The sequence below is a fragment of the Haliotis asinina genome, chromosome 14, assembly GCF_037392515.1.
Source record: "Haliotis asinina isolate JCU_RB_2024 chromosome 14, JCU_Hal_asi_v2, whole genome shotgun sequence".
In the NCBI taxonomy this organism is placed as follows: Eukaryota; Metazoa; Mollusca; class Gastropoda; order Lepetellida; family Haliotidae; genus Haliotis; species Haliotis asinina.
The window spans coordinates 30,153,061-30,297,239 of record NC_090293.1 but is presented as its reverse complement, the minus strand read 5'-3'; the positions used below and the strand labels follow the sequence as shown (position 1 = coordinate 30,297,239).

Here is a 144,179-nt window from a genome sequence, read left to right as displayed (position 1 = left end):
TTCCAGCCTGACATATACTTTGGATAAGCAAATTCCTACTACACTTTTTATGAATCTAAACGTATAATTGTATTGCCATAATGTGACTGAATTTGTTTTCGGCTGGTCTGTAACTTTCCGCATTTTAAACCAACTGTGGACATCTAAAGAACAAGAATTTACTTAATCACTAAAGAGGTTAAGAGATACATCGACCACAAGATCGTGTTAGCAGAAAATTGTGTACGTGTTGAAATAATTCGTCTTCAGTTCCGTCTTCTAGTACAAGCTGTTTTGCATGACCGAGCATTTGTTGTCTTGCTAAATATCGCAACTAAGGTAAATATTTCCTGTTTCCATGTTTACAGGTTCTTCAGTCACAATATAATGATCCCTATGTTTGGAAAGCAATAACATGTTTCTCTGTGATTTCATTGGTCGCTGAACGGCGATGCAATGAAACATCAACCACCAGTTCATTGGCCAGATCTACTGCCAGGTGACAAAAAGCTCGATGTAGTCTGTGTGCGGCTATTGTTTCGTCATGTCGCCAAGGAAACGGCTTTTAGAGCACCACAGCCGACCTTGCCTGGAAGTAAGTTACCACAACATTTCTGGCAGCTATGGTTACAGATACCATAAAAGAGACCCTTCTGATATAAACGCCGTATATCTGCGGGTTAGTTCCGTTCAGACGGGTAGAATTCATCATGGCTCGTTTTCAGGTGATGCTCGCTATTACAGGTAAGACATATTCATAGTCTCCACCAAGAAAATATATACACGGATTTAGTAGATATTCTGATGTGTTCAGGTTAGTACTCACATTGTGTATTTTGCCACTATATATTTCTTGGTTTTACTTCAACATTTTACTTTTAGATTCAGACCATTGTAGCAGTTATGGTCAATCTTGACTTGGAGAAAGTTCTCTGAACGAATTCGTTTCTATTTTAACCGCTTTTATAACCTCTGATGGTTTGTGTGCGCATGTTTAATCAATCCCTTGATTTTGAAAATAATTCTTTGCAAAATATAGAACTCAGGAAAGCGATAATGATCTGAGACAAAATTCACAGAAGCACCTTTACCTGACATCGAGATACTTTGTAACCCCGCCACCCGATTCAGTAAAATATTTTATGACGCCAATGTTGTTTATCTCGTTATGAAGAAAATATTTTAAAAATAAATAAATTTAATCACCCTATAAAGATGACAACTGACGAAGAACTGTTACAAGTTCGCTGTTGACGGTGATTCAAAAGTGTATAAGGATATTTTAACTCAACGATTTAAAGATTTTCTTTTCAAATTTTAGCAATCACATTTTATGATGCCATTTTATTGCAGTATGACCTTAGGTAACATGTAGACATCCTATATTATAATGAATATTATCATTAAAGGGGCCTTTCACATCTTACCATGGCATATTTGTTCAGAACATAATAATCTTTCCGAAAGTATTTAAATGTCGTTGTTGCTTTGAACAAAGCACTATCGTTGATGTAGCATAGATGAATAGTTCATTTTCTAAATGCGTTTTCGAACTTATTTTTATCTTACACAAATGTTCTTTATTAATCAATCACCAACACAAGTTCTAACGCGCACAGTTGGTAGAGATAACTGGTTTTGTCACGTTTGTCATTTGGTATTGGCTTAATTTGGTATATTGATTATATTGTATTTAACCTATTGCTCTTAGTAGCATAAATATTTTGCCCTGGTATCAAAACATGTCTCTGAGAAATCGATATTTTTAGGCGAAATGTCCTAAGCCTGGAATCAATCGCGAATATTTCTGAACGATCACACTGCTGCCTTCCTTTGTTTCATTAGCACGCATTTAATATGTTTGTGGTTATTATCCCAGCCTTTACTGCTTATTAATTCATGTGTTATCGGTCGTGTTCGCCATTGTGTTAGAGATTGCACTGATGAAAACTAACGCGGTTCCGCTCTATCAGCTTAATTGAACATGCGGATGACGTAACCGGAGACGAGCAATCATGCCAAGGGGTAACAGCACAGAGGTCAATCCCAGATGCTGGTGTGATGTGTAGGACATTTCGTTTCGTTTAAGTGTGTATTTTCTTTCTACACTACCCATGAAAAGTTTAGATTAATTTGAATTGAAGCACTCTCTACTTGTTCTGAATGTGGTCACATTGAAGATGAAGTGCTCCATGAATTTGAAGGAACCAAGAGCAAGCCGTATGTAGATGAATGCACGCGTATCGTGCTCCAGATTGCTGAAAAGCATGTGGAAATATCGTGCATGTGATCAGCTTTGATGTAAATTTTGTTAAGACAGTTTTCACGGAAATTCATCATTTATTGAGCTCGTGACGAAGCTATTGTCAACGTTACGAACTTGTTTTGCAGTACATGAGTTCATGTGTAAACAGTACCTTTAAACATCAAGGAATATTTTGTAAAATCTAGTTTAGAACAGTTAGCTGAAGTACATGGCTGCATTTACGCTAGTGAGTCTAAACCTTTGACGAGTAGTAGAATAACCAAAATTGCTACGACTTGATGATATCAGAAAAATATCCGACAAACAGAGATTGGAAACTCTGTGACTGAGTACCACCTATAGGCAACTGGGGTAGGCTAGTGGTTAAAGCGTACCCTCGCCACGCCAGACAACCGAGTTCTATTCCCCATATGCGTGCAATGGGTGAAGTTCATTCCAGGTCCCAGTGTAGATCCAGGGTAGTATTTGTCTTTGTAAGCGACGACTAAGAATCGGGTGGTCAGGTTCATTGTATCCCAAGTGCGCAGATCGATGCTCATGCTGTTGATCACAGGGTTGTTTGATCCAGACTCGAATATTTACAGTCCACCGTCACATACCTGTGTGTGGCGTAAAACTAAACTCACTCTCTCAACAACCCACTCCTTGTCTCCTACAACGTTGCTAAAAGCAGCAGAAACTTGGTCTTGAGAACATCACGATGCGAAAGCGTCAGTTTGGTAGACTGCAACAGGACATAGACACCATACCAAACGTGATCAGCTACCCAGCAACATGGAGGTGGGTAACGGCGTTCCAACACACAGTGGGACCATGCTCCTGTCGTTAACGTATCTACTGCTTGACTGGGCATTACTCGTGCGTCAGATGACCTGAATAGTACTTTTCACTGATGAAGTGAGATACGACGTATACTTCATTGGTCACCATGCCCGAGCACTGTTTCCAATACTTTAATACGCCAGGTGGACATGAGGGCCTGATTGCCACCTGCAGGTTTTAAAATCTAGAGGCCCTGACTGAAATCTGCAGGCCCATTTTCTTAAAGTCACATCAAAAAAAAAAAAAAAAAAAAAAAAGACTACACTGGTCACTGGTCGTGTTTCTACAAAATCTGTTAGCGAACCCTGTGGCGCAGAGATCATTTTATAGACTGTTCTTGTCATTCTATGCGCAACACGCTAAAATACCAGGAAGTATTAATAATACCCTTAATAAAGGGGAAAACACCAAAGGAAAGATTCCATTTGTGAAAAAGACAGATAATTTACTGAAGGCCACAAGAGTCTGCAGATATCTGAAACTGCCGGCCTGATGCAGTAACAACCAGCGCTTGGCCTCCTGTGCGGCGACTATTTCGAACTGTGTGCCTGAGTGTGCAGTAGATTTGTGGATTCTCAGTTCCAATGTACCTGAGCATGATGGCCATGTAAGGGGCGCAACAATGCCTTGGGGTGAGGTGAGTGGAGTTGGATAATACAACCTTCCAGGCCTACAGCTGGGCGCGAGGATAGGTATGCAATGCATGGGAGATATTATAATTATGAAGCTGTACGTGGGACCCGATTCTGACGACATACCGATAAGCCCTGTAACAATTCAGTTTACAATGGAGGCAGTTAGGTAGTCCGGTGTTTAAAGTGTTCGCTCATGACGCCGAGGACCCAGGTTCGATTCCCCAAATGTTCACAACGTGTGAAGCCCATTTATGGTGACACTCGCCATGATATTGCTGGTATATTGCTAATAGCGGTGTAAAACTAAAATCACCCACTCACTATACAATAGCAATAACGTGTGTGGAAACCTTTTGCATTGGAGATGCAGCAGTGGGGCACTGGCGATGTCAGTAATTGAAAACAGCCCTGATGATGTTGTTCCAAATTTCGAAGATTACACCTACTGATGTAGCATGACTGGCTGGTTCTAGTTTCCTGCTGTCGGTTACAACACCTACCACTAATTTGCGTAGGTAAAAATTGGAACCAATCCCCAATGAGTAAAGTAAACGTCGTTACAACGTTCTGGATACATAGACCCTTGCGTACCGTTGGAGTCGTCGGATAACACTTGACCGTCCTCAGTTCCAGTCTTGCCTTCTGAACTACACACACAATTAGTCGTGTCTGACGCTGAAGCAGTATTGTAAACCAAAAGTCACCGTGTTCTTTAATCTGACTGGTTGAAAAACACGATGGAATGATGTTCGGTTCCCGGATCTAGATTGTCGGAACACTCCAAGCACTAAGATAGTTTGAAGTGCCATATATTAACATCAGCTTACGACTATATCTTAGCTCTAAGAGAGCTTGCAAAATCTATTGCCGGGGAAATTATGAGCATATTTGCGTGTAGCGTATTGAAGCGTAGAAATGTCGCACACAATTATATTTTTGCGTCGTCAGCAGTGATGACTTCATTCAAATGATATTGTGACGTTAAGTCGGAATGACGTCACAAATGACCAGTTCCAGGTGCTACCATGGAAACGAGATGAAACGGCCAGTTGATGACACTTCGCTGCTATACCTGCACTCGATGAAAGTGAGTGCAGACAGTAAAATCCACGTGGGGCTTTTGGTTTACTTTTGTGTTTACAATGTCGATAAACAAAATGTGCTGGCCTGTTTTCGGGCGATGCTTAGTGTGTGAAGCACGAGAATGCATTTGAAACCGGCGGCGTTAGTGTGAACACAAAAGTTTATCTCCTAATTGGATGTTTTGCTGGACGTTGGGTCTTGGTGATTCTGAAGATGTTTTGACGTAACGTCAGACGATCTCATGCTGTCTAGTCGAACCCACTAAGAACGTTCCGGAGAATATGTAGACTACTCAAGAGTCACCACATAAACATATTTTTTCCAAAGGTCGTTGGTGCAATATCGCCTCTGAAAATGGGTACCCGGTGGGATAGGTCATGTAACTATAACCTTCAGCTGGGTTATCCGGGGCAATGTGCCGTGCTATTCATTGTTTGGCGCTATATCAATGGACACATTTTACGGATTAGGGTAAATATGCAGTAGAGAGGGTTCTGGAGATCTTGGCAGTTATGTTGGTAAGGCTCATCATCAGCTCAGGGCCTTTGCCCCCTCTACAAGCAGTCCAGGCAGTGAACGGGACTTCGCCCAGGACATGCTGCCTCGTCGAACCCACCGGAGAACGTTCCGGAGAATATGTAGACTACCCAACACTGCACCCTTCTGTATTACCTCGAGTGTCAGAAAGGCTGTGCTCCTGATCGAATCTTCCCACTCACGTTACTGTAAAAAGGAACAGAAAAATCAATGATAGAAATGAATTCACAGTCAAGACTCTGGATATCCTGTTTTGTCCAATTAACTATTCCAAAGGAATATGACAAGACGGGCACAGCAAATGTATTGGTGGCTGTGGCAAAAAAGCAAAGGACTGAAGGATTCCCCTGTCTAGGCCCACCACGAAGAGGCGTACATCATTAGGCTCACATGGGCACATTATATAATTATAATAATAATTGTTATCATTAAAACTTCTGGCGACCTCTGTTTGCAGCATATCAAGGTAGATACCAGCAAGCCGTGGTAATGCATATGGTTCACAGTTAAACAACAGTGTTTTGCTTTGACATTCAAATCCGACTCATACGAGTATTATGCGCTCAATAATTCTCAAATATCCAGTTGTTAGCAATGCATTAACTTGCACGTGTAAATTGTAAATCAATTTAAAGTTCACGAGCAGAATACGTACTGAAATTTGTATATATCATTTGATTTGATTTCAGAACAAGAACAAACAATTATTGTGCACAAAAATTCATTTTAGACATCTGTGTACATATATCCTCACTGAAGTTCAGAAGATTTAAGAATCTGGGCCTAGATAGTCGCTATATCTTAGCGCTGAGATAGTCGTAAGTCCCATACATTAACATTGACTCATGACTATCTTAGCGCTAAGTGAGCTTCGAAAATCTTGTCCCTGGCATGGTTACGATATGAACCTTTCTGTCATTTCCAGGTGTTGTGTTGTGTCTGGCAATATGCAAAGCTGCGATTACTGACTGCGTCAACAACAACAGCTGTAATGGCCACGGCACGTGCCCCAACCCGTGTTCGGCGCCCTGTTCGTGCACAGACGGCTACGGTGGTCATGACTGCACTATCCGTAAGTAGTCATCAACATGATGAGGAGCTCAAAATATTTTATTTTATTTTATTTTATTTTATTGTCATTTGTTCGTTTATTCATTTATTCATATATTTATTTGTTCTTTCGTTCATTCATTACTTATAAAATAATTAATTATTAATTCATTCATTCAGCTGAAGATCCGGGTTAAGACTGATCTTCACTAACCCATGCTTGTCTTAAGAGGCGACTAATGGGACTGGGTGGTGAGACTCGCTGACTTGATTGACACATGTCAATGGTTCCTAATTGCATACATCGATGTTCATGCTGTTGATCGCTGGATTGTTTGTTCTAGACCCGATTATTTACAGACCGCCGCCAGATAGCTGGAATATTGCTTAGTGCAGTGTAAAACCTGCATCACCTCAAAGTTCACGAGTAGAATACTCAACTGTCAGTTCACCTGATTAAAGGGTTTGAAATGACCCCGAAACGTTGTGTGTCAAAGAATTAAAAAGAACATTTATCCAGAAAAAGATCTTGGTCATATATAACATCTTCTAAATGCCCCAAAAGACATGTCTTCAGGTTTGTGTTTTGTCTCTGTTACAGCACCCATTTGCACTGCAGCTGGAAATGAGTGTGGTAGCAACGGTGCTTGTACAACTTCATCAAGTCCATACGTCTGCACCTGCTCCAATGGATATACTGGTGACAAGTGTACAGTAGGTGAGAAAATAGGCACCATGATTCATCAAAACAAACTGACATAGGGTGAACGAAATTTTATGCAGTATGTCAGATGTGTAACATCGTAACGGTTTCATCCGACGCATGTTGACGCTTTACTTACAAGGAGGGTGAACACCAAGCGTTACCCTATTTGATTTTATGTTCATTTCATCTTATTCAAGTTGACAAGTCTTCTTATATGCGAGCGAAGCGAGCAATGCTCGCTTTGCTCGCATGTAAGACGACTGGTAATTTTCTCTACGCTGCGCAACCCATTTGCGCTACAGTTTGCCTGTGATCCAACTAGCACGATGAAAAGTCGAGGGTGAAGTATGTCTTTAACTATATGCAATTCATCTTACGAGAGCTCTGATTCTGAGTTATATTCTAAGGGCCTAGTCGCTTGCGAACCGTGACGTCACAAGAGTGTATCCCAGTTTCTACGCCATGATTAATCTATGAACCCTGATATGACCATTTTGTATCCTACAGCCCCGATCTGTACTGCTACCGGAAACCAATGTGGCTCTAACGGTGCCTGCACGACATCATCAACGCCATACGTCTGCACCTGCTCCAACGGATATACAGGGGCACTGTGTATCACACGTAAGGAGCCATGTTTGCCTAGATTCTCATCAACAGACTCACATTGAATTAATGTGACACAGCCACGTAGCTTTGTGAGCGTTGACCCCTTTGTCATCACGGTCCATTTACAATTAACGGTCTTGAGAGAGACCTATCAATATCAGGACAGGTGACACCTTATGGCCTTCTCATGTGGGGAATCAAACCCGGATCTCCCACTCACAAAACCAGATGACCTGTGGGGTAGCCTAGTGGTTAAAGCGTCAGCTTGTCACGCCGAAGACCCGGGTTCGACGGCAAACATGGGTACAATGTGTGAAACCCATTTCACGTGTGCCCCACCATGATAGTGCCAAGAGGCCAGCAACAAAGTGGGTATGTCAATGGTGATTCTGTCGCAAATCTCAGAGACTGAGAAAGTTATGCCGTATTTATTTCTTGTTACAGCCCCAGTTTGTACTGCTACCGGAAACCAGTGTGGAGCCCATGGCAGCTGCACAACGTCGTCCACTCCATACGTGTGTACCTGCACCGACGGATACAGTGGGCCAACATGTAACATAGGTACGGTGACGATACTCCCACGGTGACCATGAGTGACTAAAACATTCGTAACTACTCGTGTTCTTCCCGCAAGCCGGATATGGCGTCTCGTACCCATCTCGTGGCCATGTTTACGACTGGGTCCTGTCTAAGCGCAAACGAGCCTGGAGATGAAAACAGTCTTGTATTATTATCAAGGAAAGATACCTCCGAATTTCAAAACATGTCTCTAGGAATATCCTATATATCTGGGGCAAAACAGCGATACGGTCATTCGCTTTGCAAATATGTTACAGTGTTGAAAGTTGTTCATCCTTTAGCTCAAAGTTTATATTTAAATTGTGTTTGGTATAGCTTTGCGAAGTTCAACGGTTCCGCCATTTTCATGTTTTGAAATGTGTTTTACTACGCGAGATTGGTTTGCCACTATTCTTGGCAATAATGGCGTACGAGAGGGGTACGAATCTTCTTGTAGGTCACGGACAGAGACGAGTAGTTACGAATGTGAACTAAAAGCGATCACTGCAGTGTGTACGTTGATAAGTTATGGATCACGCGTTTGTTTATTTTGATGGTGAAAGCGCCGAAGTCAATATGCCGGCTAAATGGCAATGATCTGCTAATAATCGTGTCTGCACCAGAAAACCCAGTGATGAATATGATGAACATCCATCTGCGTAATGTGGATACGATGGCATGTGTCAACCAAGTCATCGAGCCTCATCATCCGGTTCCGTTAGTCGCTTCTTACGATAGGCAAGGGTAACTGAAGATCAATTCTAACCTTGACGGGTCAGTCAGTGAAGTGTAAGCAGTATCTCGAGTCATCAGTGAAAAGTACTATTCTGCCCAACTGACGTGACCTTAATGCCCACTCACAGAGTAGAAAAGCTGACATAACAGGCATCTTCCCACCGTGTACTGGAACGGTGTCGACCACCTGCTTGTCCTTGTGTAGCTGAGTGCGTTCTGTATGACTTCTATATCCAATAGATTACATTTTGGCAGACACGGAGCTGACACTGTTTCATCTTGATGTTCACAAAGTCAAATTTTCGCCGCTTTTTGAAATATTCAGCGTCAGCGAGCTTGACCACCCGACCTGCTGAAGGACAATGCTAGCCCAGATGTTCACGGGTCTAAGAAGCTTTTGTATCACGATACGAAACTGTGTGATCGGTGGATGCTAGTAAACTATACCATTTTAGAATGCAGAAAATGTAATACATGTTAAATCAGAATTCCCCTCTCACAGTTCCGTACAGAATCTTGCATTTTTTAGGTTGAGTCAAATGTAGCACATGCTGCATTCTGATTTTGTGGACAGACGGAATCGCAATATTTCAGATGTTATTGGTAACACAGAGTTCTTGTGTGTATTTACAGCTCCGATTTGTACTGCTGCCGGAAACCAGTGTGGCACTAATGGTGCCTGCACGACATCATCTACACCATACGTCTGCACCTGCACTAACGGATATACAGGAGCACTGTGTACCACAGGTACAGGCGCTGTAACATTTCTGCTTATCTTAATTCCTTATGAGCTGCGCGTTGACATTACGCAGTCGTACGCACAACACACCCCTCATATGCATCTCAACCGTTTTGCGTAAGTTGTATGTACGCCGACATGCGCATAGTACGACATGCGCATAGTACGACATGCGCATAGTACGACATGCGCATAGTACGACATGCGCATAGTACGACATGCGCATAGTACGACATGCGCATAGTACGACATGCGCATAGTACGGCCCACTATGCCTCATAGCATGAACCACGCGTCTGTTGGATGTATACGAGGTAAGGGAGACTGACTGACTCTGCAATGTGAACAATGTGTTGTGATTTTTGAAACTTCAGTAAAACAAGGCACCCATCTAAAACGTGTGTATAGTTGGTTTTACGCCACTTTTAGCAAGTGCTCATGCTGTTAGCATTAATAATAGTGATGTCACTACAAGTCCTACTCCATAACCATGTGCCGTTTGTACAGTGTTTCATTTAGAGCTAACTATATTTGTGAGTGTGTATATTTCAGCCCCTATTTGTACTGCTGCCGGAAACCAGTGTGGTACTAATGGTGCCTGTACGACATCATCTACACCATACGTTTGCACCTGCTCCAACGGATATTCAGGGGCACTGTGTACCACACGTAAGCAGATAACTCGTTTTATTTATTCGTTCATTTACTAGGTCAGAATACAGTTACCAAAACATGCATTACTATTTTCCCCGTGATCTACAGCTATATGTATTGTATTTACAGCCCCCATCTGTACAGCTGCCGGAAACCAATGTGGCACTAATGGTGCCTGCACGACATCGTCAACTCCATACGTTTGCACCTGCACCAACGGATACTCAGGAGCACTGTGTACCACCCGTAAGGACATAACAGGCTGGCTGTTGATGTGAAACCGTTATCAAGTTGTCTTAACTTTGAAGCTTTGTAAAGCACGCTATCCATGTACCCGAACTGATTTATACACCCGTACAGGTAGATATACCAGATCGGGGATCAACACGTCCATCTATGGTAGTCATATAGTCCTCTCTGATCAGGATCACTCTGTGACGTACGCAGTGACATTTTTTTTATCTATCAGTCTTTCCTGAAGTATTCATGAATTCAGTATTAATACCAGCAAAGTATCTTCAAGCCATTATATATTATATTCCTTCACCATAACCATGTCTCACTTATATAGTGCTTTTTTAGAATTAAGTTTGTTTATGACTGTATTTGACAGCTCCGATCTGTACAGCTGCCGGAAACCAGTGTGGCACTAATGGTGCCTGCACGACATCATCTACACCATACGTCTGCACCTGCACTAACGGATATACAGGAGCACTGTGTACCACAGGTATAGGCGCTGTAACATTTCTGCTTATCTTAATTCCTTATGAGCTGCGCGTTGACATTTCTTTCATACGCAGTCGTACGCACAATACACACCCCATATGTATCTCAACCGTTTTGCGTAAGTTGTATGTTGACACGCGAACAGTACGTACGACCCAGTAAGTCTCACAGCATGTACAAAACAATGTTACGTACACCGTTACGTAGGTCATAAGATTTATCTACGCAGTGCATCGGCCCCGCATTGGTTGAGCGCGTTACGAGTGTGCAATGTGTTTGTGGGGAAAAGCAGTCCATACGCGGTAATAAGCTGATATTCTGGCACGAATTGTGAGCCGGGTCTGTTGGATGTATACAAAGTACCGTTTGTCCTGTAGTCGGGCAGCACATTGTATTCATTTGTAACTTTTGACAACCGTACAGATAGCCTACTTGCCAAACATCCAGGATACGCGCGAGATTTGGTATAAACATGATGGCTTGGGTGGCCAATGACTTCAAAAGGATGACGCTTAAGCAGAGGTATCTGCACTGGTAAAGAAAACAGCGGGAAGCAGACGCCATTTTATAAATCCGGAATACACTTGAAATACGCTTGGCATTCGTCGGAAATGCGTCAAGCATCCGGTCGGCATAAGTTGGGAGCGAGCGAAATACGCTCGCCGTGCGCACTGCATATGCGGCAATTTGCAGCAAGATAATTTGCGTTATGCAAATCAGAGGCACCTCGTACGCATTGGATGTGCTGAATTCGTTTTTTATACTCTAGATGTGTAAAGTAAGCAATTTTGAGCGTACGTCTGCGTATTGAACTTTTTTTCACAAGGAACTCATTAACACTATTCATGCCCGAAAGTGTGACAAGGGTTTAAGGAAACTGATAACTCATGAACACTTGATATACGCAAACATGTGACAGGGGCTCGAGGAACTCATAAGTACTTGATATACACAAAATGTGACAGGGGCTTTAGGAACTTATAAGCACTTGATATACGTAAACGTGTCACAGGGGCTTTAGGAACTCATAAGCACTTGATATACACAAACATGTGACAGGGGCTTTAGGAACTCATAAGCACTTGGTATACACAAACATGTGACAGGGGCTTTGGGAACTCATAAGTACTTGATATACACATACATGTGACGGGCTTTAGGAACTCATAAGCACTTGGTATACACAAACATGTGACAGGGGCTTTGGGAACTCATAAGTACTTGATATACACATACATGTGACGGGCTTTAGGAACTCATTAGTACTTGATATACACATACATGTGACGGGTTTTAGGAACTCATAAGTACTTGATATACACATACATGTGACGGGCTTTAGGAACTCAAAAGCACTTGATATACACATACATGTGACGGGCTTTAGGAACTCATAAGCACTTGATATACACATACATGTGACGGGCTTTAGGAACTCATAAGCACTTGATATACACACACATGTGACAGGGACTTAAGTGACTGGTAAGCACTTGACATAGGCTACACAAGAGTGTGACAAGAGCTTAATGACATAGCAGATTGACTATAAATGTAATCGTTATATGTGCACGAAGTGTTGTGAACGATGACGCTCTTGTACAGTACACTATCCATTTGAAACTTAAATGGCGTATGTAACGAATCATTATATCATGGTAGTCATATAGCCCTTTCCAATCAGGATCACTCTGTCACGTCCGCAGTGACATTTGTAGATCGATAGATCAATCACTCCTTAAGTATTCATGATTTTGGAATTAGTACTAGCGATGCAGCTACAAGTCAGTCAATATATGTTCCAGCACCTTAACCACGAACTGCTTGTATAGTGTTTCCATATAGGGCTAACTATATTTGTGAGTGTGTATGTTTTAGCCCCTATCTGTACTGCTGCCGGAAACCAATGTGGTACTAATGGTGCCTGTACGACATCATCTACACCATACGTTTGCACCTGCTCCAACGGATACACAGGATCACTTTGTACCACACGTAAGGAGATAATTCTTTACATTTATTCATTCATTTAATAAGTCAGAGTGCATTCACCAAAACATACACTCTAATTTCCTCGTGATCTACAGCTATAAGTTTTGTATTTACAGCCCCCATCTGTACAGCTGCCGGAAACCAATGTGGCACCAATGGTGTCTGCACGACATCGTCAACTCCATACGTTTGCACCTGCTCCAACGGATATACAGGAGCACTGTGTAACACACGTAAGGAGACGTTTCGTTGACTTAGATTGTCACCAACAGTCAGTTAAGTTGCTCTGTCAGGGTTGTCTGTTTGTAAAGCACGGTATCCATTTAGAATCCACGGATTTGAGAGAGACGCCGCTAATAGCAGTATTCCAGCAGTATCACGGCAGGGGACACTGTGTACCAGATGGAAGGAGATAATTTGTGTGCAGGTAATCCATGGCCCTGTGTCCCAGTGCGAATATTCAAGGACACTGACCACTTGGACTATTGTAGATGTAACATATGTTATATTTCGGATTACACTTTCATAGTTGTACAGATTCTAGTACTTACGTTGTGTTAGGTCCCTCTCGGGATTCGAACCCACATCTCAGCGTCAGGCACCTAGTAGCGTTAGGTGTTAAATAGAGTGTGACGGGATAATATCAATGTCAAACTAGATGATACACTGGGGGAAAGACAAGTCCAGGTGTTCCTTTATTTTTTGTCCCGGGTTTCTTCACAAGCCTTGTATCACACAACCTGATCAAAAAATAAAAAAACTGTGATCCCATATTTCTTCCTTAAGCATATTTATCCTATCTTCAACAGGATGTCGCTGCTTTGATGATACCCTTTTAAAACTACAATATCCCCTGGATTTTGATCTAAAGCGTTTTCCAATTGTCTTTACAGCTCCGATCTGTACAGCTGCAGGAAATCAGTGTGGAAGTCATGGCAGTTGCACGACATCGTCAACTCCATACGTCTGTACCTGCACGGGCGGATACTCAGGACCATTGTGTACCACTGGTAAGGACAGAACAGACTGACTGTTGATGTGACACCGTTATCAATTAGTTTTAACTTTGAAGTTTTAGTTACGACATAATGCATCTCAGTCATTGTTCGTAAACGTTCAGTAGGTAAACTTTCCATGCCACCATAAACAGCTTATATGATAAGCATTTCATTGTAATATAAAGAGTTGGATCTGCTTCCACCTCAGCACCAGTCTGCACAGCTGCAGGAAACCAGTGTGGCACCAAAGGAGGCTGTAACACCTGCACGAGCGTCTACAGTTGCCAGTGCTATTCTGGCTATGGAGGAACCACGTGTGCTACAGGTAAAGAACACCTGTGCAGAACACGACACAAGCATAGGAAATACGTTTCCCCGCTAGGAATACTACTTTCAACAAAGTGGTTAAAGCGTTCTCTCGTCACGCCGAAGACCCCAGTTCGAATCCTCATATGGGTACAATATTTGAAGCCTATTTCTGGTGTCCCCGACATATTTTGCTGGAATATTGCTAAAGGTGGTGTAAAAGCAAACCCAGTCTGTTTATTTGGAGATGATTGCCCCACCTTCACTCCAAGGTGCATGTAGTAAGAGACGACTAACATTATCCAAATGTGGTCAGGCTCGCTGACTTGGTTGATATATCATTGTATCCCAGTTGTGTAGATCGATGCTCATGTTGTTGATCACTGGGTTGTCTTGTCCAAACTGGATTATTTACAGACCGTCGCCATATTGTTGAAATATTGCTGAGTGCAAAACGAAACTCACTCACTGTCAAGACCTAGCAAAGGAGACAACTGAAAGTTGTCAATAGTCCCCGAACTGACACACATGTAATGTGAAAGAAGCATTCGTAAAAGTACACGCGACCCTCATGTCATTGCAAGAATTAAGATTTTTTATAAAAATATATACATTTTGAGATGACCCCCGACTTGAACTGCTTCTCAGTACAAACGTTTCAAGTCGGGGATCATGTCAATACTTTTATATGTTAAAAAAATCATTAATCTTCGCAATGACATGAGGGTCTGTCGCTCCAATGACATATTTGGCTTTGGAAGCGTAGAACATTCGTTTCGTTTCGTTTCAATAAAACCGCAAGGTCGTTGTTTCGAACTTTAGGACGGACGAATGGGCAGCCTGAAAGCTATATTCCGCCAGAAACAACCCTTAAGGTGTGTTGATTCACTTTTGAAATGCTTCTAAATTGCATTACACACAATACAGTCGAACACCAATGTCTCCCTATTTATAGAACCAAGAAAAAATATATCGATTTACTTGCACTTCGAGACTTCCGACAAGGGCAAAAAAGTTCAGAGAGCTTGAAAAATGATAAATTATGAAGGATTTTGCCAGGACCGAGGTGTTATATCGATACAACCCAGATATCGAGGTATCAGAGTTCGAGATCCCGAGTTCGACACAATGGTACTTTTACGAGTAACCACGTAAACCAAAAGCTACAAAGGATGCCTAACAAACACACAACGAAATATCAAAAGTCTGAGACTGATTTCTGTGTAAATAAATTCATAATTAATAATATTATTCTCCAGCTCCACCGTGCACTCCGCGAGGAAGTGAGTGCAAGAACGGCGGGACGTGCAACGTTTCGACCTTCCCATACAAGTGTACCTGTCCCGCGGGACTTACTGGGCCAACATGCCGTAAGTTATTTGCAACGATTGGACCCGTGAAGGTCCTGGGGTAGAACAGGCCTTCAGCAACCCATGATTGTCATAAGAAGTGATTATACTTGTCGTAAGAGGCGACTAACGGGATCGGGTAGTCAGGCTCGCTAACTTGGTTGACGCATGTCATCGTTTCCCAGTTGCTCAGATCGATGCTCATGCTGTTGATCACTGGATTGTCTGGTCCAGACTCCATTATTTCTGCCGCCATATAGCTGGAATATTGCTGAGTGCGGCGTAAAACTAAACTCACTCGCTTACTTGCTACGATTGAGACTAACCTGCTGTAATGTTTGTTTGTGTGAGGCGAGTTAACCGATTGATCAGGGTTCGGATAAAAACTAAGCGTTCGCAGCGTTACGACGTTTGGAAGCCCATATGACGAAACATATTGTAATATAAGGGCCACAGGCACTTCACGCAAGACTCCAACATATCGCAGTATTGCAGAGACACAGGAGGCGCCTGTAAAATCAGAAATACATATGACAGTGGAGCCAATGGCTGTCAATGGCAAACTTCAACATGCGAAGTAATCAAGGTGATAGAAACTTATTTCGCATTTAAATGCAAGGCCCTTTACGCAGAGTAAGCCTGTGATAAACAATAAACTTACGACAGGTCGTAAAGTTAAGAAACGCTTTGTGGCTTAGGGCCAAGGCTGGCGGACTCGCTAGCACGCACATACACACAATTGTGTAGATCGATGCTCGTGTTTTCAATCTTTTGTTTGTCTGGTTCAAACTCGATAATGTACAGTCAGCCATTATATAGTTGGAGTATTGTCGACTTCGGCGTTAAACAAGAAACAACATGCTGACATAATTCACTCTCAGTAGTAAATAATGTTACGTACAATGTTCTGGCATCAAACTACACAAACACAGAAAATATATTTTCACAACCTAAAGCCAAATATTTTTAATATAAAAAACAGACTGTTATTTAATGCTCAAAACCATTTACTGATACTTTTCTATGTCTTTTACAGAGGGTGCTGGCAGTCAGGTGACCTTCTTTATGAGCACGCTCGTCGTCTCGGCAGTGTCGAGTCTTTTGTTGATGCAGTATTAATCGTCAGCTAAAATGCTATAACAGTATTACAGTAACGAAATATTTCTTAGAACATCCGTTTGCACGTCTGCCCCAAGACAGTGTAACAGCAGGTCTAAATATAGCTGCTGGATGCACAAGATGACGTGAAACATAAAACTCATTCGTGACCACTCGTCCCTTTCCGTAACTTCCGCTCGACTTGTCCCGGAACAACACGAGTTGGTCACGAATGACATTAAGCTGTGTCACTGACTTGATTCGTGTTACCATAGCAACAGTTGGAATGGTTGATTGGTGTTTCTTCTCCTTCTCTGTCCTACTTAAAACACAAAACGTCTCTCTTTCCTTTGTCTTTCCACTTGTCCAGTACCATGATGACGTGTCGAGTTACTGACATAAGTCGGTTGTTCCACTGAAATAAAGGGTACGGTCCAAGACAGAATCTATATTTGTGATTTTCTTTTTTGTCATATTACACTTAACAGGCTTTCAGTGACCTCTAATTTTGTTACAATAATGGTTCGCTTTGAGTATTTCGACTTTTGTCCGTTTGATTCCATTTTCAAGAGGGAGTCGTGAAGGTCTGGGGTAGAATAGGCCTTCAGCAACCCATGCTTTCCATAAAAGGCCACCATGCTTGTCGTAAGAAGCGACTAACGGGATGGGGTGGTCAGGTTCGCTGACTTGGTTGACACATGTCATCGGTTCCCATTTGCACAGATCGATGCTCATGCTGTTGATCACTGGATTGTCTGGTAGAGACTCGATTATTTACAGACCGCGACCATATAGCTGGACTATTGCTGAGAGTGGCGTAAGACTTCTCACTCACTCACTGAGATCGATGAATTGCTCACTAACACAAAATCTAACAATAGCAACAAAAACCAAATTTTACACAGGTACATGAAACCGACAAACCAATTTTGAACTCCCGAATAAATAGAGCTGTTTAACAGACGACCATTATTTTCGTCGGGCAGTTAATGAAAGACGTTGGGCTTCTGCAAATGCCCTGAAGCCAGTGTTACACTTATAACACTTCATTATATCGGTTTGTTCTTTATACCGCAGTTCATTATATCGGTCTGTACCTTATAACACAGTTCGTTATATCGGTCTGTTCGTTATAACACAGTTCGTTATATCGGTCTGTTCGTTATAACACAGTTCGTTATAAACGCATCAGGCCACAAACAAGTCAATTCTGCCTTTAGCAGCAGAGATGCAGCAAAGTGGTCTGACGCTCTCACACATAGACTCCCTATAACGAACTACTGTTCGTCACAAACACAACAGACATTTTACTGAATGTATCGTGGTTAAAGTGGCTGATAGATCCAAGATCAAGTAGTCAGCGTATGATGTATAAACACTATGAAGAGTTACATAGCCTCACATTGTGATGTTTCACCTACCACATTTTGCACCTGTATATCCGCTCACACAGGTACATTCAATTTCAGTGCAGTTACCTTGGTTCAGACAGTCAGCGTTGGTGATGCAAGCTATATACAACAATGACAACATTTATCATAAATTATAGGAGTAGTGAGTGAGTTTAGTTTTACACCGCTTTTAGCAATATTCCAGCAATCACTACGGGGGACACCAGAAAATGGGCTTCACACATTGTACCCATGCGGGGAATCGATCCCTGGTGTTCGGCGTGACGAGCAAACGCTTAAACCACTAGGTTACCTCCACTGCCCCTGTTATATGAGTAAGTATATACTGGATAAGTATAAATAATATGATGTCGTGCAAGCCTTTCGGCGATTTCAATTACAATTCGAATATGCGAGCAATACCAGCTCCTATAGACTGGTTGGTTTTATAGTTTATAATGTGCAGTGGGACGAAAAGAGGCCTATTTGCGCCCAACACCCTGGCTTGACCTCATAATTTCATGCGTAATTTCATCACCAAAAGAAACCGTTAAGTTAACATAGCAAAAAATAGTAATAATAAAATAACATTCATTTGGGTAGATATATACATATATTGATTAGGCTATACTGCCAATCAAGACAGCGAGCCTGAACACCCGATCCCGGTAGTCGCCTGATACGAAAAGCTGGCGTGGGATACTAAAGACCCGATACTAAAGATACTACAATTCTAACCCGGATCAATTACGATCCAACCGACAGGATGTGGTGGACTGCATGTACATGTACCCCGACATTCAGGACAGCTGCTCACAATATCAATCACTTGTTGGTAACGTGATTATGTGGAATTGTTCTGCTTGGTGAAGGAGGCTAAAAGCACAATGTATTACCTATTTGACATCTAAGACCCGAATACCCGCTAGGACACGAACCTGTGGGATCATAGGTACCGCCATTCACACACCCGTGTTCCAAAGTGCAATAATCACCAACATCGCCACCTCCCTTTGAAAGCTGTATAACTGGATTCAGAAAACAATAGTGAGTGAGTGAGTGAGCTTACTTTTTAGCAACATTCCAGGAATATCAGTGAGTGAGTGAATGAGTTAGTTACACCTTGGACTCAGCAATATTCCAACTATTTGACGGCGAACTGTAAATAATCGAGTCTGGACCAGACAATCCAGTGATCAATAGCATCAGGATCGATCTGCGCAACTGGGAACTGATGACATGTGTCAACCAAGTCAGCGAACCTGACCACCCGATCCCGTTAGTCGCCTCTTATGACAAGCATAGTCGCTTTTTATGGCAAGCATGGGTTGCTGAAGGCCTATTCTACCCCGGGACCTTCACAGGTCCAGGAACATCATGGCTGGGAACACAAACTGGCTTCAAACATTGTACACATGTCGGGAATCCAACCCGGGTTTTCTGCGTTACGAGCGATTATGGTTTCACGCCGCTTTAGGTAATTAATATCCCAGCAATAGCACTGCGGATTACACCAGACATGGGCTATCACATTGTACTCATGTCGGGAATCAAACCCAGACATTCGACGTGACGATGTATGTCCTTCACCACGCGGCTAGCACTCCACTTGAACAAAAGCTGGATTCACATCACCCCTTCGCCCACTGGTGATAGGTAATAGTTTACCGGAAATTAATAGTGTAAATATTCAACGTTTGACACACTGATAGATATTATGTTGCCGAATAACCATAGTTTCACATTACCTAAACTTTCTATGATAAGCCATTTCGATGAATTAGTAGATATACATTGATCAATAAATTAATCAATTTGAATAACAAATATATGATAGAAAACCCTGACTGAATAATCTTCGATCTTTTCAGATTTGTATGTAATTCCAAGTTAACCTTGTCCTTTAAACACGTTTGAAACATTTTCAGTCAACTCACCCATGAAAATCACTGCAGTTGATAAAATGTAATTTCTCATCTCCGATAGAGATATCAAATTGTTGGAAGTTTCGAAATGTCTCAGTGTCCCTGATAGTATCTCAACAAGGGTTCTTCCAAAGCTGTGTAGTTGTGCCTCGTGCATATTTTATACCTCAGTGCACAATGCGTGAATATAGATTACATATGGGATGAATACATATTGAGCACATGCACTGTGCTTTCAACCAAGTCAGCGAGCCTGAAAAGCCCGTCCCCTTAGTTACCTGTTACGAAAAGCTGGTATTGGATACCAAAGACCCGTAATAGAAATGACATTCAATTTGCTGTGAACAGAATACAGTCTTTCAACCTAACTGACTGCATTTATTGCAAAAACTTTTTGTTATTCGTTTCAGTGTAAAAGTGTTTATATGTACCTTCACGTTTCTCTGTGACGTAACACCCATTTTAATGTGAAGGTGATCGCTGGACTTCCACAAGTATTCAAAGTAATAATGAATAGTTTAAATGATAATTTCTATAAGATATAAACATTCTTATGATAGACCGGTATTAAAAACTTTGCCCATATAATTTGCATCGGACCCGACTAACGGGGTCGGGTGGTCAGACTCGCTGACTTGGTTGACACATGTCATCGGTTCCCAACCGCGCAGATCGATCCTCATGCTGTTGATCACTGGCTTGTCTGGTCCAGAGTCGATTATTTCCAGACCGCCGCCATATAGCTGGAATATTGCTGAGTGCGGTTTAAAACTAAACCCACACACTCACTCTTGATTGTTTTGATCAGCTTATTTCGGGCGTAGGTTTTGACATTTGACGTAAGCATGTGTTTCACGCGTATTACCTCGTGTCATATTTACTGTGGATGGCGAGTCGTTTTTAAAACTTAAGGGAACATCTCAAAATTCATGACACTTACTCGGTCATGTGTTTCACGTGCATGACCCAGGACAGACACTTGAACTATGCGGTCCCACGACTCAAAGACTATGATTAAAGCGTTTAAGAGGTTATAAGGAAGAAAGCTGAAAGAAGTGTTCCCTTGTTAGCAACAACAAAACAATGGACAAAAAATGGTTGAAGGCCTTGACCCTACCACGTATAACATTGTACAAGATTATCTCCCCTGAGAGTTCATCAATGGATCTGAAGAATCTGGAGTCTGTCTCAAAACCCAGATGTTCAAAGGTGTTGGATAATTTGAACCTCAGGGTTGGGAGAGAAGAAATGGACATGTGTCTTCATGAAAACTTAACAAGATTCTTCAGGATGATCATGACATCTCCCCCTCTAGATACACAATGTGTAAACTGCTATTAAGATGCTGTCGGAAATAGGAAAAACGTACTGGTTTAGGCTGTTACTCTGTATACCTAAATATGACACAACTGTACATAACATATGTCAAAATCACCCACATCGGTCAAACTGGGTGTTCAGTGGGCTGCTTAATATCATACCCACAGCAGCATGTTTACTGGTAAAATCGGGCAAAAGTACGAATAGCTGCTGAAAACAATAGATCAGACTACACACAGCAATTAGGTCGCTCAGCCAGGTCTTACGACGGACCGTCGATTCACCTGGCATGAAATGTATGTGCTGCCTACAGGCACAAGGGGTTATCTCAAACGTATCTTATGCTTTTTCATGTGTGTTGAATATATCTATTGATTTACATTTTACTTGTATTTACCAGATATTTTACAATTTCACACATCAACTGCATAAATTGTAGACATAAATAGAAAGTAGTTTTTTTCTATTTCCAACAGTACTTTAGTGAAGTTTGAGTCTAGATGCAGCATGAACAAAATGCAGAACAAAAATATCACTCTGTGAAAGATCTGACCGTTTTACAGATGAAAGGAATCTATTTACTTACAATTGCAGGGTAACGAACAGAAGGATATGAAGTTATATGCCTCATGGAACGCGGACTAACGCAAATCACATACCATCGTAAATGCTACTCACATACCATCATACCCGTGACAACTCAGGCCAGAACGAAAGATACCACCAAGGAAAGGAGGAAGAGACTTAAAACTGTCCATGTAGGATCTCATTTTGACTATTTACCTGGATCTGATCTTGTATTCAGGTCAAAGTCAACAGACAGTAGAGTCTGGTTATGATGTAACAGAACAGTTGCTACCTGCCCTGCCAGCAGGATTCTGGTTGTTTTGTTGTAGAACAGTTGCTGCCTGCCCTGCCAGACAGGAGTCTTGTTGTGAAGTAACAGAACAGCTGTTACCTGCCCTGCCAGACAGGAGTCTTGTTGTGAAGTAACAGAACAGCTGCTACCTGCCCTGCCAGACAGGAGTCTTGTTGTGAAGTAACAGAACAGCGTCTGTCTGCTCCGTCAGATAAGAGTTTTGTGTGTGATGTAACAGAACAGTTGATACCTGCCCTGATACAGCTGATAACTTTAGCAGACAACCCCTCCTTTCAGGAAGAATAGAGGATTATCCTTGTTCCTGTGTACTGCTCTTGATGGTCATGATGTCTTACACCTACCCCTTTACCTTTCTAAACTTAACCTTATTGAAATGATATGGGGATGTTTGGAAGAAAACGTCCAAGGACTTCAAACTTATTATAAATGTATAATTTTTCGAAAATAACAGAGGCAGATCTTTGGCAGCATTGTGTCAAGTCATGTCCTCCAAGCAGAGACAGCTAAAGATGTACTCGAGTGAACCCGATAGTCATCAAGACAGTTTCACCTACGGACTCGGACCGTGTTGTTTTGAAATTTGAGATGTTCCCTTTATGTTTAGAAACCAAGAGATATTCAGACCCGAGGTTCTTATGTCACCTGTCAGTTGAACCCATGTTTGAAATGAGTTGATTAGTGAGTTTAGTTTTACGCCACACTCAGTAATATTCAGCTATATGACGATGGTCTGTGAAGAATTGAGTCTGGAGAAGGCAATCCTAGAAGAAATAGCATGGATATCGATCTGTCCAATTGAGATACGATGACATGTGTCAGCCAAGTAGGCGTATTATGACAAGCGTGGATTACTGAAGATCAATTCTAGAAGGGATAATCTACAACCAGGAGTAGAGTCTCCCTGATTCTAGTACCGGATGTAGCGCCTCGCAAGATTATGAAGACGGGACAGCACACAATACACAATGATTTTCACAAAAGTGGTACTTTCTTCGTAAAGAATAATTTGTTTTGGAGGACTGGGTACCATCGGGATGAGATCCTATTCCCTGAGTCATGTGGTTGACCAGACCACCTATTTTGTGTGTTATATTTTGGCACGGTTTACATCCATGAAAGCCATCAGCCTTTTTCAGAAAATTATCAAAGGAGAGAGCGGTTAAAGAGGTCCAGTCGTAGATGGAAGCATGTTCACTTGGCAAGAGGTATTTTTTATTTCATAAAAAACTGTTACATCAAGAGATTTTAAATGTTTCGTGAGGATCTCATACGTATGGGCAACGTAACTTCCTGAACAAAGCATGCTTGAATTACGACTATATGTATGTACAGCAAGCCGAGTCATTTCAGTGTCAGGTTATATTTAGTCTTGGCTAATGTAAACCCTCCCCAGAGAGATGCTGAACTGATTAATGGTGCCTGTGCCCATCCTACAAATGCACCCAGTGTACATTTACCCAATGTGTTACTTCACATGTTGGTAAACTTCTTGTCTGTTTAAAATCTAGGATTGTAGCGGCTCTGTCAAACGCACAGACATGCGTGAAAAGAACTTAAACAATTGCTACCTGTCCTCAGGTGTCGCAAGCGCGAGAACATGATGTTAAATTCAAATGCAAGGGATTAGATTCAGCAATATTCCAGCTATATGACGGGTGTCTTTAGACAGTCCTGTTATCAACTTCATGAGCTTTGTTCTGCACAATTGGGATACGATGACATACATGTGTCAACGAAGTAAACGAGCCTGACAACCTGATCCTGTTAGTCGCCACTGAAGACCAGTTTTTATCCGGACCTTCACAGATTCAGCTGTAAAAACACATATGTTATATTCACAGTGGTATTAAATAACTAATTATACATAAAAAACGTCGATTGTGTGTCCATAACTGACATTGGACTGCTATGGTTTCCTTCTAGTCCTCGCTTTAATACACTGGGATAACCTCGACGAATATGGAGAACATACGAGACTGTTTTGCAATACTACATCTCGTATTATAAGCATTCTACTCCTTTATCAAGAAAGTCCTGACAATGGAAATGACGAGCAGACTCGGGGTCAAGGTCGTCACGGGAGGTGCTGCAGATGTGTTCTCTGAAAGAAACCAACATGCCTAATCAGCTAAATACATCTCAAATGCTCAAATACCGTTAATGCAGTAAATGCGCCATCGTGTCACTTGTCTGTCTGGTTTGTTTTCAGACAACAATCAAAGAAAGACTCGGACCGAGTGCTAAGGGTTTGTGGTTTACATTTGTGTAGGCACTTTACTTGAAAAAGCAATGAGACGAGTACAGTCAAACCTAGTCTGTCCGAACCACAAAATTTTCCATAATGCCTAGCCCTCCCGTTCCTGGATTTGGGAATTTCCCACCTCACCTGGGCTTCTTTTCAATTTAAATGGGTTTATTTGTTACTTTCAAAATTATATACATGCAGTGAGAAAGAGATGGTCTAACCTAAACTCTTAACTCGCGATGGTGACTTGTGATAGCAAATAATTTTCAAAAAGGCGAATCATTTTCATGGATGCGCTGTACCACAACATAATATGTAACGCCCACAGGAATTGAATTATATGAAATAGCCTAAAAACGCATTGTTTCAAAATAGTAATAATCGATGGAAACCATACTATGGTCAAGTGTAATTATAAAACCACTGAAACTGTATACATCATGGAGTCCTAATAAAGCATTATTCGAATCCGACTCAAAAGTTACAATTTCTGGTGGACAAAGAGTTATAAGACTCTTATGCATCACAAAAAGATTTCTTCAGAACATTTCCATGTTGGTCTCATCAGTGACCAAACATAATACCAGATACCACACGTGTGCCATCTCTCCAGTGGTTGAAGCGTTCGCTCGTCATGCCGGGGGTCAGGGTTCGATTCCTCACATATGTACACTGTGAGTAACCAATTTCTGGTGTCACATGTCATGATATTTCTGGAACAGAAGCTGCGTAGAACCATATTCACTCACTCTTTTCGGATGCTCCGATGGGGAAGTTTGCGTTAACCTTTCGGCGAACACTTGGAGCTGCCATCTAGGTACATCACCAGTATAATGAATAAAATGGCTTAAGTGATGGCTTAACTACAATCGGAAATATCGCCGAGAGAAATTAATTATTACCACTTATCAATAAGAAAATTGTGTCATCGATATTATCGTACAATAACTTTTCTCACTGAAAAAGTTTTAATTTTCTCTCAGAACTTAATTCATGCTCTGCCTCTAAACTATCAAATAGAGGAAGTACCAGATTCGTTCAGTTTGCAGCTTGACTGAGTTTATGTTTTAACTGTTTTCTTGATCTGGGTTGATCTGGATTAAAAGAACTATTCGTATAAAATACATATTCCCATGGGGAATGAATATAAGTGCGACAATTCAAGGAGAAACAAAATATGTTTGATAAATTGATATATATATATATGAGTTTATGTTTTAACTGTTTTCTTGATCTGGGTTGATCTGGATTAAAAGAACTATTCGTATAAAATACATATTCCCATGGGGAATGAATATAAGTGCAACAATTCAAGGAGAAACAAAATCAGTTTTATATATATATCAATTTATCAAACTTATTTTGTATATGTATCAATTTATCAAACTTATTTTGTTTCTCCTTGACATAAACTCAGTCAAGATGCAAACTGAACGAATCTGGTAGCTCGAAAACTAATAAACATAACATACTCAATGAAACGCTGATCATAACAGTTCACTACTTGTTACAAGTTAGGAGTGGAGAGAAAGGGACAGCCAGGTGTGCGAGAAAGCATGGAGACAGCACAGCACAATTTAATGAATAAATAACTTTCTCGGCATTTGTGTACGTGCTGCTTGAACACATGGCTGTGCCTTTCTCTACACTCCTCCCTCGTAATAACCTCTGAACTATGTCAATATTTCAATGATAGTTTGTTAACCAACTTTTTAACTATAAGAACATAAATTCTGCAAAAAGTACACAGAGTTGGTATGACGTTTTGATTATGATTAGCGTTTCATTGAGTATGTTATGTTTATTAGTTTTCGAGCTAGATTGCAATTCATCGGTCCACTTTTGAGGCAGATGGACTATAACTACTGCATGTTGGTTACAGTCGCAGTGGGTAATGTATCGTGTTTAACTTCTCTGACAGAATAAAATCAATTATAATTCATACAATATACAAAGAGTAAAACAGTTTCACCAACTTGCAATGTTTTACCTACCACATTTTCCACCTGTATAACCGCTCACACAGGAACATTCAAATCCTGTACAGGTACCCTGATTCTGACAGTCTGCGCTTGTGCTGCAAGCTACAAACAACGACAACATTTATTTTAAAGTATATAAGTGAGTATATAGCGGACACTGGACCGTTATAAAAGAGAAGTTTGAGAGAGGAAGTTACACCCCATATTACATCCTTCGGTAATTTCAATATAATTTGAACTTTCGAGTGTTGGCACTCCCTTGGTGTGCCGTCTGTTTGACTAGCTTTTACTTGACAGTGTCAAACGTTGTGAGTGAGTGAGTAAGTGAGTTTAGTTTTACGCCGCACTCAGCAATATTCCAGCTATGGTGACGGTCTGTAAATAATCGAGTCTGGACCAGACACTCCAGTGGTCCACAACAGCATCGATCTGCGCAATATGGGAACCGATGACATGTGTCAACCAAGTCAGCGAGCCTGACCATCCGATCCCGTTAGTCGCCTCTTACGACAAACATAGTCGCCTTTTATGGCAAGCATGGGATGCTGAAGGGCTATTCTACCCCAGACCTTCACGGGTCGTCACACATTGTGACAAAGCTTTGCAGTTGATCATAAATATACGTACACTCAACATCATTTCAGCCCGATAGTCTAACGTGAGTGAAATCCAGACAGCCGATTGATCAACAGCATGAACATTGGCCTGCGCACTTGGGAGACGATGACACGTGTCAGAGAGCCTGACCACCCGATCCCATTCGTCGTCTGTTACGACAAGTATGGGTTAATGAAGACCAATTATAAGCAAACAGCAAACAAACATACCATTGTAATGTGGTCAGCATGGAAATCGTGGTGAACTGCATGTAAATGTATGTACGTGTACAGTCAGGACCGTTGTTCACAGTATCAGTCACTGGTTGGTAACCTCTGGCAACACATTTCTAAAGTGACATGTTCATATGACTGGAATTGTTCTGGAGCTGGGAAGGGTCCAAATATTCTTCCCGGATACCCCATCCCATTATACGATCCTACCCGGATACCCGTAATGTTTATTCCTGATCAAAGAGATGAAAGAGATGGCAATATGTTCTTGAGGTCGAAGGCTAAAATTTCGAGCTTTTCAGTATCTTAACCATGCATCATCTTCAAAGGAGGTGTCTGTACAATTTATCCTAATCGTCCAAGACAATACAAACTTTTAATCATGAAAGAATAATATATTAAATTGTTTAATCTGTTACTCGAGTGATCATAACCGGTCCGGGTATTCAGACGGGAACCCGGGTTTAACTCATTACCCACACGGCCCCGGTATCCAGGTTATCCCTCCCAGCCCTGCTTGAAAACATGTACATTACCTGTTTGACATCGAAGACCCGAATACCCGCTAGGACACGAACAGCTGCCATATCCACTGTTGTCAGTGGGGTCGCATGTACCACCGTTCACACACCCGTGTGTCAAAGTGCAATAATCACCATCACTGCCACCGCCGTTTGAAAGCTGTATAACTGGATTCAGAACACAATTTAGTGACTGAGCGAACTTAGTTTTCACACGGAGTTTACTTTTTAACAGCATTTTTGGAATATCACGGCTGGGTAACAGAAACTGAGTTCAAACATTGTACTCATGGTGGGAATCGAGCCCGGACCATCGGTGTGGCGGGCGAACCATTTCACCACTCGGTTAACTCTCGACTTGGACCCCATCTGGATTCATACCACTCCTTCACTCATTGGCGATAGGTATCAAGTTTAACGGAAATTAAAATCGGGCAAACAGTCTACGTATAAAATAGTAATAGATGTTATGTTCTCTGAAAGCTATGGACAATTTTAGTACCAAATATATAAAAAAATATATGATTTATATCATGCCGCCATTAAGTTTGGCATTTGCTTAGCTCTGATGAAATATTTCCAGTAAACTCACCTGCCAAAATCACTGCAGTTGATAAAATGTAAGTTCTCATCTCGGGTAGAGGTATCAAATTGTTGGAAGTTTCGAAATGTCCCAGTGTCCCTTATAGTATCCCCAACAAGCGTGCTTGCAATGCTGCGCAGTTGTGCCTCTTGCCTATTTATACCCCAATGCACAATGTGTGAATACAGATTGCATATGTGATGAATACACATTAAGCCCATGCGCACTTTTTTTTCAGTTATGAAGGAAAGTTTTAGAATTCGACTCAAACTCTTTCTACCTCGTTTGACAACGAGCCCCCATGATCAATGGAGAAACGACACTGTTTAAGCTGTTGATTTCCAAGGATTTGTAATGGAAATGACACTCACTAGGCTCTGAACAGTATACAGTCTGTCAACCTAACTTTACTGACTGCCTTTATTGTAATTAGGAAGAAAGCTGAAAGAAGTGTTCCCTTGTTTTCAGCAAAATAATTGACAAACGAAAGGTTTAATAACCACGTATTATATTGTACAGGCTTATCTCCCCGAGAGTTCATCAATAGATACGAAGACTCCGTCTCAATCCCAGATGTTCAAATGTGTTGGATAATTTGGACCTCAGGGTTGTGAAAGAAGAAATGGACATGTGTCTACATGAAAACTTAAAAAGATTCTTCAGGATGATCATGACATCTCCCCCTCTAGATACACAATGTGTAAACTGCTATTAAGATGCTGTCGGAAACAGAAAAAAACTGGTTTAGACTGTTATTCTGTATACCTAAATATGACACAACTGTAAATAACATATGTCAAAATAACCCTTATCAACTGGGCGTTCAGTGGGCTGCTTAATATGATACCCACATGTTTACTGGTAAAATCGGGCAAAACTACGAGCAGCTGCTGAAAACAGTAGGTATGACTACACACAGAAATTAGGTCGCTCAGCCAGGTGTTACGAAGGACCGTCGATTCACCTGGCATGAAATGTGTGTCTTTATCTCAAATATATTTTATGCTTTTTCATGTGTGTTGAATCTGTCTCATCAACTGATTTACATTTTACTTGTCTTTACCAGATATTTTAAACTTTCACATATTAACTGCATAAATTGTAGATATAAATAAATGTAATTTTTGCTATTTCCGACGGTACTTTATAGTGACGTTTGAGAGTAGAACAGCTGATACCTGCCCTGATTCAGGTGGGAACTTTAGCAGACAGGGAGAACAGAGGATTATCCCTGCTCCTGTGTACTGCTCCTGAAGACACATGGTCCTGATGTCTTACACCTACTCCTTTACCTTTCTGACCTAAAAACCTTATCGAATTGATATGGGGTAATTTGGAAGAAAAAGTAACCGAACAAAATACGTTGAAGTTGAAGGACGCCAAACACATTTTAGATTCATAATGTCCGAAAATGACTGAAGATCTTTGGCAGCATTGTGTCTAATCATGTACTCCAAGTAGAGACAGATAAAGATGTACTCAGAAAAACTCGAGAATCCGACAGTCATCAAGAGAGTTTCAACTACGGACTCGGACCAGTCGGACTTCGAGGCGGGTATCTCTGAAAATGCCTTGGTAAGTGTTGTTTTGAATTTTGAGATGTTCCCTCCATATCTAGAAAGCACGAGACATTCAAAGTAAATCTGACCCGAGGTCATGCACGTGAAACACGTTCTTATGTCACCTGCCAGACATTACCTCAGTTGAACCCATGTCCCAAAAGAGTTGATTAGTAAGTGAGTGAGTTTAGTTTTACGCTACACTCAGTGATATTCTGGAGACTATGGTCTGTGAAGAATTGAGTGTGGAAGAGACAATCCTGGGATAAACAGCATGACCATCGACCTGTTCAACTGGGATACGATGACATGTGTCAACCAAGTAGGCGTATTACGACGAGCGTGGATTACTGAAGATCAATTCTAGAAGGGATAATCTACAACCAGCAGTAGAGTCTCCCTGATTCTAGTACCGGATGTAGCGCCTCGCAAGACTATGAAGACATGATAAGACACAATATACAATGACTTTCACAAAAGTGGTACTTTCTGAGTAAAGAATGATTTGTTTTGGAGGGCTGAGTACCATCGGGAAGCGATGGCCCCCGAGTCACCTAATGTCCGAGATCTAACCAACTCAGCCACCGCCGTTTCCCAAAAATGGACGTCCGGCAAGGAGTTGACCAGACCCCTTTTTGTGTGAGTTATATTTTGTTACGGCTCACATCCATGAAAACTATGATCCTTTTTCAGAAAATTATCAAAGGAGAAAGAAGTTATAGAGAACCAGTCTTTGGTAGAAGTAAGTTAACTCGGCAAAAGTGCATTTTTATTTCATTGAAAACTGTTACATCAAGAGAGTTTAAACGTTTCGTGAGGATTTCATACGTATGAACAAAGTAACTTCCTGAACAAAGCACACTTGAAGTACGACTATATGTATCTACAGCAATTTCAGTGTCATGAGGTCAGATTTAGTCTTGACTGGTGTAAAACCTTCCCCGAGAGATATTGAACTGATTAATGATGCCTGTGGCGATCCTACATATGCACCCAGAGTAAATTTACCCAGCGTTTTACTTCCCATGTTGGTAAACTTCTTGCCTGTTTAAAATCTCAGATTGTAGCGGCTGTGTCAAACACAAGAACTTACACAATTGCTACCTGTCCTCAGGAGTCATAAGCGCGAGCACATGATGGTAAATTCAGGTGCAATGGAATTAGATTCTGTTGGTTGGTTGGTTTGTTGTTCAACGCCGCATTCAGCAATATTCCAGCTATAAGGAGAGTGCCTTTGGATCATCGAGTCTGGACCAGACAATCCTGTTATCAACATCATGAGCTTCGTTCTGCACAGTTGGGATACGATGACATAGATGTGTCAACAAAGTAAACGAGCCTGACCACATGATTATGTAAGTCGCGACTGAAGACCAGTTTTAATCCGGTTCTTCACAGATTCAGCTGTAAAACACAAATGTTATATTCACAGTGGTTCTAAAGAACTAAAAACGTCGAATGTGTGTCCAATGCTGAAAGCAGTATTCAAGACCAACAATACTGACATTGGATTGCCATAGTTTCCTTCTAGCCCTCGCGTTAATACACCAGACTCACTTCGACCAACAGGGAGAAATTCGACACTGTTTGAAGTACCATATCTCGTATTATAAGCATTCTACTCCTTTGTCAAGAACGTCCCGAGGATGGAGATGACGAGCAAACTCGGGGTCAAGGTCGTCAAGGGAGGTGCTGCAGATGTGTTCTCTGAAAGAAAGAAACATGCCTAATCAGCTAAATACATCTCAAATACTCAAATACAGTTAATGCAGAATACGAAAAGACTGATACAGACAGACAGACAGACTTTATTTAGGATTTCAGGCCTCATAGCCCAAAATACATCACAGAAGCATTAATAAGTCAATACAGTGTGGTTGTATGGTATACTATTATTTATTTAAATACTTGGGTTCTCTTTAAAAATATAGCAATATTGTTTATCAATGATAGATCTTTGCATGCTAACAGCTTATAAAAAGGAGGTACGTACAATTTCCTGAGGGACTCATAACATGAACAGATAAGAATAATGTGGTATTCATCTTGTATCTCATGTAAACAACGTGTGCAGGTTATATTATTTTTGTTATCATGGTTCAATTTTCTGTGCTTCTGGACTTTGAGATTATGAGACTGACATCTTAATTTTGCAAACAGCCTTAATAAATCTTTGGATAAAATATCTGAGAAAACATATGGTTCAGCTTCAAAAATAGTTTTAATAGATTTATATAAAGAAAGATACTGTGACTTGTTTAGTCTTGTATACCAGTTGTGGACATTTATTTCAATATGGCACTTTTTAAATGCGGACATAAGCAGAGAACAATCGTCAAACTCTTGATTTGCCCACACATGTGAAAGAACTGTTGTACATTATAATGTACGTACATAGGAGACCCAATTCTGGCTACCATTTTCATCATGTTGCTTTAGCATACATGCTAGCACGCTGCTGGATATCGTGAAGGGTGTAAACGAATTAACCGACACCAATATCTAATACAATTACAATAATATCTAACACACAGGTTGTATCTGCCAGTATCCCCAAAAACAGCTACAGTGGAAGATTTCGTGCTGATTGATAAATATTTCTTAATGAAGTTATTTTGGACCTTTTCTATTGCATCTCTGAAGCAATAACCCCAAATTTCACTGCCATATAAGGTTATAGGAACTATTTTTGTATGACAATATTCATAAGAGTTTTAAAGCCAATATTTGGATAGTTATGGAGCAAACGGTAAATACGAAAACATGCACGTTATGCTTGTAAAGCTATTTTTGCACAATTAAACGAGATGGAAAAATGACACCCAAGTATTTATAGTATGTTGTAGCGACTATTTCCTTCCCCGCTAGATACCATTTTCTGAACTTCTTAAGTACCCTCCATTTCTAAAAACTGTAACATGTGATTTCTCAAGATTAACTTGAAAACCCCACTTAATACAGAACTGCTCTAATATATATGATTTTCTTTGTAAGTCAATTTGCGAGTCTGCAACCAGGACTACATTATCTGCAAACAATAGTATTCTAATCACCTCGATGCAATCATTTACAAATATGCCATTACTATTTCTTTCATCAAGTTCTTTAACAAGCTGATTTATAAAAAAAGATAAACAGAAGCGGACTAAGCGTACAGCCCTGTCTAACTGCAGCGGAGGTGTTGAACGACGATCTGAGTTGAACTGATCGAATACATGAAAACACGTTAGAATACATACTTTCCAACACCTTATAGAACTTACCATGGACTCAGTTTTTTCCACAGAAGATGTAACATTTTCTTCCTGTTTACAAAATCAAAAGCTATAAAAGCCGCGTAGAAGCGGTGGTTAGGTTTTCTCTAGTACTTTTGCACAAGAGCAGTCAATGTAAAGGTATTATCAACAGTAGAATAGTTATTACGGAATCCTGCTTATCTTTCATCTAACAGGTCATTGATTTCAATGAATTGTCGTAGTCTGTATTCTAAACTGGATGTAAAAACTTTGCCTATTACACTTAAAAGAGAAATTCCTCTATAATTGTTTGGATTGGAAGAGTCACCGCTCTTATTCAATGGCACCAAAAGACCATTACTCCATGATTCCGGAGAGATTCCTGTGTCCATGATAGTATCAAACTGAGTGTGTAGATAAGGAGCTATAAATGAGGAGTGTTTAATAAATTCTTGTGGAATCCCATCAATTCCAGCGGCTTTACCTGTTTTTAACATTAAAATAGCTTTATTTACTTCATCTAGAGAGATCTGATCATATAACTTGTCAGCCTCTACACAATCCCTACAGTCAACTGGATCATGTTACAATCTGGTGTTATCATCGTCATCATACATAGCATCTGACGTCTCTGTATTAAGCAAATTTCTAAAATACTCATACCAGCTACCTGACTAATTGTGTTTGTCGCATTTTTTGAGACGAAATGAGAGATTTAAGTGTTTTCCAAAACGTTTTGCAATCTGTACCTGCCAGAGTTGTGTTAACTAGCTCGCAAGTCTTTAAATGGAATATATCTTTCTTGGCTTGACAGGTTTTAAGAAATAATTTCTTAGCTTCAATGTAATTATCAATGTTTTCCTGGGATTTGTATAAACATAGTTTAGCTAACATGTCGTATTTGATGTGCTTGAGTGTTTCACATTCAAAATCAAACCAAGGCGGTTGCAAATCAGTCTTTGGTTTAGGGCTTAAACTTTTCCTGAAATGAAAGCATACAAAATAAAATATCTCGCAGATCGTATCAGTGGCTCTGTTGACATCTAATAATTCAATGATGGATATAAAACGAGATTCCAAATTTTTCATGTTACTGTCTCTACACCTTCACATTATCAATATTATCTGGAATGTTAAACGTGGTATGTTCAACATTGTAACATTTTAGCATCTTCTATAAATCAAATATCGTTATTAAGATCACATTCTATGCAACATGAAGTAGGTAGATGGTCAGACTCAGTCCGGGTATGAACTTCCATGTCTAGAATTTGAGGAAACAGTGTAGAAGATGCAATAAAATAATGAGTCACACTGGCGCCTTGTTTGTTTACAAAAGTCATTGATCCAGCACTGTCTCCGGGTTTCCCACCATTCACAATATGAACACCCCACAGTTTACAGAGGGTTAGTAGTGCGAAACCGTATTTATTTAACTTGTTATCCGACGTGGTTCTTTGTTGACAAAAGCTATCAAGTTCGTACAGACACCCAAGGTTTAAAAGATCAATATCATTTTCATCTTCCATAAGAACATCATCATTTGATGCAGTCCTAGCATTAAAATCTTCCAGAAGCAATATTTCTGGTTTGAATCCAAGCCCTGCGACTATAGAGGCTATATTCTGCTCAAGCGTACCAATACCATCTGCGTCACTATGGCAATAGTAAGGACTACCTTCTGGAGGGACATATACCCCGATAATCAGTACAGGCTTCTTTATGAAATTCAGCAGCAGAATAATGCAGTTTTCAAGTTCTGGTTCTGGTAACTAACTGTTCAAACGGTCTAAGTACATACAGTGCTACGCCACCTGAATACCGACCAACATTGGATTTTTTAGATGCTCTGCTAGCAAAATGTACATAATTGCGGAAATCATGTTCAATCTTAGTACAATCATGTTGCATGTTTTCAACTAGACAAAATAATTAAAACCTGTTTTAAAAGGATAGAAAGTCACAAGTTTCCAAGTTTTGACTGATACTGTTATTACTGAAAGCACTAAATGCGCCATGTCACTTGTCTGTTTGGTTCGTTTTCAGACAACCATCCCATGTTAAGAGTGACATGGCTTTTCAGGCCACAGTCACTAACTTTATTGTTCTGTGAGGCGACTGCCACCATGTGTTTCAGAGATCCAAAGGCGCCAATTTCCAAGGGCAGTTGAACAAAACTGGAGAAAGGAGCCATGTAACAATGAAGCAAAGTTGATAATAGAAAAGAAATGCTGACGACCTTTGGAATCCAGAAAGTTTCGGATCGAGTGCTAAGGATTTCTGGGTTACACACGAGTAGGCACTTTACAGGAAAAAGCAATACAACGAGTACATTTAAACCTAGTTTGTCCGAACCACAATATTTTCCACAATGCCTAGTCCTCCCGTCCATGCTAAAACCCTATATGAAGCAAGTCTAGACTTCCCTAAGTTTGGGAGTCTCCCAGCTCTCACTTGGGCCCCCTTTCAATTTAAATGGGTTTAGCTGTTAGTGTCAAAATTATATACATTCAGGGACTAGACTAAACCGATTATTGATATGAAAATTGTGTCATCGATCATACCTTACAATAACTTTTCTCACTGAAAAAGTGAAAAGTTTTAATTTTCTCTCAGAACTTAATTCATGCTCTGGTTCTAAACTATCAAGTAGAGGAAGTACCAGATTCATTCAATTTGCAGCTTGACTGAGTTTATGTTTTACTGTTTTCTTGATCTGGGTTGATCTGGATTAAAAGAACTATTCGTATAAAATATACATTCCCATGGGGAATGAATATAAGTGAGATAATTCAAGGAGAAACGAACTATATTGGACAAAATAAGTTTGATGTATTGGTATTTTCATAATTGATATTTCATCAGTGTGACAATGAATAGATAGATCATTATCAATAATATGAAAATTTACATATATCCCTAACTATTTTTGTCCAGTATATTACAATAGTATTGCAATAGTTGGTCACAATAGACTATCACTAGTTGTATATTTGTATGCTGCCCCTCAACAGTCATCCCTAGCTTTTCAATACACAATATGTTACTTGCTTCCTGTGTCTAGTCCGTTTGTTTCAAAAGCGGAACGATGAACTGCAATCTAGCTCGAAAACTAATAAACATAACATACTCAATGAATCGCTGATCATAACAGTTCACTACTTGTTTCAAGTTAGGAGTGGAGAGAAAGGGACAGCCAGGTGTGCGAGAAAGCATGGAGACAGCACAGCACAGGTTAATGAATAAATAACTTTCTCGGCATTTGTGTACGTGCTTCTCCAACACCTGGCTGTGCCTTTCTCTACACTCCTCCCTCGTAATAAACTCTGAACTATGTCAATATTTTAATGATATTTTGTTAACCAACTTTTTAACTATTAGGACAAAAATTCTGCAAAAAGGACACAGAGTCGGTATGACGTTTTGATTATGATTAGCGTTTCGTTATGTTTATTAGTTTTCGAGCTAGATTGCAATTCATCGGTCCACTTTTGAGGCAGATGGACTATAACTACTGCATGTTGGTTACAGTCGCAGTGGGTAATGTATCGTGTTTAACTTATCTGACAGAATAAAATCAATTACAATTCATAACAATGTACAAAGAGTAAAACAGCTTCACCAACTTGCAATGTTTCACCTACCACATTTTCCACCTGTATAACCGCTCACACAGGAACATTCAAATCCTGTACAGGTACCCTGGTTCTGACAGTCTGCGCTTGTGCTGCAAGCTACAAACAACGACATTCTTGTATTTTAAAGTTTATAAGTGAGGTTAAAAGAGAGGTTTGAGAGAGAAAGTTACATCCTTCGGTAATTTCAATATAATTTGAACTTTCGAGTGTTGGCACTCCCTTGATGTGCCGTCTGCTTGACTAGTTTTTACTTGACAGTGTCAAACGTTGTGAGTGAGTGAGTTTAGTTTTGCGCCGCACTCAGCAATATTCCAGCTATATGGTGACGGTCTGTAAATAATCGAGTCTGGACCAGACAATCCAGTGATCAACAGCACGAGCATCGATCTGTGCAATTGGGAACCGATGACATGTGTCAACCAGGTCAGCGAGTCTGACCACCCGATTCCGTTAGTCGCCTCTTACGACAAGCATACTCGCCTGTTATGGCAAGCATGGGTTGCTGAAGGCCTATTCTACCCCAGGACCTTCATGGGTCGTCAAACATTGTGACAAAGCTTTGCAGTTGATCATAAATATACGTACACTCAACCTCATTACAGCCCGATAGCCTAACGTGAGTGAAATCCATCAGGCTGATATAAGAGTTGATGTGGGGTAGAAGGATCAGAAACATTGGCTTGGTTGATGCGTGTCATCCTTACTCAACTGCGTAGATCAATGCTTATGATCACAATCACTGGACTGCCTGGTCCAGAAACGATAATTCATAGACCATTGTCATAAAGACGGAAAATTCGATATTGAGTCCGATATTGAACAGCAAACGATGAGTTTTACGTGGCATTCGGCAATCGTCCAGCTATTTGGCAGCGATCACTAAATAATGGAGCCTTGGAGCAGACAGCCTAGTGATCAACAACAGGAGCATTGGTCTGCGCAATTAGAGATGATGACACGTGTCAGAGAGCCTGACCACCCGATCCCATTCGTCGTCTGTTACAAGTATGTGTTAATGAAGACCAATGATAACCTGGATCGTCACGGATGAACAGTAAACAAACAAACCATCCTAATGTGGTTTGCACGGAAAACGTGGTGAACTGCATGTAAATGTATGTAAGTGTACCCTGACAGTCAGGACCGTTGTTCACAGTATCAGTCACTGGTTGGTAACCTCTGGCAACACATTTCTAAAGTGACATGTTCATATGACTGGAATTGTTCTGGAGCTGGGAAGGGTCCAAATATTCTTCCCGGATACCCCATCCCATTATACGATCCTACCCGGATACCCGTAATTCCTCACATCAAAGAGATGAAAGAGATATCTTCTTGAGGTCGAAGGCTAAAATTTCGAGCTTTTCAGTATCTTAACCATGCATCATATCCAAAAGAGGTGCCTGTACATTATGTCCTAATCCTCCAAGACAATACAACCTTTTAATCATGAAAGAATAATATATTACATTCTTTAATCTGTTTGTCGAGTGATCATAACCGGCCCAGGTATTCAGACGGGTACCCGAGATTAACTCATTACCCATCCGCCCCGGGTATCCAGCTTATCCATCCCAACCCTGTTTCAAAACACATACATTACCTGTTTGACATCGAAGACCCGAATACCCGCTAGGACACGAACAGCTGCCATATCCAGTGTTGCCTGTGGGGTCACATGTACCGCCATTCACACACCCGTGTGTCAAAGTGCAATAATCACCAGCATTGCCGGCGACACCTCCGTTTGCAACCTGTATAACTGGATTCAGAAAACAGTGAGTGAACCTAGGTTTAGCATGGAGTTAACTATTTAGCAAACATTCCAGGAATATCACGGCGGTGAAACAGAAACTGACTTCAAACATTGTACTCATGGTGGGATTCGAACCCGGACTATCGGTGTGACGGACGAACCATTTCACCACTCGGTTAATCCTTGACTTGGACCCCATCTGGATTCATACCACTCCTTCAGTCACTGGCGATAGGTATCAAGTTTAACGGAGACTGGGCAAATATTCTAAGTTTAAAATAGAAATAGATGTTATGTTTTCTGAAAGCTATAAACCTATAACACCCACTCAGGTCACCATAACTTTAAATAGTGTAAACATTCAACAATTTAATAGTGGTATGTATTATGTTCCCGAATAGGAGTCACCAAAATGTAACTTTACTTCACTCTTCTATGATAAGCCATTTCGATGAATTATCAGATATACATTTACCAATAAATTATTCAATTTTAATAGCAAATATATAATGAACATTATAAGAGTTTGATTTATATAATACCCCGATAGAATACTCTTCAACACGTTTTGTTAATAATGTAAAAAGAAAAAAACAATAGACGTCATGCCGCCATTAAGCTTATGATTTGCTGAACACTTTTGAAATATCTCCACTAAAGTCACCTGCAAAAATCACTGCAGCTAATATAATGCAAGTTCTCATGTCGGAGAGAGTTTCAAATTGTTGGAGGTTTCGAAATATCACAGTAAATGTGTTCCTGATAGTATTCCCTACAAATGCGATTCCCAAATGCTTAGCAGTTCTACATCATGCCGGTTTATACCACCCAATACACAATGTCTGAACATACAAGAATACTACATGCGGAATGACTACATATTGGGCCCATGCTTACTCTTTCTCGTCAGTTATGAAGAAAAGCTTTAGAATTCGTCTCAGGATCCCTACAACTATCAAAACAATGAGCACCCGTTATTAAAAGGAGAAACCCTTCTGTTTAAGTTCGTTATCCTCAAAACTTCGTAAGAAAAGGACATCTATACAGTTATGAAGAAAAGCTATAGAATTCGACTCAGGTTCTTTACAACTATCAAACAATGAGCACCCATTATTAAAAAGAGAAACCCTTCTGTTTAAGTTGTTTACCCTCAAAACTTCTTAAGAAAGGGACATCTATACAGTTATGAAGAAAAGCTTTAGAATCCAACGCAGACTCCTTTATACATGTAACTCTCATAACAATCAACTCCCTGTATGAACGGAGAAACGCCATGGCTGCTCTGTACAGCCTCACAGCTTCGCAAGATAGTGGCATTCACTTTGAGCAGTGCTCACACATTGACGAGCTCGTGTTATGAACACCTACCCCACAGATATAAAGAGCACACCCGAATTACTTGTACACAAAGTATATGGTTCTTGTTATAGCTGGACAATGTCTGATTGTCAGATCTAATGAATATAAAAATCTACCCAGTGGAGAATCGTGTGTCGTTGGAATGTTTTAGCGGATCAGTGGTCAGTATTGGACATTGCTGTTTCTGTCACTGGCATACGTACAATGGTCATGAATCGTATACTGACCAGGGGCTCCTTTCACGAAACAGTCTTTACTAAGGTTAACCTTAATTCCTATTCTTTAGAATTGAACTAAGGTTACCTTAGTGACTTACAATTACTTTAGAGCTTTGTGAACAGAGGCACAGCACTTCAAATAGATTGCTCCATTAATAACCAGTCGCCGTCACGTTATAGAATGCACGTTATCAGCATAAATAGCCGTCAGAGTGATATATTGTATTCCATATAATGTGCAGGTGTTGACTGGGGAAACAAGCAGGTAAACATAACCCCTTGGGTTTATGTACTCATAAAGACACAAATATCAAAGTACGTGTATTTGCTGCTTTCGTTACTGCAAATGTTATTGGCATGAGGTGTGTATTAATTATGTATTTAAAGTGTAATAAAATAAATGCAAATTACATGGGATATTTTCTCCAGTGTGTAAGCTCATGTAGACTAATAACCTGTAACAACCCGTGAAGATCCGGGTTAGATCTTAGCTTCAATAATCCATGCTTGTCGTAAGAGGCGACAAACGGGATCAGGTGATCAGGCTCGCTGACTTGTTTGACACATGCCAACGTATCTCATTTCCGTAAATCGATGTTCATGTTGTTGATCACTGGATGTGGCCCAGGGTGACGAATAACTAAACTCACCCACGAATTACCTGTAACACATGTTATATTATGTCTCGACCGGGATTTGAACCCATGCTCTCAGAATCAGGCCCTAATCACCAGCACAAAAAGTCAGCCATCTAACCCTCTCAGCCACCCAGACTACCTTCTAAATGGCACTGTGTATTCATATGTAATAACCGTAATACCGGTTTAGTTTTGAGTAATTTATAGTCTCGACTTGAATACGCTTCCTGCATGTTTCGAAAGGTGTTCCAGTAGGGGTGGTTGGTTGATGAAATATCAAATATACTCTCATTCATGAACAGCACTAGCCACGTGCTCATCTTCAAAAACATAATCTTCGAACACATGGTGTAAGGGAGGAACTGCATCGGATATTACTTTTGCAACATACTGAAATGTCGTTTGCGTTTCCGATAATGCGTTTTAATGGTTTTTAGATCATGAGGATTATAACACTAATGGCATAAATTAAGCCCGAACGTCGTGAGACGCTATGTAAAATTACCGTAGAAAAGGCATGTCCGATAACATACATAGTGAATGCCAGGGCTTCTAATGTATCAGTGAGTTAGTCTTGTTTTACGCCGTTCTAGCAATAATCTAGCAATATTATGCATCAGAAATGCGCTTCACACAATGTACCCATGTGGGGATTGGGAGCAGGACAATTCCCACCCGTACTATTCCCACCTGGACAGTTCCCACCTAGGGTAATTCCCATCTAGGACAATCCCACCCTGCTATTTTCACTATAATCCTCACCATACCACATGAAGTGTTTACTTTGTGCAATACTCACTTTGATAAAATATAAACTTGATGAAATTTTAAGATCAAAGGTTTATAAAACCAGTTTATTTGAGCTTGGGTGCTACTTTAGTACAATATACATATTCTGAGATGGTGCCAAAAGAAGACCTATTTATTAAAATAACATTGAGAAATGTGTATTGTGAGCAAGTGCTTGGCACATCAAGTGTTTATAAAACCAGTTTATTTGAGCTTGGGTGATACTGTTTTACGTATACATATAACTATGTTCTTCATGCTACTTTTATTTTGGGGTGGGACTTGTCGGGGTGTGAATTGTCCTAGGTGTGAATTGTCCTAGGTGTGAATTGTCCTAGGTGTGAATTGCTTATGTGGGACTTGTCCGGGTGGCATTTGCCCGAGTGGCAATTGTCCGGGTGGCAATTGTCCTAGAACCGTGGGGATTCGAACCTGAGTCTTCGGCTAGCCCTCCACTTGGACCTCACCTGGATTCACACCACGCCTTTACCGGAAACTAACATAGAGCAAATAGGGCAAACCACAAGGCTGCTCCAGCACCCCTCAAGAAAGAGAGCACAGTGGTTACCGTGTGGTATGCCTATATCGATCTTGTCAAAATATCTGACACACAAATCTTAGACAGGTGCTTTCAAGGAGTACGGTCAGCACTTCACATATTGCTGGGGAAGGTGTAGTAGCCTAGTGGTTAGAGTGTTCGCTCGTCACGCCGGAGATCCGGGTTCGATTCCCCACATTTGTGCAATGTGTGGAGCCCATTTTCTGTTGTCCCCCGCAGTGATATTGCTGGAATATTGCTAAAAGCGGAGTAAAACATCATTCGCTCTTTCATTTCTCTAAATTGCATGTTTTTCGAAAAACAGCGGTTAATGAAATGAAAGATTGCACACTAAAGAGACAGGTCACGGCCACTCAAAAGGTCGAAAATTACGTCCTAATGTTTTACTGTACGTTGCTTTAGCCACTTAATTAATTCTCTTCGGTTTGATTGAAGACAGCAGACTTCAAGTCGCTTCAAGTCATGAGTGTATATGCGTATGTGTTGTTAATCAAAATAGAAGACAAAAATGTTATATATTAACCTCCTCGTTTTCACTCATCAACCCGTGAAGGTCCCGGGGGTAGAACAGACCCTTCAGCAGCCCATGCTTGCCATAAAGGGCGACTGTGTTTGTCGTAAGAGGCGACTAACGGGATCAGTTGGTCAGGCTTGCTGACCTGGTTGACACATGTCATCGGTTCCCAATTGCTCAGATCGATCCTCATGCTATTGATCACTGGATTGTCTGGTCCAGACTCGATTATCTCCAGACCGTCGCCATATAGCTGGAATATTGCTGAGTGCGGTGCAAAACTAAACTCACTCACTCACAGTTTTCACTCATCTAAAACCGTTTGAGCAGGGACATGTATATAGTCTGTTTGCAGTGAAAATGTACCGATGAATTTCACTATAAACAAAAAGCAAATCGAAGAAAGGGAAATAAAGATTGTGCCAACTGAACATTTAAATCTCAGAAGTTTATCATATTATGGTAAAAGTTGTTTAACAAACGATCAGTTTCAAATCGCTATTACTGTTTTGTATGACAGGGGGGTAGGTACATTACATTACAGTACATTCATTTGAGTGCATATAGATATCTTTGCAGAACACATCTGTTCATTTGAGAGCATATAGGCATCTTTACTGAACCCATCTGTTCGTTTGAGAGCATTTAGGCATCTTTGCTGGACACATCTGTTTACTTGAGTGCATTTAGGTATATTTGCTGCACGCAAATCTTCATTCAGAGAAAGAGGCATTTGTACCCATTTGTTCATGTTAGAGCATTTGAGTACGTTGACTGAACATTTGAGAGCATGAATTCGTTTTTCCTGTATATATCTGTTCATCTGAGAGTATTTAGGAATCTTGGCTGCACACATGCGTTCATTTGAGAGCGTTTAGGTGTCTTTGCTGAATACATCTATTCATGTGAGAGCATTTAGGTGTCTTTGCTGAACACACCTGCAGCTGTTCATGTGAGAGCAATTAGGTGTCTTTGCTGAACACACCTGTTCATGTGAGTGCATTTATGCATCTCTGTTGCACACACCTGTTCATTTCAGAGAATTGGGTATGTACACATCTGTTCATTTGATACAAGTTAGGCATCTTCAGGCAACACACGAGTTCATTTCAGACAATTTAGCTATCCCGGTTTCCAATAAAGAGAATATTGGCATCTTACCTCTTCTCATGAGAACATTTTAGAGGATTAACTATTTCTGATTTTTATGTCATATGAAACCCTGTGACAGATAGCTGAAGCGCTCAGAAAATGCCTTGTCCTGTTTCTAGATTGTTTGCAATTGACGGTTGACACAAACCAGCTTGACAGTTTTTGTGCATTAGATAGAATTTACGTATCTCTGTTCACTGAAGACGAATTAAGTACCCTCACTGCATTCACGGTGTTATTCATTTACAAACATCTGGGTCTATTTGCCGGACAGATGCATTGTGTTCATTGAAGAGTGTTTGAGTTTTATCACTGTACATGTGACCATTTGTGAAGATTCGTCTATTGTACACTTGTTTATTTATGCAACGTTAGGTTCAGTCTGCTCATATCAGAGCTAGATAACATGATTGCAATAAGATCCCAAGTATGGGAAACGTATGAAGCTGCCTTCCTTCACTGTTAACCAGGCTCAAAATGATTAACGTATCCCATTCAAGAAATTTGAATGTGGCACATTCTGGTCGAGTCTGGTGCTTACGCCTTTTATATTCCCATAAGCAGTGACCGTTTTGTTCTGCCATGACTAATAATGAAATTGCGCCGGTCTTGTGTAACGAAGGCGGAAAACGTACATTCTGGACCTATGTTAACTCCTGAACAACCACCAGCGTCTCCTGGACAAACCTTGACTGACCTGCAAACAACATACTGCCCCAGCCACATCTGGTGAATCTCAGACGGCTGTAGAAACCCGCACCACCACTAGAGTCTGCAAGACAATCCCAGACTCGTGGAGACTATATACTGTCCCTGTCTTTTCTGGTGAATCTGACACGCCTGCAGACCCCCGCATGACCACCGGGGGCGTCCAGATGATATCCGGACTGACCTGCAAACAGTATACTGTCCCTGTCTTGTCTGGTGAATCTGACACGCCTGTAGACCCCCGCATGAACACTAGAGTCTCCCAGACAAACTTAGACTGACCTGCAAACAGTATACTGTCCAAATCGTGTCTGGTGAATCTCAAACAGCTGTACACCCCGCACGACCACTAGAGCCTCCCAGACAAACATAGACTAACGTGCGAACAGCATACTGTCCCAGTCTTGTTTGGTGAATCTCTGGTGGCTGTAGACCCCTAGCACAACGTTACCCAGACAAACCAGATGCATGGGTGACTCGGAAACGACATGGTCGTTCGACGTTCGGATGTCGTGCTCCGTCGTCCGGTTGTGCATGGTCTCTAATTGCTACGAACCTAGAAATTCTCCAAGCTTTTGATTAGGCACTTTGGTATCAAAACCGTGCATAAGAATTACGGATGTAGTGTCTTTTTTGCGTGGACGACAGGCTCATGAGTGTTGCCCTCTTGTAGATAATATCTCTAGTTTGATGATCTGATAGAAGGTACGTTCTATAAAGCTGCATGAGGAAATCAACCACCTGAGAGATGTTTTTGTCAACCATAATGATTACCCATCCCAGTTAGTGAACAGGACAACTGCAACAACTTTATCGCCACCTACTACCAAACTTCCGCGACCTGATTCGGCTCCTATAAAGATTTCCATCCCATACATCGGCAAACCTTCCCACTAGATCAGCAGGCTCCTTAAGCAACAAGCAGGAATAGACACCGCCTTTTACTACCTCTGTCACCATCAACAACCTCCTACAGGCCAATGGAAGAAAACACCTGCAAGCCATAAAATCCAACCCCCAGGGTGTAAACTACAAACCTGACTGCAATTGTGGGCACTCATACTTACGAGAATCATCCAGGCCTGTCTACACCAGAATCAAGGAACATCAGACAAGTGATAACAATTGCAAAAAAGCCAAGCACCCAACAGCGGAGATTTCTATACCAGGAGGTAACTCTGTATCCTTATTCTCACCGTAGGCGATAACTCATTGTTGTTCACGAGACTTAATCAAGTTACTTCCACAATAATTATCATCAATAAGCCTACCGTGCATATTACCACCTAATACGAGGATCAAACTATACTCTTAAAAAAAATAAAATAAAATATTTGACTCATGTAACTGCTGCAAAAAACAATACACTTTTACTTTTTCGTCATCGTTGTGTTATTGTAAACAACGTCAGCACCAAAACGTGGCAATTTTAACTTTCCCCTTGGAAAGCGTTTGAGGAAATATTCGCCAAACCGTCGCCAAGGAAACATGCAAATGCACGTGCAAGTATGCGACATCAATTACTATATAAAGGCACAACTTGTGCTTAGCTTGGCCATTCGTTTTTTGCCTGCAAGGGGAAATCATCATACCAGTGCCGCAATCGAAACAGCGGGCCATCATGAAGATAGGGAGTCACAGCCTGTAGTTACAATGTAACATCTGTATGGAGCACCATTTCTCGCCCTTGCGATCGTTTCCTGCTGACCAATTCCGTCCAAGATTTACCACACAATCCCAGGACCGTTACATCCGGGCTGCCTCTTGCGGCATCGTCTTGCCACAGGCGTGGAGACTGCACAACGGATCCCAGGGTTGCGAAGAGTTTCCGACCAAACTCTCAGAAACCGACTGCGCGAAGTGGGACTTCGACTAAGTTGTCGCCCTGTCCTGAGAAATTTTCATCGGCGCAATATCTTGTGGTGGTCTCGTTGAGTCTGGAACTGGACGTTTAGCAACTGGAGGCGAATCTTTTTCAGTGATGAATCACGATTTCCTCAGCACTGGCGAGATGAAGGACTTTTACCGTACGAGTGTTGAACGTTTTTAATTATACTTGACAGATCGACATATTCGGTGTCTTGGTGTGGTATGAGATATCCAGCACACAAAGATCTTATGTAGTGGTGGTTGACGGGAAGTTGACATCAAATCGGTACATCAACGATCAGCACATGCTTCCGATTATGGACCGTCAAAGGTAGTTGCAACAGAATGACAATGCTACTTCACTGCACGTACGCGTGTGTTTCAGAATCTGGTCCAGAAATGCCATAGGTATTAATTGGTCTTCCTTATGCATTCGATTGGCAAAATAGAAATAAATCAGTTTTGGTCAAGAGGTGAAACTTAAAGTACTTCTATTATTTGATATCCTTCAAATTCAATATATTATCGATACAACAATTCTCGTTACTTCGATTATTTACTCATTGCTTCGAGTACTTTCTCGTTATTTCAATAATTTTCTCGTTACTATGAGTATTTTCCCGTTATTTAAAATATTGTTTTCGTTGCTTCGAATAATTTCTCGTTACTTCGAGAATTTTCTTTCAAAAACTTGAAATTTCGAATAATTTCTCGGTACTTCAAGTTTCTAAAACTTGAAAGGCGACTATGCTTGTCGTAAGAGGCGACTAACGGGATCGGGTGGTCAGACTCGCCGACTTGGTTGACACATGTCATCGGTTCCCAATTGCGCAGATCGATGCTCATGTTGTTAATCACTGGATTGTCTTGTCCAGACTTGATTATTTACAGTTCGCCGCCATATAGCTGGAATATTGCTGAGTGCAGCGTAAAACTGAACTCACTCACTCACTAAAACTTGAAATTTCGTGTAGTTTTTCGTTATTTCAATTATTGTTTTTGTTCCTTCGATTAATTTCTCGTTACTTCGAGTATTTACTCGTTGCTTCAAGTTTCAGTCAAAAACGTGAAAGTTCGAATATTTTCTCGTTACTTCAGGTTTCGGTCAAAAACTTAATTTCTAAGTTTGATGAATTTAGCATGTCTATTTTAGAGATCTGCTCCGAGCAAGATGGAAAGATGGAAGATGGAAACATCGACATCACCATGCCTCCGCAGAAAAAAACGAGGGTGAATCAAGAAAGACATCTTATTTAATGAAGGGATGATGCATTCAAGAATGTCATCAAACATGGGTGGGTTGATTCTCAAGAAATTGTAGGACTCATGATCTTCAAGGCGGAGATCCTGTGTCAGTAGATGAAATGTTCCACAGTTGTTGGCCTCTCAGGTTAAAGCCAGTTTCTCACCCAACAAGTTCTTGTTCGTTTCCTTCTTTCGTGCTCTACCAACCCATTGTACTCTTGTTCTGCTTCCAATAAAAATTGCAGGAAATAAGCATTCAGCATGTTGACAGCTGCAAATTTGTTCATCTGTCACAGGCAGAATTTTTATCCCAAATGGACAACATGTTAAAAACGCAAGTCTGCATACCCTACCGTGTCACATCTGTTGACATAATAAGACCTGTGTGAGACCTACATAAACGTAGAACGAGTAGAATTTGATGTGAATCCATTGCGCTCTTTCGCAACCGAGTAGAAATTTACTACAAACGTCTTAAGAGCAATTCATTTGGTTCTGAGAATATTTGCACGGAATACCAAAGTAACTAAGAACATAATGCGGTCGAGTTTCTTCTGTCTGCGAATTATATAAAACATGTATTAATTTATATGTTCTATTGTCTGCAACCAGATCTTAATACACGCATAGGAATGTGCGATTATTCAAAAACAGATTTAATCCATAAATATACAATCTACGATCATTTACATGCACAATCTGAATAAACGGATGTACAGTCTACGATTATGTAAAACCAAATCTAAATCCACAAATATCTACCCTACAATTTACGATGACTGGAAGATGCATCCACACCATGACTTGTATCCACGTGACAGCTGATTCAGCAAAGGTACATGTAACTGAAAATGTAAACAAGAGGTATTCTAAACACTGGCTAGTAAATATAACATCTTATCACCTGGAAAAAAATAGCTGACTAGGCGCAAGGATTAGCTCTGAAACGGCGTATAAAGACGTGTTTCTCAAATTTGGTATAAAGAATAAGAAAGAAGTACTGTTATCAATAAAACGTGCCATGTGTTTAAAATCATATTGTTGTTGTTTTTAGAATATCGCAAAACTGGGAGTACTTTGTAAATCACCTAGGTGTCAATATAGTGGTTTCAAATGCACATTCCTTTAACGTCAAATTCATCCATATTGAAAGATTTAATTCATTCAATAGGTATAATCCTTACTTTGTCTTTCTAGGATGCTTGTCGCATCACAACACATCTTTAGAACTAGTTTGCACAAGGAAAGGATGAACAAACCCACCAATGAACATGATGGGCTAAAACACTTCAGTGTCCTTCATAGTACCATATCTTGATGATGACATGCATACAGTGATAGATGTGGTCTGGGTGTTCCAGTGGTGTTGTGGTGGATGTAGTTGTGTCGTAATTAGTGATGGCTGTGTTGCATCCCATGTTGTGTCGGTGGTCGTGGTGTCTATATGGTGGTGGTGCCCCATGCATTCGTGGATGTTTTGGTGTCCCATGTAATGCCGGTGGTGGTGCGTCATGACATTGTATTGATGAATGTGATGGTGGTGTCTCATGTACATGTATGGTGGTGTCCTATGTTGAGATGATTCTCACTTTAAACAAAAAGTAAACCAGACATAGGGAAATTAATATTTCGAATCCACGTAATTTTACCTTGTCAAATGAAAATTTAAGTCTTAGAATTTTATTCAACTTAGGATAAAAGTTGTTTAAGAAATTATCATAGATTCAAATCGTTATTACTGGTTTGTATTGCAAGGGGTTAAGTGCAGCAGTTAGGACAGTGAAACTAGAGCATGTGCGGTACGTGATGAGCGTTAACTAAGACCAACCGAACTTCTTCTCGGCGTTTTATTTAATGTGCGTATCCCCTTGTAATACAAACAAAGAAAGTGATCTGAAATTATGATCGTTTGTTAAACAACGTTCATCCTAAGTTGAATAGAATTCTGAGAATTAAATGTTCGATTGGCAAGGTAAAATTATAAGAATCTGCAATTTTAATTTCACTTTATTCGATTTACTTTTTTGTTTAAAGAGACATCCATTGGTACGTTTTCATGGCAAACAGACTTTAATCGTAGAACACGAGTGAGTGACGAATGCGATGAGCAGTGATAAGCACATCACAATTTACAACATTCCCTCCCACGGACGACAGTTTGTTTTAAATTCATTTTTTAATGATCCATACACCTATGTCACTTCGAGTTTAACTTGTCATTTTAAATTTACAGTGCGTCATGCCTCCATTGTATTAGTCGTTGATTATGTTTTAATTATATTGTCTTACATAAATAAATCTGTAATTAATGAAGGAAATTTTTGTTTCGTTTTGTTTCAATAAAGAATATTACCAAGCCTCACCTGGCTCAAGCGAAATCACAAAAAATGTCTCTGTGCAAACACTTGTGATTGTGTGATTAGGGAGTTTTCAATAGCTTTAATTCCTTGTTTCGGAATCGGCGACTGGGATTAGGTTACGTAAGGTGGTTTGCCCTTTTGTCGTTTCCAGCTGCACACTTTAAACGAGTGAACAAAGCCCGCTTGGAGTCTGATCACTGTCTCACAATGATGTGAAATATTCGTCGTGGGGACAGAAAGTCTTGAAATCCTGTAGAGGTAGGACGACTTCGGAAGGGCGACAGAGGACCAGGAAGGCAGGTGTAGCCTAGTTGTGTAGCCTAGTTGTTCATGTGTTGAAACGCCATGTTCAGTGCCAGTGTTCGAGTCCCCACTTAAATACTATGCCTCACGCCCACTTCTGAGGCCCAGCATGGAAATATTGCCAAAGCGGCATAAAACCACACTTACTCGCTGTTGTTAAACCAATCTATATACACAAGAAATGTGATTCCTGATGCTTATGCATGACTCATTTCTTTCAGACGCAGGAATCCTGGCACATTCTGGATTTGGTGTTGTGTCCCTCTAAACCCCTCCACCTGGACTTTAGTACACTGGCTCTCCGAGGGACCGATGGGATGAGCTTTTGTCTCATGGTGGCCCCATAGTACGTCCGCTCTGCGCGTAGCCCCCCGCCGACTGCACATGGAGTAGGTTCGGTGCTAGGGCCTGATTGTACAGTCAGGATGGTTGTTACAGCAGCCCAACTAGTTTAGGGTTGGCACACTCTGTGGCCCCAGTCTTTTCAGCATCCCCAGTAGGCCCAATGCTGACTGCACTTGACTGGTAGATTTAGGTGGTAGTGTAGTTAGGGCCCCCTTCGTGCATGCCCTGTACGATGCTATCTATAGATGGCATAACTTAGTGTTAACCCACCATTCCGTCCTTCAGTAGGTAGCTCGAGACAAAGCAAGTCCCGGATGGTCACTTTGAGAGTCAGTGTACTGGCCGACTGCGCGGCCACCTGCCGGTAAAGCATTTCAATATTTCAGTTTAATATTTAGATTAAATTTTGTTTTCACGTCCCGACACATTTGTTTTGCATTTAAATCTATGGGGGTCGTCGAATAACCCAATGGTCAAAGCGTTCGCTCATGATGCTCCAAACAACCCTAATTCGATTTTCCATATGGGAATGATGTGTGAAGCGTATATTTGTTGTTTCTCGTCGTGATATAGCTGGAATATTGCTACACGCGATGTAAAAACAACACTCATGTAGTCATAATCTGTGTGGGAAGTATAAATGATGTAGAATACTACTTACATTTATTAGTAGAACCGTCGCCCACGGAAGCAAGTGTGTTTTTTCAAAGGATCTTTTAAAGAAAACATAAATTTCCTTACAAAATAATTTTGTTCACAATGACGTCATGCGCAAGTTACAACTTGTGTTTCAGATTACAACGATTTTCTCACGAAAAGAGCATATACTTTTGACATTCATTATCTATGTAGTTAGTATCAGTGATGTGAAACATTAACATATTGGTTATCTTTACTATTAGGAACGTGGATACCATCGTCCTGGGGGCAGAAGTGGACCCTGAAGTCCCCCAGAGGCAGGACGACTGCCAAGAAGATTTTCCATGGACAGAGGTGGATCAAGGGCTCCTCTGGCGGCAGGACAACGACCACAAAGCTGCCAGACTACCGGGAAGGCAAGTTCTCCAAACTATCTTTTGAAGACAACATACAATATAGTTTTGATGATGATGACGTCATGCGCAAGTTACAACTTGTGTTTCAGATTACAACGATTTTCTCACGAAAACAGCATATACTTTTGACATTCATTATCTATGTAGTTAGTATCAGTGATGTGAAACATTAACATATTGGTTATCTTTACTATTAGGAACGTGGATACCATCGTCCTGGGGGCAGAAATGGACCCTGAAGTCCCCCAGAGGCAGGACGACTGCCAAGAAGATTTTCCATGGACAGAAGTGGATCAATGACTCTTCTGGAGCAGGATGTGGATGCAGATGTTTTGTTGTCCGTACACTTTGTGACAATGTACTCTGTGTGTCTACTACTGTAAACCCTCCAGTAGAAGAGGTAGCGTTGCATACGTTAGGGAACACGGTTGTTTTGTATCTCTGGTTTTACGTGTCGGGCTTCAGTTACCTTTGACCTTCTCTCTTGAAAATCTCAAATTTTGAACAAGGACAATGTAGACACACATTCTGCGACAACAATGTTGGTGTTTATGTTCGAGGATTTGGTACTGTTCCATGTTGGGAATGATGTCATTAAAAAACGTATAACGCACAGCTTTTCCAATTGTACTTGTTTGTTTTGTTGTTTTGTTTTTGAATGTTGTGAACTCGAGAAGAGCTGTTTTTGTCCATGGCAATCGACATGGAACTTGTTTTTCCATACACTGCCATACACTTCTAAACACTGCCAACACAGAAACACGCCAACAAACAAGTCCAACATTAAAACAAAAATACAACAGTACACGGGCGTATTATAATATCTACAAACCAGAACTAACAATACAAAGGCCTATCAACATTACCAGGTCACATCGCACAGACCCACAGTTCAATGTATGTAGCAAACAATCCAGTGATGTCTGTATATGATAAGCTCCCACCAACATCCAACAGTCTAGAATTTCACATTGAGCAAGTAAACTATCCAGTGCATGTTTGAAAACAGTACCTGCAGCTAATCATATTTCTTTTCACCACTTGACCATGGTTTGAGCATTTGTGATGGTCAGTTTATCCCTTTTCTGGTGTTCTGACGTCGAGAGATTCTGCTCCCCGTGGATTGGTTGAACTGACATGAGTAAATGCAATAGTCAGTATGCCAGCAGAGAGATCTATGTCAGTGCAGATAGACATAGATTTATTGTGCACGGAGACATGTCTTTTTGTATGACAGGTGATTGTTCCCCGAACAGCTTTGGCTTACAGAGGACTCCAATTCTGATCTGATGTGAAAGGAAGTGAAGAGGAGAGTTAATTGTACGCTTCTGAATGTATCAAAAGTGATGAAGAGTTATCTGACAGACCATTTGAATAGCTACAACAAGAGCTTAGACGCAGTTATCGACCGTGAAGCACTGTTTTCTAATTCTTTGGCTTACAGAGGACTGCAATTCTGATATGATGTGAAAGGAAGTGAAGAGGAGAGTTAATTGTACACTTCTGAATGTATCAAAAGTGATAAAGAGTTATCTGACAGACCATTTGAATAGCTACAACGAGAGCTTAGACGCAGTTATCGACCGTGAAGCACTGTTTTCTAATTCTTTGGATAATGTTTTTTCATCAAATATTTTAGGAATGTCAAGCATTTATTAACCATAACAATGAAATTTAGTTTTTTTCCCCGATACTGTGTTGAACATGCGACACCAAATGAATTGTTTTACATATCAGCACAAATTTAGTCCATTGAATTCTGGGAAATATATATTCCATATAACATGCTGTCACTCTAGAGGTAAACAGGAAACAAAAACAACTGATTCTAGTTACAAGAAAACTTTCAATAATTAAATCACCAACACACATTTCCATGAAGTTGGAGAATCGCTAAAATCCCCTGTCTCGAAGAATAAACTGTAAAACATATTACCACCACATGACCATACAAGATTACTTGCTGTGTGCCCAAGCAACCACTAGAAGAGACAAGTGTGAAAAAAAACCCATCAAAAGTACCAACATTGGATGAAAATGGACACATTCGATGTTATTTTTTACGTAAAGTTAACTGCCGAGAAGGCAACACACGACAATTCAAGATGGCGGCCAAAATGGCGGCCATTTTGATTATTTTCAAAAGTTCTAAGCCTCACTGTGAAAAAAAGTTACAAAGTCCACGTTTGTAATTTATTTTTCTACATAGTCCCCTTCCAAGTTCACACACTTTTGCCAGCGATTCTGCAAGGCCCGAATCCCGGTCAGGAAGAAATCTTCTTCAGCTACCCTAAAAAAATCAGTCACAGCGGAAATGACGTCATCATTACTTGCAAAATGGCGACAGGCGAGTTCCTTTTTCATTTTGGGGAACAGGTGGAAGTCAGGAGCCAAATCAGGTGAATAAGGAGGATGGTCAATGAGTTCAAAAGCCACAATCGCGGATTGTTGACATGGCCACCACCGATTTGTGAACAGGCGCATTGTGTTGGTGGAAGAGGACACCTTTAGCGATCATCCCTCGTCGTTTGGCTTTGATTGCTTCTCGCAACTGGTTCATTAGATCAGCATAGTATCTGGCGTTGATAGTTTGACCTTTTTCAAGATAATCAATGAGCAGAATACCCCTGGAATCCCAAAAGACTGATGCCATCACCTTTTCAGCTGAAGGAACAGACTTGGCTTTCTTCGGAGCTGGTGAATCAGGATGCTTCCACTGTTTTGACTGTAGTTTTGTTTCTGGTTGAAAGTGATGTATCCAGGTCTCATCCATGGTTACAAATCGTGCCACAAAATCATCGGGATCTGCTTCAAAACGACGCAAATTGTCAAGGGACGTCTGGAACCTGACACGTTTCTGTTCTGCTGTCAAGAGCTTTGGCACCCATCTTGCAGAAACTTTAGTCATTCCTAATTCATTGGTGATAATATGCTCAACCCTCTCATGAGAGATGCCCACTACACTAGCAATATGTCGAGTAGTCAATCGTCGATCATCCATCAACATATGGAGCACTCGCGTGATGTTTTCTGGAGTGGTTGCTGTTGAAGGCCTTCCTCAGCGTGGGTCATCATCAAGGCTTTGTCTGCCACGCTTAAATTCTGCAGCCCACTTCTTTACTGTGGAAAATGAAGGAGCATCATCCCCTAGAGTGGAGACCATGTCAGCATGTATCTGTGTTGGGGACATCCCTTTCTTTTGCAAGTACTTGATGACTGCCCTGTATTCAGTTATGTCCATTTCTGATGATTTCAGAGGGTAGGTTTACCAAAAGAGCTGTAGTTGAGATAAACCTATTAGTACGTTTGTAGTTCTTGTGTCTATGATTCACTAAATGATTGTCCTCATTGGTGGCAAACACCTGTCCCTACCTGCTGGGGAAAAACCACTCAGGCTGAGAACTTTTCAGCCAACCCTCGTAAATTCATCAAACTTAGAAATTTGAAGTAACGAGAAAATGCTCGAAATTTCACGCCTTTGACTGAAACTTGAAGTAACGAGAAAATATTCGAAATTTCAAGTTTTTGACTGAAACTCGAAGCAACGAGAAATTAATCGAGGGGACGAAAAACATAATTGAAATAACAAAATAACTACTACAAATTTCAAGGTTTTGTTAGACACTTGAAGTAACGAGAACATTCTCAAGGTAACGAGAAATTATTCGAAGCAACGAAAATATATCTGAAATAACGGGAAAATACTCGAAGCCACGAGTAAATAATCGAAGTACGGGAACTGTTTTTGAAAAAAATATTCTATGGTACAAAAGTGGAAGCATCAGGCTTTCGTATTTACCTTGTACAAACATGCAATTATAGAAAAAAGGGCCTCTGGAAATTACAAGTGAGTGAGTATGATTTTACACCGCTTTTAGCAATATTCCAGCAACATCACGACCAGGGACACCAGAAATGGACTTTAAATACTTTGTACACATGTGGGGAATCTAACCATCTAACCTGGGTCTTGGGCGTGACGAGCGAACGCTTTAACCAGAAGGGTATTATCGATAGCTCTGGTTTGCGATAACCAAACAAATCCAAAGCCGGGTACGGGTTGCCGAAGTACTTTTACCAATATTATCAAGATGGACAATCATATTGTAGGGTTTTTGGACAGACGATGTTCTGGCATATTTATAGCCTTACACTAGTACTCTAAACAGCGAGAGTAAGAAATTATTTACATAGGAAATCTGCCACATTCCCCTTACACCTTATTATTAGGGGTAGAATATCAACATTTAAAAAAACGTTTACGAGCAAGAAGGTGAACTTTTTCAATGGTCAAACATTTCATTATAGCTCAAAACTCAGACCCATAAAGGAGAATAGGCTGTATTTGGGAATCAAACAGTTTGAAGAATATACTGAAACCAACAACCCCCAACTTAGCTATAACAGAGAACAACTGAAGTAGGACTTTCTCCCTCTAATTACCAAATTAATTATGGATTTATTTAGGTTCAGTGTGTGCGTAAACAGTATCCCAGGATATTTATATTCGTTAACAACAGTCATGCGTTCACCTTTAAAATGCCACGTTTCATTAGCAGCCTTTGGACCACCCTTACGACCACCAAGTTTTTTTTTTCAAGGTTAACATCGAGTCACCAGTTATCTGAATAAAATGAAAGTGTATCAGTTTACCACTGAAGGTCAGTAACAGTACTTGGGACAAGGGACAAGGATCATATTGATGAAGAAAATATAATAGTATCGGCCTTAGAATACAACCTTGTCGTACACAAATAGGACAATCAAAATAGTCACAAAAACATTATCGCATCGCACACAAGACTTCACATTTGAAAAGACCTGATAACATGAAACATTCTTCCTTTAAGACCCCTATTTCTAAGACATGTCCACAGCTTATTTTTATCAACAGAACCAAAAGCCTTTCTAAAATTAACAAAAGCTTTCAAAACAAAAGTTTTCTTTTACTAAATGCTAAATATCGCTCAATTACTGAATATACAGTAAAACTATGATTAAGAGTTGGGTATTCCTTTCCGAATCCAGATTGTGAATCTGGAACCAAGTCCTGCGTTAGCCTGTTATTGATAATAGATACAAATGTTTTACCAACAAGACTTGATAGAGAAATATCCCGGTAATCGTTAGGGTTTGTATTTTTCCATTCTTAATTAAAGGAACAATTATTGATTTGGCCCGTCCGGACGGAAAACATCTAGAATAAAATATTCGATTAAAACTCTTTTAACTAGAAACAACATTATCAAACCATGGCAAGGCAATTTTGAATGCAACGCCATTCGCGCCAGCAGACTTGTACATTTATGACGAGATACAGTATCTACTATTTCTAATAGAAAACTCAAGCAGAAATTTATCAACATCGCTAAACTCACCACATCCATAATCTGCATCTATTGCATTGTTGTAGTGTCTACTTCAGGACAGCCATGTCCAAATATTTCTATGTAGCCAGGCTATATGATATTTAGTTATTATTATTCAATCTGCAATCTTGATCTTTATCACTACCGCAGAGTACATTGTTTTGTCAGCTACCTTGTTCCTTTTTGTCACTTCCATTAATTACTGTATATGACATTTATGGCCTTTATTGGTCATCCCCCTTGACTGTGTCTGTCATCACACCAACTGTAGAAGGAAGTGCTATTGTTTCTCTATCTGTCCATTGTTGAATCTTTGCCTGTCTATTGTTGTTAAAAACTATATATATGTATGCTCACATCTATACTGGTACGTGAGATGTGAGTGTTGAGACAGGCATTCCAACTGTCATTGTATGGACGACCGCGAGCAGGATTATGCCGCTCGCGGGGAAGGCCCTGGGGTTGAGCTGAAGTCCGCTCACCTCATTCATGTATACCTGTTTGTCATGTCTTGTGAAACCAACTAAAGAAGTTCAAACTAAACAATGCCTTCGTCTTCATCAACATATTCGTTTGTCTTCGTCAACGTAATGTTCATGTTAATCATGAGCTAATTCACCCCGAGCCGATGACCACATCCCCCGCGTTGACAATATCATCATGTACATCATAGATAATATCGTCTTTAAGAAACAAGTCCCTGAAGCGGCTAAACCATCCTGCTATGTACATATTATTGATTCAGTAATGGGATCTTCGATTTCACACAATACGACGTAAGAATGATTCAACCTCGAAGTAGTTTTGTTTTTGTTTTTGTTATACAAATATATGTAAAGTAAGATTGCGAGATGAGGCTATCCATCAGAAATATTATGTTTATCTGTTCATAATATATTATTTTTTAACTGCTCTTTGTCATGGGTAATCGATTAAATAAAACATACATGACTTTGGCTGACTCGTGTCATCGGTACCCACCCGCGCAGATCGATCCTCATGTTGTCTGGTCCAGACTCGATTATTTACAGACCGCCGCCATATAGCTGCAATATTGCTGAGTGCGGCGTAAAACGTAATTCACTCACTGGTGTCCACATATCAACGTATCCAAATAGCGTAGATGTTCTGCTGTTGATCACTGGATCACTGCAATGTAGGTCTCTTGAAATCCCTGGTAAACTGCAACACAATTCGCTTTCTAAAACACCTGCCAAATTTACGTGCAAATGCTGCAGTGGTTCAGAATATAAGAATGCCATCCGTACATCATATTAAAAAAACAAACAAAACGGGATATGTAACACATGTACAGTGCAAACGTTAAGAGTGGACTACGAGCTGAGCACTGACAACGTCGATGCCTGTTATATATATATATATATCAGAAATCGCCTTCACCACTTGTGTGATCGAAGGGAATCGAACCCGGGTCTTCGGTGTGACGAGCGAACGCTGTAACCACTAGGCTCTCCCATCGCCCCTAAATCAGCACTATCCGGTTATATGGCTGCATTCAGCAATGCCCAAGCTGTAAGGCAGGGATCTGTAAATAATCGAGTCTGCGCTAGGCAATCCAGAGATCAACAGTATGAAAATCAAGCTACGTAACTGAGAAACGACGACAAGTGTCAACCAAGTCAGCGGGTCTTTCAACCCGATCCCGTTAGTCGCTTCTTACGATAAGCATCGGTTGCTGAAGACCAATTCTTTACCGGATCTTCACCGGTTACTAACAACGAGAGGGGTGAAATCAACCAGGGCTTTGTTGAGAATTACACATGGATACACATGTTTTTGTGTCTGTTTCTCTCTTTCTTTAATGACAGAGGTGTTGTAGCCTAGTGCATAAAGTGTCCGCTCGTCACGCCGAAGACCCGGGTTCGATTCCCCATATGGGTAGAATGTGTGAAGTCCATTTCTGGTGTCCCCTCCGCGATGTTACTGGAATATTGCTCAACAGCATAAGAATTACCTCATTTCACTGTACCAGCTTTTGTGCTTGAAACCGTACCCCTCTCTTAGCAACAGCGTGGCATCAACCAACGAGCGAGTGAGTGAGTAAGTGAGTGAATGAATGAGTGAGTTTTTAAATACGCCGCTTCGACTTATTCTTCGCTCTGCTGCCGACACATAGCTCTTTCTGTCATTACATGATACGAAAACACGCAAAAAAGCTGAGCTGACATTATAATGCATTATGACTCCACAGGGTATTTGGACAAAAAACCTAAATTTTCTACACCTCCAAAGTTAATGGGATCCTTCGGGCGTGTAATTTTACATACGCTTCCTTTACATAAACGGAGAAACAGTTCAGTTCACCAGCTCTCTGGTTCTGGGAGTGAGTGAGTGAGCATCATTTTACGTCGCACCCAGCAATATTCCAGCAATAAGGCGGCGGTCTGTAAATAATGGTGTCTGGACCAGACAATCCACTGATCAACAGCATGAGCATCGATCTCCACAAATGTGACAAGCATGAGTTACTGAAGATCAATAATAATATGAGTTCTTGGAATGTTCATTCGCTCTTCCACATATAATCCAACAAGTTGGTAAGGTTCGTCACAATGGAAACCCCTGGAAATCTCTGAGATAAACTGAGGGATGGCCCGCCTACAGTGAGGGGTTAGTACTGACAGGGATTCGAAACTTTGATGTTTCCCAGCTGTCCTTATCCCAAGTAATTAAAGCATTACTAATTTTATTATGACGAATAACAGGGGAACATATAATCAGGGAGACTATACACAGATATACTCTAACAACGGTACTGACTGAATTCTGTCATTTAGCTTTTGCTTTCCAAAAGATTGATTAATATTACGTAATTTAGACAAAAAAATAAATAAATATTTTGGTGGCATAGAATATTTTGAATTAACTCTAGGCAAAACATGATATGATACATGTCAACTTTAGAATGAACCATTACTCAAATTAAACATTGAAACCACCATACAATATTGACCAGGCACTGTCTTTATCAGATCACGACACCGTCTCTGATCAGATAAGGTTATTGGCAAATTGCTATAAACTCAAAAATGATAACACGAATGTAAGTGTGTTATCAAAACACCAGTGGGTACAATATCTTAAATAAAACACACTTTGAAGTCGTATAAAGGATGCATTGTTCTTCTCTTCCAATCACTTTGTTCTAATGTCGAAGACGACCACATAATGTTGCACGTAAACTACATGTGCCACGCATTCTCATACCTTCATAGTGTGTGCAGTCACCTGTTGACGTACTTTCGTCAGAACAATCACGTATTCTGCTAACGTGATCTGGTGTTTCACTGGGTGAAATCAGCTGACTGTGTTAAACAGATATACCTCCGTACTCCTGGGGAGAGAGTGAGAGCGAACGTGTGGGAATTCCCCTTTTGTCGACCTTCACCTCATAAGTCCTTGACCCAACGACCTCTACCGAAACATGGCGCTGCGAAGGAGGGGTAGTTTCTTTCGGACCCTGAAAAATGTTGAACCAGAATACGACAATGTCACAATGGACAGAGGGATATCTGCTGCTGCACAGAACAAATGGGTATTTGAAATTGCATGGGAAGTGGCGAACAAAGGTAAATGATAGTGCACATTTTGAATACATACGAAACATAATGCCTCCATGCGATAGTTGACAACGCGTATTATCACTATCTGGCCTGTCAGTTTAACTCGGTGCTGTGACAGTGTCACTGTGTCAACATAAATGACCCTTATTCAAGTTCTGAAAAAACAGTCCATGTCACGAACCACAATTGCAAAGTCAGGCATAAATCTGAGGAATGGTACAAGAGTCATAGGTTATGAATATTAGGAATGAACTTTAAATTGACAAAACTAATATTAGCTCAATTTCTCCATTTTTGTGAACTGACGGTGGAAAATTTGGATACAAGTACAAAAGATAGCTTTATTCGGCTAATCATTACAATGATTTTCAGTGTTTTTGGAGTTAATTCCCCAATTTACATGACAGTTCTGCAACTAAATCAATCTACATTTGTGTTTGGTCATTTTTGAGCTCTGAAATCAAATGCAACTTATTCAGTGTGTATCTGGATTTTAAATATGGTGGCATGCTGTACATATAGAAACACCAGTTATCCTTAAATTTAATGTTCACTGGAAACTGCTAAGGAAGCCAGGACCAGCTAACATGGCTCTACCAAGTCTAAAAATTCAGTTGAATTAACTTGATGAGTGTCACATTTGTTGCAGTAAATTATTTATGTGAAGATGTAAGTGAGCTATGCGTGCATTTTAATTAAAAATTCATTTTTCCATCTCAAATCAAATATGATTGAGATTTTTGTCAAATGATATTCGCTTCAAGTTTGTTGTTTTTGTGAGCATGGCCGGTGACATTTGGATATGCTTAGCTGGTTGAGAGAGACACAGCCCTGCCTAAATGCACAGTTCATCAACAACATACCAAAATACCTAATGCAGAATAAGGAAAGTTGTCGTGTCTATTTCTTTATGACTGACAAGCATATGTTGACGTAATGTTTAGTTCGTTTTTCCAGTTCTTTTGAGTTACGTAATGTACCAAAATGGCCCATTCATAGGTCACCAGTCACATACAAAATAGACCTGTGTAGTTCATGAAGGACTCGGCTTGTTAAAATAGTTTACCTAACTCATGTACCGCAGTGACACAGACCTAATCTTAACCATACATTTCAAGTTGGTGTTATTTTGACATTGTCTGTTTCTTTAGCATGGAAACAGCTGAATATTTTACTACAGTAAATGTACTAATTATCACTATAGTACACAATCATCGTGCTTGTCGTAAGAAAGGAGTAATGGGATCGGGTGGTGAGGCTCACTGACTTGGTCGATGCACACCATTATATCCCAGTTGTGTAGATCACTGCTCATGGTGACTCAATCAGTGATTGTTGGACCAGACTTGATTATTTAGAGACGGACATAATGTATGCAGCAGAATACTGCTGATTGTGGCATTAAATCAAAGTGATAATTAGAATATGATATCATAAATAGAATAGGAGGTCATGATTAGAATATTATGTAAGGATTAGAATGTGATGTCAGTATTAGAATGTGACGTCATGATTAGAATGTGATGTCAGTATTAGAATGTGACGTCATGATTAGAATATGATGTCAGGATTAGAATATCTCATTATTAGAATATGGTGTCAGGTTTAGTATATGATGTCATTATTAGAATATGATGTCAGGATTAGATTGTGATGTCAGGATTAGGTTATGATGTCAGGATTAGATTATGATGTCATAGTTATGAATGTGATGTAATACATGTAGTTGGAATGTGATGTCATGGTTAGATTATGATTTCATGATAAGAATGTGCTATCGTGTATGCATCCCCAACAATGTAATATTGTGTAACCAAGTTAGCACAAATGTATTTTTCTTATTTTATCCCTTAGCACGGTTCTTTTCAGACTTTCCTGCATGTCCATGGTATTATTTGTTTTGTATTCCCTTGTCCAAATGGGATGACTGCCAGCTGCTTCAATGCATTGTTTCTGTAAGAGAGTCTTGTCACATGCTGTATACTGTATACCTGATATCGGTATGGTCTGGTTGACCTAGATTCATATTCTCCTTCCTCCCTCCCTTGAGGGTGACCTACATATTGTCACAGGTGCTGAGGCACTGAACACTATGTACACTGTGTTATGCATGGATTTACCAAGCTCACAGCTTGTCATTTGGCCATGATGTCAGACACCCAGTGCTCCTGTGCCCAGCGCCATCTACTCTGATCCTAGAGGGATAATCTGCTCCTGATTGACCTATCTGTAATGACCATAGATTTTGTGTTATAGCGTTAGCAGGTCGGACTCCAGGTGCTGAAAATGGCATGTTTTGAATGGCACTAATTCTGTATTAAGCAACCCTACACGATCTTACCCATTTTTAATATTGTTGATACATGCATTAAAAATAAACGGGGAATGTTGTTCTTTATGCTTCATGATGTTACAGTTTGAACATGGACTTACCCTGCAAACTTCTTTTGAAAGTGACTGAGTTTTTCAAACACAAATCCCACATCATTCCTCTTCATTTGTCAAAATATAAACTATACCACATGAAAGACCATCTGCTGATCTCTCATGATCCTCCAATTTTTATTTCAATACCTCAAAAACAGCATGACCATGGTGCTTGGAAAACAGCATGACGAAACTGGGGACTGCCATTAAGTGATCCACAGAACAGGACCTTTGACCGATTGCCAAAGGTGACATTCACCTCACTGTCTCCAATTACCATTTTTTTACATTGTTTACTTTCATATGTTGTCTAAGCATATCAGACAAAAATAATTGAATAAGTTTCAATATTTTTGGTAGTAGACAAATTAAGATATAAATCCAGACTAATAAGCCAAATCCAATCTGTCAGTTTTTGACTTTGGTATAGCTAGTTATAAATGAGAGTATTGTGACTTGGCAAAGTGGACAGTCAGTAGAAATCGCAACCTATGTCGGTTTGTTCTTGGTATACCTATATGTGGAAATTTAACCATGTCACTATTTGGGACTATATCAAACACAGACAGGGGTGAAATTATATAATTAGAATGTGACTTAATGTCTTGATAATGTTCAGGTGTGACCTGCCATGTTAGAAGTTGGTGTTTGATTGTTTGCAGGGCATTATCAAGTTTTCTTTTCTTCATCCTTGGTGGGGTGGTCTAATGGTTAATGTGTTCGCTCATCATGCTGAATACCGGGGTTTGATTCCCCACATGGGTACAGTGTGTGAAACACATTTCTGGAGTCCCCTCTGTGGCATTGCGGAAAGCAGCTTTAATCCTCTCTCTCTCTTTTTCTCTGTCTCTCTCTAACTCTCTCTCGCTCTCTCTCTCACTCTCTCTCTCTCACTCACTCCATGTTGATACACTTGTAGTTATGATTCAAGAAGTTGGAGGTGATGAGGTACCTTATATTTTTAAAAAAATTTTTTATTGTTTTTCATACATTTTACAGTCTTTTCAGAAAAAAAGATAACAATTTCACAGCCAGTTTAACAGACTATAGGCATAAGGAAATATTGGTAGAGACAATAAATAACATGAATATCCAAATTCATAAAAAGAACTTGTTCACATCAGATAAACAGTCCGTGACATGACGACCAAAACTTATTGAAGGTGTTGATATTACACTCCAATAGGGAAGAACATTTAGTTATCATATAGTAGTGCCTTAGTTCATTCTGGAAAACTTGAAACTGGTACTTTCTTTTTGCATCTGCTTCCAAAAATGATGTTTATGAAGATAATGATAATAATGTTTAGAAGATCATTATCTTATCGGGAAAACCAAGAAGTACATGTCTTTTTGTTATTTTAATATTGATATGTGCTTTATATTTAAGCCAGATTTCAAGTTTTTGCCAGATATGTGTGATGTTGTTACAAGACCAGAAAATGTCATCAGGTGACTCACTTTCGTGTCGACAAGAGCTGCATTTTGAATTGTCTACGTATCCAAACTTTTCGGCATGATGTGATGTATTATTCTGTGTTGGAACCACTGTAATTTAGTGTCATTGGTACATCTGAAAGGTATCTTATTATAGTTTTTCCAGTCATGGGATAGCCCTTCATCAGTTAAAATGTTTTGCTCCCATGTTTGGCAATGTACATTTTTGTAGTAGCATCTGCGTTGTGCCCCCTTTATATCTTTAAGGAGGTGTTAAATATTTGCTTGTAGAGTTGTATATGGCATCTTGGACAAGTTTTCTAAAGGTATGTTAAGGGATTTCAAATAGGGCTTTATTGATCTAATAAGACCCATATATGTAATAAAGTCAGTTTTCAGGTTAAAAGTCTTACAAAGTTTTCGAAAGGGTATATTTTGTTGTTAGAATCAAGTAGGTCGTTAATACATCGCACCCTTTTGTCAAACCATTATTTATAAAACACTGGTTTACCTCCAACATAAATGTTTTTGTTGTACCATAGACTTTCTGAAAATATATCATTTATGTCGTGATTAGAATGGTTTTCAGATGTAAAATGCCACCATGCAGTTAAAACATCTCTATAATATCCATTGTGGATCGGTGGGAGGCAGTCCTCCTTAAACTATTGACAATCATAATGAAAAACATTGCCAGCACTAAGCTTTGGGAGATTATACATGAAGAGATGACACCAATTTGACTCACGTCTGAGAAATCTTCTAACCATAGATAATTTTTGTGCTTGCATTAATGTTTTTATATTTGGCATCTTAAAACCTCCATCTTGTTTGTTGCAGATTGCTTTGCTTCTCTTAATTTTGTCAGGTTTATTGTACCTTTTTGCTGGAATTTATTTGTAACTTCCAAATCTGGGTCAGGAAGAACACTAAATAAATGATTTAACTTGGAAATAATCAGTAATTTCAAAACGGTATTTCTTCCAAAGGGAGTAAGATTATGTGTGCACCATATGGACATTAAAGTTCCACAACCTATTTTTCTTTATAATTTATATCTACCACCTAAATCTAGAGAAAAAGTAATTCCAAGAAGGCTGAAGTCACCTTGGTCCCAGTTTAGATTAAAGTCTGAGCATAGTTTCATTTTCTATCTCTTTTTTGATCCTATCCATATGAGACGTGTCTTGTCGATGTTAACCTTTAAACCAGAAAATCTGGCAAACAAGTTTGACACATTAAATACTGCATTCTAAACCATCCAACGTACATGTTGTGTCATCAGCGAATTGATTTAGCAAATACTCAATGTTACCAATTGAAATAACCTTTATATTATTATTGTTGCGTATCATTATTGCTAATATCTCTGCACATAAAATGAAAATATAAAGAGAAAGTGGATCCCCCTGGTGACAGCCTCTTTGAATCTCAAACATATCCGATCCATAGCCATTGACAAGAACATGTCATTCAATACCTTGGTATAAAATTCTGAACCATTTTCGAATTGATTAGCCAAAGTTAAAAAATGATACTGTTTTTATCAATAAATGACCAAGCTACTGTATCAGAAGCTTTTTTAAAATGAATAAGCAAACAAAGGCGAATTCTGTATAATCCATTAAGTCATAAGTTAGTCTAGTAATTTCCCCGATATATCTATCTGACATGAAACCCTTTTGATTATCGTTTATTAATTCAACAAGCACTGATTTTAATAAGCACTGACTAACAAGCTAATTTATAGAAAACAGATAATAAGAGGATAGGTCTCCACTTTTGCAAGTACAATTTAGTCTTTTTTCCTTTAGGTATACACATTATAGTGAAACAGATAATGCTTCTCCCATATAGGACATATTTAAAGATCTGATTAAATATTTACTTATATCAGTCCAAAAGAACATTGTCGGTCGTGAAACCATCTGGCCGTGCAGCCACCATTTCGTCATGTTTGAGTTGCCTTTCCAATGCTGCTGAAGTAGCATCATCCAATTTGGGAACGTTAAAATTTTTCAATAATTCTTCAAGGTTTGCATCACTTATGTCATTGTTTTTTTCTGTATTGTTTGGAATAGAAAGATTTAACTTCGTCCTGTATTTCCTTTTGTTTTGTGAGAGTTTTGCCATCATTACTTTCTAAATAAGTGAATGATTTATTTAAGAAGTTTCTAGTTTCAAGGCCTAGAAAATATTGGGTAGGTTTTTCCCCTTTTTCAGTCCAAATAGCTTTTGATCTAACCATTTGTCCCTGGGTTTTTGTTTTATTTAGATTTTCTAGTTTTTCATTATACATATAACTCTCATAACTCTCCATGCCATAAAAATTATGGGAACAAGGCTGTAGAGGGGCCAAGGCTCTTTATTTTTAAGGATTGGAGAGATATGAGTAATTACCCTACATAAATTACATTCAAAGTATTGGGAATATTTCTGTTAGTAAATGTCAAAATGATAAATGAAGTCTTCTGGTTGAAACGGGTACACATGCTCCATTCCTGGATGGAGCGAGCAGACAATGGAAAGATGTAACAAATGTAATTCAATTGGTGGATCAGGAGGTGAGACTTGGTGACATAGCGGTGAGCAGTCACTATCACTGGACTGTAGGTCCAGACTGAGACATTTACACCATCACACCAACCACACTCGGCAATATTTCACCAACTCACATTAGTTTGTTTGGTGTTTTTCACCATTCTCAGCAATATTCAAGCTGTATGACAGCGGTCTGTAAATAATCAAGTGTGGAGCAGCCAATACAACTGGGATGCAATGACATGTCTGCAAAGTCAGTGAGTCTGACCATCTGATCTTGTTAGTCACCTCTCAAATCAATCATAGGTTGCCGAAGACCAAACTTCATGGGTGATCGTCTGGCATTTGAAGGTGATCTGTAAAATTTTAAATATGGACTTAATAATCAAGTGGTTAACAGTATGAGAATTGATCCTTGCATCAAGTGAGCCTGGGTGCTCAATACTCTTTGCTAAAGCATAGGTAGCTAGTGTCTTTTCATTAACTGCTAGATTTCGGACTTGTTGCCATGGTTACCATGTTTTTTCAGTGGGTGGAATCTACACAGTGATAAAAACTAAGGCCCCCACGACAGTTGAAGAACTTGGAGAACAGTACTGCTTGATGGGGCCATACAATGAATCATGTGTCAGAACTGAAGTGGAAATTCTGGAACCTCACAATTCTGTGTTTAAGGAGAGCATACAAGCAATGCGGGATGCAGGCATTAAGGTGAGAACATTCTGTTTTTGCAAGGATCTTCCTAACAATACCCTCTCTGGAGCTTATCATGTCAGGGGCAGTCATGTAGCAACCGCTTGTAATGTCAAAGTCTGTGTTCGATCCACCATATGGATACAGTGTGTGAAGCTTATTTCTGGTGTCGCCAACCATGATATTGCAGGAATATTATTAAAAGCATCATAAAACTAAAATCACTCACCATCACTGTGTTTAGTGGAATCACCATTAGATGGGGAGAAATAATAACTAATAGATATTTCCGGCTTTGTTTACGAGGCAAATACATATGGTAATCTAAATCCTCCATATTATTCAGAACTTAACACTTACGAAATACATATGACTGAAGAAGTAATTCTTCACATCAAGTGATGTTTGTTTGGAAATTATTCATTTCTACTCACAACCTTGTTTTCTGTTGTTCATTTTCATGAATGAGCACATTGTTTGTACAAAACAATTATAGAAGTGTAATCTTCAGTTGAGTTGTCCCTTTCCCACAGAATGTTTTTTTTTTTTTGTCCTCAAATTTATCTTATATCCTGTTATATAGGGTACATTCACACATTCACCCGTGAAGGTCCCGGGGTAGAATAGGCCTTCAGCAACACATGCTTGCCATAAAAGGCGACTATGCTTGTCGTAAGAGGTGACTAATGGGATCGGATGGTCAGACTCGCTGACTTGGTTGACACATGTCATCAGTTCCCAGTTGCGCAGATCGATGCTCATGTTGTTGATCACTGGAGTGTGTGGTCCAGACTCGATTATTTAGGACCGTTTAAGGTCCCGGGGTAGAATAGGATTTCAGCAACCCATGCTTGCCATAAAAGACGACTATGCTTGTCGTAAAAGGCGACTAACGGGATCGGGTGGTCAGGCTCGCTGACTTGGTTGACGCATGTCATTGGTTCCCAATTACGCAGATCGATGCTCATGTTGTTGATCACTGGATTGTCTGGTCCAGACTTGATTATTTACAGACCGCCGCCATATGGCTGGAATATTGCTGAGTGCAGCGTAAAACTAAACTCACTCACTCGATTATTTACAGACCCCCGCCATGTAGCCTCTAATATTGCTGAATGTGGCATAAAACTAAACTCGCTCACTCACACACTAGTGGTGGTGGAGAAGCCAAGTGGTTAAAGCATGGGCTTGTCATGTCAGAGACTCAGGTTCGATTCCCCACATGGGTGCAATGTGTGAAGCCCATTTCTGGTGTCCTCTGATCTGATATTGCTGGAATATAATTGAAACCAGTGTAAAACCGAACTCACTCACTGTTCTTGCAGGTTTACTTCGGTCGGTGGCTGATTGATGGATATCCCAAAGTGATCCTTTTCGACATTGGCTCAGCAGCTTGGAAGCTTGATGAGTTTAAACACGAGTTATGGGAGAAGTCGAACATCGGTATACCATGGCATGATCGTGAGGCAAATGATGCTGTGATATTTGGTGCTTTAGTTACATGGTTCCTGGATGAGGTAGGTGATGCTGAGATACACTTTTGTCTTCTCGGCTAATCACAGCCTGTTTGGGTTCAAAGTAGAACAATGAATGATTATAGAACTCAAAATATGGATAAGTGCACAAAACATAAATAAGACACGCCATCCTACAACCTCTGTACCCAGCAGGATCTGAAATCTCACGATTTATGATCAATCATAGAAATAGTTGTTGAGATAATTTGTGTGTCAAATACGCAGGTCTGTTGTAGTAGTATAGGGAATGACAGTTCTGGCTCACTTTCAAGAAATGTCTCTACAAAGCCTTATTTAGTAAATAAGACGTTGGTTGGGCCATTAGCTCTTGCTACTATTACCCCTACTATAAAAAAGTTGGCGGTAATTACTGTGCCTTGGTAGGAGGTAATACTGTGCCGTACGGTACGATCAATAATTCTTCTCTTACAAATCCCCTACCCGGCCCATCCCTCAAGTAGTACAAGTTGGGTTCGTCGGCTTTTATATCCACTTTATCTATGTTGTAAGTTTTGACTGACCATATAGGATCGGTGGCTCGCTTACGGCTATCGCCCTCGTGTTCCCCTATGTTATGTTTATATCAATGAAACAGTTTAATGTGAACCGCCTACGATCTCTTTGGTGTTCATAATAAAGGCTTGCTGGGCTTTTTGTATTCCCTGTGCTATGTACTTTTTTTTCTCGTCCTCGCTGATAGCAGACTTACGAGACTTGGATCGAATATCTTGTTTCATTCCGTTATATTTTTTGAGTTCAGAGAGGATTGAACTAAACTCCTCTTCTGAGATCTTACTATCAGAGAGTGCCGTGGAAATTCGCTCACTCACTGTGTTCAGCTTTGCTTCGGCCAGAACCCTGATCTCGTCGTGTTTCAATGCCTTACGATTAAGTCTGCGTGATACTAACTTAAGCGCCAACCCTACCAACCCTGTCACCCCAGCCGTTATTTCAGTACCTAGCACTATAGGTGCAGCCACGATGGTAGCTAACAATCCAACACCTGCCGCCCCTAGTCCCATGCTGGTTGCCATAAGGGTAGTGTCAGCCCCGTCCACGATATTGAAAGCTCTATTGTACTTTTTACATAGTGCTTTCCGTGTGTCACGGTCTTGTTCTAGTTGACGTTTCACATCACATAACTGCCTCAAGCGGAACCCATCTACGGTTTCCAGCGTCTTCGCTACTTCCTCTACAACTGGGTACAGACCCATCCTATAATATATATTTTGAAAGATATTTTAATTGGGTTTCAGTTAAAAATCTATCAATGAATTTGAAGTCTACAAGTTCTAGACTACTAGTCAGGGCAATAGGTGAGAGGCTAATAGAATTTCCTGTTGTAATAGAAACCCCACGGAGGCTTATTAAGTGGTTTATAGGACCCGTGGTATCCCGTTGTATAACAATACGACAATATTGGTATATGTCAGACCAGCGTATTGACACCCCGGGTAAAATTTGGTGTACTATTGGGGGGTCTCCATCGAATAAAGCCGTAAAGAAGACTTCTATGATGAGGGTGAAAGGGGAGGATATTCTATCAAGATTACTGCTAAATGTTAATTTATTGTTTGGATAAGCACTTAACCCCTTTTTGCCGTAACCAGTAGATGGTATGTGTACTAATGCCCTCTCCGGAATGAAATCCCCGGCCCAGATACCGTTGTTCTTAATCTTAGAGACAACCCCATTATTTAATGTGATATAAGGTGAGGTGAATGTTAAGTTGATCAGCCATTTGGGCTCTTTTAAATCTGGTAACGGCACCCGTCTGTACACGTTGTCTTTGAAGTGTAGGATGTATAATTCATCTTCCTCACCAGGCTGATCGAATCCCTCCGTGTCTCCTAGGTCGTTAAGCGTAGTGTTGGGATGATGACTAGTCATTATTATACTATTATGATATAATTTCCAACTGGTTTTCTGATAATAATTCAGGGGTTAACTTCATACCCATGAAGTGTATGTTGTCAGGCAGGAAGATATTGATTAGTGATATCTTATTTTCCACGATCACGTTGACCCCCTGCAGACTGGTCTTGGAGTCGACACCCACCCGCACGTAAACGTTGCAAACTTGATACTGGTGTCGTTTCACCCACCCGAGTTTGATCCCCTTAACGATCTCGACATCATTCACCGATGGTTCCCCTAGGTAGACTTTGATGAACAGTGTTGAGTTTGCCAGTAGACTCTCTAGTATCTTGACCACGCCTTCGAATTCAGACACCAACTGCAATTTCACGTTTTGTATGGCTGGTTTACTCGATAGCATGTGGGCTGCTATAGTGTTGACTGGGCTGACGACTATGCTACGTCTCTGAGTTGGGACGTAAGCCACGAGCAGGGTTCCATTGTTCACGACTTTGTTTAGGTGGTTGTCTTTGTTATCCGTGAACACGTAAGGGGAGACGAGTCTAATATTGAGAAACCATTTGTTATCGGGTAACAACACCCACTTGTCATCTTCGGTGAAGACGAGCATATATGGTTTGTTTTTGACGACGGTAGTGCTCTCAATATCGTCTAAGTCGAACAGTTTACCTCCGAACGATGGGTATATTACCCAATTATTATCACCGGTGTTGACAAGGGTGTACTTAGTGTTGACTGTTGCTCTTGTGGTATCTACTATATCACTTAGGGTTCCACCGGAGGGGATTTCAACGCGTTTGTAAATGTTGTTTTTCAGTTGCAAGGCGTACGATTTACCATCTACTCCGGGAGCGTCGAAACCGCGTGTGTCTCCGAGGTCGGAGATCCCGATATTAACGCATTTTTTCACTCCGGGCCCTTGTGCGCTGGTCATGTTATATGAAGTGTTAAGCTGAGGTATCCTATATTTACAGGATTATGATTTATATCTAACACCGATATTGTCAGCTCAGGTATGTTGCCCTGGGTTAATCTCTTATACTGCCGTGGTGAAAACGACTCGGTTCTACCGTCGTTGAATTTCTCAGTTTTCACCGGCACTGCTCTCAGTATAGTGGAAGGGTGACCTCCTTGAATGTTATACGTTGTGCTCACCTGACCGAGATGAATGTACAGCTCTCGGTACGGTACTAGGTCGGGTAACTTCGTGCCTGTGACGGTTGTTGTTGGTTTTATCTCGTCAGGAGACATATCGAGTATCCTCGCTAATGGTCGGCCTAACCTCAAGGAGGTTCTTCCGTTGTTGATTAACACCACTGTACCGTTTGAGTCGTTCATCTTGAGTTCGGCTCCCAGGGGTTTGAAGACCTCGTCGTTTAGAGAGCACACACTGTAGTAGCCGTCAGTTATCTGACTGCGAGTTCCACTGACGAACAGCTTATTGTTGCTGATATTAATGTTAGTCCATTGCGGTAGGTAGGTGATATCGCAGAGTGCGACTTCGAGTTGACCTGACGTGTTATCGATCGCGTGCGTCAGCTGAACGGCCTCACCGCTCGTTATTCCTGGAAGTGTTATGTACATGTTAGAGTATATATGCTCATTATATAATAGTTTTAAAATGTATTCCCCTGGTGTGTTGTACCCTAAACTGGACGTAGATTTCTCCACCATGAAGATCGTGGTTGCTCCTGGGTTGTATTTCAATGCCAAGTTTATAGATATGCCTGATAAGTATAAGCTTTCGGTGACTAACATTGAGGCAGTCCACGACTTGGTTCAACAACCCTATGCAGTTCTGGCAGAACCAATTCAACTTTGCCGTGTGGTGCGCTACAACGGGGTGTGGTGTGACATTGACCGACACTCGGCGTGGGCCGCTGAGTCAGTCTGTGTTCAAGTTCCACGTGTACTACCAGGTCAGACGTATCCTTAAAGAGATCAGCGCCCCCCTCCCACAGGACAAAGCGTGGGACGCAACAAACAACCCGTACGATAGACGGGCCTACGAACGTATTTGCAACGAATTCGAAATAAACCCGAAGACGGATTGGCGTTTGCCGGGGCTGAACCACGGGTTGGGTATTCCTTACGCTCATGGGCTCTCGCCAAAAGCATTTGACAAACATATACTAATAAAATTTATGCAAAGAAAAATGTTTAGTACGGAACGTTTTTCCCATGCATTAGCTGATCTTGTTCCTAAACCTAACAAATCTGGACCAAAACCAGTGAAAGATGCCAGTGATGATTTACTGACACTAGGTATACTTAGGCAGGACTTTGCTTTGTCGAGTAATGAATGGAGGGATGATCGTATGGACTTTAAAAAAGGTGGTGTTGGTTTCACAATCCAGAAAGTGGAGCAGTCAAACGCAGACGGGTGGAAAATGTTCATGCTGGACACGTCGAAAGGATTCACTCGTGCTGGTACAATACGCTTGAACGACTCGATTCGAACATACGTGTGGGCGCTGTTGGGCGCGCAGTCGCAAATGCGTTCCAACATCATCGGTAAGGGAACTGCTTACGACGCTCAGAAACAGTTCGTTTATAATGTTGAGGATGCTATCAATTCTCCAGTTGATCTACCGCGGGCCATCGACCGTTACCAAAAAGCGTTAGAAAACGCCAGATCGAAAGTCAATTACGTGTTCGGCGTGGGGTTGTACATGGCTCCGAGTGATATGCAACTGAGAATAAAAAAAGAGGTGGGTTATAACAACAAAATAGTCATAGCCACGGCGGACCAAAAGTTGGGTATCAACCCCGATATTAACACCCACTCTACCCCACACACCCAACCACGTGAAAAGGGTATAGTGGCGCCACCACCGGAGCCTAAAGTTCATGTGCCCCCCACACACACCCATATGCATGTGGGGGTACCCCCCTATCAGCAGCATATTGATAATAAAACAGCCCTAGTGGTTGGTGGGGTAGCTTTGGGACTTATTTGGTTAAAGATTTCTTAGCCGCTACGTACACCAGACCCGCCACGGCGACGATGGCTGCCCACAGGTTTTGACTGAGCCACATGGCAGTTTTAGACAGAGCGCTCAACAACCACGAGACGATGCTACCCAGGATGCCGGGAAGGGCTTCGGCTGCTTTACCAGCCAGTTTAGCTAGGCGTTCCCCGAGTTTTTTAATCCAGTCTTTAACACCCCCACCGCCACTTGGAGTTCCCCCGCCGCCGGCAGGCCCCACAGGTGTTCCCCCTGTCAGTGACACCACCAGGGTTGATATGATGAAACCCAATGCAGTTAGAATGCTGGCGATGGTGATCCCTTGCTCCCGGAACAATATCCGAATCCTGTTGGCTAAAGTTGTATCCTCATTCAGTATTCTATCGATTGTTTCCCGAATACGACTGATCTGGGATCGAAGCTGTTCACGATTCGAGGAAGCGGCTTCCAATCGTGTACGTCTCTCGTCTTCTAAATCGCGTAGTCGTTCATTGATACGACGCTTCATATCATCGTTTTCAGTTTCGTTGAGTTTGGTTTTTTCCTTAGCGATGTGCTCGTCGATTTCGTTCAGTTTCCCCATGTTGTTCACGAGTTCTCCACGCACGCGTTTCACGGCTTCGTCTAAGCCGTACAGTTCCCTTACCGGAAAGTCAAACCCCGGTAACGGTTTGTCCCAGTAGGTGCTCAACAGTTTTTCTATGCTGTCTGAGGCTTCTGTAGCACGCTGTGGTGTCATTTCATCTCTAGTGGTGAGGTGGGATCTGGTAGCTTGCAGATCTTCTTTAACGGCCTTAGGTATTGCACCACCGTAATCATTCATGTTTAGATTTGTACGGATAAATTCGACACCATGGCGGCTGGCTAGAGTTGACAAGGCCAGTGGTTTTTTATTGCTCTTGTTAAAGAGGTCAACCCCTGGGTCAGACTTAAGACGTAGAACACCCTTTGTATCAATAAAAAAATTCTTATGGTATCGACCCTGTGGTTCAACGTAGTTTTTATCTCTTCTTAAACTTTCGTAATAATCATTTACCGTTGTTTCCAAGAGTTCTTGGTTCAATGGCGAACTAGTAAATGAGGTCTCCTGCTCATCATCGAATGCCTGGGCACTAGCGCCCGGCATCTCCGTCATATCTATATCTTCATCCATTAGTATTAAAAATATATTTCTTTTATATAACAATGTACGGCAGAAAATTAGATCCTTTCAGAAAATTGAGAGAGCCATTAGGTGCCAGAGCCGTGCGCCAGTCGGTGACCATCACAAACAATCCCAGCAAGATAGACCAGAATCAAACTCTGCTGGTTAGATTTCCAAACCTTGGTGAGAATGACCTCATTGTACCAGGCACTGTTCGACTGGCGTTCAATATCACGTTGACCTCCGACAACGACAAACGTGAGCTAGTGCGGAACGTGGGTCGAGCTATCATCAAGAAAACGACCGTCAAGATCAGCGGTAACGAGGTGCTGAGCATCGACGACAGCGACGTGTTTCACTGCTACAGGGATCTCTGGAAAAGCGAGGGAGAACGAGTCAATGATGTGTACCAGGGCATCAGTAAATCAACCCGGGCGCGCATAGGATACGTCTTCACGACAGACCAGCAAGACAAGCTATCGGACGGTGAAAAGGCCATCGCTCTAGCATACGGAAATCGATTCTGCGTGCCGCTCGACTTCGAGTTGCTCACGGGACACGAGCCGTTTTACCAGGCCGCGCTGGGTGATAGGCTCGAATACGAGCTCACGTTTAACGACTATAGCAAAGTAGTGCGTACGCCGAACGGTGATGAGGCCAGTTATACCATAGACAACATCTCTCTGGAGTTCGACATGGTCACTAGCCCGGAGCTGGCCAGGCAGGTTCGAAGCCAGTACTCTGGGAAGATGGCTATCCTGTACGATCGCGTACTGAGGCATAGATCAGTCGTGCGAGATAAGAGCGACACTGTGTGGAATATCAACCTGAACGTGCCGGCGCGATCGATGAAAGGTATCCTGGTCGTACCCGTGGAGGATTACGAGCCATTCCGGAGGGACAGCGAGAAGTTTTTCAACCCCGAGATTGAAAAGGTGGAAGTGACCATCGAGGGCGTGCCAAACCAGCTGTTCAGTCATGGTATGAGACCACACCAGCAGTGGGATGAGATAAAAAAGCTACCAGTGGGGGACTACATAACAAAGGACCTGGACCTCGGCTCCGTGCAGATCGGTGAATACCTGACCACCAAGTATGCCCTATGGTTGGACATGCGATCCACGGATGATGATAAACTGCACGGCAGCGGGCGTCGTATAGATAACGGCAGCGAAGGGATAACCATCCAGATTACTAAGAAGGCTCAAACCGCTGGTAAGTTGAAATTATATCTGTACGTTATTATGGACGCGCAACTTAATATAGACAATGGGAGATTCGTGCAAGCCATCTACTGATGGGGGAGACCCCCTGGGGTTACCCACTGACCCACACTGCGCCATAGTGTGCGGGCAGACTGGCTGTGGGAAGACCGTTTTCGTCTTGGATATGTTGGAGGGTTACTACAAGGATGTGTTCGATAACATCGTTATCATGTGCCCTACTCTGAGCATGAATAAAACGTACGCGCGACCTTGGGTGATGACGGACCCGGACGTACACAAAATCGACCCTGGAACACGCCTGCAGGACTGGTTGAAAGCTCTTCACGAGAAATTTAAAGGGGAACCGACGCTGTTTATACTGGACGACTGCAGCGCTAATCGCGAGATAACAAAAAAAAGAGACATGCTATCGTACCTGGCCTTCTCCGGCCGGCATGCAAATCACAGCGTCTGGGTGCTAACGCAGAAGTTCAACTCGGTGTTGAAAGACCTCAGGGAGCAGACGCGATGGGTGGCCTTATTTCACTGCAAGGACAGGGATTCGTTTGAGGAGTGTTTGAGAGAGAACGATGTGATGAGTAAATTAGAACGGGAACGGGTGAAGAAACAGCTCGCTGAAACTAAACACGCTAAGCTCGTTCTAAAAACCGACCAACCAGTAGCATATATAATATGCTAAAGCTAAGCAAAGCTAAGCTAAAGCTAAGCAAAGCTAAGCAAAGCTATGATATTTGAAGTATTTGTCGTGTGCAACTTAACCTTCATTTCTCTGTGTTTTGCCTGTATCGGGTATTATGTAGTTAAAACTAAATCTTACTTGTTATATTATAAGATGGAGTGTGAGGAATTGCTCGAACAATTGTCGTTGGAGGGTTCCCCCAGTGGGGATTCCCCCAAGCGAGAGAAACTGGTGGCGTTGGCTGTTGGCGGCAAAGCCAAACATTACTTTGGAGACTACACCCCGGATAAAATTCACAAAATGTCAGCCGAAGAAATCGATAAGCTGTACGCTAGATACGAGTCCCGGCTCGGAGCAGAAATGACAAAGACAATAGGATCGGCTATGACCCAGATATACACCGGTATTGTATCACACTTCCTTCCCATTCCACCAGAGCGCCGACTTTACCTGTGGGAGGACCTCGAGAAAGACCCTTTTATCGAACACGCCGTGAGCTCTATCAGCTGCGGGCTGTACCACAAATATGGTATGTTGTTGGCTCCAGTGACGGCGGCGATTATCACGGCAAAACATTGTCAATTTGAGAGAAAGAATAATAATAATAGTATAGATGGATGCTGCACAGGAAACCCCAGTGGAGGAGACCCCAGTGGTGGTACCCCCCACACCCCAAACAGTGAGTTCACAGGAACCAGTGACGGTGGAGACCACTTCAACAGTAACCAGACAGAAGAATCCTAAGAGAGTAGCTGCCGGTAAAAAACGGTGGTGTAACCAACATAAAGTGACCAACCCCCGACTGTTGTTGGCTGTAGGTGTAACTGCTGCCTTGGCTATCTCATGGTTATACGTGGGGGTACCCTCCCACAGTGAGCCACCACCCACCCACAACAGTGGGGGTATGGGGGTATCCCCCATGGTAGACCCGCATATCATGTTATAATTTTAATATTTTATATCATATACATAATGTCTGAGGGGAAAACGTTCGTCAACGACGCATACCACGCCACAGTGGTCGCCAGTCTAGCCGTAGGGTACGCTCGGTTGACTAAAATGGTGCTTAAACAACCAACTATCAAGCTAGATTTCAACCTGCAGGATATGGGTATGCTCATAATGAACCTTGGTATGGCGATGGCCACAAAAGACATCCTAGTAAAACAAGGAATAATACCTGATAATATAATGAAATAAATATAGGGATGGCCACGATAGCTATGATGGTCGGTGGGGCGTTAGTGAATGCCCTGGCATTTTCCGGGAGTAATTTCCTCTTCTCGAAACTACGAGATGATCACGCGGCTGAAATACAGGAAGAAAGGAAGCGGCACGATCTCGCTACTGAGAAATTACAAAGGGCACAGGCCGAGTACGCTAAAAAACGCCTCCAGAGGATCGATTTTATTAACGAACAACTACAGCGTGAAAACCATGCCGTTCAAACATTCAACGATGTCGATGAAGCAATGAAAGAATACTATCTACTAACTGGTAAACAATTGGAACCGCTCAATAAACCCACACTCGCTCAGTACTACACACCATCCAAGGGACAAATGAATCGTGAACTGGGCTTCATAGTGTTGGGTATAGCAGCTACTGCGTTGGTTGCGAAGCAATTAAACTAAAATACCTTTATAAGTAAACATGAGACCCGCTCCATATCGATGCGAATACATACTTATGGGGAAGACCGAGGCCTGTGGTAGGAAATGCAGGAATCAGGGGTTCTGTTGTTTCCATATGGGAAGTCCTAACTACACGTGTTCTGTGTGTGGTATCGGGGTTAAAGGACACTACTGTCTATGTAAAGCTCACGGAGCGAACGTAGTCAGACATCAACTCATCTACGAGAATAAAAAAGGCTATATAAAAGAACGTAGGCGACTGCTCAAGATAGCCACTTAAGAGTTACCTCCCCTTACTGTGAAACCAATTAGATATTAGTTCTCTTAGGTGTAAACACAATGTCTACTGTAAGCGAGCTCAAGCGGGTCGCAAAACAGAGAGGTGTCATCGGGTATTCTCGAATGCGGAAGTCAGCATTGTTGAGATTACTAGGTTTAGAAGCCCCTCCTACAGTAAAACAATTAAAAGCTCAAGCAAAACAGCTTGGACACACGGGTTATTCAAACCTGGGGAGAGCCGGGTTAACCGCATTGTTATCACATGCCCCCGTAGCACGTCCCACTGTAAAACAACTGAAAGCCGAGGCACACGATTTGGGTTTAGGCGGGTATTCCCGTATGAGAAAACCACAGCTTATAGAATTATTACGACAGAATAGAGCTATTGACCTACAGTTCGTGAGCACTGAGCGCGCTGTAGGTAACTATTTGAGAGGTTGGCGCATGCACGTTGATAGAAACATAGACATTATAGATATCAAGCCTCTGATAGCTGATAAAGTCAACCAGGAACTAAATAATCTAGGAAGTATCAAGTTTCAGATCACAGTGAAAATGTCGCTCGATAAGCAGGTTGGGGGCCCCACAGGGGCCACTGAGTATGTTCAGCCTTACTTCCGAGGCCAACAAGAGGTCGTCACACATGCAGAGACCATTGACGCATCAATCGATACAAGTTTTCAGCAGATACGAGAATACCTAGAACGCTACACACACTTGGGGTCCGGGTGGGCTGTAGATAAAATCGATAATGTCTATCTAGACATAGCTAACTACGTGCCGTTCAGAGGCGGGTCATACCTAGCCTTGCCTCCCTACTATAGGAACAAACATGCCATAGTAAACGTTAAGAATAGAGGAAACGATTGCCTTAGGTTAGCTATCAGGTCAGCCTTATTTCCAGCTGGTAAGAATTCAGATAGGCTTTCTAGTTATCCCCAAGACGATGGGCTTAATTGGGATGGTATAGATGAACCCACCCCCATATCCCAGATCACTAAAGTAGAAAAACAGAATAATCTGGCTATAAATGTCTTTGGGCACGAAGGTAACACAACAATAGTACACAGGGTCAGCCCGGTGAAGGATCGCCAAGTTATCAATATATTCATGATCCAACTAGGTGAAAAGTATCACTACACGTGGATAAAACATCTCAGCCGGTTGTTGCACGACCAGTCGAAACACGATGGGGAAAAACACTTTTGTGTACGATGCCTACACGGTTTCAGTCGAGCTGATTTATTAGAATCCCACCGGGATGATTGCCAAGGTGTGGGGCAGACGGCCATACGAGTCGACATGCCTAAGGAAGGTGAAAATATCCTAAAATTCAGTAACCACAAGAACCAAATGTCTGTACCTTATATTATATACGCCGACTTCGAAGCCTTAGTTGTGGGTGGGGATTCCCCCACACCCCCTAGTGGGGGTAGCTTCACCCACAAGACACAAGAGCATAAAGCCTGTTCGTTTGGATACATTGTCGTCCGTTGTGACGGGGAAACGAAAGCTCCGGTAGTGTATAGGGGCCCTGACGCGGCTGAAAGGTTTCTAAAGTGTTTGCAGGAGGAAGAAAAAATTATTAGGAATGCATTGTATAGAATCGCTCCCATGCGTATGACCCTAGCCGACAGGCTAGCTCACGCTAGTAGCACTAACTGTCACGTGTGCGACTCACCACTTAACGGTGATTCGGTGAGAGATCACTGCCACATAACTGGTAAGTATAGAGGCGCCGCTCACAACGCGTGCAACCTCAAGCTTAAAATCAACCCTAAGACAATAAACATCCCCGTTGTCTTTCACAACTTGAGAGGGTACGACTCACACTTGATCATGCAGGCCATCGCGAAAATCGATGGTAATATAACGTGCATCCCCAACAACATGGAGAGATACATCTCCTTCAGCTTAAACGGACTTAGGTTCATTGACTCGTTTCAGTTCCTCCTGTCGTCACTCGACAGTCTGGTCAAGGCCAACAATACCTTCCCTATCACCGATCGATACACAGACGCCGAGACTAGACCCCTGCTTATGAGGAAGGGTGTGTACCCCTATGAGTACATGGATAGTTGGGCCAAGTTCACCGAGACCAGACTACCCCCTATTGACTGCTTTTATAGCAAGCTGAATGAGGCGTCCGTCTCACGAGATGATTACTCGCACGCGACTAACGTATGGAATAAACTGGGTTGTAAGAACCTGGGTGATTATCACGACCTGTACTTGAGGACAGATGTACTGCTGTTAGCCGACGTGTTTGAAACGTTTCGGCAGACATGTTTAAAGCAGTATAAACTCGACCCCGCATGGTATTACACCAGCCCAGGTCTGTCGTGGGACGCCTTGCTTAAAAAGACCGGAGTTAATTTGGAATTGCTCACAGATTACGACATGCACCTATTCATTGAGAAAGGCTTGCGAGGTGGGATTTCCATGGCATCCAAACGATACGCTAAAGCAAATAATCAATACGTGAAAGGTTACGATCCTAACAAGCCAACCAATCATATTCTCTACCTCGACGCAAACAACCTGTACGGCTGGGCCATGAGTCAGTATCTACCTACAGGGGGATTCGAATGGGTACCCCACGTTGATGTTATGGGGGTTGCACCAGATTCGAACAAAGGGTATATCCTCGAAGTTGACTTAGAGTATCCCAAGGAATTACACACATCGCACAACAGCTACCCCCTGGCCCCCGAACGTATGAGGGTTAACCCAGACTGGATGTCTGAGTACCAACATAACTTGTCAGGTGGGTGTGTGACAGACGTTGAAAAACTCGTGCCTAACTTAATGAATAAGACCAAGTACATCGTTCACTATCGCAACCTACAGCTGTACCTGTCGTTGGGTATGAGACTGACCAAAATACACAGGGTGCTCATGTTCGACCAGAGCCCATGGATGGAGCCCTACATCAGAATGAACACAGACCTACGAAAAAAAGCCACCAGTGATTTTGAGAAAAATCTCTACAAGCTCATGAATAACTCGGTGTTTGGTAAGACTATGGAGAACCTGAGGAAACGCGTAACCGTGAAGCTGGTTAGATCTAGTGAGGAAGACAAGCTCAGGAAATTGATAGCCAGTCCGGCATTCAACCGTAATAAAATATTTACAGACAACCTGGTTGCCATACACATGAAGAAAAGCCACATAAAATTCAACCGGCCTGTTTACGTGGGGATGAGCATCCTCGATTTATCCAAACACCTGATGTACGACTTTTACTACAACGAGCTCAAGAAACAGTACGGCGACAGGTGTGAAGTACTGTACACTGACACGGATTCCCTGCTGATGGAGATTCGAACCGAGGACGTGTACGAGGACATGAAAAAACACCTCGATTTATACGACACCAGCGACTACCCTAAGACCCATGCCCTACACAGCACGGTAAATAAAAAGGTCCTAGGTAAGATGAAGGACGAGTGTGCTGGCACGCCCATAGCCGAGTACATAGGTTTGAGACCTAAGATGTACTCCATACTGAAAGCCGATAATAGTGAGATCCGGAAGGCTAAGGGGGTTAAGAAGTATGTGGTGAAACAACACATCAAACACGCCAGATTCAAGGAAGCCCTGTTCAAGACCCGTACCTTTAGACATAAAATGAACACACTTAGAAGTGATGGACATAAGATATACGGACTGACTATAAACAAGACGTCCCTGTCGCCTATGGACACAAAACGTTGGATAGCTATTGATGGTATAAACACATACGCGTATGGACATGAAAAAATAGCGCAGCTGAAAAGCGCAGTAGATAAGCTAGCTAAACTAGCGCGAGTACCCCCGGAGGAAGCCAAAGCGTGGCTTGAAAAACAAGCCCTGTGGCAGATCTATTTACCGGCACCACGCTACGTGCCTAGAAGGAGGTTCGGTATTAACATACCTAATAGCATTCACCAGGCAGACCTACTGTTCCTACCCCACGACAAGAGGTACAAGTATGCCTTAACCGTAGTGGATGTAGCCAGTCGTTACAAGGAAGCCGAACCCTTGACCACGAAAGATTCGGCCCAGGTAGCCAGAGGATTCGAACGCATATACAAACGCAGCCCGCTGACGTGGCCAACAGAGCTGCAAGTTGACCCCGGACGGGAGTTCATGGGTGCCGTGTCACAACTGCTAGCCAAACACGATACAAAGGTCAGACGTGGCACGGCCGGAGCCCATCGCAGCCAAGCCATAGTTGAGAGATTTAATAGGACTTTGGCTGAGCGCTTGTTCGGCTATCAGTATGCTAGGGAGATGGCCACCCCTGGAAAACGATCGACTGAATGGGTCACGAGGTTACCCAAGGTGGTGTCGGCAATCAACCATGAAGTCACCCGTCTCACCGGTAAGAAACCGGCAGACGCTATCAAACTAAAATCAATAGTTGCAAAGTCGGCCGCTCCATTACGTGGGAAGGAGAAACAGATACCAGATAGGGCCCTAGTGAGGTATCTATACCAGCCGGGGGAACACGAGGGCGATAGCCGTAAGCGAGCCACCGATCCTATATGGTCAGTCAAAACTTACAACATAGATAAAGTGGATATAAAAGCCGACGAACCTAACTTGTACTACTTGAGGGATGGGCCGGGTAGGGGATTTGTAAGAGAAGAATTATTGATCGTACCGTACGGCACAGTATTACCTCCTACCAAGGCACAGTAATTACCGCCAACTTTTTTATAGTAGGGGTAATAGTAGCAAGAGCTAATGGCCCAACCAACGTCTTATTTACTAAATAAGGCTTTGTAGAGACATTTCTTGAAAGTGAGCCAGAACTGTCATTCCCTATACTACTGTTGTGCCTGGGCAAACATGTCATGTAACATTATTCTATTTTCACTCTCCATACTGAGGGGTGACAGCGCAGACATCCCCTTAATTTCTGGAAACTGCAGCTCTTATTTGAACCCAGATGGACTGTAAATGTTATTACTGATGTGTTTAAGCAAGTAGTCTTTGCTGGTTGTAAGAGGCTTGTGGTCACACATTCAAAAAGTGCTAGAAGTTAACCATAGCCAGTAAATGTGATTCTGCTGTTTAACCATCAAAGTGCTTGAGAAGCATGCCAGTTATGTCAAAGACCCATGTTTGATCGATACAATGTGTTAATTAGATATCATGTTTTCCCTGCTGTGATATTGCTGGAATATTGCTAAACCATATATACTCACTCAATCAGCAAGACTATTGCTGACAGGTGGTCAACTGCATTCATTCACTGACAGACAAGCATTTCTTCACTGGTCTAAACTTTCTCCAGGGAAAATCTGGCCTTGGCCAAACCTTCCCTGTGGAACGTGTCATATTTGCAATTTCACTTTCTTAGTAAAGTACAAATTCTAGTACTTCTTTGGTTGAGTCCCATCCGGGATTCGAACTTGCACCCTCAGAGTCAGGCACCCAATCGCCAGCACACAAAGTCAGCCGCCTAGCCCGCTCAGCCACCGCAACTTCCCCAGGGCAGTTTTAATCTTCAGTAACCCATATATGTCGTATGAGGTGATTAACAGAATCAGGTTGTCAGGCTTGCTAACATGGTTGACACATGTCACCGTAGATCAGTTGCGTACATCAGTGCTCATGCTGTTGATCACCAACTCAATTGATCCAGACTCAATTGTAGACAGACTGCTGCCATTTAGCTGGAATATTGTGCGGCGCAAAACTGATATCACTTTCTTGCTCACTCATAATAACAATAGATGTATCTAAGTTCTGTAGTACATGAAACACGCAAATGATTGATGAGAGTGATAACAGGACTGTAAGAAATGATCAATGATAACATCTAACTGTGACCTTGTGGTTTGTACAGTGTCTGCATGGCCAAACCTTCCCAACTAATACTGAATGTCCCACTGTCATGTCATTGTTAAAATATCACTGGAGACATAGTAAAACCAAACCATTTCACTTTGTCCCACATTGATGACTGCTCAAGTGCAAGGTCTCCATGCTATCTCTTCCAGTTCCGTAACCGTCTGCCTGGCGAGCCCTTGGTGATCTGTCACTTCCATGAATGGTTGGCCGGAGTGGGTCTCCTCTACACCCGTACCAGAAAATTGGACGTCAGCACAATCTTCACAACTCACGCCACACTCCTGGGTCGATACCTGTGTGCTGGAAAACTAGACTTCTACAATAACCTGGACAGTGTAAGACATTACCACTGCATAAACATGTGGTTGAGAATGAGAATTAGATAATTTTTTAACACTCAGATCACATATCCTCTGTATGTAGTTTGTGTGTTCTGTTTATCATTTAATACTGCTATCTTTTTTGTTATTTCAGATTGTTAATATTTGTTTTAAATGGCCTATAAAAGGGTGTAGCTCTCTATTGTCTCCCTTTGGTCATTTGCTGCAGAAAATCATTAGAATTTTTCATCTTGATTTTGCTTCAAGTGTGCTCTTGAAATTTTAATGTGATGTTGTCATGGTAACGTACCTAATATTGCTCTGTTGGTGATAATTCCAAGCTAGTATTGTTCCCCAATAACAAGACTCACTATACAAGTGGAATATTTTGTAAAAATGATGTAGAACTAAAACTCTCTCATACACACATGAATTTTGGTTCACAATTTTAATCACTGGATTGATTGTTTCTTTTTTTATATTTATCTTCTGTTGTTAAATTTACCCAGCTGGCGTTAAGCAACAAACATAATGTCACACAGTCAGTGAGGTTTCATAAAAAAAATACAGTGACAGAAACCCATGAAGATCTGGGTTAGAATTAACCTTCAATAACCAATGCTTGTCGTAAAATACAACTATCAGGATCAGATGATCAAGTTCACTGACTTGGTTGACCTATGTCGTATCCCAGTTGCATAAATCAATGCTCATGTTGTCGATCAGTGGATTGTCAGGTCCAGACTGGATTAGTTACAGTCCGCTGCTATATAGCTGGAATATTGCTGAGTGTAGAGTAAAACCAACCACACTCACTCAATGTTATGGACTATGTAAACAGTTCATTTTATCTGAGTTTGATATTGAAGAAACCTCATGGATAGCAACTTCATTCTATTTCGTGAATGCAACATTTTGATACAGATTCTTTTACCATTGTTAGCATTGCTTTTACGACAATCATGAAGTTGTCAACAGTATCAATCTGTATCAAAACATTGCACTCATGAAATAAAGGAAGTCTTCATCTATAAAGTTTGTTCATTATTGTACTTTCCAACTTCTAAAGTGCCACTCAGAGAAGTTATCCTGGATTGGACATCAATACAAAATGATCGCTAAAGAAGCAGTTTTAAGGTCGCAAGCCTTTATTTTGAGGCAACCTAAGTTTGACACACAAAGTTTGACACAGGAGTGTTTGACTCTAACAGATATTCAATGTGAACTTGATGATGGTTTGGAAAGATGTTTTCCAGTCATCGTTCTTGTTCCACAGTTCAATCTAGACAAAGAAGCAGGAGACAGACAGATCTACCATCGGTACTGTATGGAGCGGGCGGCCGTCCACTGTGCCCACATCTTCACAACTGTGTCTGACATCACTGGCGTAGAGGCAGAACATCTACTTACACGCAAACCAGGTACGGATGGATTCTTATGTCTGTTAGTCCTTGTGATTGAGAATGGGTCAGAATAGGTCAAGCTTGTTGAAAATGTTTACCTTTAAGTATTGGGTGTCTTTTTCTTTTGACATACCTGACAGTGGAGCATTGCTCATGTTATTGACCACCAGGGATGTTTCATCACTTAGAACAGAATTCTTTCTCTTATTCTATATATATGGGGACCCATGAAGACCCGCGCGATAGCTCATGCTTGTCTAAATAGGCGACTAACGGGATCAGGTGGTCAGGCTTGCTGACTTGGTTGAAACTTGGTCATTGGTTCCCAGTTGTGCAAAGCGATTTTCATGCTGTTGATTACTCGAATATCTGGCCCCGACTAGATTATGTACAGACCACCACCATAGCTAGAAATGAGTGGAATATTGCTGAGTCAGTGAGTGTGGTGTAAAACTAAACTCACTCACTCACTCACTCACTCACTCACTCACTCACTCACTCACTCACTCACTTTACTTATGGGCCATCTTTGGCTTGCTTTACCACTTATACAGAGAAATGAGGTTACTTCAAAGGGTGTTCAAACCAATCAGATAGAATAATACATCCACGTCAGTGTACAGTTTGCATTATTCCTTCTGCAGGTATCTGTTTGTGTTCTGATATATCCAGATTATATTTGGGGCAGTGTGGTAGCCTAGTGGTTAAAGTGTTTGCTCATCACGAAGACCTGGGCTCAATTCCATACATGGATACAATGTGGCAAACCCATTTCTGGTGTCCTTTGCTGTGATGTTGATGGAATATTGTTAAAAGGGCAGTAAAACAAACTCACTCACTCACTCACTCACTCACTCACTCACTCACTCACTCTGTTACTGAAATGTTGCAAAAAGCAACATAAAACCAAACTCTTTCAATCTCGGACACAAACTGTTTTTGAAACTACTAACAATTTGACAGCACTGCCATGTATATGTGTCAATCTATTTCCAGATGTGATCACACCCAATGGGTTGAACGTGATCAAGTTCAGCGCTATCCACGAGTTTCAAAACCTGCATGCTGTTTACAAGGAGAAACTACATGAGTTTGTTCGTGGTCACTTTTATGGGTCAGTTGCCATTTATATTTCACACAGAAAGCATAAACGGATTTGTGGAGTCTGACAGTAGTTTCTGCCCAGTTACCTCAAATATTTTGTTATCGGATCATGATATTCTCAGTGGATCATGATGCCATTGTTGTCAGATCATAATGTCATTATAATCAGATTGTGATACCATTGTTATCTGTTCATATTCTCAATGGATTGTCATACCATTGTTACTGGATCATGATGCCATTGATATTGGATCGTGATGAAATTGTTATGGGAATGTAATGCCATTGTTGTTTGATCATGATACCATTGTTATTTGATCGTGGTACAATTGTTTTTGAATCGTGATAACATTGTTATTGGATCGTGCTGCCATTGTTGTTGGTTCATGATGTCATTATTATTGGATTGTTATCAGATTGTGATATCGTTCTTAATGGATTGTGATGTCATTGGACGAGATGCCATTATACCATTGCTTTGATGTTGGCTTAATTGCATCGTTTACGATATACTTCTGTAGCTAACAAACATGCTTTCTAAAGAAAATTTCAGGTCTCTACTGCAAATCAAATGATTGGTGCCAAAATCCTGAATCCCATGAGACAGTCAGCATAATGGTGTTGTGTTGTGTTGCAGGCATTATGACTTCAACCTGGATAAGACATTGTATGTGTTCACAGCTGGCCGGTATGAGTTTTCAAACAAGGGAGTGGACATGTTCATTGAATCACTTGCTCGACTGAACCATTATTTGAAGGTACAGTAAAACTTTTAAGTTTTAAACTTAACCTAAGGTTTAAATAAATTTATGTCTTACAGCATTTTCTGTCATACAGTCATGATGGGAGCTTTTATGTGTATTTTGCTGTGTGTTTATATAAGGTATTCCAGCTCCTCTATATGGCTTATCTTCCCAATGTAATATGCCATCTTCCACATGAGTATTGTGTAACACTAAGGTTCCCTTATGTAATATGTAAGACTTATCAACCCCTGAGTATTGTATAAGACTTATCTCCCCTTGTGTATTGTGGAACACAAATGTTCCCCTGTGTATATGTAAGACTTATCTCCCCATGAGTATTGTATAAGACTTATCTCCCCTTGTGTATTGTGGAACACTAATGTTCCCCTGTGTATTGTCTCAGGCTTCAGGGAGTGACGTGACCGTGGTGGCATTTCTCATCCTCCCAGCCAAAACCAACAACTTCAACGTGGAGTCACTCAGAGGTCAGGCTATTGCCAAGCAGCTCCGGGAAACGGTGCAACATGTACAGAACTCTGTCGGGAAGAGGATGTTTGAAATCTGTTTAAGGTACGAGTGTGTTTGTTACAAAGTCAGTTCAGATATGCCTTTGTATGTCACAGAGATGAAGAATGAATACAGTTTTATGGATATGCAACTTGGTGGTGGATTGGTGGAGTCGGATTCAGTCTTTCTTACGTGGAGTTCCTTAATCCTAATGGTGTCTGGTTTCACCAACACAGGTTTGACAGCATTTACAGAGATACTAGTGAATCATGTCTGTATGTTACAGGGGCAGTATACCTAACGGCGATGACCTCCTCGAACAGGATGATGTGGTGAAACTCAAGAGATGTATATATGCAGCACAAGTAGGTCACAGTTCGTACTGGCACGGTCATGTGACTGGTGGTGTAGTAGTAATTGTACATCCAAGCCCAAACCTGTGTCAAAACTACTGACAATAAATGATGTCTCTTGCTGTTTCCTTGGTAAACTGAAACATGGATCCACTAGAGCTATAGCTACAGAACTAGCATTGGTCTGGACTAGTACTAACAACCACACACATATGTACACAGGTCGCTATGAAAGTACAGTAATCTTGAATCTGACTTAAAAACCCATTTCTTTGTAGAAGAGGGGTAACCTAATGCATTCACTCATAACACCAAAAACCTGGGTTAGATTCACTAAAGCTTACTGACTCACTCACCAAATCCCACCACACGTTACCACATTATGATGATTACGTAAAATACCTACATCCTTTTCTAAACATTAGACAATTGCAGGATTGCTAGGTAGGTGCCAATTGTTTTAGTGATATATGCTTAAGTGTTCCTTTATTAATAGCATTTTGGTTGACAATAACTGACTAATGAGATCAGGTGGTCAGGTTTGCTGACTTGGTTGACACATGTCATCGTATCCTAGTTGCATAGATTGATGATCACGTCGATCACTGGATTGTCTGGTTCAGACTGGATTATTTACAGACCACTACCATATAGCTGGAATGTGGCTGAGTACCACATTAAACAACACGGAATCGGTCAATTGTAGACATGTGCAATATATTATAGAGCATCTATTTCATCTGTTGGATGAATAATGTTTATTTACTAAGCACCATAATAAATATCTGTTAAATATATACATCAATGTTTGTATATGTCCATTAAACAAACTTGAACGTTTTGGAAGACTGTCAATGAAGAACCCACAGAACTCAAATGGATTCTCCCTTACTATTGTAGTTCTTTCCAATTTGTTCCTGCATTTTTCTGTCTGTCTGTTTCAGCGTCACAGTCTTCCTCCTATATGTACTCATAATGTAGTCGACGACCATGACGACAAGGTCCTCAACGCTCTGCGGAGATGTCAGCTATTTAACAAGAGAGAGGATAGGGTTAAGGTAATCTGTTTCTGCCAAAGCAAAAAAAATATAGTGCAAGTAATTTTGTATCGTTTCCTTTGGATACCCATACAGTCTTGTTAATGTTTCCAAAACGCAGAGATTCAGTAACAGACCATGCCCATATATAGACTGATGTTTTCACATTTTTGATGTAGTGGTCATCATTATTGACCTGAATCATGTCACCAGTAATGAAATGTTTGTGTTTTAATACTTATGAGTCTGTAAAGTTCCTTTTTTTTATAAGAACTGACTTCAATATGATTTGGTATTTTTTTAATTGGTTTTTCCATCTGAAGTAAAATGCCAGACTATAACCCACATGTTTTCTCGAGCTGTTTCAAGGACCATAAGAATTGTGCCTCCGCTTGCTTTGAAACAAAGCTTCCCTCCTCTAATGTGTAATTTATTGTTCCAGGTCATATTTCATCCAGAATTTCTTAATTCCACTAATCCACTTTTTGGTCTGGATTATGAAGATTTTGTGAGAGGCTGTCATCTTGGTGTCTTCGCCTCCTATTATGAACCGTGGGGATACACACCAGGTAGGAAGCATCTTCATCAGATAGAGTTTTATACTGCCACTCACTGCAGCTATATGGTGGTGGTCTGTAAATAATCGATTTGGAATAAGACAGTCCAGTGACCAATAGCGTTATCATTGGTCTACTGACTGCAATGAAATGTGTTAACCAAGTCAGGGAAGAAAACTCGATCCCATTAGTGAAGAGCAAGTCTTATTCTAACCTGGATCTTCACAGGTCCAATGGATGTGAGTGGTGGTGATGGATGCGATGTTCTGTCTTCTTTGTTTGTATGGTGTCACACCCAATCCCATTATTCTACTGAAGGATGGTGTGTCTCCCAAAGTCACATATGATAGTTCATATGATATAGGATCTGTAAGTCTTGGGAGGCACTACTTTCGGTACTAAGCTGCGTCCTGGCTCCCTTTGTGCTTGCCAGCATGCGATATGAGAGGCGATTTCCAGCTTACTTCTCATACCATATTTCCAGTGACAAGCATATTTTCAAAAACCAGTTCTTGACAAACATAGCATTACTAGACCAGACCAAGTGTACAACCATGCTTGGCTGTCACAGCTGTTGACAATTGGCCAATGTGGGAATGGTTATGTTATCAGTTTTTTACTGTCAACTGACAACATTAGACCATTTGTCAACTGACAACATTAGACCATTTGTAAAGGTATGAAACGTCATTTGTCACCAGAAGTACTAAGATCTCATGAAGTTCTGTGACCTTTTCACAGGCCCTATTATTACTCTAGTTGAAAGTTATGCCAAGAGACAAGTTAGGAATAATAGACACCAAACTTAATAGTTGGGAATCCCTAGTTTATCTTGGTCAGACTTGATGATCATTGGACCTTCCCTGCTGTTACTTACTGTCTCCCTCGTCTCTGCAGCGGAGTGCACAGTGATGGGTATCCCCAGCATCTCCACCAACCTGTCTGGTTTCGGCTGCTTTATGAATGAACACATAGCAGACCCAAAGTCCTATGGTATCTACGTTATAGACCGGAGGTTCAAGAGTCCTGAGGACTCGATCAAGGAGTTGGCTCAGGTAGGTCTTCAATCTGTTTTTTGAAGATTCAGCAGTTCTGTGCTCAATGGTCCTGTAAGGTGGCATGAGCGGGTCTGTGGTCACGGGTACCACATACTGGCATGGATGGGTCTGTGTGCAAGGATACCACATACTGGTATGGGTGCTTCTGTGTTCAAGGGTACCACATACTGGCATGTGTCAGTCTGTTCAAGGGTACCACATACTGGCATGGGTGGGCTTGTGTTCAAGGGTACCACATACTGGCATGGGTGGGTCTGTGTTCAAGGGTACCGCATACTGGCATGGATAGGTCTGTGTTCAAAGGTACCACATACTGGCATGGGTGGGTCTGTGTTCAAGGGTGGCACAGTGTGCCATGTATGTTTGACTGCAATTTTGGATTGCACAGATGTAGAGATGTATATGCTGAGGCTACAAATCTTTATTCTTGTACATTGACATAGCATGATTTTATCATTCACAGAAATTAGCTAGAACCTGTTTAACAATCACAACAATCTCAACAAATATAACTTAAACTTAAACTATGTTTAACAAAGACTAGAGGGAACTGAAGACCTGTATACCAGTCAAGCATTTAAACACAATATGTTTGTTTTGTTAATTAATTAATTACCATCAAACAAAGTTGATTTGGCACCTATAAGGTTGATGTATGCCACTAAGTGGCTGAGCTGACACTGAGCTGACACTGAGCTGACACTGAGCTGACACTGTGTAACTTCACTAATCATGCCACATATATCATATTTGGGATTTCACTTTCTCAGTAAATATGACATATGTTACATTTGACCACTTTCTAAATGGTATCGTGTAATCATTCACTAATCATGTCGGTAATTGGGTCTTTGGGGTAGTAAATCAGTTCGCTATGGCCATTAATTCGCTACTCACGAGTTTGTTATTCGCGTATGTATCTGTGTTTAAGGACACCACACACTGACATGTATTTTTCTGGTCACAAGTTTACCATTTTGAGAACATGTGAGATCTGGACAGATACTCATTGTTTTCTTCTTGTGTATTACAGCACATGTTTGACTTCACATGTCTGTCGCGGAGACAGAGAATTATACAGAGAAACCGCACAGAGCGACTGAGTGAACTACTCGACTGGAGGAATCTAGGCATCGTAAGTACATTCATGGACGAACAGAGAGGAAGGACAGAAGGATGCACAGACAGACATCTCCATTACTCTCTTGGAGTCAATACTGTCACCAGTTCTGATTCTAATAACAAGAAATAACAAGAAATTTTCACTCATGCCTAGAATGTACTGACATATATATTAGTGCCAGAAATATTTGCGGCACTTACTATGAATGTTTGCAAACAAACAGAAAACCAGCTATCTTGACAATGAGAGAGTGAATAATTATTGTCATATCAGCACTATTTCATATTTCAGCCATATTGTGACGAATGATGAGAATGAAGATTTGAGGATATTACTAGCAATGAATTTTGTAATGAATTTAAGAGTATCAATATGAAATATAATGTACAACTGACAAGACATGAATAAGCCATCTGAAAAGCTGGCGATTCTGCATTAAAGCTGTCATTTTTGTAAACATTGGTCAACTGGTTAAAGGTTGAACTCCAGACATGGTTGTAAAAGCACATTGTGACTTGTGACTACGAGTTGTGACTGGTTGCAGCAATAGTATGTCATTGGAGTTTTGCAAAGAGTGGTCAGTGTGAGGAGCTTTGTGTATTGAACAGATTGAAGAATGTCAAGAGTCACAACTCCTGCATATTATCTTTATGTCTTGCTTCACAGTTTGGCAATGATGCCAAGTTGCAGAGGTTAGTAAAACAGTTGGAGAGGTCAGTTACCAAAGTGAAATTTAAAATTCAAGTTAGAAAAGTAAAATCTAAAAATTCTAGAATGAAGTATGTGAGACCATATGGAGAGAACATCTGAGGTAAAATGTATCTGTTTCAGTATTATCGGAAGGCTAGGTCGCTAGCTCTACAGCAGACACATCCGGAGGCATGTTTAGAGGACAGTCTCTCGGTGAGTACAACAGTTCTGGGTTCAGGGTTTAGCTGTTCATCTTTCCTACTAGTCACACAAGGGTATAAACTGTCCATCATTATCTTGTACAATATACAACATTCCACCTGTGTAGTCACTATTATAGAATTCATCCAAGCCTGGTATAACTGAGAGTGAGGCAATTTGGTTCATCTGTTGAATACATGCTAATGTCAACACTTAAATCCAGATACTAAAGATATTGGAACTCCAGTGAAGAGGTAACTATATATGGTACAGTTGGAATTCATGAAGATCCGGGTTAGAATTGGCCTTCAGTAACCCATGCTTGTCGTAAGAAGCGACTAATGGGATTGGGTGCTAGGCTCCCTGACTTGCATAGATGGATGCTCGTGGTGTTGATCACTGGATGGTTCCAGATTTAGTTATTTACATACCACTGTCGTGTGGTTGTAATATTTCTGAGTGTTGCATAAAATTAAACTCACTCACTCTACAGTTGGACTGCATCAATTTTCAACAATCAGTAGGTTTGTCTCCTAAATCTCTGAGAATGGTAGGAACGTGTAAAGATCATACTTTTATTGACTTTCAATGTTTACATGACAATGTGCTTCTTTGCCAGAGGAGACCACGGCCAGGTTTTCAGGTGATCTGTTCATGTTGGAATGTTCATGTTTGAATTGTTTCCTTGCTGTAAAGCTTCAGCTGAATGTCATCTAGCAAATCACATAAACACCCAACTAGAGGTGGATGAAGTGAAGTTATGTCGACTCAACTCTCATTACTGAATACTGTTTTCCAATGTCCTAGTAGATCAGTCTGCTGATGAAGCAGTACGAATTCTAACAGAATCATTTTAGTCACTAGGTATGACCTAGGCTTTCAGGGTGTGCACTTTGACAAATCTTGAGAAATAATTTACTTGATTGGGTTAAGGCCTAAAACAAAAATGATAATGTGGTTCGATGACCCAACTGACCCTTGAATTCTGGTGCCTATCCTATATTTTGAAGCAAGTCTTTGAATGTCATTTAGAAGTGTAAATACATAAGAATGAAGATTTTATGGATATCAACTTCTTTATGAGAGAACACAACGTTTCGGAGTTAATGCTTACTCCTTCATCAGGTGATTGAGAAAGGGATACAGAGGTGTATTTATATGTACAGGTAAAACAATAACAAAGTAACAAGTGGAATGAGTTAACGAAAGCTAGTATAAACAAGCACTGATAGGAAGCCGATAGTTAAGATAACAATGATGGAAGCCAACGGTAATGCATTACAGTTGATTGGATATGTTTACATAACATGATTGGGGATAAGGATGGAAGCCAATGGTGATACATTACGCATGATAGGATGATGTACATAACACACGATAGGGGGTGAGCATGTATACATGAGGGTTGGTGATGTACAAACACAAGTATGTACTCGGGTAGATAGGCTATACATGAATTACATAGATAGAATGTACACAGGTAGATGAGATTAATTTATCAATAAGTCCCAGGCACTTGGTAGGTACACTCCTTGGTCGCGGTTGATGGCTGGTTTCTGTCTCCGGATCTCGATGGCCTCTTGCAGTTTCCTTTGGCGCCAGTTGTTGTTGTTGGTAGATAGTATCCTAGTGTCCTCCCATCGAATTGAGTGTTCAGGGTTCTTGAGAATATGTTCAGAGATGGCCGATTTCTGGTCGAGTTTCCTGACTGAGGTCTGATGTTCCTTCATTCTGGTGTTGATTGGTCTCAGCGTTTCTCCAATGTATAGGTCGCCACAGTTGCAAGGGATCTGGTAGATGCATCCTCTCGGGTTAGGGTGTTCACAGCTGGGTCCTTTACCGTTGGCTTTTAGGTAGGTCTTGATGGTCTTGCCACTGGAGAAGGTGACATCGATGCTGGCTTTGGTCTTGATGAGGCGTGATATTTGATGACTGATGGGGCCAAAGTAGGGTATGGTTACTCTGATGGGTGATGGAGAAGGTTTGGGGCGGGGTTCTCGGTCCTTAAGGGTCTTGTTGATGGTGGCTGTGACGAGCTGGGGAGGGTACCCGTTGAGTGTGGTGAATGTCTTTCTGAGGTGGTCCAGTTCATTGTTTAGGGCATCGGGGTGGCAGAGGGCTTTGGCACGTCTGGTAAGGGTGGCGATGATAGCTTGCTTGATCTGAGGGTGGTGGCAGGAGTTGTAGTGGATGTACTGGTCGGTGTGCGTCGGCTTGCGGTATACTGAGGTTCTAAGTCCATCGTCTGTGGTGTGGAGGGATACATCAAGGAAGGGCAGGTGTTGGTTGGTCTCAGTCTCCATGGTGAACTTGATTCTTGGATGTTGGTCGTTGAGGTGGTTGAGGAGCTCATTGGGGTCGTTGTCATAGGCGATGGTGGTGAAGGTGTCGTCGACTTTGCGGTACCAACAGAGGGGCTGGAACGGAGCTGTGGAGAGGGCTGCTTCCTCGAAGGAGGTCATGAAGATTTCTGTAATGAGAGGAGAAAGAGGTGAGCCCATGGGGAGACCGTGGATCTGCTTGTATATCTTACCATTGAATGTGAAGTAGGAGGTGTCAAAGCAGCTGCGGGCGAGGTTGATGATGCTGTCTATGGTGAGCTGGGTGTCCAAGTCATCTATCCGGTTGGCTAACTTGCTGCGAAGGATGTCCAGGGCTTCTTCTAGTGGGATGTTGGTGAAGAGGTCTCCTCTCATTACAGAAATCTTCATGACCTCCTTCGAGGAAGCAGCCCTCTCCACAGCTCCGTTCCAGCCCCTCTGTTGGTACCGCAAAGTCGACGACACCTTCACCACCATCGCCTATGACAACGACCCCAATGAGCTCCTCAACCACCTCAACGACCAACATCCAAGAATCAAGTTCACCATGGAGACTGAGACCAACCAACACCTGCCCTTCCTTGATGTATCCCTCCACACCACAGACGATGGACTTAGAACCTCAGTATACCGCAAGCCGACGCACACCGACCAGTACATCCACTACAACTCCTGCCACCACCCTCAGATCAAGCAAGCTATCATCGCCACCCTTACCAGACGTGCCAAAGCCCTCTGCCACCCCGATGCCCTAAACAATGAACTGGACCACCTCAGAAAGACATTCACCACACTCAACGGGTACCCTCCCCAGCTCGTCACAGCCACCATCAACAAGACCCTTAAGGACCGAGAACCCCGCCCCAAACCTTCTCCATCACCCATCAGAGTAACCATACCCTACTTTGGCCCCATCAGTCATCAAATATCACGCCTCATCAAGACCAAAGCCAGCATCGATGTCACCTTCTCCAGTGGCAAGACCATCAAGACCTACCTAATAGCCAACGGTAAAGGACCCAGCTGTGAACACCCTAACCCGAGAGGATGCATCTACCAGATCCCTTGCAACTGTGGCGACCTATACATTGGAGAAACGCTGAGACCAATCAACACCAGAATGAAGGAACATCAGACCTCAGTCAGGAAACTCGACCAGAAATCGGCCATCTCTGAACATATTCTCAAGAACCCTGAACACTCAATTCGATGGGAGGACACTAGGATACTATCTACCAACAACAACAACTGGCGCCAAAGGAAACTGCAAGAGGCCATCGAGATCCGGAGACAGAAACCAGCCATCAACCGCGACCAAGGAGTGTACCTACCAAGTGCCTGGGACTTATTGATAAATTAATCTCATCTACCTGTGTACATTCTATCTATGTAATTCATGTATAGCCTATCTACCCGAGTACATACTTGTGTTTGTACATCACCAACCCTCATGTATACATGCTCACCCCCTATCGTGTGTTATGTACATCATCCTATCATGCGTAATGTATCACCATTGGCTTCCATCCTTATCCCCTATCATGTTATGTAAACATATCCAATCAACTGTAATGCATTACCGTTGGCTTCCATCATTGTTATCTTAACTATCGGCTTCCTATCAGTGCTTGTTTATACTAGCTTTCGTTAACTCATTCCACTTGTTACTTTGTTATTGTTTTACCTGTACATATAAATACACCTCTGTATCCCTTTCTCAATCACCTGATGAAGGAGTAAGCATTAACTCTGAAACGTTGTGTTCTCTCATAAAGAAGTTGATATCCATAAAATCTTCATTCTTATATTTTGAAGCAGTATGAATAAAATAAAGTTTCAGATACCATTGTTTGTTTCCGACACTGATGGTCATTCTGATAGAGGAAGTCAACATGATTGCCGCAAGCTTTATTGAATATGCAATTACATTTATTTTACCTAATTTGGTAAAGAATCTCTATTTAAGTTCAGCTGAAGCTTACAGCATTATGTTTCAGTAGTGTTTGGTTGATTCAGTTTACAGTGTTACTGAGGTTACAGTTCCACACACTTTCACATTTGAAGAATAGATATTTTAGTGGTAGGGGTGGGGGTGGTGGGTGTCACTGCTGGCCCTGTTGTCAGTGACACTGGTATTCAATGTGCAGAGTTGTTGCCCCTTCTGCAGAGCAGGAGCCTAAGCTCTTTATTGAATTCACAGTTTAGCCATAAAATTTGGCTAGTTTTGTCAACACCCTACCTGTGCTCAGTGGGTTTCACTAATGCAGTTGGGTTTGGGACCCAAGTGGTTAAAGCATTCCCTTGTCACCCCAAAGACCTGGGTTCAATTCTCCACATTGGTACAGTGTGTACAGCCGTGGTGTCCCGTGCCATGATGTTGCTGGAATATTGCCAAAAAGGGTGTAAAACTAAACTCACTAGTGCAGTAAATATGACATTGGTATTTTGACCCATATAAACCTGGCATTCTTTCATTCAATTTGACTACTGTAGCTGTAATGCCAAGTCAGTCCATGAAATCATCCAGGTGTGTCATGCAGGGTGACTAATGGGGTTTGGGTGGTCAGGTACATATATTGTTGCTGATGATCACCAGATTGTCTGGTCCAGACTCGATTATTTACAGACTCGATTATTTACAGACTGCCCCCAAACAGCTTCAAGATTACTGCACATGGCATTAGACAAAAAGATAAAAGAAACCCTGAATACCAATTTATTCACTCATATACATTTAGTTATATAGATATTTGAAGTAAGTTATAGAGCATGAACTACTTAGTACAACACTTCAGGGATTTGTTCCTCTTCTCATTTTAGGGCAAGCACTTCCTGTATCCAAAGCCAGCATCGGAACCACCATCTCCATCCATGTCTCGGTCATCCACGCCGGCACCATCAGATGGAGAGGATGAGGAGGAAGAGGATGAGGAAGATGACCCTCGTTACCATGACGATGAAGCTTGAGCTACCTATAGTATTGTTTATAATGGGATGAACAATAATAAACTGCTCTATGTTCTGTCTCCTGTGCTAGGTGTAATGTATGGTGGGAGATATGTTAGTTTGATCTGCGAAAATGTTGGTGAAACTGTGTTAAATCTGAAGTTGGTTTCCTCACATTGTGTTCAGGTAAAAGTAGGATTTAACATAGTCTGTTAATAAAGCTTGTACGTCCCTGTGATAGCCGCCAATGTCCCTGTGAATCTGTGAATGTGATAAACAGCATTTATTTGCCCATTTACACATGTATTCCTGCCAATATTATCTATGCTATGCTTCCTTTGATCATGTTTCTTTTGCAAGTGATTCCAAGATGTGGATCTCAAATACTTTATTATTTTTGAGGATTGTTATTGTTTGTCTTGCATTTTGTCCTGTGTCCTGTCCCCATCTAAGGCCTATTTACTGTTCCCATAAGCTGGAACTCAGGAACTATAAGATGTCATTGTGTTGTGCCCTTGTAGTTATGGTAGGTCCATTGGCCTCAAGTGTCGCACTCTAGTCTGCAGAGTTGTGTCCCTTTGTTATGCCTGGATCCAATAATCACTGATTTTGATTGCAAGGTTTTAGTTTGATCCTTGTCAGCTGAATACCTCTTTTCTTGTTTTTTTGTTATGCTAGGATCCAATCATCACTGATTTTGATCACAAATTTTCAATTTAATATTTGTCAGGTGAATACCTCTTTTGTTGATTTTACAAAAGTGGTAAATGTATTAAAGTATGAAGCCAGCAGCCCTTTGAGTTTCTTCCAACATTAATTTGACCTGTTGTAATTTAGCTGAAATACTGTTTCTCAGAAACTCATCTAGAGCAAACTCCCTCTTTCTCTCTATCACTGCTCACTCATAACTGTACCCCAGTTGAGAAATGGTTATCAGTGTTTTTGTTTTCATGTTTTTATTATAGATTTTATTAGAAATAATGGTGTTTGTTAAGTAATCTAAAATTTAGAAGGGAAAGTAATTGCTTAGAATGCTTCATACTAAGATAAACATACTTTTGACTATTGTTTATTGGCTCTTTACAGTTTTGTGTGTGATGTGTATGATTTGGGCGTATGAATAGTGAAATTGTTATTTTGTTTATACTGATGTGTGTGAGTTCACGAACAGTCAATTCTTTGAAAGTTGCAGAAGTCAGATAAGTAGTTTCTGACGTAACTGTGTAGACAATATTCAGTAAACAATCAAGCCATTGTTGAACTTTCAATTGTGTGTACTCAAACATTATCTCACCTATGCTTTAAATCTTGCTTTCAGTATTTTATATTTTGTTTTCAAAAGAACTTTATGTACAATTTGATAAACACCTCTTTTTATAATTGTTATATCTTGGTGAAAAGAAATATGGAAACAAATAAGAAGGGAGGGATTTGTTTACAGTATCATGGAGGTCTCTATTTATTTTGGCGTTGTTCATCTTGCTGCTTTACATTTTGTTTTGGTTGGTCATAGTCCCCTGCCACAACACAGAACGGGGGACTATGTATTCAGCAGCGTCCATACGTATGTGCATCTTGATTCTTGTGAACACGATATCTCATGAACTGTTGTACCCAATATTTTAAAACTTGGTGACAGCCTACATTGGGGGATTGCACAGACTCCAGTCATTGGGGTAATCTTGTTATTCTTGTGTGACCATGGTCACACAATCATTTTGTGAAATATTTTCCTAGTTTTTGGTACCCAGTGGGGCTAGCTATACCTGAAAGTTACTAGCCCACAAAATATTTCACTAGCCTAAAATTTGAATGTTAAATTTAGAAAGTATGCAAAAGATTACTCAAATAGATGAGATTTTGAATAAGATTTTGGCAGCATGTATCATTAAGCTGCTACTTTGATGAACAGTTTTATCCAGCCATAATTGTGTATGATTTTAAAGTTTATTATAACTTAACAAGTTGGAAAGAGTAATATATTTACAAAATGACCTCATCAAAAGTCACTAACCAGTCGGGCCTGTGACTGTGGAGATTTAGTGGCCCAACTGGGTTTTTGCTAGACCTGGGCCAGTGGCTATTTTGCACACTGCACACTGCACACAATGTACCAATTAGATATGGAGGAGTGGACCAACCTTTAATTCATGATTTTGTATTGCTGTATAAGGAGCAGACGTGGTGATGATGGTTTATCCTTACAGAGTCCTAGTTTTCTTGTGTGCTTGGCACAATGGGGTAGCTTAGTAGTAAATCATTTGCTCACCCGAGTTTGATTCCCCAAACAGGTATCTGTAAGGGCATCGTACAACCATACTCACTCTTAATATGTTTCCTTATTTCTTTTCCTCAGTATATGGACATAGACATAGAAATATTTTGAAAATATTGTAATTGATATATTCCATAATATATATTTGTAGGTATGATATATGATACAAATAGATTGTGTTGCAGGAAAGACTGATAGTGTAATGACGTCACCAGTAGAAATGTCTGTGGTCTATTGTTATGGTCTAAGTTCCATACTTCACAATCTCTAGCTGTGATACTTTTAATTTCATATTTTTTTTGTGATTGCAAAATAACCAACACTGATTTGTAGCAGTTTTAGATTTCTGTTAGGTAAGAATACCGATTTCGGTTAAGTGAGAATATTTTTCAAGCGTTTTTGATGGTTATAGAGATGGTGACATGTTTATGCATCTCTTCTCATTTCCTGTTCAAAATAGGTTTGTAAATATAATTGTTTCAATTGATATGTTGGAACTGAATGTCGTCTAGCTGGTAATACAAGAGGAAAGGTAGTTTTGCTTACTGACTCATAAGATGTCATTCAGGGTGATTTGTGTGTGAGGTATCAACATGCATATACAGTAAAATTTAATAATTAATACAGATCTCATCTTCATTATAAACAAATGAGAAGATTGATCTTCAGTAACCCACCTTTGTCTTTAGAGATCTGGTGATCAGATTCTCTGACATGGTTGACTCATGTCATTGTATCCAAGTTGCGTGAATTGATACTCATGCTTTTGATCAATGGATTGTTTAGTCCAGACTGGAATCTTTTCAGGCCCCTACTATATAGCTGAAATTTTGCAAACTGTGGTGTAAAACTATACTCACTCACTCACTCACTCACTCACTCACTCACTCACTCACTCACTCACTCACTCACTCACTCACTCACTCACTCACTCACTCACCTACTTCATTACACACATGACTGTGGAAAAGTAAAACTTGTCCTTATGAGGAACATGGGCAAGTTTGAACTCATACATCGATACTGGAAGTGGTTGCAAACACACAGTGTGAGTCTGTATGTAACATCCTGACCGATTCAGTTATCAGCTAGAATGGTATCTTCAATCTTCAATATTCAATGGCCAGTATAAATGTAACAGTCTATGTTTGTCATCAGTTTATGGATGTGTAATTTGTCGAGTCTGCTGTGTCACGTCCTGTCTGTTAATTAGCTACTGCTGATAGCGTTTATCATTGATTAGGTAATTACACATAGGGAAACCAGGAAGATAGTGATCCGATAAGTATTAATTCACTGACAGCTCTCCAGACAAACACTTGCCTTGTTGCCGAACTGACTGGCTTAATTTTCTATCATATCGACTTCTGTTAACATCACTCCTAACCTCAAGAGGAAAAAAATATGAATTATTTCTTAAAAACTAAATGAATCCCTGTTTGGCTAGTTTCTTGCTCACTTGTTGTGTAAATAACACAAACTTGTTTATGCTAACACAGACTGAAATTATTTTACTCAATATAATGGTTGCTCTGCTTCTGGACTCCTCTATATATTTTGTTAGTTTAAAATAACGTCACTTGTAGGTGACCAGGCTTGTGATTTTTGTGTTCAAACATTTTTCACATTCATCTCAACTCATTGTATCATTTCAAAGTAGGACGGAAACCAGCTTACTCACTCACTCACTCTCATGTAATTGAATTACGTCTATGGAATGATTTGTCAGGATCTAATGTCCTTCAAACAGTCTATGATTGAGTCCTGTTTTGTGAGTTCTCATGGAAAATTAATCAAATTTCATTAAAATTAGATCTGTTACTGGTTGAAGACCTGAGGAAGCACAACCCGTGATGATCCAGGTTGTAATTGATGTTCTGTAACTCATGCTTGTTAGGAGAGGCGGCTAGCATGATCGGGTGGTCAGACTTGTAGTCTTGGTTGAGACATGTCATTGTATCCTAATTGCAAAGGTCAATGCTCATGCTGTTGATCACTGGATTTACAGACTGCTGCCATATAAGTAGAATATTGCTGAAGGTTGCTGAGGACCAATACCAACTTGGATCATCTAGGTGCTTTCCAAAACGGTTAACCTACATTTTGATGCATTTCAGTGTGTCCTCTGGGGGCTTGGTGGGGTAGAGTAATGGTTAAAGCGTTTGCTTGTCATGTTGAAGAACAAGGTTTGATTCCCACGTAAGTACAATATGTGAATCCCATTTCAGGTGTCTCCCTGCTGTGATATTGTTGAAATATTGCTCAAAGCGGCTTAAAACTCGCTTACTCACTCACTCACTTTTGTGTCGTTAGATCTGCACACAGAGTGAAAACAGATCAAGATCTGAATCATAATTTTACAACTTGTTTTTTAAACCGGTGTTTTCCTATCTTTGAATTCTTTTCACAAGACAATCCAATCATGAGGATACTCATTTGTCTTTTATAAACTAACAAGTAACTAAGGTAACTATTTACAGTCAAATTTCAGTAACAAGTAATGGTAGAGATGTATAGTCGTTCTTGAATAGTTTATGATAAGAGCTCTATGATTTTAAAAACATTTTTCATGGGAGTTTTTCTTTGTTTCTGAAAACAAATGACAAGGATATATTCTTTACTGCTGTCTGGAAAGGTGTCTCTGAAGTGTCATAAAAGTGCTACAGCTCAAAGACAACTGAGAATAAGTCTTCTTTTAGAAGAATAGGGTCCTGAAATTGATGTAGCTGGTTAGCACTGCTGGTATGTCATCAAATATGTATTGAAAAGCTGTGTTGTGAAAGTTAGTGATCATCTGAAATGTGTGATATTTCTCATGACAACCTTGGCCTGGGCCCCATTCCTCAAAGCATTCATTGTGCTGCGACAGTCTTAAGTACGGCAGACACTATCATCTTAGTGCTAAGATCGCTTTATGCACAAGATAATGACAATAGGTCCTTAGTCTTTTGTCACTTTAGATTTCCCCTGGGAAATTGGACAGAATTATTGATAATATGGCTGATGTTGATATAGGGAAAATTGCTGATCATCATTAATGAAGAGACAATCAAAACATAACTGCATTATTTAATCATGCCCCAATTCCTTCTGCCTCGTGGTTAAAGCGTTCCCTCCTCAGATTCAAGACCTAGGTTTGATTCCCCACATGGGGACTATGTGTGAAGCCCATTTCTGGTGTCCCCCCACCATAATATTGTTGGAATATTGCTACAGGTGGCACAAAACTACATTCACCCACTGACTCTTATGAGCATGCAGCCTGCAGCACTGTGGAGTTGAGTCCCTTGCCATGGCAGGATCTGCTGATTATTGGTTCAAGTCCCATAGGTTATCCCTTCTTATGATATTTGATATCATAGAACCATATTCAAGCTTGTGTGTTGCACCAGCACTGTAAATGTCCTCTGTCACGCTATTCTACTTATATTTGTGCAACTTTATGCTTTGTTGTGAATATATGTATTCAGTTACTTTTCTATGAATGAGACAAAGATGTAAAAAAAATATCCTTTGGACAATCTTATATGTCATCTGTCACTACACCAAATACTCTTTACAACTATAGTTGTTCACTTGCTGTTGCTTTCAGATGCATAGGAAACTAATTCTGATGATCAGGGCAGATAATACTATCTTCATCTGCTACTTACCACAAAAAAAAATACTTCAGGAGAGCAGTTTCTGACAACTTGAATCAACAAGGGAGGTAAACTGGGAACAATCTATTTCTACCTCTAATTCAACTGGTGGAGACTGAATTGATGCAGTGTGGCATTGCTTGAACAAAACTGAATATTACAAGTGTGAACAGCGACTGTATTTTACATTCAGTGTCCTTAAGTACATACTTTCTGAAGTATTTCATTTAGCCAACTATATATTTAGTTTGTATGGTGTACTTGTTTGGTGAAAATGATATTCATCATGTGTGAAATTATTTTTTGCATATCTTGAATACATTATATTGGCTACAATATTCAAACTGCAATCTCATTAAGATGAGATCATTTACTTGGACAGTATGATGGGCATGATGATGTATTGACGCCTCCATTGGAGGTCACGTCAGGTGAACACTGTGCCCAGTCCATATGGAGCATAATTGCTTTCTTTAGCTAATCAGATGTCAGATTTCAAGAATATTTTAAGCTTTTCTTCAGCTTCAGTTTCAAAATTACAACCATACCAAATAAAACTGTAGAAGAACACAATCTACCCTTGAAAGCATTGCTGTAAATGCCACTCAGGCATTTTCTTTAGGCCAGACTAATATTTTCCTGCTGAAAACTGAAGTTCAAATGTTTTTATTGGCCAAGAATGTAAACTTGGAATATCTTTTCATTGTTTTTGTCGCCAAATACACTTCATAAATTGCCAAAAGTAAAATAATATTAGTATTCAAAAGGAATGTTACTTTGACTGGTGATTTAAGAAATATAAATTTCCCTTCTGTCTTTAGCTTTTCTGAGGAAGATCTGTGAAACAAGACATAAAACTGGCCTGGCCTTAAGAATGTAATAGCACTACATGTTTGCTTTCTGAACCCACTATTTTCATTTTTGTAAGCTTTAGCACTGATTAGTTCTTTGGACAGTTCATCTGATGGGGGCCTCCCATGAAGGTGTAATCAAGCTTCGGTATGAATGGTATTGTTTATGATTAAGTGATCCAATATTAATGAGATCATTACTGTTACTATATGTATGTATCACATCTGTGTTGCACCAGATGAGTGTATTTGGATTGAAACATATTGCATGTAATGTGTGATAATAAATTATTATGCTGTTAATGTTGGCTTAGTCTTTATCTGAAGGGGCGGTGGGGTGGCCAGGTGGTTGAAGTGTTTGCTTGTCACACTGAAGTCCTGGGTTTAAATCCCCACATGTACAGGTGAATACAGTCTGTGTGCGTGTCTGCGTGCAGATGTGTGTATTTGCAAGGGTGCACATCCTCCCTTTTGTCCGGAATGTTCATTAGACAACCATTGAAACTCCCAAGAAAATCAAGTGTGCACTCCACCCACCCTTCTCAAAAAGTTTTATCGGCCCCCTGCTAAAAGCTGCAATATTCCGCCTATATGGTGGCAGTCTGGACCAGACAATCAAGTGGTCAAAAGCATGAGCATCGATCTGCGCAATTGTGAACCAATGATGTGTCAACCAAGTCAGCAAACCTGACCACACGATCCCATTAGTAGCCTCTTATGGCAAGCATGGGTTGCGGAAGGCCTGTTCTATCCCAGACCTTCACGGGTCTTGATACAGATGAGATTATCAACAGTCTACCATTGTACAGCTTGAATACTGCTGAGATCATCATATCGGGTTGACATGCCATTAACCCACATACACACTGACTCCCAGCATTTAACCAGTGATCTAAGATACTAACCATTTAAGCTACTTCCAGATTCATTGACAAATTCAGACTAAATAGGATAAATAATAGATGTGAGAGTGACTTAAAACCATCAGTTTGCCTATTATTTATAGATGACACTCATGTATCCAGGAAACATGATATATTTCAGCAAGCTAGCACATGTGAAGATCCGGGTTTGGATTGATCTTCAGTAACCCATGCTTGTCATAAAGGTGACTACTGCAATCGTGTGGTCAGGCTCGCTGATTTGATGTGTTATTGTATGCCACTTACGTAGATTGATCCTCCTGCTGTTGTTCATTGGAATTTGGTCCAGACTTGATTATTTACAAACAACCTCCACATTCCTCACAATTGCCGAGTGTTGCATAAAACTAAACTCACCAACAACCCTATTTCACTCCCCTCTCAACTTTCCCATTTAACAGTGATTGAGTGAGTGAGTGAGTGAGTGAGAGTTTAGATTTACAACGGACTCAGTAATATTCCAGCTATGTGGCAGCTCCCATTTAACAAGACTTTCTGGAAGTGCTTTGTAAAGATACACTCAACATACAGGCATACCTAATATTTTATTTATTTCAACTTTGTCTCCTCTGAGAGAAGCACTAATTTTCTAATTTAGAAAAATAACAATTTCTTGATGGGACAATCTTTACAATTCTAACATAATTAGAATGTCTTCTGGCAAAGCAATAGTGTATAACAAGAATTATGTGATAAATACCCATCTGTACTTGTCACACTATGGGGGTTTAACCATGGTAATACATGTATTTCAGTTCTTACTGATGCACATGTTTATGACCAAAGCCCTGGTGAGATGATGAATCTGAAATTACTGCATCTTGACAAAATGTTACAAATAGATTCATCATTTTCATATGCAGGCGCTCAGTAATGTGCTCAATAGGCATATATACTACTCAACACAGTTTAAGGAAACCCATAAAAGGTAGGCTTTTTTTGCTTTTTGTTGCAGTTACACCAGCCGTAACAGTAACTAATTAATATATAAAGTCACATGACAACAAAACAAATAGGGCCTGTAAGATTCATGAGGTGCCACTTCCAGTACTATGGAAGTTCCCGTTTCGCTTTGCATGCTAATTTCTGATATGCGAGATGAAGCGTGTACAACCATGCTTGGCTTTCGCAGCTGTTGACAGTTGTAATAGATCAGAAAATTGTTATTCCATCAAGGATTATTGGTTCCTTCCTGTCAACTGACAAGCATGAGACAATTCAAAAAGGTATCAACGTTGTTTGTCACCGGAAGTACTATAGTCTCGCTAAGTGCCATGACCTACTTACCACCGCCCCTCAAACCCACTTGAGTGTGACAAGTACATCTGACAGTTACATAACTTATTATAAAACTTGTGACCCTAGCCTAGGAAAATAGGTCAACTAAAACCAGTGTATCAATGTGTTACTTTCAAACATATCAACTTTGCAAAATTGTCAAGAATTCTTTCGACATGTTGACTCAGTCAGCAGTTTAAAACGTATCTGATTTTTCTTTTAAAAATTTTGTCTTTCAGCAATATGTAACATCAACAAAATATCAAAACAAGCGTTTTTAAGTCATGAATTCATTGATAAACTGTTTACAGCAACTTTGTGGATACATTAATTGAATCCAATATTTTATCAATAATATGTCTCTGGTTTCGTTTATTAATAAATATGTATCAGGTTTCAACTTCAATTAAAAACAAACTATCTTAATTCTACCATTACTAAAGCAATAAAAACATAAAAATATTGTCTAAATAGATATAATTCTGCATATAATAAATAAAATTGTCAACAGGAATGGACGGACTACTAGTTGTTCAAATGCTCTGCAAAAGGTTACAATCATATATCACAGTAAAATGAATATGAAAACAAACAACTGAAAAGATCTCACTTTCACAAGATGCTTAAAACTCTTAGCTCAGGACCAAGCTTCAGAAAAGAAAGCAAGCATCTTATCACATCCTCCTCAGTACTTGTATTCCCAAACCACAAAAATCTTGTAATATATCTATAAAAAAATGTAATCTTAAGTTTTGTTTATATTCCATCAAAAATTAAAAGTTTAAATAGCAAAAAGATATTTATTTTAGACAGGGTAATAATGAACTTTAAGAAAGGACAACTAAGAACTAAGATATCAATAACTTAAAAGACTGACACTCCTCAATAAATATATCTTTAGCTGTACCATTGTTTCAGTATTCACGTTGTACATCAAACCCATACATACACAGATCTACAGTATTGGTGGCACAGAAAATAGACAAGACATGTGAAATGGAGCTTGGAATTGCACTATCCTCAGTTTCTAGAAAGACAAACAAAACAATCAAATGCTGTCATCATTAAAGGCTACTTTCTGAGAACGCTAAAGCTCTGCATCAGACTCTGTTTATCCATAAAAGCATCAGTACCAATATATATCAAATATTATCCGTTTATACTCTACCCAGTCTTCTCATCCATCCTGTGTATCTTGACCATGTTGAACACCAGTGCTTGTCACCGTCCATTAGGTAATGTGGTCAATATTCATGCAGTTGGTCTTTGAACATGTGGACAGTTTCCACAGTGGGTAAACCTTGTTTGTTTTCAGTAACCACACATTCTGTGGCTTGTTAATTATCAACAAGGATTTTCGGAAGGTTGGGAAGTGTCATACTAATTACTGGATAACACGTTTACTGCTGCTGAGAGATGCTAAAGATAGTGTCTTTTCTAGCATTTGGCAGAAGGCTTAGAGACGTACAAGACTGTGGCCAATACTAGCCTCCCAGTAAGTCCCAGCTGTTCTCATTCAAAACAGACTTTATCAGACACTTGAACTGCTAAGACATAAAGTAAAAAGAAGTTACCGGTATATCATACCCAGAACAAAAGAAGGGTCAGACTGGGTGCCAATGGACAAGGCCCAACACCTGGACACGGTAATAGATAGACAAGGCTTTGGCCAATACTAGCAGTCCCAGTAAGTCTGATTGTTCTCATTCAAAACAGGCTGTCAGACACTTAAACTGGTAACAAGAAGTTCAAGAAAACCCAATTCTTACATATCCCTATAGTTATTCAGTCGTGGCACAACTGAGTACCTATAACAAATGCATTTGGGGAATAGTATATCTAAAATAAGATGTAATGATTACTACTCAAACCAACATGGACGTCTCAGTTTGACATAAATCACCACTCTCTTTACTGATGATGCCATTCAATGTTGATGTGCCCACCTCCAACTTCGATGGAAATTAACATCTGTTAATGTTCAAAGAATGTGGAATAACATTCATTATTCCACAAAAAGTTCATATTTACAGCCGACCTCTTTGACAACATGGCTGCCAATTCAAAGCTGGCAAAATTATTCAACAAAATGAACAAGAAGGCACTTAAAAAAGATTCCACTAAGCATGATTACAACAAATGAGAAGACGCTATGTATACATACAACTGCTGAATTCTGAACCTACAAAACATCCTGGTGTTAAAGAAAATTGTATTTTGTCATACACACCCAATAAATGCCTAACAACCAATATTAAGCAATACCAATGCCATGTATCTGTATTAGCCACAAAGTGTAGTCATGGTTGAATTACTGGTTTACAATAATTTTCTTGAATACTACCATATCTGTCATGGCATGCACCCTTACAGCAAGGAACACTGACTGAGAGAAATCTTACTGAAACCATTAACCAGGTAAATTGGATTTCAAACAGTGAGTGATCGTAAACAAAGCTTGCTCAAAAATCAATTCAACTAATACTTTTCATAATGGACAATCATCCGGTTCTTACACAAGCAATGTAGACAAAACACGGATTGCTGTGTGCATGTTTGGTCTTAGGATGGACTTCTCTTAAAGATTAGTTTCAGATCATTTGAAAAAATCAGTTGTCTTGCTCACTGGAAGAGGGTGCTCAATCCTCAAAATGCAGTAATACTCTTTTTATGGCTTGTAAGCATGTATACACCGTGTGCACTCTAACCAATAATGAATTGTATTGCGTAACTATGCTCTAGAAGCAAATCTGCTTTATCACAGATGTTAACGTTATCATTTGTCCTAATAGGGCATCATGACAAGCAAGCTACACGATGGTTATAACAGAATCTGTAATGATATAATTTCTAATATGTATACTAGACCAATGTCTCAGCTTATTCATTAACAAACTGTTTTTCACTGACAATATATATACTGGTGCATATACTACAAAGGATGTAAATCGGACAACACATCGGAGAGCAATTTACACCATTTCAGATTATGGAACTATGAGACAAGCATGTCCACAGTTATAGATCCATCAAGTCTCGCTTTGCACAGCTGAAATATTGCTGATGCGACATCATACAGCATTCACTCACTCAAGGGTAAAAATATTAACATGGACTTGAGTACCCAATTTCAACAATAAATATACAATACAACTTCCAGTGTCTTAATTCCTCTTATCATAAGCTACTTCAAAATTCAACCAGACACTGTAACACATTTTGTACTTGTCTTCAGCTCTGAGTAAGGGGAAGACATGAGTTATCTCCCCTGGTTGGAGATCATAAATCTCTGACTGTCATAACTGATACAGTTTGACGATAGTCATTGCACTACGATCGCTTTGTGAAACTGAGTCTGGAATCCATGACCTAGAGCTAAAGACCACCCGAAAATGACCCTTCACTCTATTGAGATGACCAAGCAATTCGAATACAAACTGTCATTACATTGATTCTAATCAGGTCAGTTGATGAATGGCACTTGTTTCTGAGAAGTCCAGCGCAAGAGTTATTTTCAGCAGGCATTTCTGTAAATCGCCGCACTGTCCAAGAAGCATGTAAGCCAGGGTGGAAGCAAGCATAGAGCAAGACGACATATTGCATCTCGAAATGAATGCATATGGCTGGGCAGAGGAATCCATCAATTCAAGGAACATTTACTTTGTACAACTGACAAGTCCAAAGTCACTGCTACACATTCAGTCATTAGAAAAACAATTCTTTGTGATTAATTTGCCTCAGGACACCCAACTTCCATCATATTGACTTGTTCATAATTAGCCACAAATTTCTCCAAAGCGAGCAGCTCTTTGTCTTATAAATGAATATTCCACTTGCTGATGGAACTGTGCATGTGCAACTCATGAGACTATCAATTCCAGTCAGGCTTATTCAAGAAGCTGTTTAATACACTGGCAGTTACATAGTTCTGGTTCTTGGGCACTTGACATTAATATACTTTGACAATTCAAATGTACAATATCACAGTTGTTTACTATAAGCCATGAGCACTCTTAGTATCACTTTTCCACTGTTTTGGTTCATTCAATCATACTTTTGTGTAGTGTACTTATATCAACAGGCTGAACAAAGTATCAGGAGAGCAATCCTCATGTATGGCGGCTTTTACGCATCTGGCTAAAGATCTTACATGATCCCACGTGATCAAACATCAACATCATCAGTTTTGGTGATGATGACACCACCCTCTGAATCAGGGCTTTCAGCCGTGAAGTTAAACAGACTCCGAGCTTTCTGTAGATCAGCAGAGTCCTCTTCCAGGTTACCCCAATCATCCAGGTCCTCCTCCACCACAGACTCATCAAACACAGTCGTCTCCTCACAGAAAGACACACGCTTCTTGCTGGATGTCATACTGTTTGGATCCAGAGCATCTGATCTTTCATCATCATACTCAGATGTAAAGAAGTGATGATCAGATCCTTGAGGTTCTGGTCTCTTGTCACCATTAGTGTTAAAGAACATGCTATTGTACTGGTAATGGTTGTCTGGGAAAGGTACTCTCTGTGATGGATCTCCCGTCCAGCTGTGCTTTGGTTGAGCTGATGCTGGTCGCCTTGGAGACTTGGATGACTGAGGACAAGGAATACCAGCAGCTGAAGCTGACATTGGCCGTCCTCTGCTAGACATAGGTGCTTTGGATCCCACAACATGAAGACTAGCCAAGCCCTCGTGTTCTGCTTCATCTTCATCTTCAAAATAACCCTCTTGCTCCTCCACTTCATCATCACTACCCAGGCTTTTCAAAACATACTTGACAATATCTTTGGCTACTCTATCCAGAGCCTGCTCAGGAGACTCCGATCTGATGTCAAATGTGGCATTGATTTCTTCTTCAAATGACCGAAGATGCTTCTTTCTTCTTGCTTGTTCTCTTATGTCCTCCTGCTCTTCCTGGCTGAGGACTCGTCCTCTTGGATGCTTCTGTGCAATTGCTCTTCCTTGTAAAACATTACCTTCAGCATTCTGAACAAGATCTGGAATTGGCCTTTCATACTTAGGCTCTGACTGTGCTAGTTCATTTTGTCTCTGCATTTCTTTCTTCTTCTCATCATCTTCTTTTCTCTTCACCTGCAGCCATTCATCATACGATATTCTTTGGTTTCTTTCAATCTCCTCCTTACTTAAAGATTTCACCACAGGCTTCTTTCCTGGTGAAGGAGGTGGTTTAGTCTCCTCTGGTGCCTGCTGATATTTGCCCATACGTAATCTAACTTTCCCTAAAACAGGTCTTCGGTATACATATTTGGTAACTGGAGGTTGGGGAAATTCTGGTTGGACAGGTTCAGTTGAAGGTGAAGGTGTTCGTGGTGGTGGTGGTGGTGGTTCCTCATGAAGGGGGAGCTCTGCCAATGCCTCAGTTTCAATATAGCCAATAATTGCTTCTCGTACCATCTGTTCTTGTTTCTGCTGAACTTCCTCAACTGTTGTGCCTGGTCGCTGTACTCTGAGTTTGGACCTCTCTGTTCTGATGGGTGCTGGAGCGGACATCGGCCTATTCACTCCCAAGCCATGAACACCAGAGACTGTCTTAGCACGCTCATATGCTCTTCTTGCTGCCTCATCTTTGAGAACAGCCTTTTCATGCTTCTTTCTTCTAAAAGATTCTCTCTTCTTCTGTCTCATCCACTGTTGCACAATCAGTTTGGAATCTTTATATCTTTCTTCTTTTTCTATTTGTTTCTCAATCTTTTCTTGTCTTTCCAACTTTTTCCTCTTTTTCTCTTCAGCCTTTTTTCTGCGAAACTCTAGGTCTTTCCTTTTGACCCAATCTCTGACAAACTCATTTTCAGAATTTTTCAGGAATGTGTCTGTACCTGGTCGTGGTGACCTTGAAGAAGACCTACTTCTAGAATTTGACCTACTTCTTGACTTCTTTCTTTGGCTGCTCCTTTGCTGACCTTCTTCTTTGGCTGTTGTTGGTCTCTTGTCTGGTGTCTTCTCGTGCCGTTCTCGAGATGTGGAACGGCTCTGATTCGTCCTTGTGGCTGACAGAGGTCGTGTCCTTGCAGTCCGTGCCCTTGACCTTCTTTGACCTGCATTTGTTGTTTGCAGAGTTCTTATTGTGTTGTAAGCCTCATCTTCACTGGCAGGATGTTGTAGGTTTTCTGAAAGGAGATTTGATGTAAAAAAAGTAAAAGGTAATCTTTACACCTTTAAAACATTTTTGTAAAAACTAACAAAAAACTAAGAAAGTTTTCAGTGAAAATGTGACAAAAAGAACAGAATTTGTACAGTCAAGGTTTACAATTAACTACAACAACTGTTTTCCTAGCACTGATGTTATTATTTAACAAAACAAAAAACAGGGTGTTAATGATGACTTTAAAATAAAGCTTAAGAGTTTCTTTTTTAATGTATGATGCCATCTCCAGCAGAGATAGGATGATTTCTATATGTATCAACCAAAAGGTCAGATGTATTTCGCCTGAAATCTATTGGCTTACATTAACATCAACTGAGTGACCAAGTCAGCAAGCGATCTAGCAGGGTTAAATGCCACTTTGAAAAGTATTACACCTGTATCACAGCGTGGCAGCTTGATGTGAGCAGATGCTTGATTCAGGAACTTCAGATGATTGCTGCATCAGTGTGCCTACCCAGTCTAAGTAAACTTAATCTCAGTGTATTTCGTTACACTCCACCACTGAGTCTAACAAAGCCTAATAGAAGGTTGCGTCAGGTAACCTGAGCGACCAAGGACTTTACAACCAAACGCGAGACGGCTAAACAGATGTAACCAGCTACTTATGATTTAGGGATCAGAGGGACTTTCAAAATATTCAGGTTACTGACACAGATCTCTCCACAAACAAAATCCGCATATAACACAAATATTTAACCTGCAGTATATATGCTTTGGGGTTTCTGTTGACATGGTTACCATTAGCTCCGTTGTCATGGTTTTACATACACCATGTGCATCACCCAGAAGCAAACGTACACTAAATAGCATTCAGAAACGTTCGGGTACAAACCTTTTCAAGATAAAAAGTTCAAAAGGTATATGCAAATGTCCACTTTTGCGATTTGGTAAGCTGTGGTCTGATTGGTTAACATGGTTAATCTCAAAGGTTACCCGACGCGACCTCCCACAAGGTTTTGTTAGACTCACTAGTGAAGTGTAACGAAAAGTACTGAGGATAAGTTTACTAAGACTATGCGCCTTCCCATCAATTAAATAAAATCAAACCTGACATGAAAAATAATATTCAGTTGGTGCAGCTTGGAAATGAGTTAAGAACAGAGCCACAGATACTAGTACAAGGGCCAAAATTCAATGTTATCCAAAAACATATTCTGTTAAGATATAACCATATGCAGAACATTGTCTTTAAATAATCACCTTTATCTCCCTTGCATCTGTTATAGCGTCTGTTCCGAAACTGGGCAGGCATGCTCCGTGGCACCAGCACTCCAGTGGGCGGCAGTCCATGGCTAGCAATGGCATACTGCTGTCGAAGCAGCTCCATCTGCTGGATGTGATTTTGAGTCAGAGCAACTTTCTGTTCCATGAACTGGCCACTCACCAGCTGCTGCAACTCCATGTACTTCTGCTCCAGCCTTTCCTCGGCAGTTTCTAACGGCTCCAAACCAAATGTCCGGAACTCGCGCATCTGGGCCCGTTTGTTCAGCTTTCGCCCTCTCCCAACACGTCCACTATCGCTCATTGTCTCAATTCTATCACTTGCAGAGTCTCTATCAGTGCTCCCTTCATGCAGAGAGGATGTTTTATTTGATAAATAATTCTGATTAAAATCTTTTTTGTGAGTCACTTTCGTTCCACGACCTCTCCGTCTCTGACGTAGTGAACTTGAGCTAGTGTCATTATCAAAATTAGTGTCTGCAGTGGTTTCACTGAAATCATTCACAGTGTATGACTCTTCTTCCGACTCTTCACTCTCCTCTCTTACGCCATTCTCAACATGGCCCTTCTGAACATAACCATTAGATACAGGTCCATTTTCTCTTTCCAATTTTTCAAAGAAATTGAGGGTATCATCAAAACTTTCAGTTCGTCCTTCAGTCATGTTTTCTACCCTACTGCCAAGATCTGTCGACTGGTGGGAACTCTCCACCAAGTCGTCATTCCCAGCCGTTGCTTTATTGTCAGTCTCGTTTACAATATCCTCCAGTAACTTCAGAGATCTGGGGCTGATGTAACTCATCGCACAGCATTAATGGATGTCATGGTCTCTGAATCTGAAACAAATATTTCCCATATAACTACTCTGATTCATCGTAGCATTTATTGTTGCATGTGAACGATTGAACATTATTTTACGCCAGCAATACCACAGGTGAGAACAGCAGACATATCCAACAATTTATTCATGTGGGAACTGAACACAAGCCAGGAAGTGACAACCAAACATTTGAACCACTAAGCTATCACACTTGACATATGCCAGTAGCACAAAACTTAAGACCTCTATTTCTAAAAGCTAAGTTACTCAAAACCTGTTATGGTGTAATTTGACTATGTTCGTCAACTCTTGCCTACTGCACACAGTTTTAGTGAACAATTAGATACAATAAAGGAAAACATCTAGTTGTTTTTGCATAGACACTACTTGTATTGTTAAACAAATGTAACAAGTTATGCAATGAGTACAGAATATTTTCAGCCTTCCTCTTAATACATCAGTGTGAGTACTTGAATTGGTTTGCAGTATATTCTTAGCATTGCATATGTGTACCTCTCTGACCAATTCCAATTTTGTTCGTCATCTTGATATGGAAGAAGAACCAAGGTACTGCATGCTAGTCTCAAGATTGACTGATTGATTGTTGTTGTCAGCAACATTCCAGCTATATAAATAATAAATGATAGATTGAGGATCTAGAATTTGTTCTCTGACTGGCATTTAGCAGTATAACACATAATCAACTGCTAGTACTGGCTCTCAACTGTTCCACTGTCTAGTCTGCATCTTTTTTGTCTTATTGTATTTGTTGTTCTTGCATGTACTTACATAGTATTTATTCACCTGATGAATGAGAATATAGGTACTTCTCCAAAATGTTACATTCTTCATAATAAAGAAATTGACACCAATAATAGTCTTCCTTTATGCCAAGAATTTTGGATGAACCCCAGAGCACAGATCCACAGCTGACAAACCTGGAAACATGTGGGAGAGTCAGGATTCAAACCCATGCTCATGGGTTTCCACTGTCACTAAGGGATGTAAGTCAGCACAGACAATTTAGTCAACCCTGACCACTGTGCTGTCAACACCCTCACAGATGAGCAAATTTCCTTTCGACCATGAAGAGATCAAATAAGCCTCTTATCTTCTCAGAGAGCTGAAGAGCTGTATACTATTTGTTAAAGCGTTCACTCATCACACTGAAGATCAGGGTTTGATTCCCCACATGGGTTCAATATGTGAAGCCAATTTCTGATGTCCCCTGCTGTGATATTGCTGGAATATTGCTAAAAGCGGTGTAAAGTCTCTCTCACTCAATCTGATACAGCTAAGACATTGTGTGAAACAAAATGGTTACAACTTTCTTGGCTCAACTTCAGATAGAATATCATATCCTACTACAATAAATGATTTAACAAATACAGTGATAGTTCACCATTGTTTACATGAATGTAACCAAAACAATGTGTATAGACATAGATACTACTGTCCTCTCAACAAATAACTTCTTACATGCCCATGAAACACTCCCATACAAATAGAGCTTCAGTAATATTTTCACACTCCACACAGCTTTTTCAATCCACGGAATAATTACATGCTGTTCAAAGTGTGTATTGACAGTTTTCTTTGAGTAGTCAATGTGTTGTTTTCACTTTAACTGGGCATGTCAAATCTTGTCTTTGGATTCTCTTAACAGATGAAAAGATCTTTTCGCAAAACATTCAGTGTTTCTGCCATTTGAGGAAATTCTTGTTTGCATATGTTTGCATGCTGTCCCACGTGAGTCATGTGACAGTGATACTCGTCCAAGTTGTAACAATTGCACTGTTGCGCATCCATGCATTATTCACGTCACACATGATGCTTTCCTGCATCCAGTCAGTAAGAAAAGATATATAACGATAAACATGTCCCCAAGCCAATCCTCGGCTGGGATTTACAGGATGCGAATTACTGTGTCTTGTACTCATAAAATTTGATAATGGATGCAACAATATTTATTAGTGCATCCATAGGGACAAGGAATAAATCAAATACTTTTTGTAAAAATTTCCATCAATTAACAATATGTCATCACTGAGTCTACTACCATGGGATCAACTGCAATTTAATTACAGCAACAATGTGATGAACATGATACACAACACAATAACAGTACCTCCATTACAACAATTTTACAAAGTATCAATATTAATATTTAAGTGTCTGGGACATTCATTTTGTAGCCCAGGACTCCTGAAAATTAAGAGTTCCAGGGACCCTCCAATATAGGACTCAAGGTAAATCCCTGCTTGGCTTGCTTGCAATGTATCCACTATGAGGTAAATATATGTATCACCAGCATAGGGTATACGAAGAGGAATATTTTTTTACGAAAATCATAACAGATCACCATTTAATAATTTATGCATCATATTTAGTTGAAAATTAGAAATTCATATTTGAAGTGTTTTGACCATGCTGCCTGTGTTAATTTGTGACCACAATGACCAGTGACCAGATTACAACGTAGTTTCAAACGGAATATACAAAAGAATTCAGTTATCTAGGCTTAATTGCTGTAACCCATTTTGCATATTAGGGCTTTGGTTTTAATAAAAAGAGAGTTAAAAAATAAACTTTTTCAAACTGATGAATATTTGAATCTAGGGATCATGAATAACAAACTGCATTCATGAAGTAATACTGTTCCGAATAGAGTGAGTGAGGGAGTTTAGTTTTACGCCGCACTCAGCAATATTCCAGCTATATGGCAGCGGTCTGTAAATAATTGAGTCTGGACCAGACAATCCAGTGACCAACAACATACGCATCAATCTGCGCAATTGGGAACCGATGGCATGTGTCAACCAAGTCAGCGAGCTCGACCACCTGATCGCGTTAGTCGCCTCTTACAACAAGCACAGTCGCCTTTTATGGCAAGCATGGGTGGCTGATGGCCTATTCTACCTCGGGACCTTCATGGGTCAGTTACCATTATGAAAAAAGACTGGGCTTACTCATGATTTTGAAAATGAAAGTTGGACAACCCCTCAATGCCATCTAAAAGTATGATAACCTCTTTTGGAAATGTGAGATGTAAAGAACCTTTGGAATAAAGTAACAAAATGACTTCATACTGCTCAACTATCAGTAAACTTTCCATTTGAAAAGGTTTTGTTTGGAATCAGAGGTGAAAAAAGTAATCCTATAGATGTGACCATCCTTCTAGTCAAACAAAATATACTAAAATTTGCTCCTGGAAACTATCTGCATAATACCAATTATATTTAAAAAACAGATTATTTAGTATAGTGGAAGCCCTCAAAACTGGCATCCCTCAATCCAGCATGCTCTGAATATCAGCACTAGATTTTTGGTCCCAAAGAAGCCAGTTAATTTATGATCATTTGCACGTCCTCTAGTCCAGCATCAGCCTTACTGAGATCGTTCTTCAGCACAATAAAGACTGCCCAATTGATTCATTGTACAGTAGTTAACGCTCACAAAACCGGCACCCACTGTCTTGGCTCTCCTGTTGATTGGATGAATATGTATTAACAACAGTGTGGATTACAGTCTAGTACGGTGGTTAAACATAAGTAGGTGAGGTAAATTGGTGAGTCACTTAAATGTCACTTGGTAAAGTAAATAATATGGTGTTTGCCAATTTGTCTGTTGCTCCCCGTGTCAAGATGGCTTTGAAGATTAGTGGAACTTGTACAATAACAACACAGTGGATTACCGTTAATATCACTCTCAGGTTGAAAAGGGAAAAGTTCGCTACACCGGCACTCTCGCTATACCTGCATATTTTTCTGCAGCCACCGCATGCCAGTTTAGGTGGCTTTCACTGTATGATAATGCTAACAAATGACTATATTTATCACAGAGTACTGACCAATTGTTTTCTAAATTCTGGTCAACATTACACTTGTTGTTAGAATAGAATTATATTAGAACAGACCAATGTTATCTCTAAGTGAATTTTCCCCGCTCAAAAATAAAAACGCAATGTTTTTATTGGCCAAAATTGTAAATTTACCAAAACATCTTTTCATAGCTAGTTTACTGCCCCATATACACTTCATAAATTGCCCAAAGTAAAACACTTTGAATATGTAAAAGGAATAATTTACTTTGATTGGTGATTTTAGTTTATTTTTTTCCCTTCCTGATTTGGGGTTTTCTGAGGACACCTATCTGTAAAACGAGATATATCAAATTGGTGTGGCCTTTACCTGTAATACTGTGTACATGTTTACACATTATGTATCTCAACAATGTAGTGTTTGCAGCCTGCTTGTATGATCCTACAATGTGGGCCTGTAAAAATATTGAAAAAAAAAAATAAAATGAAAATTAAAAATAAAACTTTGCAACCTATTGGGCTTACATGAAGAAATTGGCTTGCTAAGCACCTGTAATATGAAAGAGAGTCATGGCAGCCCTACCAATTACAGACAGTTCAATTAAGGTAACAAATTTCTTCCTTTAGAAATACCTCAAAAATTTCTTTTATGGTGATTTTGGTGATACAGTTGTGAGTACTTTACACAAATATGCAGCTTACCTAGAAGATATATTTGTTTTCATATATTCCCATTCATGCACATACAAATTTATCAGAAGGATTATTGGCTTATTGATATGCCAGCCTACAGAGACAGGTTAGGTCGATTCTACAAATAAAATGGCGGCTACCTAATCTCCCTGACGGCAACGGTGTTCGTGTAATGATTATCTGTCTTATTTCAAAAGTAGATTATCTACATTAGCAATGTTTGACCAGGGAGGAAACCATTTGTTCTCATCATACACAGCTGTTGATCTGCAGCGGAAATATGCAGCATTCTAACATAATGTCTGTTATCAGTAGAGGATGTCGTAATGTGTGTCTGCTGACAATTGGGATCTGTCTAGCGGTGCTTTGAACCACATGCGAGAGTGAGCTTGACAAGAAGGGATCTGTTCTACAAGACAATCCTTGTACTAAGACGACAGTGATTTCCATAGTTAACATTGATCCGATGCTGTATGATAACTCTGTGGTGTGACCTTAGTCTTTACCATCTCAGACGGGGGCAGTGGGGGAGCCTGGTGGTGTGAGCATGTGTTCATCTCTGTGAAGACTCAGGTTCTATTCTCTTACATAACAATGTGTAAAGCACATTTCTGGGTACGCTTAATAAAACTGCAATTATGGAAAGGGTTTTGTCATATATTTTAGACAATTGGGTCCCAATGATCCAACATTTGAAAAGAACCCATGATAACTGGCTGACTGCAAGTCAAAAGTGGACAAAACATGTTACCCAAGGCCATTTGTCTGGGTGATGTTGTAGCCTATCAAAGGGTCATTATTTCTAAAGCTCACCTGCTTTTCATAAGCAATCCAAGTTTTACATCTTTACATTTCTACTTTTTAACAATCCTGAAACCACTAATGCATAGTAAATGAGTATGGTTTAAAACAGCCTTTAGTAATATTCCATCCATATCACCAGAAATGTAGCCCACGTGGTACCCATGTAAGGAAGCAAACCCAGGTCTTCAGTGTGATGAGCAAACACTTTAACCACTGGACTACCCCATCATCCCCAAAGTAGAGTGAGTAACTCAGAGGGCATATCAAACACAAATTTCATCTCTTTAGATCATTTTAATGATTTGCCATACATCATAACACAAGACTTTCCACAATTTTTTTGTAGAATATTCAATCAGGATAATGTGCTGTTATTTTGGTACTTTGAGAATGAAAAACAATTCACAAGCATTCACGGCATCACGTACCGACGTGTAAACAGGATATCATACTGCCCCTAGTGAGTGGAGCGCAATTGTTCCATACTGCAAGCTGTTTACAGTTGTTTCCAAGCAAAGGAAATCGATATCTCAAACACGCTTTATAAACCAAACTCAGTTCTTCAACACACATTTCTGCCATAATTTGCTTCTGTCTTTGAGGTAGGTGTCAGCATGGCAACTTCAAACTTGAAAGTCCAGACTTGAAAAGATGCATAGTTCAAAGGCTCTTTGCACCTACATTGATATTCAAAATAAGTTTGAATAGAATTCCAAACTCTTTGTAATTCTGAAAGTTGAACGGACCTCTCAGATTAGCAACTTCTGCTGTCCTGTTGCTAAACAAGAAACTCATGTGGTTGGTGTGCTCAAGTGGGAATATGTAATAATAAAAAAAATAATAATCCCATGCTAATTCTTTCAAATACCATAAGCTAATTCATACCTATAGATTTTTCATCTGCTTGTAATTCCAGTTGATAATTCCATCAAATAATCGAAGACAATATGGCATCTTTTTCTTATTTTTATACAAAATAAAACGTGATTGATATTTTGTACCTGAACCATTTTGTATCAATACAAAGCAAACAGAAATAATTCTAATTAATAATTTAATTTTGATTTATAATAAGTAGTTCACGTATATTGCGCTAAATCCACAGTGACAGCAATCTTTAAACTGCTCATAGCACAGGCTTAATTAACTGGATAACCCAAGCTGCCTGTGAGGTACTAGAAGTTTAATAGTCCTGTCTCTTATCCCATTGGGTCCCCATTTTCTGCTGGTCAGAGTGAGTGAGTGAGTGAGTTAATATTTAACGTCACATCGGCAGTATTGCAGCCATATCGTGACGAGAGCATTCTTAAAAAAGGAATCTATGTATATGATAAAAATCTGTCGACAAAGGACAGTAAAACAACTAGAATATCACAATAAGAAATAAAACTAGCATGAGAAGTTAAAACTAATATTCCTATTCAGACAATATAATATAAAAACAGGCTATATAGATCACCAACAACTGAAGGTAGATCACCATACTAGGGGCCATGGTTGCTGGTCAGAGATGATTTTGGACAAACTCACTTGCCTAAAGTGAGACCAAATGTATCAAATGTGCTTCCTTGTGGAGCAGGACTGATATCATAGAAACCCTCAGTTGTCAAGCTGCCAAACACAGTCACCCATTTCAGGACTCTCCTCACAAGACTGACTGGTGACCTGGGCTTAGATTCTCGAAGCCCTCTTGGCGCTAAGACAGTCGTAAGTGCCATTCATTAACATTAACTTACGAGTATCTTAGAGCTAAGACGGCTTCAAATCTAGGCCCTGAGCTCTATGCACAGGACCACACATCAAAAATACCATAATTGTACCACACATCACAACTGGAAATTATAAAAAATATCAAAAATAACTTATCTTGTGACTTTCTAAAATCTAGAGAACTGGTTCACCTCTTCATGACATTCATGTAACAGGGAAACTTTAGCATTTAATCATAAATCCAAATATAACAATTATCCTCACAAACCTTCGCATTAGGGACAAATGACATATCATGATATATCTGCTGACATTTTTTTACATCAATCACACCAAGAAAAACTTTCCAGAATCTTCAGAAATATCAGAATTGTGATCTCTTGTGCCAATCAAGTTTCAGCAAATTATTTCATAATGATAATCCACGGAACCCCAGGTATCATTAGCATCATGATTATACAGCTGACTATGTCAATCAGCTACACCTTGAAAACAATGAACACCTAACACATGACAAATTAACGGTTACTTAGTCTATATGTTATTTGAGACACATACAGAAATCTATAAAATTCATCAAGAATGACAAAGAGTACAGACCTAAATATAACATGGAATAATCTACAGCCGAAACTCCTTCCAACAGCTCAATAACAATGTCAAATTTGACATATTCTTATTAATGACAAGAACATTGACTCACGTGACATCTTGAACATCGTGAGGAACATAAGTCCCAGATTCCTGGAATTGTCGACCACCAATTCAGTGTATATCCAAGGAAAACAGGCCCTAGTTTAGGAGGAACCAATGCTTGACAACCATTGACAGCTGTCAAACATAGCATAGTGTGTTCAATCAATCAAGTATGATTATTTCGCTACGCTGGCTCACACCGTTACATACAGACATGCCCCTATACACCGCTATGTTGGCAATAGAGAGCTGTATTCAAAAGCTAAGCCTTTGATCCGACTGGTTGCGACCATTGGGGGGAATTAATACCTAAACGTAGAATAAACTGTCCTGGTGTCATAAGAAACGACTCTTAGCCCCTTGAATAAACATGTTTTTATCCATGAAATATGGTATGCCACATTGAAACACAATGAATGGAAACTAAGCACGTTTCTGTAGACACAAAGGATGCATTTTGTATCAGTCTACAGGATGAGTTCAAATTAACGGCTCGAATTGTATAGTGTATGTTCTGCTATGACCCATATATATGCATGTTGACCTTCTTGCTTGACTACCACATTTTGTTAGCATTGATATGAGGTGCTGTCACAACAACAGACACATTCAAAGCCATTGACCATCTCAACAATGCATGTTGTACTGGTGGGATATTAGCTACTGGAGATTCACAACTTGTCCAAAGCATAGATTTTAACTGGAAGGGCCTTAGAAAACTTAATATTTCTTCGTGGCTTGAAAAAACAATTTTGTTCCTACCACTCCTGTCAGATTATTTTTCGGTATCTATATGGATAATCTAATCTTTCGCCTTGTGACTATAGGATTTAATGGAGATTTTTATTAAACCCGTTTTCAAACTTTGATTTGATGTATTTTTAATTTAATTCCCTAATTGTAATTAGCTTTATCAAAATGATCATGCAGACATTTTACAAAAATTGAATAAATACATGTGTCTATGAACTCCTGCTATCTGTTCAGTGTATTGGGGCAGTGGGGTAGTCTAGTGGTTAAAGTTTTCACTCAAGGCCTTTCTTTGATTTACCACATCACTAAATACCGTATTTCATTTCTGGTGTCCCCCACCATGATATTCTTGGATTATTATTAAGAGAAGCATAAAACCTGATCCCCTCTTTCAATAAGCCCTGTAAGACCACAATAAGTGAATGAGTGAGTGAGTTTAGTTTGACTCTGTTTATTCAGTATCCCAAGTCACAGTTTGTCTCATGTTGTATGAATTGTGAGTGAGTTTATTTTTACCCTGCTTGTAGCAATATTCCGGCAATATCACAACAAGGTACACCAGAAATGGGCTTCATACATTGAACCAGTGTAGGGAATTGAAACGGGGCCTTAAGCGTGAACAGCAAACGCTTTAACCATTAGGCTTCCCCACCACTCCAAGTTGTAAGAAACCTTCACGCCATGCAGGTCTTAGACATTTGCCTGTCCAGTGAACACCCAGGAGTATCCATATAGTGGTGACTAAATTAAAACAATATCTGTCACCCTCTAACCACGCAACAGACACTAAAATACAAGGCATTTTGAACCCTGTATTGAGTGAGTGAGCATGGTTTTATGTCACCTTTAGCAACATTCCAGCAATATCACAGCTGGGGACACAAGAAATGGGCTTTACACACTGCACCCATGTGGGGAATCAAACCAGGGTCTTTGGCGGGACAGGCGAATGCCTTAATCACTAGGCTATCCCACCGCACCCTTAACAGCAATAGAAAACATGAGTCAACAAATGTCATCCATCAGAGTCCACTGAGAATACTTAAAGTGCAGAACTTAGTAATCAATGCTAATGATGTGGGAATTATTCATAGGTGAACATGCTGAAGATTACTTTATCACCAAGTTTCACTGCAGTCTCTTGAAGTAGCCTGTCTCACAGTCCCTGAACCACACTATTTTCCCTACTGCCAAGTCTTTTTTGCTAAAGCCTAAAATGAAGGAAGTCTTCATTTCCTCAGGTTCTAAATCTCTGGACTCCCTTTGGCTCCTTTTCAATTTATGTGGGTTTGTTTGTTACCATCAAATTATATACATTCAGAGACTAAGCATTAGTCTATCTTGGTGTTGTTTAATGACTCCTGAAAATGAAACTTGTACTTCTTCAAAAGGAGAAAGAGAGTTTAGTATAATGCCACACTCAGCAATAAGCCAGCTATACGGCAGTAGCCTGGAAATCTCAAGTCTGGAGCAGACAATCCAATGATTAACAGTATGAACATTGATCTAAGCATTTAAGATACAATGACTTCTGTCAACCCAGTCAGCAGGCCTCATATCCTCTCACAATATTATTATCATGACTCCTGACCATGAAACTGCACATCTTCAAAAGGAAGGAGGACATGTTTTGCTACTGTACTGTGCTGTGTCTAACTTGATAATTAATCTGCTTTGGTTTTACATCAGTCTTAGCAATGTTACAGCAACATCAAGCAGAGAATATAAGAAACTTTACATACTGCAACAAGGGGAATCAAACTCTGTTTGCGAGGACAAGAAATCGCTTGAACCATTCAACTTTCCTACCTCCCTACAATCTGAGTTGGTTGCCATGTGATGAATGGTGACTTGGATCGACAAATAAATATGCACTGAAGATCCATATGTGTTGAGTACAGTCACTGACTACAAAGCATCCGTATCATCAGTAATTAGCAATATTCCAGCAGTGTTGCAGCATGGGACACCAGAAATGTGCGTGACACACTGTTCCCATGTGGGGAATTGAACCTGGTTCTTTGCAGTGATGGGCAAACACTAAAATTAATCACAATGCTACTGCATGCCTTCTTAATGCCATGAACTTACAGCACAACGTTATTTACTAAATCTATGCGAGTTTGTTCACCCAGCAGTAAAAGGGTACCCTGAGGGACATATCATGTGGCCATTTATCAATGGCAGCTTGGGTTATCTTGGGCAATAATCAGATTGCTTATGGGCTTTGAGCAGGTTTAGTCATGGAGATATACACTGTACAAATATGTTATTATCATCATTATTATAATTATTATGTCATGTAATGAGATAAACCAAAATCTAAAGGTGTAGGGATAAAGCTGTTAAATACACACGCTAAAACTGATAATCTTCAGTCACTACAAACCATAAATAACTCCAGATAACCAATCTTTAGCTGCTTAACTGGAGTTACAAAATCTCACCGCAATATTCATAAATTGGCAGGTCGCAGCTTTTGGTTTTGTTTATCATAATTTACTGCAATAACTGAACAATATTATTAAAATAATTTATTTGCATGAGACATCAAATGCTACTTAGGATTTGATCGCAACTTTTAACAGCCCAAAAATACAATCAATATACTTAATCACCACGTTTCCCATTAGGCCTGTTGTTGATCATTGTTGACCAGCTACTGACACAAACACCACTGACATCATAACTATCAATAATGTCGAACAGAAACCATATACCACATTACATTGAGTTATTTCATGACTGACTAGTTCCAGGGGACACATCAATACGCTGGAGGAAGAATAGCCTGAGAACAGTCTAGTGTTGCCATAACAATCACCTTGATTTCATACTCAGTGTTCAGGTACTTCTTGGTTGGCAGGCACAGGTGTGGCTCCCCAACAGCGCCGATTGTGAGACATGCAATGAGGACATTAACATGGCCTTAAAGGCGGAATGCACTCTTCAGTCTGCGTCAGAGACCTTTGATCAGTGAGTGAGTGGTTTTGATCCATCACCTCCTGAATGTCTTGAGACCGCCTCCATGGTGTAGTTGTTAGGGTGTCCACCCTGAGATTGAGTGAGAACGTTCACCAGTTTGATTCCCAACCCTGTCATACTTACAGTCATGAACTACCAATAAATGGCTTTAAAGATGGACTCCACTCTCTAGATCTTTGATCAGTGAGTGTGTGGTTTTACTCCATCATCTCTTTAATGTCACGAGTTAGGAAATGAGTTAGTTTTATGCCGCACTCAGTAACGTTTCAGCTATAAGGCAGCGTAATGTCATGAACTACTAGCGGATGGCTATTCTATCGCTTTTAGCAATATTCCAACACTAGTGAGTGAGTTTTAACTTTTACGCTACACTCGGCAATATTCCAGCTATATGACAGCAGTCTGTAAATAACTGAGTCTGGGCCAGACAATCCAGTGATTATGAGCATCATTCTGCGTAACTGGAAATCAGTGACTTGCTAATCAAGTCAGCGAAGCTGACCACCAAATCCTGTTAGTCGCCTCTTACAATAAACAGAGCCACCTTTGTTGGCAAGCATGGATTGCTGAATTTCCAACAATAGCATTGCAAGGACGATTTAATGCAAAAGTGCACTAATTCACTTTTCATTTATTATTGTAAACTAAATACACATTTTTTAACAAAAAATAATTGTATAGTAGCTTTCCCCGAGGGCTGATAGATAGTACTGTATTATTGAGAGAAACATTATTTTTAGAGAAGTGTGGTGTTATAGCACCTTTAATCTCTAAGCTACCCCTGTTTTTATCGGTGGTGTACAGTTTCATCTCTATATCAAGTATTTGAGGATGTACAACATTACTGTCAAGTCCCATGAATCTGGACATGATAAACCAGTGATTAGATACATGACCATTGTGTTAGAGTGACCATCGATCACCTAACTCAGGAGACAGACCAACCAATCCGTTTAAGACTACAGTACAAATGTGGGCTATAGCTAGTGTGTATAGAAATATCATTTATTTACCATTAACTCTTGTTGGCGTCAGTTAAGTTTTCAATATGATGTGAAAATCAATACATCAGTCTGGCTCAATTATTGACAGTCTGTCGTCATGTACCCATGTTGGTGGAATATTGATGAGCTTAGCATCAAATATTTGTTTGTTTGTTATTCAATGTCCCATGCATCAACAATCAAGCTACATGGAACAAGTCAATAATCAGACAAAGTTGTGAGCAGTAGTGGTGGGGTAGCCTAGTGGTAGAAGCTTGTCATGTCTCGTTGATTCCCTACATGGTATTACATGTGGAGCCCATTTCTGTTGTTCCCCCAGTAATATTGCTGGAATATTGCTAAGAGCGGCATAAATCCATACTCACTCACTCACTGTGCACAACTGATGGTTAGGTTAATCAATTTTATTTCTTGTTTAATGGATTTTTGTCCTTAGAAAACCTTAAAGCAGGACAGGGAAAGAATTTATATATAAAAATCACCAGTCAAAGCAAAAACACAGTGTGTCCAATTTAATCTAACTCTTTTGGTTTGTTCATATCAATAGAAAATAAGTTGAGTGAGTTTAGGTTTGACACTGATTTCAAGAGTACTTCACTTATATCACATTAACATTAGGATTTTATTTCCTTTTCTAGCTTGGAAAATTAATTATTTTTCTTATTCTTGAAAAAGTATGACCAGTGTATTATAATACAAGAAAATAAATTTGTCTGGTTTAATCACGACATGGAATCAACAATAAGCCATAAAGTGCATTTAGTCACCTCTATTTTAGAAGTGGTAGATGGTAGATGTTGGGTAGATGGATTCAAGAAAAGGTCACCAAAGAAAGGAAGAAAGGAAAAGTTAACAAAATATGCACATCTTTGTGGGAAGGTGATGAATGGTGGTCATTTTGCAATATGATATCCAGTTCTTATGAATTTTGTCTTTTCATGAAATTAATGTACTAAGACATGAGAAGGGTCATCCAAAACATGGCAAGGTATTGGGGGTTGCCAGTACTTTGTGTACATTTGTGCATCAAAACCCTGAATGACCTTCCCCTTCCTAACATATAGGTTCAAGATGAGCTTCCCTAACATTAGAGTCCTGTCACTCAGTGTTAAACAACAAACAAATATTAACATCAGACCTCAATGATCATTGCTGTGTGGAACAACCCATAAGTGCCAAACTCCCACCTTTTTATACTGTCCTACGTTCTTTTCAACAGACTTCTGAGCTTTGAACGCAACCATTTCTTTGACAGATAAAAAATTCATAGTTAAAACCGCACCTGTATTAAACCTTCCTATGTCCTTTTAACTTACTTCTGAGGTTTCAAGCATGAATGTAACATTTCTTGCATGGATCCAGTAAAAGAATGTACTTAACCATTCATGTTTATTGAATTGTATCTGATCACTAGACCCCATTAAGCTTCATTTGTCATCCTGTCAACTAATGACTGAGCACAATGGCCATAGCCTAACATTAGCGCTGTCTCACCATATCTGTCATTATACTGTTTTCCTCAAATGTCCCATGCACTATACTCGGCCTTGCTATCATGCTTGATTATGGCTATTCTCTACTGCCATAATTCAGCCATAACCCTAATGAGGTTCGAGATTAGGTTCTATTTTGTGTTCAAGACTACAGCAATATAGTGACATGCATCTCTGAGCATGTTGCATATTAACATGTTATATTTTGAGACTTCACTTTGAAGGGTGCAGATTAAAGTATTTATTTGGCCGAGTCCCATGTAGGATTCAAATGCATACTTATGCACACAGATTTAGCTTTGTTACTTGCCTGTGAAAGATACTGCAGTCTAATATTTATACGGCAATATTACGTCATAAGGGTTCAGAGTTAACAAGGAGTTATTAAGTCTCGCAGTGGTACTGGACCTTGTTTGACTCGAAGAAAACTGGGAGTCCTCACCCTGTAGCTGCACTTTCTATCACTTTGTGTTGGAAGTAATAAACAGAATACTAAACTCGCTTCCGTGAAATACCATTTTCATTTAACTCATGAAAAATTTAGTATCAAATCCACTTTCGCTCGTTTGATACCAAATCATTCACTCGTTTAATAAAAATGGTATTACACGGAAGGTCGTTTAGTATCCTCTACATCTCACCGCAGGCACACAAAGCCAAAGATCTAACCCACTTAGCCGCTCCAGCTTAAAATAATGGAAATGTCACAACTGGGAGCCTAGACCACATATTTTGAGTGTCCCATGCCACACGTTTTAGCAGCGCTGTGGTACGCTGTCTCCCAGCTGGCATACTAACATACTGGAATATTACTGCATGTACCAAAAACACCAAGTCCATATCTTTTGTGATAACAAGTCCACCCAAAAACCTATGTTGTAAACAAGCTGATATTGACAAAAGTGAACTAAAGAAATATCAGAAAAAAATTATACATTTTATCAACACAAACTGTTCACATTAAACATCACTTAGTAGTTTTGAAGTTGGCAAGTCTTGTATTTCTTGTTTTACAAATGACTGCTGTTCAGTTTAGATGAACAGAGATGTAAAAACTGGCAGAACTTTTTATTGATGTATGGGGAAGCCTAGTGGTTAAAGAGTTTGTTCATCACACCAGAGACCAGTGTTCTACTCCCCACATGGGTACAATGTGTAAAGCCCATTTCTGATCATAAACATTCCCCTGCCATACACATGGCCTAAAACCATACTTACTCACTACCGCTGTTATGTGTGACAGTTATTTTGACCTTCAGTTGAGGAAAAGGAGTAAATTGAAAAAGGTTAAAGTGTTTTATGCAATTTTTGACATTATTCAACCAATATCATGGCACATGACACCAAAAATAGGCCTAGCACATTGTACCCATGTGGGAAATCGAATCGGGTTTTCCGCAAAACAAGCAGATGCTACAACTAGGTTATCTCCCCCTACTCCTTTCCACAACAGAATAAAGTGATGAGAAAAACACATTGGAATGTGAAATTCCTCACACATAATTAAAATCATTTATTATTTACAAGTACTGGAATAGGATGAGATCTAATTATCTGCTTGCAAGATTCCACTTTCCTTGTAACACTGCAGTTTCATTAACTTTTCATCCACACAATCAATACCATTACAGCCATGTCATAAACCTTGTACACACATCTTAAAGTCAAAGGATTGTCATTTTCAAAGGCACAATCCTCGGTTTGTCATTGCTGCAATCTCAGAGGTTCAATTTTTTTTTCTAAAAGACGCTTGCCACAGGGCAAGTGACTTTAAGAAAGTAGCTTGTCCTGACTACTTGCCCTGATTTGATGACATAAACATCATGGGACAATTATGAAAGAATAAATCAACATGGTATTGATATTAACGTTTACTGGACTATTTATCGAGAAATGAAAGAAAACTCTTACTATCATTGCGAAATGTAATAGCTACATCATGAGTAGATATGAAATGAAATCCAAGTTTATTTGCAGTTTGAAATTGTGAGTGGAAATTATCTAGTAGCCCACAGACAAGTAAGATACTAGTATTTGATTTCCCAAATTGAAAAGTGACTTGTCCCGAGTGCTGGGCAATGGGATTTTTCAAGCCCTGAGTCTGTGTAAGTGTACATAAATATTCAGCAATATTCCTAATTAACCTGTCTATTCATGCTATGATATTTCTGTTTATAATTTTTACCCCTACAATTCTTAAAACCTTCAAACCTTTGAATGTATTTTATGAGATAACACAATTTATTAAACAGATTTTCTGATATAAGTATAACCCATTTCAGTGAACAGATTACTGAGAGATGGTGGAAGCCACACTGGAAGAAAAGCTGAATGTTCATATGTACCTGGATAAATGTTTGAGGTGAGTGAGTTTAGTTTTACACCGCACTCAGATATATTCCAGCTTTATGGTAACAGTCTGTAAATAATTGAGTCAAGATAAATAATTTGGCCAAGACAATCCAGTGATCAGCAACTATCTGTTTCAGGTGTGAAGATACATTCCTATGACATCCAGATTTCTAATATTTCCTAATACTTATGAAACCTTTGAAATCTTATTTTGATGAGTGAGTGAAATTAGTTTTATGTTGCATTCTATTCCAGCTATGTGTTGGCAGTCTATATATGATTGGTCTGGACCAGACAATCCAGTGATTAACACCATAAGCATCGATTGGCATAAGTGGAAACTGATGAGATTTGTAAACCAAGTCTGCAAGTCTGACCACCAGATCCTGTTAGTTGCCTTTAGTGGCCCATGATTAGTTTCACTCCTTTTACGTGTTGTGTAATTAACATGCAAAATAAGACCCTGAAATGACTAATTAACTTCAATAAAAACACTGGACTAATTAACTTGATACAAAACATGACAGGCAATCAGCTGAGATGGATGATACTGGGCCCTTCAACATGTACCTGGTCATGTTTAAACTTGATAACTGTTTTCATGTACTTCCTAGCTCAATGTGGATATGAAATATGTACTACTTTTTCAATTCTTAATAAAACTGTGTGCAATAATATGCCAGATCTGATACCAGTGTGTGTTAAAAATGACCTGATTTCTATACAATTTATTTAAATACATCAAGCAGGAATGTATTATGAACGTTCACTTTATCAAAGGATTGAGAAACAACGCTCATTTTACCATAATCATGAAACTTTACATTTACACTAAATCATTACCATCCCACTAGCAAGTGAGTTTGATACTCTACTGCTACCCCACTAATGAAACGTACAACGTACAATGGACATCTCACAAAGGACATGGGAAATGTTTCAATTTGGTAATGTAGCGAAACAATTGTGATGTCTAAAGTCATCACTGATATAAACTATTAACAATTATTAATTACTCATGTGTGTGTATCTTAAGCTTCAATTTAATAATTTAATGTAATTTTCGTCCGTTCATTGAATCGAAGAGTGATATCTATTCCTTCAATGATATTTCATTGCCTTCATTTGCCTCTATTTCAGTTGTCATTAACTTGGATCGTCACACAACTGTCGCCGCGAACTGATTATTTCACTGTTAGCTTTATTATCTTCTCAATTCGACTTCATGCTAGAGCACAGGCTTGTCATAAGCTTAATGAGTTTGCTTTTCCTACTTTTGACATGTGCACGTGCATTCCGTGCGTACCGTAAACAGATGTGCTGTACGGGAGCATGCAGACTTACCTGTATAAATGCATCAGCATAACCTGTTGTTTGTGTCGCATGTGTATCCTTTTGGCTTCTGTAATTCCTTCCCCGTCAATCCAAGAGGTATACATTCGTGTAGCCGTGTAACTTACTCACCACTACCATGGCCCACCGTGAGGATATTCAACAGCCATGTTTACCGTTCCTACCATAAACAGTTACCAGCTGTTCCCTACTGTACCATCACTCCCTCGGAAGAGGAATGGCCTAAATCCTATTTTCTTCCGTGGAAGTGTATTAATATCATTATGGTACGCTCACGCAATGAGTGTTACTATGATTGTAAGTCGAAAAAAATATTCGCAAACACAAGAGAAGAAGCTATTCTATATGGAATAACATACCTGTAAATCCCGTTGAGGGGAGGACAGATGGTCGCCGCAAGAGCAATTCACGTTTCACTTCGCGAGACCTACCTGTGATACCATGACGACAGGTGCGCGCTTCTAAATGGCGTACATATGTCACAATAGAAGGAGAGTGAAAGCGTCATTGGACTTCAGGAATACTATATCATTCGTGAATAGGAGCGATATTTTTAAGATAAGTAAGTTGTAACAAATCCATGGTGAATATTAGTATACATTACCCCAAAATGTCAACATTGTAATAAAAACAGCAGCTCCGTACACAGTAAGCAGGATTTGGCAACAGGCGTCCAGGACATACGGGAAATATGCCACCAGTATAGCACAATACCATTCGGCCTACCTTTTGTTGACCATGCTTGTATGGATATTACATTCCCATTGAAGAGAAATGTTTTAACACAGGAACTAAAATAAATGGGTGTGTTATAAATACTGTCCACAATCCTTTAAATGATGTCAATGGCAGAGTGATTTACTATGTTTTGTTGCAATAAAATATTTTGAGAAGCATGACACCATAAGAAAACACATTTTTTCGATAATATAGTTAATTTCTATCTATATATTTTTATGTGTTCATGTTAATAATGTTCTGATATATTTGGTAATAAAACAAATATTTCTTAAACATTCCACTGATTGTACAAAATTTGTTCTGTTGCATTTAAATCCCCAGACCCCAAGAAGATTGACAGAACTTACTCTCTTTTCATATTCAGAAGAAATGTTACAAGATGTTATCCAATTTTAACCATCTTATGTTACGATAAATATCAGTAAGAGAAATTGCCAAATGCCTGTCCAAGTACTGAAGACACTCTTGCCAGAATCTGAGAAATATGTACTGTCCTCTTCAACGGCAAACTTGCCTAATAAACATGGTTTGGGAAAGTAGGTATTTGCTGTATAACATTGTGTAACCTAAGAGAAATTGCAGAAATTCTGTCAAAGTACTGAAGACACTTTATTAAAAAAATATGGGTAATATATACACTCTTATGTTGTAAAACTGTCATGATCTGGAAAAGGCTGTTTTATCATTATGAAGGAGATGATTTGTGAAAGTATATTGTGTGGCTTCAAGAGGTAAAATGAATTGCTACCAAAAGAAACATGAATTTCAAACATTTCTGAAATAACATGGATGACAAATGAATGTTTTTTCACGCAAGAGAAAATTATCATGAAATTATCATTTTTCCTGAAATAGAAATACATTATTAAAATGTCTACTTTTGCATGTTGCTTTCAGTGGACAGTTTTTTTTTGTTTAAATACAAATCTGTAGTAATATAACTGAAATAAATTCATGACTGCAACTGATAAATACTGAAAAACGTTGTAGTAAACTACGATTGCAACAACACATGAATGCTGGACCCTTGAAGATATGGGTTAGAATTGATCTTTAGTACCCCTGCTTGTCTCAAGAGGCGACTAACAGCGTTGGGTGGTCAGGCTAGTTGACTTTGTTGACACATGTCGTATCCTGATTGCGCAGATCAATGCTCATGATGTTGATCAGTGGGTTGCCTGGTCCAGACTCAATTATTACAGACTGCCACTATGTAGGTATAATATTGCTGACTGCGACATAAAACCAAACTCAGTCTCTCAATATGTTTTGAATAAATCTGTAACAAGTGCAAGGATTTAAGAAACCAGTTCATTTATATCTATCACTAAGTTTATTGTATATCAGTTAGATTTAAATAGCAATTAATAAGCATTAAATAATCTTGACTTATTAACACATCACCAGATGATTCCCTTCCAGGATTTTGTCATGTGTGAAGTTGCTGAAGAGACTATGCCAACTATAGAAGAAAGGGAACGTTTAATGAACACCTTAACTCCACACTACAGTGGCTTTACACCTCGGCCTGTTGAGCAGCTATCAAGGCAAAGAAAACCACAAACATCATTAGACATAGAATGCCACCATTTTCTCCGTACTAAATCTAAGCACTTCACCCATGGTAACCCAACACTTGAGTACCGTCTGTGGCTTGAGGCAGGGAAGCACAATCCGCCATTTCCGGAGCGACCAGACTCGAGTTATAACAGCAACGTCTGGAGGAACTTCAGGCGCCATTATGGTTTTGATACAACTGCAGATGGAAGGAAAATGTCTGAGGTAATAGCGGCCATGTATCCGCTGAACATTCCAGCACCATCCAAAGTGGGGGACAACACATTCCATAAGTACATCACAGAGTCGCGGATATTTGAAGATGACAAGTACAAGAGGATGGCTATCCAGAGGACGAAGGCCGATGTGCAGGAATTCAAGAAGCTGAAGATAAAGACGGAGTCAAGGAATCCTCCATTAGATGAAAATGGTAATTTGTTTTTGTTTGCGCACAAGCTTTGATTAATTGGTATTTGGTCATTTATTTTATTCCAAAGTAAGCATCTCTTGAATTTTACTGCCAAGGTATAAATTGTAAGGTCGTTGTTCAAATTTACCTGGCCTAAAGAGTGAGTGAGTGAATTTAGTTTTATGATGCACTGAGCAATATTCAAGCTACATGGCAGCGGTGGGTAAATAATTGAATCTGGACCAGACAATGTAGTGATCAATAGCATGAGCATCGATCTGTGCAACTGGAACCAATGACATGTCAACCAAGTCAGCGAGCCTGACATTCCAGTCCCATTAGTTGCCTCTTATGACAAGCATTATCGCCTTTTGTGGCAAGCATGGGTTGCTGAAGTCCTATTCTACCCAGAATCTTCATGGGTTGGCCTTAAGAGATTGTATGTATTTTTATTTTTTAATGTAAGAACCTTATAATAATATGCTTTTCACATGAAGCCATCTGCAAATGTTGCAAAATATGTCTGTCTGTGACTCAGAACATTTCCTTCTTTATTTTCAGGAAATATTCTGCCACCAGAAAATTACAAGAAATACGTTCCCCGTTTCTTTGCCCCTCAAGAACTGCCCCCATCTCCACAGGTGTACCACAAGACAGACATGTTCGGGCAGCGCTACGTGCCCCGCTCGAGGCCCCGTCTTTATCAGCTCACGTATGCCATGAACCATCCAGAGTATGACGCCATTAAGAAAGAGATTATGCTTCGCCGAGAAATGCTTGAGAAGAGGAAGGAACAGCCTGGACTGTCACGGGTGATACCAACACCGACGTCAGCAAAATACTTCTGACGCAGGGCAGATAACTCACTCCTAGAACTGTGTCTCTTTCTTTGCTGTGCCGATCAAGAATTGTCTTCAGAATACAGCAAGGGAGGATCGTTTCTTAAAGTTAGTTTACAAGAAGTGCTGAAGCTATCAATATGAGTGAAATACTGGTGAAGTATATGGGATATAGTGTCAGGGAGCTGTATTCCTGAGAAACCTCTCAAAACCTGCTCAAGGCTCCTCAAAGCGATCATTGTCTGTCAAAGTCAGTGATAGGAGTTTGGAGGTTACAATCATTGTGTGAAGCTATGATCGTCGTAGGTAGTTACAATCATCATAGGAAGTTACAGTCATTGTAGGAAGTTACGATCATTGTAGGAAATTACGATCATCTTGGGTCTAAGATCTCTTCGCAGACAGTAATTTACTGATCCACATTATGTCTTGTATGCTCAAAATACAAATATACTTATGAAAATATTTATTATATATGGCATTTTCCTGGAGAGCATAAAGACCAGACTTGCTACATGGCTGTGGTGAGCTATCCAAGTTATTTTTGTTGAACTATACCAATATCCTCTCCAAAAGTGGAGTGGTATAGTGTTAGTACAGCTCCGTGCTCAATATGGATGTATATACTCCAAAACCATTTCAAGTACAAATGTATTAACAAAGTCTGTGCTGAAATCACAGCTGCATCTAAGCACAGATTTCAGAATGGCATTCATTGCACTTTATTGACAACAATGGATATTTTGCACTCATTTGTCTAAAAGAAATTGACTAAGTTAAAACCACCATAATATGTTTATGATGTTCACGTGGATAGATAAAAAGTCAGACTTTTTTTCACCACAATGTGATACCTCTCTGGATGAAAATCTGACATTACGAGGTTGTGTCAAGCTGAACTTCCTACCCAGTTAGTGTCAAGTATCATCTGGATTTAGTGAGATGTTTATACAAATAACACTGTTATTGAGCACTCTTACTTCCTACATACTGTTGTATTCATTTTATCAGCATTGTTACAGTTTTAGTAACAATTATTTCATGCGAAACCATTCTTGTGATATTGTATTTTGCTAAACTTTACCCTTATATTCTTACATTGCCTTACTGATGTCACATAGCATTAATACAACATACAGCCAAAGCAGAACAACGTGGCCTTCAGTCAGAGCATAAATTAGTGTTATTTGCTAAATCTCTGAGCATTATCTCTGATTAAGTCTTTCAATGGCATTTTGAAGTAGTATTCAAGTAGGGGAAAGTTATGGATGTACTATACGACTCTCACTTTGCTAAGGCTCAAATCATGTATACAACAGAAAACTATTATGTGTGGTCAGATTTTGTTTAAATATATAGGTCTACTGGATCCTGGTTTTCAGTATGTCATTTCATCTTGTGAATCTCATACCTGCTATTGACAAGTGTTGTTTATTTGTCATGGACTCATTTCATGATTTGCAAAATGGTTGAATGGTGCCATGAAAGTCATTTCTATGGTTACTGATGTATCAAGTACATAAAGTTAGATTAAAGTGGTTAGAGGCTGTTTGCCAGAGAGGGGTACCATATTATTATTTATCCAGTTTTAAATGGATACATATTCCAGTTATAAATCGACATTTGCGTAAATTATGAAATTTTGTGATCCTTTGCAAAGTGTGAGTAGTATATTCTGAGTTCCATAAGCAGTGGTTACAGCAAGGTCAAAAGGGACCACTAATTCTATACCGAACAACAAAGAAACGCAACATTTTTTATCAAGTTTTTAAATAGAAGACGCTTGCTTGTATAAGATTTCATGTTTTCGAAACTTGCATTTTCTTTGGTGGTCAGTATAGGTTTTTAATGCATATTGACCAAAATATACATCAAGTGGGCAGGATGAACTAGACAATTTCTTATGTCCAGTCAGTACTTCATGAGCACATCTTCGTTACGAATGCAGCTTAATGTGCTATACATTGTCACACCTTCATCAGGTAGTGATGGTGCGGTAATATACTTTGAAATATGACATTCCTCACATTACAAAGGTTGACACCCATGAATTTCGGCAATTTTTAATTTAGATGTTTTTATTCACATTGAATGAATCTTAGTGCTATGTAATTTTATGAAACAAGCCGTATATAATCGTGGGATCTTTGATATCTGTGTATTTGTCATGGTTAACCACACAGGACCCAGTTGACTGTGGTTTGGGTAGTGACTCATTTGGCCATTATCACCATAAAAAAAAGACATTTGCTTATATTATGAACCACTGGTTTGTCTATTTCAGACTCAATTATGAAAGTGTTGCCATAGATAGCTGGAATACAGCTGAGTGAGCTATTAAACAACACAAGTTAACCAACAAAAGAGTTTAGCAGTGTTTTTGATATAATATTCTAATCTATTTTCTTATTTAATTGGAGTGATTACTAGTTGTTGTTTAGCAGTCATGAATCTGACCTGAACAATGTAATATCTGATCATAAACAATATAACATTTAGTGTTTGTAAATATAGGTTCACTGAGTGTTTCAGTTTGAACCACTTAGATGATCACAATGGTGGTTGTGGTTTTCCTTGTATTGACAGAGGACATAAGGGACTGTTCATAATAATTTATGGGTGTGGGTGGTGGTGGAGGGTGGTGATGATTTCAAGGTGGGGTCACCCATTTTGTTCTGGGGAGGTTGGGGGTGTCATCATTCTGTACATGACAAGCAGGGAGGTCACTTACATTGTACATAAATTTTAGAGGGGGTCATCCACATTGTACACATTGTACATGCAACTCTGCAACTCCATAAAATCATCATCCACCCCCAGCCATAAATTATGGATGGTCCCGATGTTGTTTTATGTTCCACTTGTCACAAAGTCGTTTACAACTTTGATGTTACCTATGTCACTTGTTAATAATAAAGTTTTGATGAGAGTGAAGGCTTCCAGCTGATACTGATAATTATGGGTTTGTTTTTAAACTTCAGTAAATATCATTGTGCATAATGATAATCAGTGTAATAAACCATTTTAATAACAATGACATTTTGTTTGTATGTAACTCATTATCACTTAAGGTTTAGATTGTTGGCAGGTAGTTTCCAGTTCATTGAGCAACAGTGGGTGAAGGGAGCTGAAAAGGTGGGTTTAAGTAAAGGATCTAAACCCATGAAGAAGTTTTGATCCAACTTATGAATCGGCCAAAGATATACTTTAGATACACATGTAGTTCTAATATTTGGTATTTACTGTTGTAATCAAATGGGAAGCGATGTGCGCAGCCCACATTACCTGTGTCCTGCATGTGTGCGCAGCCCACACTACCTGTGTCCTACATGTGCACAGCCCGCACTACCTGTGTCCTGCATGTGCGCAACTCGCACTACCAGTGTTGTAAGGAACACGTGGTTCATATTGAGTCTCATTCTTCACAGCATCCTTCATAGCCTTGTGAATAAATATTGTAAGCTACAAAGTTTCCTAGCCAGAGTGAGTGAAAGAGTCGGTGTTGATGCAGCTTTCATCAATTTTCCAGCAATATTTCAGCAGTATCCCAGGGTTATTGGTGGAGGAACACCAGAAATGGGTTTCAAACACTTATGTGTAGAAGGAAAGCCAGGCCTTGTATATAAGATTTTCATCCCTACCTTTTTTCCTTACTTGATTAAATCTGCCACACTCAAAGATCTACACATTTAAGTTTAATACAAATAACAGAATACAGAATTTTCTAAACATTTAATGATCAAGTATGCAGCTTAAAAATGCTTACACCACAGGATTATCACAGTTTAATAGCAATATGCAGTTTAATAGCAAAAAACAAAGTTAGGCCCAGAAAACAATCATTAGATTTTCATCACCTCAAAATTTTGTCATGTAGCAACAACTATTGAAGAAAATCACATTCCCTTCTTTCTTTATTTTATCACATGACTCATCATATACGAAAAGTATCAAGCATTCATCTATCAGTGGAATACATGGAAACGAAATATCTAAAAATGCTTGCCATAATTTGTTCAACAACAAGGACTCTTGCCTCAGTACTTTGATGAAAATCTAATAATGATTTGATTTAGGCCTTATCTGTACAAAACAATGCCAAGATGGATAAGGCTAAACTTAAAAAAGTGAAATGTTTCTCGGGCATCGGCACATCACTTTTATTTGTGCTCATAACAATTTTTTATTGCCATTTGAAAAGCATAATTTTGACTTGGCTGCTTCCTGATCAACAATTTGTCCAGAACAAGAATTTATGTCTGTAAGAACAAGTGTGACTAAATCTACGACACATTAACATATGCTCAACTTCCCAAGCTGTATTTCTGACAGAAAAAAATAAAAATGTGTTCCCCCCGCATCACCTTCTTTTCTATCAAAAATTTAGTTTTAAAAAACATGTGCCAGAGAAACATTAAATTTTTTTATGCAGCCTAAGTGATACAGCATTTTCTTCATTTGAAACACTTCAAGCTACATACACCAGATACTACAACAGGTGTGCAGCATATCATCCTGCTGTATCACACCAAGGGGCACCAGTCTTCTTTCTCATCTATGCTTCACAGGATTTATTTCACTGGAGTTTAATGCTGGACTAGCAATATTCCAGCTATAAGACTTCTGTAAAAAATGGAGTCTAGAGAGACAATTCAATGATTGACATGATCATCAATTTGTGCAAATAAGATACGATGACATGTAAAGTCAGAAGCCTGACCACCTGATCATGATGTTGACTTGGAGATTTTATGTGCATGTTTCGACACATTGTATATTTGACACATGGTACATTGTCTTGTTAATCGCCTCTAAAGACAAGCATGGATTGTTGAAGATCCATTCTACCCCAGACAACATTCCAACATCATGACTCAATAATAGTGTAATAATGATATGCCTCATTATAGGTCTCATTATAGATTATAGGTCTCACCTGATTTTCACATATTTTTTTTTCATTCTTGCCAAAAATACCTACAATCAAGTTATGTTAATTTCAACAATGGTAATTGATCAACGAATCATACTGACAACAATTAATGGTAGACTACGCTAAGTTCTCATCCTTAGGATTTCAAAATATTGATAAGATAACAACATTTTCAAGTTTTACTGTTGTTAAATGTCAAACGATAACATGTCAGGTCTCAAAAAACATGAAAGTTGGGCAAGCCCTCAATACTATCTTAATGTGTATATTTAGCCTTTCAACCTATCAAGCTTCCATGAAAAAATAGGCTTGCTACACACCTGACTGTGAAGTATCTATAATGTGTCATATTATGCTGGAGAGAAATATTATCACATTTCTGTGATCTTAGTCAGTACTTCAGGGGTGGGTTTGTACATGGTACATTCTTCAATCATCACCACATTACATAAACTCAAGATACTGCACCAGGCAGAGACCAATGATCATTCAGCTTATATCAGTGACATTGTCAGGCAATGCTTTGTACAATGAATGAATAAGTGAGTTCAGTTATGCTGCACTCAGCAATATTCCAGCTATATGGTGGCAGTCTGTAAATAATCAAGTCTGGACAACACACTCCAGAGGTCAACAGCATGATCATTGGTCTGCGCAACTAAGAACCTACAACATGTGTCAACGACACCAGTGAGTCTGACCACCCAATCCCATTAGTTGCCTCTTATGACAAGTATAGTCACCTTTTATGGCAAGCATTGGTTGCTGAAGTCCTTTTCTACCCTGGACCTTCATGGGTCTGCAAGATGAGGCGCTGACAAGGTTCAAACAAGCATGGGTTACAGAAGACCAATCTTCCAATCCGGACCATCACAGGCATTGTACAATAAAACAGTCTAGCTCATTGAACATCCTGAAACATTGCAAATACTAACTGACTGATAAGTAATCATGTGTATTTGTAGGTGGTACTCCTCCATTGGATGACATCCTGCCGTGATGACTTCCTGATGAGAGCTAAGTACATTAATATCAAATTTGAGCAAAACAGTGTTTGTTTCTTATTAATATGTTATTCAGCAATATTCCACCTGTATGACAGTGTTCTGTAAATAATCAAGTCTGGAGCAAACAATCCAGTGACTGACGTCATGAGCACCTATCTATGTAACTGGAATGACATGCATGAACCAAGACAGCAAGCCTGTGATAAGTCAGTAACTGGCCATGGAGTTTTCCTACTGGCTATCCCACCTTCTGAGTATGCTGCTGTGGTTCAGTCAAGGCATCTGATCAAATTCCATCAAGAGACTCATAAATTTTATGACGTCATAAACAAGTGAGTTAGTAGGGGTTTATGTTGCTTTTCGCACTATTTCAGCAATATCAAGGCTGGGAAACCAGGAATGGGCTTCACATACTGTACCCGTGTGAGTAATTGAACCCC

General features: G+C 40.1%; 4 protein-coding genes across 5 annotated transcripts; 3 read left to right on the top strand and 1 right to left on the bottom strand.

Annotated features, from left to right (window-relative positions):
• Positions 1 to 576: 576 nt before the first annotated feature.
• LOC137261279 (fibropellin-1-like) lies at positions 577 to 17,382 on the top strand. The gene is made up of 15 exons (XM_067798999.1): positions 577 to 723; positions 6,248 to 6,394; positions 6,974 to 7,090; positions 7,586 to 7,702; positions 8,132 to 8,248; positions 9,614 to 9,730; positions 10,275 to 10,391; positions 10,506 to 10,622; positions 10,990 to 11,106; positions 12,984 to 13,100; positions 13,214 to 13,330; positions 13,991 to 14,107; positions 14,304 to 14,420; positions 15,661 to 15,771; positions 16,787 to 17,382. Exons 1-15 carry the CDS (start codon positions 690 to 692, stop codon positions 16,867 to 16,869), a joined length of 1,662 nt encoding a protein of 553 aa, XP_067655100.1. The 5' UTR covers positions 577 to 689; the 3' UTR covers positions 16,870 to 17,382.
• A 43,249-nt stretch (positions 17,383 to 60,631) lies between these two features.
• On the top strand, positions 60,632 to 99,521 carry LOC137261453 (glycogen [starch] synthase-like). Its single transcript, XM_067799204.1, has 15 exons — positions 60,632 to 60,787; positions 67,716 to 67,897; positions 69,205 to 69,396; positions 85,199 to 85,384; positions 86,646 to 86,790; positions 87,769 to 87,886; positions 88,514 to 88,634; positions 89,026 to 89,192; positions 89,416 to 89,494; positions 90,427 to 90,540; positions 90,962 to 91,088; positions 91,974 to 92,131; positions 93,168 to 93,269; positions 94,089 to 94,160; positions 99,290 to 99,521. The coding sequence occupies exons 1-15, from the start codon at positions 60,643 to 60,645 to the stop codon at positions 99,434 to 99,436; spliced, it is 2,055 nt and encodes a 684-aa protein (XP_067655305.1). The 5' UTR covers positions 60,632 to 60,642; the 3' UTR covers positions 99,437 to 99,521.
• A 12,948-nt stretch (positions 99,522 to 112,469) lies between these two features.
• Positions 112,470 to 134,693, bottom strand: LOC137261982 (trichohyalin-like). 2 transcript variants are annotated; one of them, XM_067799786.1, is made up of 3 exons: positions 134,613 to 134,693; positions 115,750 to 116,606; positions 112,470 to 114,511 (listed from the first exon to the last, which is right to left on the bottom strand). In XM_067799786.1, exons 2-3 carry the CDS (start codon positions 116,570 to 116,572, stop codon positions 112,548 to 112,550), a joined length of 2,787 nt encoding a protein of 928 aa, XP_067655887.1. In that variant the 5' UTR covers positions 116,573 to 116,606; positions 134,613 to 134,693; the 3' UTR covers positions 112,470 to 112,547. The 2 variants fall into 2 exon arrangements, with proteins under 2 accessions (XP_067655887.1, XP_067655886.1); XM_067799785.1 differs by lacking the exon at positions 134,613 to 134,693 and adding an exon at positions 134,245 to 134,445.
• LOC137261983 (testis-expressed protein 52-like) lies at positions 134,676 to 140,836 on the top strand. The gene is made up of 3 exons (XM_067799787.1): positions 134,676 to 134,815; positions 136,417 to 136,981; positions 137,522 to 140,836. Exons 2-3 carry the CDS (start codon positions 136,426 to 136,428, stop codon positions 137,806 to 137,808), a joined length of 843 nt encoding a protein of 280 aa, XP_067655888.1. The 5' UTR covers positions 134,676 to 134,815; positions 136,417 to 136,425; the 3' UTR covers positions 137,809 to 140,836.
• Positions 140,837 to 144,179: the final 3,343 nt, after the last annotated feature.

Bases quoted from the DNA above. Each gene is read 5' to 3' on its own strand.
- LOC137261982 (XM_067799786.1), bottom strand. From the start codon at position 116,572: ATGAGTTACATCAGCCCCAGATCTCTGAAGTTACTGGAGGATATTGTA. The intron at 114,512-115,749 runs GTGATTATTTAA...ATCTCCTTTCAG, and splicing joins CAGATGCAAGGGAGATAAAG to AAAACCTACAACATCCTGCC.
- LOC137261983 (XM_067799787.1), top strand. From the start codon at position 136,426: ATGTGTGAAGTTGCTGAAGAGACTATGCCAACTATAGAAGAAAGGGAA. The intron at 136,982-137,521 runs GTAATTTGTTTT...CTTTATTTTCAG, and splicing joins TCCTCCATTAGATGAAAATG to GAAATATTCTGCCACCAGAA.
- LOC137261453 (XM_067799204.1), top strand. From the start codon at position 60,643: ATGGCGCTGCGAAGGAGGGGTAGTTTCTTTCGGACCCTGAAAAATGTT. The intron at 86,791-87,768 runs GTACGGATGGAT...ATCTATTTCCAG, and splicing joins TCTACTTACACGCAAACCAG to ATGTGATCACACCCAATGGG. The intron at 92,132-93,167 runs GTAGGTCTTCAA...TGTGTATTACAG, and splicing joins CGATCAAGGAGTTGGCTCAG to CACATGTTTGACTTCACATG.
- LOC137261279 (XM_067798999.1), top strand. From the start codon at position 690: ATGGCTCGTTTTCAGGTGATGCTCGCTATTACAG. The intron at 13,101-13,213 runs GTAAGGAGATAA...TTGTATTTACAG, and splicing joins AGGATCACTTTGTACCACAC to CCCCCATCTGTACAGCTGCC. The intron at 14,108-14,303 runs GTAAGGACAGAA...CTTCCACCTCAG, and splicing joins AGGACCATTGTGTACCACTG to CACCAGTCTGCACAGCTGCA.